General features: G+C 48.3%; 1 protein-coding gene, 3 long non-coding RNA genes and 1 pseudogene across 10 annotated transcripts; 2 read left to right on the top strand and 3 right to left on the bottom strand.

Moving 5' to 3' along the window:
• Positions 1–763: 763 nt before the first annotated feature.
• On the bottom strand, positions 764–21,128 carry LOC141574742 (uncharacterized). The gene is made up of 2 exons (XR_012501762.1): positions 20,829–21,128; positions 764–12,124 (listed from the first exon to the last, which is right to left on the bottom strand). It is a non-coding gene; the product is annotated as an uncharacterized LOC141574742 (long non-coding RNA).
• Positions 21,129–28,187: 7,059 nt separating this feature from the next.
• On the bottom strand, positions 28,188–39,392 carry LOC105070015 (uncharacterized). Of its 2 annotated transcripts, XR_012501761.1 has the most exons (6): positions 39,282–39,392; positions 36,736–36,826; positions 36,267–36,479; positions 31,580–36,129; positions 29,598–29,893; positions 28,188–28,529 (listed from the first exon to the last, which is right to left on the bottom strand). It is a non-coding gene; the product is annotated as an uncharacterized LOC105070015 (long non-coding RNA). The 2 variants fall into 2 exon arrangements; XR_012501760.1 differs by lacking the exon at positions 39,282–39,392 and having other exon boundaries at positions 36,736–39,246.
• A 22,322-nt stretch (positions 39,393–61,714) lies between these two features.
• Positions 61,715–66,687, bottom strand: ZNF281 (zinc finger protein 281). Of its 2 annotated transcripts, none has more exons than XM_074351564.1 (2): positions 66,557–66,687; positions 61,715–66,442 (listed from the first exon to the last, which is right to left on the bottom strand). In XM_074351564.1, the coding sequence occupies exon 2, from the start codon at positions 66,422–66,424 to the stop codon at positions 63,794–63,796; it is 2,631 nt and encodes an 876-aa protein (XP_074207665.1). In that variant the 5' UTR covers positions 66,425–66,442; positions 66,557–66,687; the 3' UTR covers positions 61,715–63,793. The 2 variants fall into 2 exon arrangements, with proteins under 2 accessions (XP_074207665.1, XP_074207666.1); XM_074351565.1 differs by having other exon boundaries at positions 61,715–66,438; positions 66,557–66,664.
• Positions 66,688–66,819: 132 nt separating this feature from the next.
• On the top strand, positions 66,820–105,891 carry LOC123617216 (uncharacterized). Of its 5 annotated transcripts, XR_012501757.1 has the most exons (5): positions 66,820–67,045; positions 70,345–70,487; positions 72,361–72,476; positions 94,927–95,020; positions 102,369–105,891. It is a non-coding gene; the product is annotated as an uncharacterized LOC123617216 (long non-coding RNA). The 5 variants fall into 5 exon arrangements; XR_012501755.1 differs by lacking the exons at positions 94,927–95,020; positions 102,369–105,891 and adding an exon at positions 87,706–88,832 and having other exon boundaries at positions 66,828–67,045; XR_012501759.1 differs by lacking the exons at positions 94,927–95,020; positions 102,369–105,891 and adding an exon at positions 88,557–88,830 and having other exon boundaries at positions 66,828–67,045.
• Positions 105,892–110,684: 4,793 nt separating this feature from the next.
• Positions 110,685–113,263, top strand: LOC105070035 (small ubiquitin-related modifier 3 pseudogene; annotated as a pseudogene).
• The last annotated feature ends 7,702 nt before the right edge of the window (positions 113,264–120,965 follow it).

Here is a 120,965-nt window from a genome sequence, read left to right as displayed (position 1 = left end):
CAGCAGCCGGGCGTTCTCCACCCCCGACATATTTATTCTTCCTCTTCAGAGTCAAGCCATTCCAAAAGGGCGAACCAAACGTGCAGCTCCGGTTTGTCCACAGTATTTAATGTTTACATAACCTAAAAATATGTAGCTTATTAATGAGTGGTTTTCCAGCCTCTTCAATAGCCTTTTTATTAGCAGGACACTCCTTCACTTCCAGGTGTCAAGCCATCTCATCCTGTGTGAGCTTCCTTGATGGTATTTAATGTAAAGACAGAGCAGTATTTACTTCCCTCACAGCAGAAGAACGGATTGTTCTAAGGTTACACAGCCTCAGTGTGATAAAGAAAGACGGAACCTTACAAAATGATAAATATTTTCATTAAAAAACTTTAAAACTAAAAGTTCAAAGATATGTTCTCCTCTCTTATTTCTTGTCAAAACATGACTTAAGACCCAAAACTAATCTACTTTCAATTTTATTCCATATTTCAGCCCTGTCATAGTACTCAGCGGAGAGTATTGGAATACGATCATTTTTTATTTTGTTGATGTTAGCGACAGCTTTATTTCACAAAGCAATCTTATACTATGTCTACCAGTGGCAGGGGACAGAGGTCAAATGGTCTATCCTTACAGGTAGAGAGCTTATTAAACGGCGCGTCTATTAAACCCGATGGACAGCGTAAAGAGACAGCCCAGCAAAATACTTTTAACATAGTTCAGTGAAGATATGGCTCAAAAGGGTAGTAAATAATGTAAACGGAGACCAACAAGGAACGTGTTATATTTTTTACTAGCATCTTCAAAATTATACTTCAAACAAAGTGGTTAGAATAGTGAGAAACACAGAAGCTGCGGCGAACAGCCTGCGTTCTGTGGCAGTTTCCCCAGTGTGGCTTCCTCAACGCAAAGCCAAACGTTAACAAATCAACAGTTTGATTGCAAAGTTCTTTGAAAGTAATCTAGGCATAATTCTTAGGTAATCTTGAGCCAGGATAACTGCTTTTTTAAAAATAAGTTTCCTATCATTTTTACTGTTGTTTTGGAAAAAATTGATTTTCAGTTCTATATAAGCTAACCTTTATTCATGACAAAACTTCACTTCTAAGACGAAAAACCTGCATCAGAAGAGTAGTCAAAATAACGTGGAAAATATTTGTCTACTGATTATATTAAAATATTACATAATATTTTACATACATATAATGTTACATAATGCTTGGGGTGGAAGTCTAGATGTAGACAAAGGACTAGAAAAAAGAGCATTTGATAATGCAGAGTGGGGATTTTCTTTTTCTTCCCTGGTATCTCTGGTAACTCTTCGATTATCAAAAACTAAATCTATCATCCTTTTAACGGCAGTATTTCCTCCTGTGTGGGAGTAATCACCCTTACAAACAAGCGAAAAGGGAACCCATGAGAAAGGACTCAACTTCTCATCCTCCTGGGCGAGCTGGGGTCTTTCTGCCAACCTGGGTTTTTAATAAGTTTCTCATAAATACTCGGTCTCTCCATCTTGGTCTTGGCTATCTGGTCTCCTATCAGGCCACCAGCTCCCCGGTCTCTCGCCAGGCATAAAAACAATTTGATCAGGGGTGATTAGTAGGTCCACCTGGTAGGATAATTAATAAGATACAGAAACATAAAACAGGAGTCGTTAAAGTTCACAATTACTTGCCTCACAGCATCACTCCAGAGGCACTGTCCTTGTGCTTGGGCACACAGTAAATCATCTACCTAAATGTATTTGCACCCAATCATTTTTTAAAGTCACAATCTTTGTAGTGTCAACTTGTCAAGGGTCAAAGGGAAGAGCAGGCAAGATTCCCAAATCAATCTGCTTGTAGAAACTGTCTCATTTCATTTCAAATTACCTGCTGTGGTTGAAACCGACGATGGACAAACCGCCTTCGTCCATAAACCATGACAGCGCGGGTCGAACTTCCGCCATCACTCATAAGGGGCCAGTCAGGCCGGTCCTGTCATTAACTACTTTTAAACGGCTGCGCAGGGTTAAGTGATCTTGCAGAGCAGCCGCAGATATAAATACTGTTTGGACAGTTTAATGTCAAGAGACAATTCCTCTGAGATTAAAACTGTGTAACCCAATAGAACAGTTGTCAATACAAGGCCCAGGTGTCCGTACGGTCCCTGGGTGCTGCGCCTCTGCGTGTGCCCCGTGTCCGTGACCCCTAGGAGACTCTGCGTGTTGTCTGGCTGCCCCGGGCAGCTCCTAGACCCTTCTGAGAATATTCCAAATGACTTCAGGCGTGCAGAGGGCCGCCCTTCGGGAGGTGCTCTCAGAGGGCTTACACTCGTCCTTGAGAAGCTGACCCCGAAATGCGGGCGCCCTACTGCCGCGGGCAGATACCCTCCAGCAGCTCCAGAGCCTCATGGCCAACTGGAACGTCAAAGCCCTAAAGCCGGCCGTAAAATCAGGGCGGCGGGTACAGCGACTTGTGCACAAAAGAGCCAAGATCAAAGAAATAAGGCTGAGGAATCTTTAAAAAAAAATACAAATTCTATTTACAAACCAGAAACAGACTCACAGACATAGAACAAATCATGGCTACCAAAGGGGAAAGGGGGTGGGGAGGGATAAATTAGGAGTTTGGAATTAACAGACACATTACTATATATAAAACAGATAAACAACAAAGTCCTTTACGCAGTTGTGAAAAATTTCTCATATTCCTAATTTGCTGAGAGTTTTTGTTATGAATGAGTATTGAATATTGTCAAATATTCGATATACCTCAATTGAGAAAATAAAATTATTTTCCCTTTAAAAAAACAACACGGTCCTACTATATAGCACAGGGAACTCTATTCAATTTCTTCTAACAATATATAATGGAAAAGAATCTGAAAAGAAGATCTATACACATATGCATGTATAACTGAATCGCTTTGCTGTACACCTGAAACTAACATTGTAAATCAACTATGCTTCAATAAAAAAATTAAATTTTTTTTAATAAAAGAAATAAGGCTGAAATAATGACCCCATTGGCTTTAGAGAGCTTCTTCTTTGAAGCAAACGCAATAATTTCTAAAGATGACAGCAACTAATGTTGACCCAGTGCTTCGTGCATACTGGGCACCTACTAAGTGCTTTGCATGCGTGGCCTCGTTTAAATCTCACAGCCCGACAGAAGCCTATTTTCAGCCCCACTTTACAGGTGAGAAAGCTGTGGACCAGAGCTGCAATATTTTGCCCCAGGTCGTCAGCTGGTGCTCATGGAAACTGGAATCAATATTGCATCTGACTCAGAAACTAGCACAGACAGCTATGACGCGCGACCACCTCCACTGTAACGATGCCCCCTGTGAGAAATTCTGCTTGCTGGGCTTACAAAATATTTATAATACACTCTAGCTTAGCTCTTTTTAACATGCATTAGCTGCGTGTAAAAACGATCTGAATCATTAAAAGAAGAAAGATGCTAAGTTACTCACAGAGCTCGAGTGAGTTAAATCCGACTAATACACAGATAACACGAAGACTTTCCAGGGGGTATGTGTGCATGACAGTTTTAAGACAATCCATTTCAAAATCCTCAGTGTCCATGTTTCCTTTCCTAAAATCGGTCCCCCTGAGTGCACATCATGCCCACTCTAATCTTCTACCCCCTTTAGGACTGCAATTCTCCAGCCTTACTTCAAAAGGTACCTGGACTCTTACCTGGTCCCCAAGGTGAAAATCTCCATGTCACCGAAGACTATCTTCCAGGCCCCTGAATCTTTCCCCCCAATTCATCCCATAAAGAGACAGAATTCAACCAAGAGGGGCTCTGTTCAAAACTCACCTTTAGCGGGGAGGGTATAGCTCAAGTGGGAGAGAGCGTGCCTAGCATGCATGAGGTCCTGGGTTCAATTCCCAATACCTTCTCTAAAAATAAATAAACCTAATTCCTCTCCCCAAAAAAACAAAACTCACCTATTGAATATGGTGTTTGATCAATTTCTAACATCACCTCCATATGGAAGGAAGGAAAATGTTAACCTTTATTATATTATAGCTGTAGGATATTTGAAAAAAATTCAATTTACATGCATTGTTTTGTAGTAGAGAATTATATGGTAACTAGTACGCCTTTCAAACATAAAGGTGTTTCATCAGGATAAAATTCTGTGGGACGGGAGAATGGAAAGCCAGTTTCAGGGAGAAATAGAAACAATGTCACAGAAGATGATGACGTGTTTTGTTTTTTGTTTTTCTTTGGAGGGGAGATAATTGGGTTTATTTATTTATTTATTTTTAGAGGGGGGACTGGGGATTGAACCCAGGACCTTGTGCCTGCTAAGCATGTGCTCCACCACGGAGCTGCACCTCCCCCCAGTGATGACGTGTTTAAATGGGTGCTGCTGAGTGTAACAGCCCCGCGATGCTCGTACTCCCGGTAGGCCCTTCAGCGTTGTTGACATGTTGGATGAGAGTTTCTTTCTTGTGAGATGAACAGGATGTGAGCAGCATTCCTGGTCTACACACACACACACACACACACACACACAGTTGAGACCACAAGTTCTTCCAGGTTTTGCCCAGATGCTTCCAGGGGCAGGGCGGTTGGTGTGGCAAAACTGTCCCTGGCTTTGAATACTTAAATAAGGCAGATAACGTTTACTATACATTTTCAAAATTTAACATTTAAACTCACAATGAAAAATAACTAGATGTCCACTAGTTATTTTGTTGAGAATGCAATTTTTCAAAATTATTTTCAGAGGTGAATATGGACACACATTTCAAGACCACTGATTTCAATAGAAACTTTGGCGGCCAGTATGGGGCCAGCAGAAGGAACGTCAGCCGCGGCCGGGGCCCCGCGGGCCGGGGCTGGGGCTCGCCTCTCTCAGCCTCAACCACCGGCGTGACCCACACCACAGACGCTGAAGAGCAGCTGGACCACCTAAAGGCAGGGGCGACACCGTATTGAACGTGGCGACTGAATACTCAGCAGACTGAAAGAAGCAGAAATAACGACCAATACACACTATTCCTCAATAATTTTAAAGTGACATATTTTGAGGAATAAGCATAAATTGAGAAGGCCAAGCTCAGGACAATGTGAGGAATTCTCTAGAAATGTTAAGACCAAAAGGTCAGAGAGGACATGGAGTTTCTTCTGAATCTGCTGTGTTCCTTTGTAACATACTTATCCATGCTGACAGCAAGTTTACAAAATTGTTTACTGTAATTGTCTGAATACGAGTCTCTAGAGTCTGAAGTGGGTGGAGCCCAGGGGACCATCGTTTCCCACAGGCCTGATGAATGAGCCACACACTAGAAGCCAGGCCGGAGGATGAGCCAAACCACCTCTCGGGCTGCGGCAGGAAAACCACAGCGCCCTAAAAGAAGAGGCTCAGCGGAAGTCCCCGCGTCGCTTTATGCTGGCGAATGCCGTCCCTTGCACACCTGCCCTACAGCGTCACACACGCCGGCAACGATCCTCAGGTGTCAACTGAACATCAAAGTGTAAGTGCAATCTTTTCATTAGGGAATCCTTAATGACTTATTTTAATAACTCAACCAAGCCAAAACAGAAAAAGTTCTAACAGCAAAACCAGGAAATGCGGACAGGCAAAAACCAAGGAGATAAAATTACCCGTCATCTCACCACTCGGAGAAAACAAAAATTGAATCTTGTACGTCTTCTTTTGAAACTCTGTGTGTTAAAATTGGCACCTCGGGCTCTGTTCCAACCCCTGTTTTTCACTAATCAACTCCACAGGTGCTCCCCGTGCGCTTACGGTCCGTGGCAGCAACACGCCCTCCCGTCGCGGTGTCTGCTGACCGCGCCTGCTGGGGGTGGGGGTGGGGGGCGGGCGTGGCGCCCCGGCTTACTGGTGAGGAAGCAGAGGCCCAGGAAACTCAGCGACTCGGACCCCAGGGCCGGTGGTCTCCCCTCCGAGCCACGCAGCCTCCAAAAACGGAGGCAGCAACAGCCCTTCCCGCCCGCCACGCGCCGGCGTCCGGCCGAGCTGCCGGCGCGCAAGCGCTTTCATGCATCCGCCCCGAGCTAAGGAGGACCAGCCGGCCAAGGGCGCCGGGCACCCGGGTCTTGAAAGTCAGGACGCTCCATCCTTGCATGTTCAGAACAACCTTTCTGGGAAGTACTACCTGGGGTCTAACACGCTGGAACTCGTTGCTGCGTCAGTGACTGCAAGGCGATCCTGGTCTGAAAGCCCCACCCAGCGGCCGCAACACACAGACAAAGGCTCACAGAGGAGAAGCCGCAGAGAGGGGTGCGGCACAGCTTGCACCAAACTCTCCAGGTCCCAGCGAACGGAACAAAGGAACCAGCAGGGCGGAGAGGACACGGAGCGGTAAAGCCCGCGGCCTGCGTGTGCCAGGCGGCGTTGTGGACCCCGGGGGCAAGATGGCGGCACAGACCGGGCAGCGGGGCGCATCAGTATGGCCAGGTGTGTGTGAGCAAACAGCCCCTGCCCCTCCTTCCTGCCAACGGCGATTCATACCGTCTCTGAGCCTCAGCTTCCTCAGCTACGAACGGCGCGTCTAGTCCGCTGCCGGAAATCGGGCGACGTGTCTAAAGCGCACGGCGCGCAGCAGGAGGCCGTGTGTTGTTCGCCGAAGCTAGTCTGACAGAGAGCCAACTAGAAGGTCCGGGCCGGGCTGTCACATCGAGCCGTTAGGTCATTCAGCCTCATAGCTGTGGGTCCTCCTGCGGTGAGGACTCGGCGGCACAGGGACTGGTCCCAGCGCGTCAGCCGTGGAGGGGCGGAGGCCACGTGCAGTGCAGGTGACTTGTCCCCAGAGCTGGTGCGCACAGACCCCGCGCTGTCCCCTGTCCTCTCAGCCACGCTCAGCCCAGGCTCGGAAGCATTCAGGTGGCCCTCCCCCTCCCCTCGCAGCCCCCCCGCGCTCTCCCAGCTTTGCGGAACAGTGAGCCCGCACCCCCACCCCGGGCCTGCGCCCCCGCCCCGCTGCGCCAGCAACGTCCACCCGGGGAGGGCGGATGCCGGGCGCCCCGCGGCCTCATCTGATTTCCTTGCTTTGGGGAACGCCTGTCTACGGCGTGCAGCCACGTTCACCACTCCCCCTGACGCTCGTTCCGGGCTCATCCCCTCTGAGACTCCCTCCGGGACCCTCCCCTCTGGCCCCATAAGCGGCAGCGGTCACCTGGGCGCCCTCGGCCAACCCTCAGCCAGATGCCTGCGCCCCTCGGAGGACGCCGGGACTCCCCGCTTCCACACAGCCTACCACCTGCCACCCCCTCGGGCACACCCCCAGCCCCTCCTCTCTCCAGCTCAGACAGTGGGTCCCACCATGGCACCTTTGACTTCAGTGCGCTCAAGTATTCTCACTCAGTACATTTTTTTAAGAGGAAAATAAAACAATATAAATAGCCCAGGCCCTTCCACAAAACGAGGATCCGCCTGGAGCGAGCATGACTCTGGATCCCTCGGCGTCTCATTCCCTAAACGCCTCTGGACAGCGAGTCAGGTGTTTCCAGCCGCCCCTGGAGCCCAGTGCGAGCCAGCTGCTTCGCCTCGTGGTCACTCACACTCTGGGGCGAAAGGCGTCAGTGCGGGACTCGGACGTCACGCTCCACCTGACGCCTTCTCAGGAGTTTTCAAGTATTTCCAAGTAATTTATGCAATTTCACCTCATACTGTAACTTAATCGTAGGAAGGTGGAAGGTTTAAAGTCGGCAAGAAGGTAAAACTAAAGTATGCTTAAAATGACCGCCTGGAATTCCCGCGACGGTCCCCAGCACACATGGCACTGACGACAGGTAGCCCTGCGACGGAACGGTGTGTACACGGTGACGCCCAGTAGCTAAAAGGGAGAGTGCGACTCACCTCCAGGTTGGCCACCACAGGTCTCGTTCAGATTCCCTACTGTGGGAAAAATGCAGCAGTGAATCTGCACATGAAAATTAAGGCATATTCACATCTGATGTCATCTTACTATATAATCAATATTTTGGGGGGTAGGTAATTATGTTTATTTATCATTTATTTTAATGGAGGTGCTGGGGACTGAACCCAGGACCTCGTGCATCCTAAGCATGTGTTCTCCCCCAAGCTGCACCCCCACCCCTGCCCCGCTCCCGAGTCCTCTGCCCTCTGGAGCCAGCCTTGCACCCTCCCCGACTCCTTATCACCCAGCCCGGCCTCGCTCTCCCTGCCTAACCTCACAAAGAAGCAAGCTGGGCGCAGGGCCTCACTGCCCGCGTCGTCTGGTCTTGGCCCGGCAGGATCTGTCCTCCAGGGGCCCTGACCCTCGAGCAGGGCCAAGTCCGCACAAGCCGAAGGCAGGGTCGGTGCCGAGGAGGAGCCGGGGTGGGGGGGTGCAGGCGGGGACAGCTCAGTGCCAACGTGCACGCCCAGCACCCCAGTATTGGCGTCCCTTCGCCTCCGGCCTGCCCCACGTGGACCTGTGCTCACGTAGCTTCGCCCAAGTCCTCCAACGAACAGCCACGCAGCCTTGGAGCCAGCAGATTCCCTCTCCCACAGCAACCCTGAAGAAGGCTGGCCGCTCCTTAGGGTCACCCACCATCTCCCAGCTTCCACAAAAGGAAAGACTGTGCCCCAGAAAGAATAATCAGCAAGTATGACAGGGTTTTAACAAATGACATGGAGGGAGTGAGATGGAGACGGTGGTGGACAGGGTGTATTTCGGGGAGAACGTACGTTCCTATGCGTGGGGAGAAGGTTATGAAAAGAAGCGGTGAGTGAAAAAGAAGTGGGGAAGGAGACTCAGGCCCAGAACGCCGCCCTAAAGGTGTATGCACGGTGTGGGGGCCGTGTCCTGTAGGCACTGAAAAGACACTGATGGCTATTAAACAGGACGAGGACCAAGTGCAATGCAATTGGGAGTTTTAGAAAAAGGCTGGAGCCCCACCAAGTAAAACAAGGAGGAGGAATCCCCCACAAGCTCGAAGGCTTCTGGCAGCACCCCCCCGAGACTGGACCGGGGGAGTGGGCGTCTCTCTGTAGCCAGGTAAGGAGGCAGGATGGCACCTTCCCTCGTAAGAGAAGAGGTGGTTATTCCTGTGGAAAGACACGGGGGAGACAGCAGAAGCACGGTCCTGAGGATCTGTGTAGAAGGATGGCGGGGACGGGGCACATCACCACAGCTTCTAGACCCAGCGCCCTCCCAGCGTAGCAGGGCAGCCACGCCGGTGGTGAGAATGTTAGGGATCTCGTACATCATTCGATAGGTAGTCACTGCCCTCACATCCCCTCCTGGGGCCACTGCCTCTTAATCTTAACCCGGGACCCGAGACCAGCCCGTGTTCCAGCGACTCCAGCCTTGAGTCTAACCCCTGGGGGCTCCCAGGACCTGCGCTGTCCTGCGGTGGCCCATGTCCTCGGTGCCAGGGGTGGTGCCTGCCCCACACTGATTGTTTAGTGTCCTGGGTCTTCGCCCTGGGTGAGAGCAGGCCTCTTGTGGAGATGCGCCCTTGAACTATTTCCCAAAATCCAGGTGTCACTGGGGAGGCTGGGCCACCAGAGAGGAGCTGGGGGCCGGAGCCCCCTCTCCAGGGATGGGCCAGCCCCTCCTGTGAGCGCCCCGTGAGGCAGACACACACCCACAGCGTCCACTGTTAACGGGACACGGAAGTCCCCAGCCAGCGTGATGCAGGAGATGAGCAGCATTATCCGCGATCATTTTACTTCTCTTTACCTGCCCTGGGGAGCCGCGACATTTAAGCAGGAGTCCACATGAAATGGAAGATAAGAGCCAACTCGGATCTGCTGTGGGATTTACTCTGCGTCCACCCAAATCATGGAAGAGATTAGATTAGAGAGCTTCCATCTGACCCAGAAAGTGTAAAACCAAAGTGGACAGCAACCATATAATCGATTTATAACCATCCTCTTAAGAGATGCTGGATTTTGTAAAAGGCCAAATGTTGCAGGGAAAAGCCAACTATGGCAGGAAGTAAATAAATATGATGATTTGTGTTTGCTTGTTCATTTAGCAAACTAGTCTGAGTGCATTTTGACCCCAAAGAAACCGCTTTGATTTTTAATATTCAGTCTGGAAATATATCCATTCTTTAACACACCCCATAATTTATTTTGGGATATCAATTTTGTGATATTGTGAAATTTTTATTGTAAGGACATTTGAAAGGCAAAAGAAAAACAGTTTGGTGGTTTTCTGATAAGTTAAACATAGAATTACCATATGACTCAGCAATTCCACTCCTAGGTATGTACCCAAAAGAATTAAAAACAGGTTTTCAGGGGGAGGGTGTAGGTCAGTGGTGGAGTGCCTGCTTAGCATGCACCAGGTCTGGGTTCAATCCCCAGGACCTCCAATTAAAAAAACAAAACAAAAAAAAAAAAACGCTTAAGGAAAAAAAAACTTTTAAAAATGTCATGGGTTAGCTCTGTTTTGTTTCTTTTGGAGGGGGGTAGTATTTAGGTTTATTTTCTTTCTTTCTTTCTTGGTGGAGGTCCTGGGGATTGAACCCAGGACCTGGTGCATGCTAAGCAGGCACTCCACCACTGAGCTATACCCTCCCCACCCAGCTCTGTTTTTAAGTGGAAAAAAAAAGTACAAACTTGTCATGAGGTCCACGCCAGAGAAGCTTCAGGTTAAAAACCATTTGAGGGTCACAGATTGTAACTTTAAGGCGGCTGGGCTGAGCAGCTCTCAGGACTGGGACTCGCAGAAACCAGAGCAGAAGGATGGTTTCTGTGTAACACGTCACCAAAACCAACACAGAGTTTCGCTACTTTTAACGCCAGGGTGTCTGCACATGTGCAGGCAGTAAATACAAACATGGTCACATTGCTCCCCACCAGGAATAGAAACAGCTCATTTCTTGTCTTTGGAAAATATGGAAAATCTTTTCACAAACACACACATAAAAAAGGGGAAAAAAAGAAACAGTTTTAGATTTCCTATAGATTACTGAGTCACAAACAACATCTAAGGCTGCTATTTTAAAACCAAATTAGAGAATTTTTTATGACAGGAAACCATCTCAACAATGACACCTTGTTTCCTGAAAACTCTGAGTAAATTCCTCTTATTCCCTTTTTTTTTTTTTTTTGAGTTTGCCAGACAGAGCCCAAGGGTTGCAGTTCCCACATCGGGTCACACAAAGGCACATTTGCATGTATCACTTAAAACTAAGCATGTTTCATATTCTGGGGCCCTAATAAACACTATGTGAAGGACTGGACCAATGAAAACACAGAAAACGTTAACACTTGGAAAAGGGTCACATGGCCCCAATCTACTTTGATTTTTACTGAGACCCCAGTGGGACTGAAACTTCGGGCTCTCAGAAACTCCTATCTAATTTTGTGTTATTATTTCACGTAAGGTGATTCATTTCTACAAAACCTTCCTCACAGTGTTCACAGAGCCTAGAAGCATGATGCCACCCGCACCCCTTCCCAGCCGAGAAACAGCAGAACCGGCAGGCGCAGACTTTTCTGTAGCGGCTCAGGTGTCTGGGACTTTCTAAGCTAAAATGGAAACGACGAGGCCAGAGGCAGTGCCACCCAGGGACACCTGCCCCTGCGGGGTCGCCTGCGTGGCGGCGGCTGGTCACCACGGGCACATCCTCCCCCGTCCCTGCCCCAGGGCCTCAGACAGCTCAGTCAAGAATCCTGCCGCCTCCCTCGGACTCCACATTCCCCGTTCTTATCTGACCACTCCCTTTTTCTGGAAACGTGATTAACATTCCGCAGACATCTCGGGCGCTGCCGGGCTGGTCGGTTCTGCTCAATTTATGGTCCTGATATTCTGGACAATCACGGTTGAGTCGAGACACATCCTGGGCTGCCCAGATGTTTTAATTTTGCCAAGAAACGACATCCCCGCACCCACGTCTTCCTGTCTTTCATTCAGTTTCTGGCCTGTTAGGACTTTCAAGTCCCTTTGATGGAAAATGGTCAGCCTGGGATAACAATTTTCTCTTCAGCATGTACCTGAGGGAGTGGCCAAAACTGCCCTTACAAAAAAAGGACCCACGTTTTCTACCCACGTGGCTTTTGGGTCACGGAATACCAACAGGCTCGGCCTGTCTCCATGGAAACGAGCTCGGATCAAGCCACCTGCAGTCAAATTCCAGGCTCTCGGCTTTACAGCTGCGTTACCTTGGGCAAATTTCTTCTCCTCACTGAGCCTCAGTTTTTTCACCTGTAAAATAGGACAACAATAAAATATCTACCATTTGAAGAAAAGGTTTGAAGGAGAAGATTAAAAGCACCAGTGTTTTCATGGAAAAGCCCTGAGGATGCTTGTCCTGGGCCCTTAACGAGGGCTGACTCCCATCATCTCTCACCCCTCTGAGCCCCCTGAGCTAATGCAGGCAGTTGAACAGCTGGGACGGAGGACAGGAAATGGAAACTGTGGCGGAAGAGGAAAGGCGGGGGGCAGGGCTCTGCGGCTGTTTTAGATGCATTTACAACACAAGGCGCAGGAGGCAGAGATGAGAACTTCTGAGGCTGCTCACGGAAGGAGCAGGTATCTGGGTCCCTGCTGGTCCCGCCCAGGGCAACGGCTGGACCCCATGGGATGCACGTGGCTTCTCCCTGTTCGACAAGCCACCATGTGCAACCTTGTCAGGTGCAGGGCCCAGGGTTAACACAGACTGTCCCACCACTGGGGCCCTATTCCCTCAACGCTCAGGAAACCCCTCCACCAACGCTGGGGGGCAGAGCTGAGCCCCTTGACCTATTTGGCGGAAGAAGTAGATAGTCAATAAATATTTGTTGAATAAATGTTTGAATGAAGCAAAGTCGAACATGTACATAAATAACTGAGGATAAGGAAGCAGCGAGACACCAGTATTCAAGTTCTGCTCATCCTTGAGGACAGGGGTCTGCAAACCTTTTCTGTAAACACCAGAGAGCAAATACTCAGACTTGGCTGTCCAAACGGGCCATACTGCGACCCGCCAGCTCTGCAGGGCCCAGGAGAGCAGCGGAGACCACGTGTGAGCGGACGGGTGTGGCTGTGCTCCAATAAAACTTCATGTTCGCACTCAGAAACTGGAAGGTTGCGTAACTTGCACAGGTCACGAATTCGTCGTCGTTTAATTTTTTTTCACTTGTTTAAAAATGTGAACACTGCTCCCAGTTCACAGCTGTCTGAGGGCGGACAGCCCCTGAGCTGTGATTTGCCAGCCCCAGCTTAGGAAATGCAACAGACAAGCAGGCGAGGGAGCTAGGGCGGCAGCAGAACCCCTCCCCAGGATCTGCTGGTCGCCAGCGGCGTGCCGCGAGGACAGCGCAGGGACGGAAAGCGGACAGTCCCCGCCCTGGGATGCCCGCCTGCCGAGCAGGAGAACCACGCGGTGAGGAGAGTCCAGGCTGGGCACTGGGCGTAGAGGAAATGAGCTGGAGAATGGAGCAGACGGCGGGGGTGGGGGGCGATTCAGAGGCGAGGGCTCCTGGTGTTCACACCCTGATCGCGTGTAACCCACAGACCAGCCCGCAGGGATGGGGAGTCTCACAGCTAAGGACTGGAGAAAGCGGGTCACAAAGCCAGGCCCTCCGTGTCCAGGCCTGTGCCGTGCGGGGTGGCTGGAAAGGAGCCTGTGCTATGTGGAGTAGCTGGAAAGGAGAGTCATTAGAGACGCGTCAGGTTTCCAGGTCCAGCTCTAGTCAGGGTCACATCCAGGTCTTGACCCCCTGGGACCCCCGTTTCAAAGCTGGAAAACGAGGACTGTCATCAGGACGGTCGTGAGCATTGCTAAGGCGCTGCAGGAGCCCCAGTCACCGCGCTGGGCGCGGGGCAGGCGTCATGGCTGTTGGGAATCTAGTCCACTTACTCCCTTACCAGCAGCCCATTGTCCTCCACCAAGGCATGCCCACCCTCCCGGATTGGCACCTCTACATTTAATTATTATGACAATTAATCTGAAGTGCTCAGGGCACGTGCTCTGCAAACTAAGCAAATGGGGGGGTGCTGCCGGGGAGGGGGAGGGTTAATGCTGCAGGTTCAACCTCACACACAGCACAAGGCAGATTTGGGGACTCTCACGTGGAGTCAGAGCTCTGCCCGGGTCCCTGGGACTGGCCTTATGACAAGGTTTTCATCTGGAAGTGATAAACAGGGGAAAAAAAAAACCCCTATTAGATTCCAACGTCAATAACACTCTGGTCTCACAACTGTCTACATTTATCTTCGATTTAGCAAAACCGAAGAGGGGACGTGTCTGGAAGCTATTCTGCAGCAAAGACTATGCAAAGGATTTTGAGCCTGAATTCAGAAGTTAGACGCTCACTCGGCACTAATGATCAGAACCGTGGGCTTGTGGTTACAGGGTGAGAACCCCTGGGAAGGCCAGCTTTGCACAGGCATTCGAAGGACGCAGCATTTAATCGCCAGGCAACCATAGGAAGTACACAGATTATCTTATAGGATATATGTTGTTTCCTGAAATCCTTGAGAGAAAAAAAAATCCACGTGGACGTGGGCTAGAATTTTTAAATCAGTGCTACTGTTGACTCACGATCAGGACGGCGCTTTGCCTGTGGGTGGGAAGTGGAGGAAAAGAGAACATTTTAGTACGTTAAGGATATAGTATACAGTCAGCAAAGAGCATAAGGTGTGACGTTTAGGCCGATCTAAGAGGAAACACAAAGAAATTATTATTGAAATATTAATAGAAGCCAAGGAGGGAGGGAGGAGCTCAGAGGTAGAGGGGGTGCTTCCCATGCAGGAGGTCCTGGGTTTGGTCCCCGGTACCTCCACGAACAAAAATGTTTTTAAAATAAAGAAAAAAAAGAAAAACCCTCTCAACCTTTGCATTAGTTTCCTGTGCTGTCATGACAAACTGCCACAAGACGGGTGGCTTAAAACAACAGACATTTCTCCTTTTACAGTTCTGGAAATCCAGGTGTCAGCCGGCCGTGCTCCCCTGGTGTCAGAGAGGCCGCAGGAGAGGGGCCGCTCTGCCTTGTCCATGCCGGGGGCCTTCGGCCACCCTGTGTTCCCCGCCCTGTGGCTGCTTCAGTCCAGTCTCCGCCTCGGGGGTCACACTGCCTCCTCTGTTTCACCCGTTTGTCTCAAATCTCCCTCCGCCGAGGGCACTTGTCGTGGGACTCAGGGCCCACCTGCAAATCTCATCTCAAGATCCTTAATTGTATCAGTGAAGCCCCTTTTTCCAAATTCGGTAACAGACACAGGCTCGGGTGCTTCCTGAATTATCTGTACTTAGCTGTGCGGCCGCAGCTGCCCACACACAGATGCAGGCGCAATCACCTGCTGGAAAACCGCCGTAGAAACAGCGGGGTTGGGCCAGGGTGGCCTGGGATGCTGCAGCTGGGGGAGAAAAGCACAGAAACTCCACGTGTCATCCAACGGGTGACTGGTTAATTGCGAAGGAGACGGGTCCCTTGGCAGTGAAGACGCCGGGGTAGTGACCTCTGAGCCGGGTGACCGGGTCCTGTGCTGATGCCATCTGATGTGATGCTTGGAGAGGACTCGCCTGTGTCAGGTCTCAACCAAGACGTCACTCTGACTCTACCCGGGAGGGCATGACTGAAGCCAGATCAAGGCATATTCTGCAGAATAACTGATCTGGGTTTTTCAAAAATGTCAATATCCAAAGTCCAAAATAAGGGTGCGGGAGGGGCGTTCCTGGTTAACGGAGACTGTGGCCATGAGATCCATGCCCAGACTTCAGTTACATCCTGGATTTTTTTTTTTAAGCCATGAAGAGCATTTACAGGAATACTGCAGGAAATGCGTGTAGACTGCACACCTGTAACAGGACTGCATCCATGTTGAACGTCATCAGCGGGATGACTGCATGATGGTTACATAGGAAGTTAGGCTCCTTCTTAGGAGTCACTTACATGTCAGGGCTGTGATGTCTGCATCTTACTTCCAAATGGTTTAGAAAAGAGAGAGGGACAGAAAAGAAAGGCAGTGTGTAAAGCAGTAAAGCTGGCCAGTCTGGGCAGACAGGTGTTCACTGCATTACTCACTCAACTTTTCTCTAGGTTTGAAAATTTTCAAGATAGCAAGAGGGGTATAACGTGAACTAACAGGACGTTATGTGTCCATTATGTCTCAGTAGAGCTGGGGGGATATTGAAGGATATCATAAAAACGAACACAGGGTCATTCTTAAGTATCAGAGATAAACTAAGAAAGAGAGTCTTTGAAAATCACCTGAGTGAGGGAAGCCTTGCTTGCCAAAGCTTCCAGTGATAAAAGCTAAAGAGAAAATGGGTTGAAGGGGTTTTGAAAGGGTCTATGTATTCAGCCACCGGGCCACAAACCACGGTGCAGACGGAGCAGCCTCTCCCGAGGACTGCAGCTCCTGGTCCCCGCTGCCGCGGGAGCCCGGGGACCTTCCTGCCTCCAAGCTGTGGGCTTTTCACGTCTGTGATGACAGCGTCACACTAGCTGTGCCCTGAATTCAGTTTTGTGCACAAAATTACCCAACATGAGAGACTACTTCTGGCCTGGCCTGTCCGCTCTCTATGCAACGCACCCAAAGCTGTGGCCAGACTTCTGTTGCAAAATAGAAAACAAAATAAAAATGAAAAAAAAAAAAAGTTGGTGGGGGGAATGAAGTCCCAGCATAGGACTCTACTACAGACCACTGAGGTGTACACTTTAGACGGGTGTGTTACACGACACATGACTTATATCTCAATAAAAATTATCCTCCCAAATAAACTTACCTTGCATCACTCTTGTGAACTTGAGGCCATGTATGTGAAGCGCCCAGCACGGCACCCGCTGGGTAGCTGCAACCCAGTTAATGGTGCTACTGCTCATGGTTATTCATTATTAAGGCAGGTCCCCCAGGAAGTGCCGTGGAATTGACCAGGGCCTTGGGTGAGCAAAAGCTTGCCAAGATCACTTGGCTGAAGAGTTAATCAAGGTTTTCTCTGTTGGTTTAGATGATTCCTAAATCGTGCTACACTTTTCCACACGTGTTCTTGTACTGGATCATGAACTAAAGAACAAAGTCCGTGTCTTATTCACCTGCAAATCGCCGGCACCAGGAATGGGATATTAACAGAGTAATATAAAGCATGAACAACAGATACCACTGAGCTGTTTGAAACACCCCAGACGACTAGTTAATAACCTGAAACTATGGCCAGGACACACTAAGCGAAAAAGCCCTTCGCATCAGAGTATGGTCGCGTGCGGTGTGTTTTCAAGAAAAAAAATGAAAGGATTTTCATGGACATGTTAGCAGTGGTCACCTCTGGGTGGGAGTATTTCTTCTTTTTGACCTTCTGTATCGTAGACATTTTCCAGGGCACGCATTACCTCTGTAACAACTGGCCCGGCCTGAGGAGTGAAAGACGCAGCAGTCCCTCCCCTCTCAAGCTAACCAAAGCGCATTGCTGTTCTGCGCTGCGCGCTGACGCGTCAAGCCGCGGCTCTTCAGTGTGGGTGCTTTTTCAAAACGCAAATGCCTGGGCCCCCCCTCAGACCTAAGGAATGAGCATCTTCAGGGGAAACACCTGGGCAGAGGGGCTGGCTAGAAGTGCCGGAGTAATTCCTAAATTAAGAACGGGGGTGGGGGGTGGGGGGTGGGGGTAGCCGGCCAGAGGGGGAGGGTACGCTTGGCAGTGGCAGAGCATCTGCTAGGCATGCAAGAGGTCCTGGGTTCAATGCCCAGTGCCTCCACTAAGGGGGGAAAAGAAAGCAATGTTAAAAACCTAGGCTCCATTGCATAGCCTGCCAATCCAGCACATGTCTCAGGCACTGTCCTTAGGAGTCACTCTCCCCGACACCCACGGTGAGCTCCTGCAGGCGGGCAGCTTTGTCTGGTTGTCTTTGGCATCACAACAGCAGATGCACAAGAGATGTTCACCGACGCTTGCGGGCTGGTTGGATACTCGCACGCAAGAATAACAAACACCATTCATCTAACTCCTGATCTCCACTGCTGTTTTGTAACCCAAATCCAGCTTGCTTAGCTGTAAAATCATCACGTTAGGCAACTTGAATCATAACCTGACCAATTAAAAGCAAACAATTTTAGAAATACGACGTAATTCTAGTAGGTAGATATTTTCCTTGGAAACGACAGTGAGGCATGAAGCTGTGGAGTGGCTTTGTGCATGAGATATTTTTTAAAATGCAAACCAAACCTCTCTGTAGCCTTTACCCACACCAGGCACCAGTCCAACAACGTCAGGCTTTGGTCATCGCCTTTGATTAGTTCAGTTCTGCACTGAGTTCAGCGCTCTTCAGTAACTCCCTTTCCCAAAAACACACTGGCGGTATTGATGCTAACGTCTTACTGACGGCTCTGCAGTATCTGAGCTCCACCGAACACTAACATCAAGGGTCCGGAAACAGGACGACCTGGGAAGAAAAGGTCAGTTTTCCTCACGCATGCCTCGACCCTATTTGCAAAATAACGTATAGTCCATCTCCATTATGTGTGAGGCCAATAATTTGTCCAAAAAAATCCAGATTTCTGTGAAGTGCCCGATAGCTATCAGATACTGTGGAGTTCAGTTACCAGTGAGGTAGTGCATGAAAACGACCACAAGTGGCAGAGCGCGTGCCTAGCACGCACAAGGTCCTGGGCTCCAGCCCCAGTACCTCCTCCAAAAATAGACCAACTCAATTACCTCCCCTCAAAAATAAAATAATGAAATAATACAATAACAAGTAAACAAAATGTTAAAAAAAAAATAACCACGAATTCTCTTCCCTGCATCCGTGTCCTTGCAGCGACCTAGCGTGGTCCTTCCTATCGAAAGGCAGCGTCTGTGTCCCCATCCCTTGCATCTCAGGGGCCCCAGTGACTTGTGAAGCCAATGCAACGTGTGCAGTAGCTCTAACTCCCCCGCGGGGTTCGCTCTTCTGCGGCATTTGGGGCCCAGCAGCGCCGTGTGAGCGAGCCCTCGCCACCCTGCTGGTCAGGACAGCTGGAGGCCCAGCACGGCTCTCAGGCCCGCCGCCGGGCTCGTCGGCGAGCCCTCCTGGGTTGTCCGGCCACCGTCTAAGCCACCGGGGGCCCCAGACACACGGCGTGCTTGGAAGAAATCCACGGAGCTGCCCGGACCATGGCCGTCTCGGCACAGTCAGCCAGCTGGGGACAGGGCCGGTCTAAGCCCCACATGGGGCGGGGAGGGCTGGGTCGCTCGCAGAGGCTGATTACAGCCGGGTAGTAGTTTCAGTTCTGCAGCTCGAAGCGCTGCACTGACATGAGTTCTAACTCACGGACTTAAGGCAGCCCGTTCTTACAAAGTCGGGTGGCAAAGTCTGGAGTCCGTGTGCTCTGTGGGGCAGACCGACGGTTGCTGGAGGCCTACTACGTGCACTGAGTTTATTCAGCAAGCGTTTCCAGGGCACCTACTGAGTCCACAGGAACCCAAAGACGATTAAGCCGGGCTCCGCCCTCGACATTCTTACGGGGGCATGGCGGGGGGGGGGGGGGGATGAAGAAAACCCAACAGTAATCAGATGATTACAATACAATCTGATCCTTGCGGGATTTTGGGGGCTGGAGGGGAGAGAAGGCAGTAAGGCCTCCAGGCCCTGACACCCTGGCCAGATCTTGACCGGTGACCGCAGTGGGCCAAGAAATGGGTCCATTTCACATTCACAGGGCAGCGGAGGAAGCGGAGGCGGAGCCGGGGCCCCACTCCTTACAACGGCCGGTCGTCCCTGGGATTGGAACCCAGGACGCAGCTGAGGGGCGGCGGGGAAGGTACCCATCAGGGCGCCTCAGTCCATCAGGCTAAGAAACCTGCATTTCACTCTGAAGGTAAAGGGAAGCCACTGGGGGTTTTCAAGGTGGGGGGAGGACAGGGCACGTCGCAGTGTGGAGAGCGGGGGAGGAAGTCAGCTGAAGGCGGGAGCCCACGGGGAGGGTTGCGGCTGCAACAGACCAGGGAGATGCCTTGACGGGAGTGACCTCCTCCGGCTGGCGGCGGTGACCAGCCCCAGACCCAGGCACAAGGCGGGTGGGCGATTCGGGGAGAGAAGCGGAAAGGCATCATTCAGGGTGCTCCCCAGGCCCACTGACGTGCTGGGAAGCAGGCCTGGGCTCCGGGCTGACAGCTAAGCGTGGACTTTCTGAGCTTGGGCATCCATGGAAACTGCAAGTGAAATGCAGGCCGGTGGTGGGAGGGCGGCCCTGGAGCGGGGTGGACACCCACTCGGGGAGATGGACACAGAGACACACGCCTGGGAGCGCAGCCCTCCTCTCTGAGAATCGGCATCGGTGAAATGAATTCTACTTCACCATGGTTGGGGGGAAGCTACGCGTAAGATTGCTAATGGCTGGTACGCGACAGGCACTCAACACGCACTGCCCGACTGTCAGCACGAGTCAGGAAGAGACTGTATCAGGGAGACAGACCGGGGAGGCGCAGGGACGGGGCAGCTCCCGTATCTCAGAAACAGGCCAAGGAGCAGACAGATGACGCTGAAAGGGAAAAATAACTACATAAAACGAACAGAAGGAAGCACCATAGCAGGTACACTCCAGACAGCTGCTCACCCACATAAGCCTCCCCTGGCCTCTAAAGGCACCCCTCTAAGTATGTATCTGAAGAAAATAATAAGTGTTTTAAAAATTAAGAAAAATCTTTGCATAAAATGTTGAGCCTTGGCTAAACATGGGGAACGTAAACACGAGCCTCATCCAAACGGCAGTAAGTTCACTGGACTCATTGTGTAGCTGGGGCGGCGGCCAGAGCTGGGAGAGCCGCAGGGACGTTCAAAAACTGGAACAAAATGCATCGACTTTTAAGAGAGATCAGATTATATGAGAATTTCTGATTTTTGTAACATCCTTAATTCATTACGTCTTATTCACATATATGCACCCCTGAGCCTCCAGCAGAGAAAATAAATAAAAGGAGTTACAGAATATGTCACTGGGGGGGAGGAGTACTCACCTTGCTTTCAAGCTCACTCATGATAACTCTGACCCACCTCCCTGTGGTTGGTTCTGATTCCTTGTCGGAAAATCTCCATTCAGCCTCGCTGGGCATGTGGGCTCCCGCCCTCCTCAGGCTTTCCCCTCTGCCGGGGGTACTGCTCTGGGGAGACTAACAGCCCACACCCACGGGACAGGACTGTCTATCAAACACCACCCGCCCGCCGGTCCCACCCCACCCTTATCTCTAATCTCTTTCTTAGCCAGTGACTAAGGCTCTGCGCTTCCCTGAAAGCATGACTATTTCATTTCATGCCAAAAATACTCACCGTGAGGTCACTCCTATGGACAAACTCTCTGAAATCATTGCAAAATTGACTGCGTGCGCATACGTGCGTTTTTCTGGGAAAGAGGACCCATCATTTCAACAGATCCTCCACTCTTTCATGACCCAGAAGTGAGTAAGGAACACCATTTCATTATCATTTGGTCCTTCCAACCTGTCTGCTCCACAGTAACAGCCAGGATTTATGCAGTTTCTGGAAGAGCCTTGCCCGGAACAGGTGTCCGAAATCACCTGAACGGAGCCGACCCACACCAGCCTCCGCCACGTGGGAAAAGGAAAGTTTAGGAAGAAAGAGGGACAAGAAAGCCTGAGCTCCTCCAGTTTCAAGATCCCATCACAAACAGGACAAGAACAAAAGTGAAAGTGAAACTGTCGTATTTTCTTTAAAATGTGAGCCCAGTCTCCAGCCAGGCTGGGACGGGGACCAGCCCTGTCCGCCCTGACTCACTTCTGTCTTGAGTAACGATCCTCTCAAACACACTGCAGCTCATCTGTGCAACGTGGGAGACAGTTCCTGCCCCTGCTCTGCCGGAGGAGGGTGGGAGGGCGGCAGATGGCACGCCGAATGCTTCGGGAACACATCTGCGGGCAGAGTCCCCACCAACCCTCCCGTCCAAGGACCTACGGGTGCAAAGGTGGCTGAGAGCGTGTTTCCACGTCCCGAGGAGCTGCCTTCTCTCAGGTCTGAAATATTTCCCAACCTGCTCAAATTCAGCAGTGCCGGTCAGAGGACCTTGGGCTGGAATGCACCCTGACCACACTCCAGAGCACCGTTTCTCAACGATTTTAACCCACGTGCCCATTTGAATAAGCATTAGGAATCTCACTCCCTTTTCAAATTTTGTATTATGAGAACAAGGGTTTGGGGGGGAGCGTGTAGCTCAGTGGTAGAGCGCGTGCTTAGCAAGCACGAGGTCCTGGGTTCAATCCCCAGGACCTCCATTAAAAATAAATAAATAGATAGATAGATAAATAAACCTAATTACTTCCTGTCCCCTCCTAAGAAGAAACACTAAACAAAAATAACTAAAAATTTTTTTAAAAGAGAAAAACAAGGGTTTGTGGTTTTCCCCCCTTTTTTAAAGTACACGATTCTACAATAAATACTATTCTCTGCAGCAAAGAGGAATGGACTAGTGATTTGTGGTGCTGTGGCTGCATCTCAGTGTGTTACGCTGAGTGGAAGTAACCGAACCAGAGAGAGGATGTGGTGTGTGAGTCCATCACATAAAATTCTGGAAAATTCCAAGGCTCTCCAGGACGGCCCACGGACCAGCAGGTGCTGGGGCTGCCGGGAACCCTGGGGGAGCTGCCGCTGAGACCGTCCTGACCTTGACTGTGACGTTTTCACGTGGGCGCCTAGTCAAAATTCACCATGCGTGCGCGTTTGCTATATGTGAATCGTGCAGCAGAGCTGATTTTTAACATTCCATTACACTATTGGGCTTCTTCAGGAAAACTGAACACTGTCCACCCTGCCCCACAAACTTTGTTCTAAAAGGGCACTTACCAACCACTAGGCCGTCTGAGTCATTCCGGGGCCGTGGACTCAGCACAGCGAGCGAGCACTCAGCACCCAGTACCCCGCACATCCACGGAGCCCTGCGCCCAGACGGTCCCCTCCCCGGAAATGGCCTCCTGCGGCTCCCTCCTCCTCCTCCTCGGCAGTGCAGGCACCCCCAGAAGGGGCCCTGACGCTGAGCACAGTGCCTCCTCGGATCCCCCTGACTCCCAGGTACTTTTCTAGCTGCCACCCCTGACTTGGTTCTGACTTCGTACTGACTTTGTTCAGGCTTCTGGTCTCCCCGATGAGACTCCACACCTAAAGGGTCATTAACCTTTTTTGTGCCTCAGTCTCCTGTGGCAGCCTTGTGAAACCTTCTCAGAATCAGGGAAAATACACAGGCATATGCAGAAAACCAATTATGAAATAGTTACCAAAATATTAAAATACATATTTGATGTACCTAATAACACAGGTACTGTTTCATCCCATGACAAGGTCTAGTGGTCGGTCAAATAACCACCATTATTTCAAAGTAGTGGTAGATACGTATGCCCCATAGTTCAAGAGAGCTGCAAACAGCTGTAACACGATATAAAAATACGCGTGATTTCCAGGTGGCGGTCACAGGGACAGCGAGTGCTGTGTGGTTTCCCGTCACCATTCATCTCTGAAGGGAACACTACACTGCGGTTGGAGGTTACTTTGCGAAAATATCACCTTTTCTCCATCCAAGTTCACGAAGCCCCTGAATTCCACCCAAGGACGAGCGTCCGCGCTGCCCGCCAGCGATGAAACTGCCCCAACAACAGCCACCATGCTACATCTGAGTCACAAAGCAGAGACAAATAACTTCTGCTGATAACCATGCCCATGGCTGCTCGGACGCTCATGCCCGGGGCAGCCAGGAGGACTGTCCCCTGACTGGCACGGAGCTTCAGACTCGTCTACCTGGACCCGCATCAGTCCTTGGCCACCTTATAACATCTTCTTCAACTATTAACGTAAAGCCGTGGAAAGAGAATAGAGAAGATTCAGGGGACAGAGGGGAGGAGGGGAGGAAGTCAGTTCCCTCGCTGTGACCTTGCCAGCGCCAGTGTGACCTTCAAGGGGACCGTGGGGCTCTGGGTACATGAGACGTACGAAATTCTCTGTGTTCAGTCTCTTCCTTCCTGTTGCCGCAGAGGATCGGGCAAGATGCTCCGTCCCGACCACGCCTCTCCTACTGTGACCAAACACTTCCTCCCTCCTCTTTGGTGGCTGCAGTTACTGCTGACAGCGTTTCCTAACAGTGTGGAAGCGCTGAAACAGGCCCCAGTGAACTGGAGGAGCAACGGGGCAGCGCGGGGGGGGGGGGGGGGGCCCGGTTCTCGGTGAGAGTTCCCGTGACCTCCGGGCTCGGGCTGCACCCGGGACCATCACCCCGGGGCCCGGCCCGCGTGTGGAGCCAATTCCCACGGGACGCCTGCAGAGCCGGGCATCGGGCATCCCCGCGTCGGGCTGCTGGGAGCTCCCGGTGACGGAAGGCGTCCTCGGGCAGAGCTGCAGGACACACCACGGTCTTCACTCTCACTCGACAGCTTTTTACTTCCACAAACATGCTCGGGTGGTTGCGTCTGCAGAGCAGCAGCAACCACCTTTGCACCACTTCTCCCCGGAGTTACCAAATTACTGCCCCACTATCAGTCCTCGGTTCTGACAAGAGCCGTCCACGGGTGATGTCTCCACTTCCTCCCTCTCCCTCCCTCCTCCGACCTCCCTCAACTCTGTTTCCAGCCACCGGTCTCAGCACTGGACTGCAACGACCTTATTACGACGGATGGTGCCAGGTGGATGACCTCATTCGTGCCCCCCCACCCCCGGTCCTGGGGACAGCTTTGCATCCCTGGCCGGCAGGGTCCCGGGGGAAGCCAGACCCCGTCCCCCCGGAAAAGCCCCCTCCCCGCTCCCCTGCTGCCTCCTCATTTCACCTGCATTTTCCTTAAATGCTGCTGTTTCTAATTCTCCTTCTTTAGTCTCTGGTCTCACTCACACCAGCCATTCCCTTTAGGAGATTTGAATCACTGGGCTTCAAGCTCTTTTGCTCATGAATCTGCTAAGATGGAAACTGCGTGCCCCTTGGCGCTGCCTCGTTCGACACCCACATTCTAGACCCAGTTTAAATGGCTGCAGAGCGACTAGTTAAGAGGGTTTTGCACACGCACAAATCTTCTCTAAAGGACAGAAGTCATGCATCATTCTTCTCTCTGCTTTAACTCCCAGTTCCATTCCACTCGCCCCACAGAGTTCTCACGCTTTATTGACGTGGACGTCACACACCACACAAGTCCTCCATTTGTACAAGTTTCTGACGTGCACCATTTGGTGGTTTTCAGCATATTCACAGAGTTGTGCAGCTATCACCACAGTCAGTTCTAAATCACTTCCAGCACCCCAAAAGAAACCCTGCACCCCGCTCCCTGCTCCCCCACCACAGCCCCGAACGACCACCCCCCTGTTTTCCGTCTGCAGGTTCACTCACTCTGGACGCTTCATACACACGCAGTCACACAACACGAGGTCTCCCGCGACTGGCTTCTTCCGGGCGGCGGCACGTCTCCGAGGCGCAGCCCTCTCGCAGCCCGATCCGCGCCCACTCCTCTGAGCTGCCCGACGCCGCCCCTGCCGGGGAGGCCGCGTACTGTTCGGCCGTTCATCAGGTGAGGGCATTCGGGCGGTTTCTGCTTCTTGGCTGTTGTGACTAATGCTGCCATAGACATTCGCGTACAATTTTTTTTGTGTTGCTAACAGATTTAAACCAAATTTATTTTTATGCTTCAAAATCTTTTATCAATAACCTTTTCGTGTAGCTCATCCACAAACTATGCACGTAATTCAAGATTAAAACGTTTAAAATTTCTGTGACCATCATCTACACAGCACACACAAAAAAGTTCTTCTGGGGGAGGGTACAGCTCAGTGGTAGAGCACATGCTTAGCATGCATGACGTCCCGGGTTCAATCCCCAGCACCTCCATTAAAAAATAAATAAACAAACAAACTTAAGTACCTGCCCCCTCAAAAAAAATTCTTCTGGACTGAACTGAGGTAAATTCCAGTTTTTAGTAGCACCCAATGACTCAGAGCATCGTAAGGATACCACAAAATTTGGACAATTATTAAACATGAAAGGTAAAATCTTAGTGGAAATACAACCCTTGACAAGATGCACTGGGTTCGTTTTCCAGCGATTAGCTCATGGGTCTGTGGGTGCCTCGTGACTGTAATGACACATTCCAGTGTAGCAGCATCACGACTTTGCCTTTTACAGACGCAATCACGAGAAACTCCCCTCAAACAAACAGGCGAAGAAACCCATGTCCCACTTAGAGCCGTGCTGCTCACATCTCTGAGACCTGCACGAGGCAGAGCCCCAGGCTCGCCCTTTAATCCATCGTCAGAAGTTACATCCAGGTGTCCCCTGGACACGGTGGGAACTGCAGCCCACACCACCCGGCTTGTGCAAGGAGGCATCAGCAGGGCTCACGCCTGCATCAGCCCTTGGAGCCCAGGAGACTGTCGCACACTCCTCAGAACACACCAGAGCAGAGATGTGCCTTTCTCCTGTAAACTGGGAGATGGACTAACTCCAGGGGGATCCATTTGGGAAAGGGGTGTATGTATGAGCGATGAACATCTGGAAACCGCTCCTCTGGCCCGGACCACCGATTTCACTTTCTTCACTGCCTGCCTCTCCCTCCACTGCCTGCTGCACGGCCGGCCGGGTCAGCCCTCCGCTCGCTGGAGAGCCCCACGCCGAGCTAACCTCCCCCCAAGTCTACCGCCCTCCCCAATTCCCAAGCACCCTCGCCCTTTCTCTCCCCACAGCCACCAGATCAATATGCCACGGAGGTGAGTCCCTTCAAGGCCCCGCCGCACTTGAAGGCCGTCCCTCTGCAAGTGAAGCATGTCCTCTGAGGGAGCAAGGGAAGCCAGCCGTCTCCAGGGACGTGGCTGGAGCCCTCAGCCTCTGACCCTCTGACCCCCGGCTGAGAAGGGCCAGACCTCCAGGAGAAGCCAGGCTAGTGACTAAAAGGCTGGACTCTGGACTAGGACCGCCTGAGTCACAGGCAGCTACTGGAAATGTAACCTTTGACCTCTCTGAGCCAGTGTCTTCATCTACAGAGGATAATGACACCATCTTTCTTAAAAGGTCAGGTACGAAGAGTGAGTGATTAGATGTGTGTAATGTGCGTAGCACGGTGTCTGGCACACGGGGCACTAGTGTAAATCCAGCTGCCACCACCGTGAAATAAACAACCCACGTCTTAAGCTGGGTGTCCACGTCCGCTGCCTTCCAGCCCCACCTCCAGCCCCCCCTTCCCCACGTGCTCCCCGGCTCTAGGCAGAGTCCAGCGAAGGCCGGGAACCCAGGGCTCCTGTTTGTTTGTTCTTTTCATGCCAAGTCATTGTACTCTGGCCACCGACCTAAACTGGAGGAAACACAATGGACTTTCCATACGTTTCGGGTTTTCATCTGTAAGGGTCAACGGCAGAACAGCTCTGAGCAGAGAAGTGCACAAAGTTAGCTTCTTTCTCTGGGTCCCCCGGCCTCCTAGGTGGTTATCTGCAGCTCTTCTGCCCTTTCCGGGGCGACGGCTCACTGAGGGAGAGCGAGAACCCCACGCCGCCGGTGCCGCCCCCCCCCCCCCCCCGCACTGAGCAGGCCTGGCCGGCGAGCAGTCATCTCCCTGAGCTCAGAGTCCCTCTGCCCGAGCACGGCGGGGGTGACTCAGCCTCCGAGTTCTAGGACACTCGGCTTGAAGGTAAAAAGAACAGTGCCTCCTCTGTGGGTGACTACGAGGACGAACGGGAGGGGAGAAGGCCACTGAAGCACGGTGGCCAGCCTGTAGGAGGCAGGCAGGCAGGGCCGTAGCCAACGGCACGTCCCAGATGCTGGTTCAGGGACGCTGGGCCCCCAGGCTCGTCCACAAGGGACCACCTCCCACTGCTGGACCGAGACCACGTTAACTGGCTCGATGTTGAATGTCCACCTTGTGACATGACATCAGGATGTCTGTTAATACCGGTGAAGAGAAATTTCTGACTTCTGTGAATGTTTGCGCACTCTCAGGCACCAAGCACTAACTTTTGAGGGAACCAGTTTTCTATTATAAAAATAAGCCAGCAGGTATACATACAAGTTATTCCAACTTTTATCTCTGTCTACAGTCCACCTTCCCATCAAGAGTTCTCTAAACTTTCCTTCTGGGGCTGAGGAAACTGTAGCTTCCTGCCACTTCCCCGATTAACACACTTGCAGTAACGTCTCCTGGCGATTCAACTACGTGATCAAAATAGGAAAAGAGACTTCCTAAAAGTTCAGCCCAAGTTAGACATCACCAGCTCTTAATATCTGGCTCATTACAACCCTTTTCTTGTTATTAATTCTTTAAAAGAAAACTAACTCAAGAATCTTAATTATGCAGAACTTCAGAACAATGGCAAAGACTGATTTTCTCCTTTTTCTAAACAATGCAAGACAAGTGCTTCGCCATTTATATTCATTTTCACTTTCCAAGAACGGGGAAAAAACATTTAAAGAACTTCACCAACATATTACCAATCAGAAAGAGGATTTATCAGACTATTACAAGTCTCTGAAAACAAGTTTGAGACTCAGCAGTAAGTTTCCCTGTTTATGCACCATCCCCTTCCATCTTCTTACTTGTATTTAAATTAGTGACACACCAGCTCGCAGTCTGATCTTCTGCAGCCCTTTTCCCAGGTGCAAAACGTGTGGCCCTGCGGAGACGAGGTGACTCAGCGCCTGTGAACTGCAGACCTCAGGTTTTGAGGGTAGACGCCTTTCTCTCCTCTTGCAAATACTGCTGAGAAGATACCAGGAGGGGATTTTTTTTTAAATTTAAGGTTTAAAAGATCAAAGAATCTAAATATATGCCTCTCTAGCCAAAATATATATATATATATGTATATATAATGGAGAAAAGAGAAATAAGACTCTCATAAAAACAATTTTAATCTGATTGCTAAAAAGACTGTTGGACTTAAGGACATTATCATTTAAATTGCCCCGGCAGGAAAGACCTCACGGATGCTAAAAAGGTGAGGAAGCTGGTGTGTTTGCACCTTTCTTTCTCCTATTGTTTAAGTGGAGTCATTTTTTTCCACCTGCAGGATAAACAGAGCACAGCGAAGAAAGAACAGGCCTGCAGAAATCGAGGCTTGTTTACGCAGAGGCGAAGAAACTAACTTCTTTTAATGGCAAGGACCGCACAGCTGAGAAGCCAAGAATTCTGAGCGCTGTGCTTTTCCAGTGGCGTGCACGCTAGCGGTTCCCAAACCTTGCAGGTGATCGAGGCCACACGGGGAGGTTTTTGTAAGTGCAGATTAACAGTGCTCTTCCTGCCCCCAGCCCTGATTCAGTAGGGGTGGGTGGGGCCCAGGAATCTCTGAAACATTCACCCCTGTGACTGCTAGGCCTGCTGCTCTGGGGTCACAGCCACTGAAGCACAAAGCTGCAGCCAAGCCAGCAGTGAATGACCACAGCCACCGCCTGGCGGGCTGCGCTTCGTGTCCTGAAAAGTCAGACCACTTCTTAGCTGAAAGCTGTGATAAGATAATTAGTGACATTCTTAAGTGTCTTCACTTTAAGAAGTTATTTCAGCACACGACCTCACCCCCAGTTCCTGTTTACAGTGATGAGCTGCACATGCTTGTCTGAAACAGAGTCCTGAGCCCCGCCCTGTGCGAGCTAGCTTCCTTCTATTCCCTCGTGTAATCTTTCCAGCCATCCCTGGAGGTAACTACAATTATCCCCATTTTACAGATGAGGAAGTGGAGGCTGTGAGACGTAAACTGGTCCAGTGATGAAGCCAAGACTCAAACCCAGGGCTTCCACTGGTTTGTTGGTTGGCTGGTTATTTGGAGGAACTTACACATGAGGTCTGGATCCGTTCAAATCTTCAGGACTCTCTGGCCTGGGGTGCTCTTCATGAGCTGGTCATGTTGGGCAGGGGGCCAGCCTCTGGGCAGATACAGGGAGCGCCAACAGCTCCCTGCTTTGGAAGGACCTTCCTGGCCTCTCCACGGGGCGGAGAGAGGGAACAAGGAACCGTCTCATGAGATCCTCCTGGGCTTTGTTCCCTCCTGTCTCCAGGAGTGCAGGCTGGGCTATTGGACCTGCCATCCGCTCTTCTCATTCAGAAACGCGTCCACTTGTGCGAGGAGGGCGCTGTGGGGGGAGGGTAGAGCTCAGCGGCAGAGCACATGCTTAGCATGCACGAGGTCCTGGGTTCAATTCCCAGTGTCTCTATTTTAAAAAGTTAACAATAATAATAAACAATAAATAAGTAAAACCTAATTCCACACCCCCCCAAAAGAAAAACAGTGCGTCCACCCAGATTATAGCCACAGAGCTCCGAGGTATGTTGGTGGGAGGGGCCTCTTTGAAAGACTTCACAGAGGATGTGGCTTAGAGCCTAAAGGTAAAGGATGAAAAGATGTCACTAAGCAAAGGGGAGGGAGGGGGTCGTAGGCCTGGCGTGGCCTGTGCCGAGCCTGCCACATCGCCATGTCCAGGAGGCCAGGAGGCTGAGGTGCACTGGCTGTAGAGGCCACAGAGTCGGGGGGAGGCCAGGGAAAGACCGAGAAGGGGATTTCACGCTTGGTGAGGCGCTCAGACCAAAGGATGCACAGGGAACCAACAGTGGCTTTTATGAGTGGGGTCATGGGACGAAATTTGGATTTCAGACAGATAACGCTGGAGAATGTGGAGGGGGGCTGGTGGGGCACAGGGTGGGAGCGATGGGGGACAGGGTGAGCCCGCTACAGTGTCAGGGACCCGACCAGCACCAGCCAGAGCCGTGCCCTCAGGTGAGAGAGGGGTCTGAGGCTCAGGGTCCGCGCTCTGGAGTCGGGGGCCGAACGCAGGCCCCAGACCCCTGGCCTGGGTCCTGGTCAGGGTTGGGGGCTGACCAGATGCAGGCCGAGGGTACATGAGGGAGCAGGGAAGAGCCCAGCTTTTCCCCAAGGTCTCTACCCGGTGGGTGAAGGCACGTGGTCAGCCCAGCTGGGGACCGTGAGCGGACCCGGCGTGCAAGAGGAGGCAGGGCCTTGCTCTGAGATGCGTGGAGCTGGGATGCCTGCAAGACTTTGTTTTACGAATGGTTAGTTGGAAACACAGATGGAACGAGGGGTCAGCACTAGAGGAACAGATTCATGAGTCATCTGGGATCAGATTGGAAGCCATGGGGACAGAGTTTCAGGGGACTGGAATCCCTAAAGCACACGGATGGGGAACCAAAGCAGCAGAGAGCCGCTCAGCAAACGCGCTGAGAGCCAGCTGCACCCAGGTGCTGCCCGGGAGCCCGGAGAGCTGGGCTCCCCCAGGGGAGACAAGGCCGTCGGCCTGCTGGGTAGGGCAGCTGCCGAGGAGTGGGGAGGCAGGGGCGTCCAGAGCCTGGTGGGGCAGCTGGCTCCCGGGCCGGGTGAGCCCAGACCTAGGGTTACACGAACATTGACTGAGAGCTTCCTAAATCCAGGATTCAAGGCTCCCCCTAAGCCTGGTGTGTGTGTATCACCCCATTTAGTCCTTAGAACCACCCGGTGAGGGACCCCAGCCGCAGACATGGGGAATAACCTGCCCGCACAGCTGGTGAGCTGGCAGAGATGACCTTGACCCAGGCCAAGTAGCTCTCCTGACCCTGGGCTCTCACGGCTGCCGGACTGCTGCTCGCTGTGTGACAAGTGCTGGGAGGAAATGAGGGTGAACGAGGGAAGGAGGGGCCAGCAGGGCTAGGCTTAGGGTTAAGAGCCCCAAGGCTGTGTCCAGAAATAGCAGTGGCTACTGTTCGCTGTATTAGTATTTAAAGCATTCACAGAGATGTGGTCAGAAGCCCAAATTTAAATGCCGACTCACTGTTCACTAATTCTGTAACCTGGGGACAAGAAATGGCTGCTCTGAAACGCAGGTTCTTTATCTGTAGGGCACACCTGAGCCACGGCTCGAAGATCATTCTGAAGACAGAGGGACATAACTCTCGTGAAATATCTCAGGCTCCACGTGCAACGCTCCCTTCGCGGCTGGTGATGCCTGAGAGAGGTCCCCCTGCAGGTAACGCACCGTCACTGCCTCGTGAAAAGCTAGAGCTCAGAGCAGACACAGCATCGAAAACAAGGCGGTTCACAACTATGAAGACTTAATAACCATCAATAACAGATTCTTATTCTAAGAAAAAACCTGGGTGGGGTGAGAAACGTCGCTGAGAACTACAACCAGTCTTACCAATTATTAAGGAAAATTACATGTATTATATTTGCCACTTTGAGAATTAGCTTGGACGCACTAAAGGTTTACTTCACTGGAAGGCAGTTCATTACCAAGGGACTCGGCCAGAAAGGACAGGCTCCTTCTGCATCGTCCCTTTCTCCCTCTGCCCGCCTCGTTCCAGACAAGAGTACTGTCCCTTACGAGGTAGAAACAAAACAGCAAAATGAAAATGAATTAGTTCTTGGGCAGACAGACACCAAGATGTGAAAGCACCTCACAAAGACAGCGGCCCTGCGCTGGGGATGTGCAGAGGCCTGCCAGCTGGCAGGCTCGGGGAGGCCATGCCGAGAGGACTGCACCAAGGCTTCAAAGGGCACAGGGCAGTGGAAGGGGCCCCAGGCGGCAGGCCGCTGCCTGTCTGAGTCTCCTCGGGCGTCCGCCACTCTCCTGACCCAGCCGCCCCGCCACAGGGGCAGCCCTGGTCTTCAGGGCACCCAGGCCAGCCCTGTGAACTGGCCTCACGCTGAAGTCTCAGGAGGAACAGGACCTCCTCTGCGAAGCCTTCCCCGAGCACCTGCCCCGCTAAGGCTCCACCTGGATGAATCCACTCTCCTGCACCCCTCAACACGTCCCCCTGACACACACCCACCATACAAAGTCACACTGACGTTCCATTTTGCTTTCTTCCTAGTCCTTAAAACTATGAAAAATCGTCGTGTTCATTTTTTCACTGGTTTCTTTCCTGCCATCCCCACCCTCTGCTCCACGAGGGCCAAGATGCTGTCTTTCTTGTTTGGCCCTTTATTCCCAGCACCTGGCAGGAAGCAAAGAACTCAATAAATATTTGTTGAATCAATAAAGTAACGCAGAAGAGCATGATCAAGTTGCAGGGACAGAAAAGTAAGAGCTGAGCCTGAGGACGTGCGTTGTGGCTCACTCTGGTGAGAGGCAGCCGGGCTGCCCCTGGGCCAGGAGGATTCTGGGGGACAGTCTGACCGGGACGCCCAGTGAGCAGAACAGACCCAAGTGAGGCTAGAAACCCCGAGAGAAGCTGCGTCGCCCTAAGCCAGCAGCCGCCCGGCATCAGCTGAGGGTGCCGCGCGCAGCACAGAGACAGCTCCGTCACCGACACCACGCTGCACGTCCCTCAGATGCCGAGAGCAGATCTAGAAGTTCTCATCACAAGAAAAAAGAATTTTTTTTTAACAAATAAAAATAAGTCAGCAAGCATTGCAGAGTATTTGGGGAAACAGCTTTCAAACAGCTGAAAATCAATATGGCGCCGTCTCTTAAAAGCAAGATTGGGCATATTCACAATGTAGATTCTGCGTCTAGATATCCAGCCGAAGGAAATACTGCCCACGTGCAACCCCGGGGAAAGTGACACAGCATAATCTGTATCAGTGAAAAATGTAACAATCTACCCATCCACTGATGGACTGATGAATAAAATGCGGTATTATTCATACCATGAAATATCAGAGAGCAATTAAAAACGAGGATGTGTGTATACGTATGCCCAGATCAGTCTCAAAAACACCGTTCAGTGGAAGTGAGCAAACATAGAGGAAGATACATGCGAATCCATCTATAGGTGTATGCGCTCCTGAAACAATACCACGTATTAATTACGAGTACACGTAATCATATATAAAATACTTTGAAAGCACGTGTCAAACTGAACGTGGGCTCTGTGAGGTGAGGACAGAGGGAGGGGATGGAATTGGTGTTCACAGGGAGCTTGACTTTATCTCCAATGTTTCCTTTCATTAAAAACCCCAAGACAGACATGACAAAAATGCTAACAGTTGGTAACGTTGAGTGATGGGAATATGGTACAGTGTTTAGTGGGAATCAGAAGAGAGATGCTAGACACAGAGTGAAAAACCGAAAGGATTTCAGGACCAGCTGGAGAGTAGAAAGAAGGCTGAAAGAATGGGGGTTTAAAATGATACTTTTTCTTGTTTTTAATGGTGAGATGCTGGCTGTACGATTAAAAGGACAAAAAAAAATTGAATTCCATATTAGAAAGCTTTACGTATTAGTGAGAGAGCCAAGTGATGTCCACCAAGAAGTCAGAATTCAAAATCTCAAGCTGGTACTGGTAAGCTGTCCTGGGAAAGTGAGGAATAAAACGGGTGCCTCCATTTCCTTAAAACACACGCACTTTTGAAAAACCTGCAGAGAATTCACTGTATTGCTGGGTCTGTTTACAGCACCCATAGAAACCCAGGGACGGTGCCCTGTACTCAACCCAGGTTAGCCTCCCTCTTGGAAAGTCAAGTTACTAAACTGTAACGCACACTTCTGAAAAGCTGGGGGTCTGATCTCTGATCATCAATTAACCTGTCTACACTCTAGTAAGGCAACTTGGTTAACAGTTTCCTCTCAGTGAGCGAGGTGGAGTAATAGGGCAAACAATAACCCAGATTCACCCTGCTCAAATGAAACTTTGCAAACATAACACTCAGTCTGAAATCAAACCCCCTACTCTTGCACAAGCTTCCGATTATCCAGAGAAGAATGCGTTTGTCTTCATTAAAGTGTGCCTCCGCTGGCGTTTCACGCTGACACGTTCGCACGGCGCCTTTCTCCTCTCTCCAACGTGCTTTGCAACCCCTGAAAAAGTCAACAGCCTCAGCTCTTCTGCGAAGAGGGAAACACGAGACGGTGGGACACGGGGCAGGGCGCCTCCGGCCCTGCAGCCCGGCTTCCGCTCGCCCCCGCGGCACGCGCACCTCCGCGCCGCCGCGCTTCCTGGAGGCCCGGGGCCGGAACGCCAGCTTTCTCCCCGAGCAGCCGCCGCAGTCAGCAGGGGAAGCTGGCCCGCAGGTTAGCGGCTTCGGCCGTTTGAGACCGTCTGCGCGCGCGGGTCCCGCCCCCTGACCTTTGCCTTCTGCTAAGGCGTGGCTACCCCGCGCCGGCACCCCGCGCCCCCGCCCCCCGCAACGTGGCCGCGGGTCCTCTGCTCCGACGCAGCCGCATCCAGGCCCGGCGGCACTGTGCAGGCTCTGCTGGGCTGTGTGTTTATTCGAGTTGGTGCCGTCCTGTGTTTGAACTGCTGACAGCCAGCGGGCCGGTCTGCAGGTCCTGACCTTACAAAGCCAACAGTTAGCGACTGTGTGTCAGGACTTAAGAGATTATTTTACCAGAAAACGTTGCTACGTAGCCACCCTATATTAACGGCATTTCTTTCCATGAACAAATTGAAGAGTTCAGAAGCACCTGAAAAAAATGACAGCTTAAAAAAACAAACTAACGTACTAAAACTTAGGTTCACTAAGATGGGATGTTTTCTTTTTTTTGTTTTTTAATTTTCATTCTTAATTTCTTTCTTTTTTTTTTAAATTGAAGTCTAGTCAGTTTATAATGTTGGGCCAGTTTCTGGTGTCCAGCATCATGTTTCAGTCATACATGTACGGACATATATTTGTTTTCACACCCTTTTTCATAACAGGTGACTACAAGGTATTGCATAGCGTTCTCTGTGCGCTACAGTATGAACTTGTTGTTTATCTACTTTATATATAGTACTTACTATTTGCAAATCTCGACAGATGTTTTCAGTTAAAAAACCAACCCAGCAGTGGTTTCTGACTGGGCCTTTCTCATGGGACTTTAAAACACTTTTACAAATTTTTTTTCACTATCACATGGTTGTCATTTCAGTGTTATAAATTACAAAAAAATGAGCTAAATGACTTACCCAAAGTCGTACAGCTAGTTCATAGCAGAAATCAGATAAGAACGCATATTTAATGTAGCAATTAAAACTCTGATACAGCATATTCTTTTCGCTAGGCTGTCACAGGGTAAGTCCTCCTTATTTTATTTCCCTTAAAAAATAATCATCTATGTGTCAATGAGGGGTAACACTGAAACAGAAGAGGAAGCCACCGTTAATTATCAGCAGGTCCTTTCTTGAAGCAACAAAAACAAGCTATAAAAATAATGTTGTGTCTTAGAATTCTATCTACAAATTCAAGCCTTCATCGTATTCGTTAATTAAGACCCCCGTAAATCTTCCTATCCTGTTGCTAAAATTTTCTTGAACTGGCTTACATAGCACCAAAATGCACGTCAGCCACGACACACACAAATCCATCACTCAATCTTGGTCCATTAGTCTTGCCAAGGTCAGTATCGAGTACTCCTGAAATTTTCACTTGTAGAATGAATGGATGTTTTGTACGGATTATCTATTCAGGCAGAAAAAAAGGCGGGGGTGGGGAGGGAACGAAAACAAGAAACAATTAGCTATTCAACTGGCACTGAGCAAATACCAAGTATGAAATCCTTTGTTTGTTTTTATTTTGTTTTTGTTTTTCTTTCCTACCTTGGGACTCCAGTGCGTGAAAAGAAATACACCAGGTGAGATTTTTCTAAAGCCTTTCCACAGACCTCGGTGGGGACTCTGATGTCAGCTCTGGCTTTATTTGGAACCCAGAGAGGTCTATTTGCATTTCAACACCCTTCTTTTGTTTTCTGTCCCCCCAGAGGCTCTACCCGTTCAAACAGCAGGTAAGGCTGTTAGCTGGTTCTAATGACCCTGGAAAAGTCAAAGGAGGAAACTTGTGCAAACAATGCGGTTATTTTAGCTAAAAGCTACCTCTTACTTCATCAGCCAAGCCCACAAAGCCCAAGCTAGACCATCTTGTTAATAATTTACCTTGGATTGGTCTTAGTTCTCTGCCTGGCCTAGAGAGGGAAGAGAGATGGAGGGGCCAGGCCGGGGGTGGGGGGGCAGGGAGTGTGGCGGGGCCGGGCAGGAGCTCTGCCTCCTGGAACCCCTCCTGAACACATACCCATAAAGTGTTCCGAGGTTCACAGGAATTTGCAGGTCACAACATCGGATTCGCCTCTGTCATCTCTGCTGAAGGACTCTCCTACAGAGCGCTGACAAGATTAAGAGAGATAGATGCTGGTTAGGTGGAGGGAGCTGGAGAAAACAGCAGAGACCCAGCCGTCCCAGGACCCGCAGGACACGGAGCCCAGACGCTGCTGGCACAGATGACCACGTGGTCACGCGATCCGGAAGGCAGCTGGCCAAGAGTTTACTGTTCCAAGATAAATGTTTGCTAGATGGCACGTTGCTAATAGGCCACTGCTTCAGGGTCCACGCTGAAGGTCGGTGTTTGGGAAAAGACTGTGATAGTAATGAGGCGTCACAGATTCGAGCCGGAAGGGACGGGAAAGGTGGTTCCCTCAAGGCCCACAGCTCCGCAGCCAGTGTGTGGCCGGCCTGGACGTGGCCAAGGGCTCTGGGCTCCCAACCCCACGCGCTGGGGCTTTTGGGTACAAACCTGCCTAGGTGGGGTCCATGGAGAGATCACATGGGATTCTGAGACTTGGCGAGTCAGCCCAAGATGGAGATATCTGCCTGGATTTCAAAGGCCTGACCTTGTCACCACCTGTGACATTCCTGGCCAGGCATCTAGCTCTTTGATAAGCGACTCTGCTTCCAACTTGCCTGATCTACAACTTCCCTCCTTATTCAGTTTCAATTCCGCCACCCTCTGTAATGCCCTGCTGGCCAACCCCTTGAGCCCCCTCACCTTTGTATTTCCTACCAATCCATCCAGGAAGTCATCAGCCCTGGAGGGGCCTGGCCACCTCCTTGCCCCTTACTTGCATGTGAGCAGTCAGACTCCACTGGAGAAGCTCTCAAGTACAGATGGGCTCGTGGTCACCAGGTCCAAACGGGCCCCATCACAGCCCAGCAACTGCTTTCTGTTTCTCCTCTCAGCTCACCTTCCAGCATCCTGAGACTTCCACCACACCTGTCTCGCCCCTCACCTGCTTCGTCTTCTGTCGCTGGGAGGGCTCGCAGACCCCCTCCCTGCCTTCCGCACCAGGTCTGGATGCTGGGGACCCTCGTCCCCTGGGCTTTGCCTTCTCTCCCCCCCACCACCCACAGCACTTTACCACCTTCATCTCAAATCACGCACCAATTCTATCAGAAGAGCCCATCGATTCTGCCTTCAAGATATATTTGAAATCAAACTATTTCTCACCACCACCACCACCATCTCAACCAAGACACAGCCATCCCGCACCTAGATGCCCCGCCCCTGCTTTTGCCGCTGACCCTCACAGTCCATTCTCAACACGGCAGCCCCAGGGGTCTTTTGAAATCAGAACCCGGAGCATGTCCCTCCTCCGCCTGAAACCTCCCCGTGGCTTTCCCTTTACCCAGAGTAAAGCCACAGCCCCCCCACAGGCCTGAGACCCATGCAGGAGAGCACGCTGTGGGGACAGAAGATTCATACCCCGCCGTCCAGTGCAGTGGCCACTAGTGGCCACTACGCTACACGTGGGCAGTAAGCCCTTGAAACATGGGTGGTACAACTGATGAAATTTTTTAATTAAAAAAAATTTAATTTACATTAAAATAGCTGCCCGTGGTTGGTGGCTACCATCCTGGAAGGCACAGCTCTAAGAGATCTGCCCCCATCCACCCACCCTTCCTGGCCCCGCCTCCACTATGAACGCTCCCGTGAAGTCAGACAATGTCACTCTTCTGCTCAGAACTCTCCAGGGCTTCCCTTCCTACCAAAATAAAAGCCAAACAAGGTCCTATCGTAACTTTCACGGCTCTGTAAGACCTGGCCACCCCACCCACCTCTCTGGTCAGTCCCTACCCTGGTCTCTTCCGTGTCCACTCCCCGCAGCCGCAACGCTGGCCTCTGCAGTGGACGGTACCAAGAAGGCCACTGCCTCTGGGCCTTTGCTCACACTGCGCGCTCTCTGGGACGTCTTTGCCCAGGTATTCTTTTTTTGGAGGGGGAGGTAATTAGGTTTGCTTATTTATTTAGTGGAGGTGCTGGGGATGGAACCCAGGACCTCGTGCATGCTGAACACATGCTCCACCACTGAGCTCTGCGCCCCCCACCCCAGAGCCTCCTCTGCCCACTTCCTCCAGGATGAACTCCTGTGACTTCCCAGGGGAGGGGCTGATCCAATCTTATTTGATCCGAACGCCCTCCCAAAAAGCCCATCCCTCCAGCCGGCACTCCGGCTCCCCACTCTGCCTTTCCTTCATAGCAGTTATCTCCATCTGATATCTCACGTCTGTTTACTTGTTTATTGTCTGTCTCCCCCAGCAGGGCAGGCCTTTGTCTGTTCCCGGCAGTACTCCTAGTACCTAAACAGCACCTGGCACTCAAAAAAAAGAGCTGAACTTGAGGAAAGGGTGTGGATGGCTTTATGGTGCTGGGAACTCCTTCCCACTGCCCGGCCCCGCCGGCCTGGGCCCTGCCGGCCCCCAGCTCTTCCCAGGGAGGGGCGCAGACCTGGGTCCCCCCGAGTACAGTATTCTCACTTGCAGGGGGCAGCTGGGCGCTTTACCTACCTGGGTTCCATCCCGCACAACAGCACGGAAACAGAGAGGTCAGGTAAACTGTTCAAGTTCAGCTGCAGTGACCCTCACCTCGCCTCTCAAGGTGGGGTTTTCAGCATCAACAGAAAATCCCAAGGGCAGCTACAGAGAGATGTGCGAAAGTGTCCAGACTGCTTCACGATTCAGGCCAGGCCTCCTGAGGGGGAACTGAGAGCAACTGCCTTCCTAACAGGCTGCGTGAAAAATAATTCAGTATCGCTAACAGAGAGTGAACCCTGCTCCCACGTTCACCCTTTACGCCTTCCCTAAATGGCCTGTCTTCCTTATCAAATTGCCTTTAGATTTTCAAAATGCTATGCTAAATAAAATACTGGTGGCCTTCATGTTTGAAGATGTGCTGAGGGCGCTATTTTTTATGCTAAAATTTTTGCAGTCAGCAAACCGAGTAATGGCCAGTAAATTCCAGAGCAGCCCCACAGACTGGGTCAAATTCCTCTTAACCTGGTGGACGGGAGTCAGTGCTGCTTTCCCCCCATGGTTTTATCTTTGACATATGAAGGCGGAGCAGGGAGGACCTGGGTAAATTCAAGCCACAGGTAGTTAAGACAGCTTCAGCCTTTAGTCCTAATCAGACGCGCCATCGGGCCTGCCAGTGGAAATGACGAGTTGAGCATCGGTCGTGCTGCATACCCTGTGCTTTCCTGCTGTTGCCTGACAGAAGCACCAGCGAGCAGGGGCATGACATCTTTGGCCACAAAAATAAAGATACAGTCGGAGTCACCCGCCCGACGAGAGAACCTAAAAAAATGTAGGGACTTTGGGATTCGTTTCCGACATTCTTGCTTGTCAGAGGGGGAAACCAGGAAGAGCAATTTGCTCCAAAGCACAGGCCACACCGAGGCAAGCTGACTTCCCTGTGGTCCCCGTGTTTCCCCCCAGACCTCGTGAGCGCCCTCCAGTCGGTATTTGGGGGCCGGGGTGGGGGGCAGAATTTCCACAGAGGGCCTGCATCTGGTTCTGCTGCTCTTCACAGTTATGAATTGCAAATTACTTTTCAAAATTACTTCTCTCAAAATACCCAGACACCTGGCCACGGGATGCCAACCTGATGCTAAAATAGGTACCTTGAGCAGCTCACGTCAGCCACTCAGCTGCCTTTGACCGCGCCAACAGATAGCTCTGCCAAGAGAAATAGGAACAACTCTGGGAACTGATTATGAAATTGGGATGAGTCCAAACTCCTCAGAAGTGATGGCTCTGTTGTTTGGAATGTCCCACCGCCGGGACATTTTTCTCAACAAGTCAGCTCTGTGTCATGAAGGCAAGTAGAAGAAAGTCAGATGTGCACAGAACATCCCTCTCTGCCTAACATGGGAATAAAAGTAACTGCCCCCAGACGTAAGCACGGGCTCACGGCTGATGAGTCACCTTCCACGTCGTACAAAGAAAAAGGTCAGACATTTGGTAAAGCAACTTAACAATGTGTATCAAGCGTCACAGGAACGCCTCTTCCCTCTGACACAGTCACCTCATTGCTGAAAACTGAGCTTCAGAGATGATGCGGAAGAAAAAAGATGTTCACTACAAAATCTGAATCAACCCAGGTGCCCAATAATAGAAGATATATTAATTATGGGTCATGGCCCCAGTGGAATATTGCAGAGCTGTTAACAGGACTCAGGAAGCCCGTTGGGGTACGGGGAGATGCTGGGGACTGTGGCACCGTCAGACGCCGTGAGATTGTACAGGCACATGGCTCCTCTCTGGAAGACCCCAGTCCCGGGCCCTCTCCTAAAGAAATCGGTCGGGGGTGGGGGGAGCTGTCTGTATCCTGAACCCTTCCTCCTTCCAGAGAGGACATGGTTTGTGGAAACCTGTGGGTCCCGCCCCTGCAGCCACCTCAGGCTCTGCAAGTAAGCCCCTCCTAGACTAGACTTTGGATACTGGACCCACAAGGAGGAGAGTCCACAGCTGTGAGACCCTTGTTTTGATGTTTGTTTCTCAAAAACAGAATTTCACATCCTAGGAGGAGCTGCTCTCCCCCGGCCAAGCCTACAGCTGCTCCACAGGCGGACGGAGAGGTGGGGGCTGCCCATCTCCCCCGGCCCTGCCCCGGAAGGGGTCAGTCGTCCCCACAGACAGGGCAGGGGGTGCGCCTCTGTCGTGCAGATATTGGTCATTAATGTTCACACATGAAAGGAGACATGTTTTGTTATAAAACGCATTAGAAAGGGGGAAAAATTGACTAAATTCTACACGCCTGTTTCATTGTCTTGAGATCAGAACGTTCACGCGAGCTCAGAAATCTGTGTAGAGAAACATGCTCACTGCTGCGCTAACGCTGAGAACTGGGACTCAGTCGTCCTGGGGGGTCAGCGAGGAGAGGAGAGGGGACAGTCCCTGCTGTCGTGACTAATAGATGCGAACTAAACCGTTTCAAATGAATGTCAGTAATTCCTCCAAGGAAACCCTTAAATTCTACAGGATTTGCTCTTATCTCTCAGGCTCTTCCTAAACCCTCCTACCTGTGTTGCTCAAAAACTGTTGCGACCTTGGGTCAAGGAGACACTGGCGCGGGCTCTCGACAGAAAATGTGCTTCTCGCACTAAAATGGCCACTTAAGCAAGAATGTGGAAATGATTTATCTCATGGTGCTGGAGTTGGGGCCTCGCTCCGGCTATGTCAGGACCGCACGATCCATCAGGGACAAGTAGTTATACACCCCTAAACAAAGAGGAGGCTCTAATGGCCCAGAGAGCTGAGTATCTAGCACACCAACATCACTCTAATAAAAGTTAAACCGCCCACATCCCAAGGAATAAAACCACTGGCAGTAAAAATGCTTCAGTGTTTGAGTGTGGCGAAACACAGCATCGATCTATTTACATCACGTGAAGATTGTCTTCCAAAGAGGACGTTAAGCAGTGACATGAGCAGAATATTAGGATAAAATCAGAAAGGAAAAGAAACCAAGTGTCAACCAGAGACCGTCCATTCTGTTCTCTGCTGCGTCGCCAGGACCTAGCAGGTTCTCAACAAGTATCTGTTGAATAATCAATGGATCAGCGCACAAATAAACAGAGCGCATCACAATGAAGGCACAGCTGTGATGCGCACTTGCCTTAGCAAGTCAGGAGGCTCTGCCCAACAGTGGATGCTGGCTGCGTACACGCTGTATTTAAAAATTGGGTGTTAAAACTTGGGTGCAGATGCTACATTTAAAAGATGGCTAAGAAAAAAAAGATGGCTAAAATATTAACAACCAAATTGGGGTACTTACTCTAAAAAAATAAATAAACGTAATTACCTACTCCCCACCAAGATAAAAAAAAAATTAGAACCAAACTGGAGCTACAAAGACTGTCTCTGTAGATTCAGTCATGCTGGAGTTGCAGAAGATTCTTGGTCAAGCTGACTAATAGGTTTTGAGCACATCCCCCACCCCCCTTACTCTCCCCAACCGCTGATTCACCATTTCAGCTGCGCACACTGATGGGCTCAGGGGCTGCTCCTGGGACCGTCAGGAAGGGGCAGTGTCCAAGAAGCATCTCGTCTCTTTCCGGAGACTCATCCAGAGCACACCCCTCCGTTCTCACCACCTCACCACTCGTCCATTCTCCAGTGCTGATCACAACCCAGTTATCTGGTTTGCTAGTCTTTGTCTGCCCCCTCCCACTAAAAGCTTACTTCCAGGAGAGCAAGAACCTTGGCGGTCCTAGTTTATCAGCGTATTCCAGCACCTGACGCGGGGCCTGGTACCTAGAAGATATTCAAATCCTTAAGGGTGAATGGATGACTAAGCGAACGCCAGCTCCAGGGGCGAGGCAAGCAGCTTATGCCTGGCTGCAGGAAGGCACACGTCAAAATGCTGCCGGACGGCTTGCTCCAGGCTGCGTGTGACAATGCGGAATTCTGCGTTTAAGTGAGATTTGGTAAAAGGCTTTCTAAGTAACTGACTTTATTATAATCTATCCATGGACGAACGATCCAAGTCTTTCCATTCTAGATGGATTCGAAGAAAGATCTTAAAGATTCAAAGTTCAAACCCCTCCCAAATTTAAGGTATGGCCTGTATTCCTACACTGTTTTTTTTTTTAATTAAGGTATTAAAAACTGCAGGTATTAAAAACTGCAGCTACAGCGTCTTCTGCAAGTCTATTCAACCTAACAAGCAGCTATAAATGTCCTGTCATATTTCTTAACTATCCCTGGTGCAGTGAAATTACTCAATTCACTAACTCAAAAGTGAATTTATAGAAACTCCAAATTTCTTCATTTTGCCCTAACCGCGTAACTTTAGGATACTCTAGTTTTTCATTAAATCTGAATTCTCAGGGAAAGATTTCACTTAATGGGAGCTTGTTTTAAAATCAGAAGTGTGAACTTGGATGTAGACCCCTGACCTCACTGCTGGTACCCCCCACGTACCTTAACTGCTGCCTTTCAGACTTCCCTGAGTTGCTGGTTGGTTTTACAGTCCAGCCATGTGACTTATGGGCATCGCATCCAGGATCTGAGTCTACCTTGAGTCATCTAGGGGATAAAAGATTGTATTGATACAATCCACACAATTCGCTGAATGTGGGACCCCAGCAACCCCGAGCACACCCCGGATCAGCCTCCTGGCAGTACGTCCCGACGCGGTGCCCACTGACGCTTCCCGGCATCACCGCGGTCATTCCAAGCCCAGCTGAAAATTGAGAATGTTCGGCGTTCATTTTCAGCTGTGTCTCTTGCTTTCACTGCCTTCTCCATATTCTGGGTTCGACGTCACAGGGAAGACGTCTGCCTGCGCACATCAACAGTCACTCCTAAGTCAAGTGCAGCATGGATGCTTTAACTCGGTTGGTTTTGTTTTATTTTCATACAAATATTAAGCAACACTAATGGAATCAGTATAAAGGAAGAAAAAGGTGCTCATGGCATAACGCTGCCCTCACACTGAACCCACAGCATCACTCCTTACCCGCACACGCACGTAATTTTAAATCACATTCGTAGTATACACGCTGTTCGGGGTGTTGTCCTTTTTGCTTTTTATCTTTCCATGTTACCTGACACTTCACACATCATTTTCAATGCTAAATACTCCATCTGATAAAATTCCACAGTTTTGTTTTTAATGCTCCTTCTGTGAGACATAAGGCTTTTCTCTTGAGTTGGGGAGACCATCAAAATAACCCTACAATAAGTTCCTACTGTAGAGCACAGGGAACCATATTCAATGTCTTGTAGTAACTTACTGTGAAAAAGAATATGAAAACAAATACATGTATGTTCATGTATGACTGAAGCTCTGTGCTGTACACCAGAAATTGACACAACCTTGTAAACTGACTCTACTTCAATAAAAATATATTTAAAAAAAACAACAACTCTACAAATGCATCTTACTGGACTCTAAAACAAATTCCGGGTCTGGGATTGCCCAATCAAAGAATATGAACATTTTCACATCTTGATTACATTTCAACCCAGATTTAAGTTTGTTCTCAGCAGCATGAGTAATACGGGTGTTCCAGGAAATGCATGATGAATATTGAAGTGCCATGGGTTTTGTTTACGTCAAGAGGAGCACTGGAGAAACAGGAAAGAAGTCACTTCCAGTGACCGGCCCATCAGCCCAGGAGTTTGTGGAAGCTGTGGCCCTCTTAGGCGGCTGAGAAGACACGTGCCCCAAACATCTCAGTTTTCCTGCGCACCGCCCTGGACTAATTATTCATAAGACTGTCTGCACACACATTCTTTTCAGGAACTGGCTTTACAGATGCAGCCATGTACTCTGCTGGCAGGAACGTGCCTGTCCTGTTCGCCACAAGGCACCTGGACCTCAGAAGCGGGGGCAGGTACCAGGTGCGGCTCGCCGAATGGCAGGAATGCTGAGGGTACTGAAGGCGGCTCGAACCCACTACGCAGGTGGTGTAAGTTGGGCAAAACTCTTTCTTTCCCACTCAGGGAATCTTAACTTACTTACTGACCAACACGTTATCTGACAAATCTCTCAATCAGGACTCGCTGATAACACAAGAGACCCCATGGCACGAATCAGAAGTCGCTCGCTTTGAAGGAAATGAAAGAGGGAATCGCAGAATGAAGAGGCCAGACCACAGCAGCAGCCCCCGGCAGGGCTCCCCGCGCAGCACTGAGGGGCCAAGCGGGGCCTTCCCGGGAGCCCCCCAGCTCCCAGGGTCACTGGGAAGTCAGAGCTCACTAGGGAGAGAGGAAAAGAAACAGCAAAGAAGAGACTACGCAACAAACAAAATGCTTTATTCAGCTGCCTCTCGGTTTGTTTGTGGCTTCTTGCAACCAGAAGCTGGTCAGCACTGGAGTTCAGCACAAACCATCTTTAAACCGGCGCACTCGGGGGAGCAGAGAGCTCAGTGGTGGAGCGCGTGCTTAGCAGGCACGAGGTCCTGGGTTCAACCCCCAGCACCTCCTCTAAAAATAAGTAAACCGAATTACCTCCCCACCTAAAAAAGCTTTTTTAATAAATACAAGACAGCGCACTGAGATTTCCTAGAAAGGTTTCTAACAAAAGAGGTCTTCAGGATTGAAGCTAACTTCACACTTTCCCCAGTTCCACAGACCATCCAGTCCTAGTCACACGCCACCAAGTACCGGATGACCTGTCTTGGCCCACGTGTCGTTCTCTACATGTGCAGTATTCAGGCGTGGCTTTCGGTAATGCATGGATGCTCACAGGTGCATCAGAAGTAAACGCGTGAGGTCCTGCGGCTCCCGCGATGACAAAAACTAGAGTAAAATTCCAGACATGCTGGTCATCCAAAGCCACAAGGGTGCAGAGGAAACAGGCACCCCTGAGGGCAAGAGTAAAGCCAGGAGTTCTGCAGAATGTAACAGTGATCACCTCTATTAAAGACACAGGTCATCTACCACTAAAATGAATCTCCGTCACATTCCTTAACTCTCATGTGGTGAGAGAGACAGCCCCATTCAGTATCTTTTTTAAACTAATTTTCCTTCAGAAGGAAAAAGGCATGAGGTTCACTGCCCAACACGGAACCATCCTGGAGTTCAGAGAAACTCTAACACAGCCTGAGGACTTTGGGCTGACACGTCTCCTCCGCACGAGAGAGCAGCACCTCGGAGCGCCTCCTGGTCCAGCTGGAGTGGGCGCGGTCATGGCAGCGTATCCACGAAGATCTGCCGATAACCGTGAAGGTGAATTTCCATTTCACCTGAACTCGACATGGAGCAAATTCCATTTATTCCAATTAAGTGATGAGAGTAAGTTTAAAGACACTTTACATTAGCTTATTTTAAAATGTAATAATATTCTAACTAGAGCAACTAGATACAGTCAACATACTCTATAACTTTACAGAGCTATAAAGGTCTTGTTTCGGAGGGGAGGGTAGAGCGCATGCCTAGCATGCACAAGGTCCTGGGTTCAATCCCCAGCACCTCCTCTAGAAAGAAAGAAAGAAAGAAAGAAACCTAATTACCTCCCCCCACCAAAAAAAAACCCAAAAAAGCAAAAAATAATAAAATAAATTTAAAAATTGATTTTAAAAAAAAGGGTTTGTTTCCGATAACACTGACACTTCATGAAGTTCAGGCCATCTCATTTTTGTTGTTTTGTTGCAGAGCTTCGACTGTCACACACACATGTATCCTGGCAGATACATCAGAATATACAAATAAGCAACCAGGGAAACACAGCGCGAAATCCCACCGCCCAGACACAGCACGCTGCCAGCCCTTCCAGACTCTGCCCTGTGCGTTCATTCCCATGAAGAGAGGAGTCGTCCTGTGCTGTATTTCACACGTTCTTGTTTTAACCTAATCGATGTTGAGCGCCTCTTCGTTTTCATGAGACCACTTTTAATGCCTGCACTTTAGTAGGAGAATGGGTCAGTCAGCTTGTCTGGACACGTAGCGTGTTTCCATTTTTCACGGCTATAAGCAGTGCTGGGATGAACACGTCTGTCCACCTTGGTACACAGCCCACAGCATCCCACAGACAATGTCCCTAGAATCGCAACCGGTGGCTCCAATGTTCTGTGAATATTTTACGGTTTTGGATAAAAACTGACCTCCAGCAAAGCTGTACCAATTTAAACTACCAACTGGCCGTATATGAACGTTTAGCCCATTTCAAAGAGACGTCCCCTTAGCGGTATGTTTAACTTAGATGATGTCTTAAATCAAAACGCAGTCAATATCAGTCAACAAAAGAAAAATGACTACTAAACATTAAGACACCTACCTTCAAAATAATCACAAAAATGCAAATTCAAATGACTGCATTTGCCCTCTATCAAAATGGCAGCCTCTCCTAGAAAGACCCCTCTGGAGCTGGCAAGAGTGAGCGTGACCCCGGCACCTGCAGATGCGGCCGGTGACTGAGCCCCCGGCGCACACTTCTGGAGGTGCGTTCGGCAGTGTCAAAGCCTTGAGATCCTCCAAACTCCTTCACCTAAATTCTACTTGCAGACTTCCCCAGACCAAAATAATCAGAGTATGAAGAACTACTCACAAAAGCAGTCAGAGCCTTATGCATGTCGTCACCTGAACAGCGAAAAATTAGTAACAACCAGTTATCAGGGAAGCAACAAACTAGATTTTAAAAACTGCACAAAAAGAATAATAAAAAGGACAAAAATGACATGTGCACAGGAAAAGCTGAAAGGAAATAGGACAAAATGTTGATTAAATGGTTTTCCAAGTGCAGGACGTCTTTTCTTTTTTTGTATTTTCCAACTTCTTAGCAATAAACTCTTGATTATCAGAAAAACCCAAAAGAAACAGGTAAGTATATACAGTCATTGAGCTTTATTTCTTCGAGTAAAGTAAAAATGCTACCAAGTCCTCTTTAAATACTGGAGTTTTATCTTCTGCATCTTGGCTCATACGGTTAACGGACATTGTTCATCTAAAGGACTATTAACTTGAAGTATGTTTGCTTGTAAATGTTGCCCCGTAATTTCTAGAGAGTTTGTGAAAGTATTTAAAACTTGCCTTTCTGTAGGATAATTTATAGGAGCTTAACAGCACAGTAACTTTGCAATCAAAAGCCTGCCTCCGGCATGTGTGGCAACAAGGGCTGTTTCCCTCAAAAACAGGCAATTACAGTGATGGAAGGTGGATACAGGCACCGAGTCTCCACTTCACCACCTGGCGCAACGGATGCATGGAAACAGGGCAGAAGGGAAAGGACGGGGACGGGGCCTTTTGAATTGCTTATTCACTCAGAAATACCCAGAACCTGCTCCAAACACCGCTGTACAACCTAGAGCCACAAACGGAAGCCCGTCTTCCTCCCCCGCCGTCTCTCCCTCCTTCTCCCTAAAGGGGTCGAGACCAAGGCAGGCGCTCAGGGGAGGGAAGCTCTCCATCTTCTCCAACGGCGCTTTTCAAGTTATAGATTGGTTTTTAGTGGGTCCCCTCCAGCCCTTTAAAAAAATGAAATCGAATAAAATATATCAGAGGGCAATAACACAGAGGTTTCGTGTGAAGGCTTCATGTCTATTGTATGAGTTGTATCACAGGTGATGTAAACGCGTCTCTGACTGTGGGGTCACCGAAGAGGATGGAAAGCTTCTATCCTGGCATAACGCAGAAACAGTGAAACCAGCAAGAAACTGCTCTTCCCCACCCATGAGCAAAAAGCAAATCCCTAAGTCAAGAATTCCTGGAAAGCATGAAAAAATAAAGTGGGGCAGAAGGACTCTGTAGTTACGCCCAAGTGCAACCCCTAAAGCTTCCCAAGGTCTGAGTTGCCTGAAACCAGTGAGGTGTCGGCAGCTTGGCCACATCCAGTCCCGGTCTGTTTCCTAACACTCGGTTTCCCTGCGACACCATAATTACACAGTCTGTTACTGCCACAAACCCCCAGTCCTCTGAGCTGCCCCCGCCTCGCCCTACTCCTCTCCTCTGTTGAAAGCCTTCCTTGTAAACTCTGGGACCCACGACTAACCTCAGCCTCCTGGCACTCACCGAGACCTCCCTCCGCGCAGCCCTCTCCAGGGCAGGCTGTTCCGAGACCCTTCCCAGTGCCTGGCCTCGTGGAAGCCCTGTGACCAGTGATGGAGACGCCGCCAGTCCCAGGCGGCCCCTAGCTTTCCTGCTGCAGAGACAGGACCCGAGAGAGCTGACCGGGCTGGGCAGGGTCTCACGGGAAGTCTGGATTTTATTCTAAGAGCAACAGGGGAGTGAGGCTCTGAGTAATTCCAGAGGAAGTGGACTGGATGGTGGCAAAAATGAAAACAGGGAAGGGAGTAAGGAAGGTAAAACAGGCTGACCCAAGGACTAGGGTGGCTGAGCCTGGGCGGTGCGGCGGACTGAGGACCGGTCCTGGAGGTCGGTCAGTGGAGTCTGTACATCGACTGGAAAGGGGAGAATTAACACGGACAAGGGTTCGGAGCGGGGTGGGGTCCGTGTCCTCCCTAATCCACTCAAAACTTCTAAAAGTCTCCCCCTGCAAAACTATTTTGGGGCCTCACAGCATTTGGTTAAATACCCCACCCCCACCCCCCGGCTGACATCTGCTCACCTCCTACCTACCCCTTCCCAGGAGGAGCGCTTTGGAAGCGGCTCCTCTGCTCCCCAAATCCTGCTGTCTTTCTGGAAATCTTCCAGATCCAGGACCCAGCCACCCGTCCCCTGCCCCTCAGTTTGGGACCACCCTGCCTTCAACTCTGCTGGGCACCAGTCCAGCCCCGTCTCCTCCCACAGCTGCGCCCAGGCCCGCCCCATCTGGGGAGCAAACTCCACTCGCGACGACTCCACCACCGCGGCTTTCCGACCCCCAGGGCTCTTTCCTTTCCCCATCCTGCCCCCTCTGTCCACACTTCCCACTGCTGTCCCGCCCGCTGCCAGTAAACCCACACCTGTCCAGCCGGTGCCACCTGCCGCGGGGCCCCGGCGTCCCGGCCACCCCCAGCCGTGCGCCCCTCCTGCCTGCGCTCAGGCCGCCTGCCTGGCCCCGCAGCCCTGGGGTCCACTCCTGCCCACAGCCACCACGCACCGGCAGCATCCTTAGGCCGCCCGCCCGTTAGACCCTGCGACGGCCCTTCTTTGTCACCAGGCTTCAACCAAGCTCAAGAGGAGGGACCACCTCTGATTCTTACCTGTCAGCAGCAGGCGGTGCCTGGAGTGCGAGAAACACTGCGATGGAGAGAGAGCGTATTTTAAGAACTGAGACTAAGACTGGAGGGATGTTTGAGCTGAAAAGTGAACTCGTAACCGGAGGCCTTTCACCAAACTCGCCCGTCTGTTACCCTTTGCATGTAAAGGAAACACTGTCCCCCTAGGAAGGCGACGTAAGTCGGCTTACGTCTGCCCCAGGGGGACCGATGCCACACCCCTGGCTCTTCTCACCCCCTCGGAGGCCAGCGGCGCAAGGCTGCAGCACGCCCGGCTGCTGTTAGGGTCGGCTCGGCAGCAAAGCGCACCTGCAGCGTGGACGTATTTTAGTCCTTTCTGGCAAATTTGTATTTGAAAAGCTAATACTGAAAATCACCTTTTAAAAAGCTTATGGCGTTAAATCTGCTACAAAAGACTGACTGGTGTATGTGAGTGTGTTACGACGCGAAGTCTCAACAGTGAGGCAGACCTGTGACGTGTAACTATGATACTATTATTGTCCTTACACAGGCTTCTCAGGCAATTTGTTTTGCTAAAAATTGCAAAGTGTAATAGTCAAGTTAAATCCTTAAAAAATAAAAAGTATGAGCTGTATCTTATTGATGAGGTGATGACAAAACATCGGTTTGCATTTAGAAGTGTCTATAGCTTCCTGAATTGTGTGTCTTATGCTTGACATTCATGGACTTAGACTGTCGAAGTCATCCCAAATAACACGCAACAAATTCCATTTTCCTTTCCACCTGGCTTTGAGAAAGATTAAATGGGCTAACTGGTAAACAATGAGAAATCCCAGGAAAAAAACAAGTTATCGGATAAACAAACAGTAGGAAACTAAGTGGCACTTTTGTTCTAAAAAAGTTCCAAAATATTCTCAAATTACCTTCAGTCTCTCAGTTCACCCTCTAAGCAAGCCCTATATTACACAGCTTCAGGAAAGATTCCTCAATAGACTAGAATTCAAAAAACATAGTTTATATATAAACACTAGAGTTTTTACTCTTAAATATATCATTTTCAATTTTTTGTCTAAAATTAGTTATTCTGAAAACAAAATAAATCAAATTGCATGGTAGGTGAGCAACCCTGACATCATTACACAATTCCTATTCCTGATAAAACTGTATTTCTTATTATCAAAATATTAACATTTATTTCACAAGAGAGCTGTTATTAACAAGATAACAAGAAGAAGCAAGTGTATCTATGTACATTTTGGGGAAACAAAATGAGGAAGGTGGTAATATTTATACTAAATTTCCTTCGTATTCATCGTGCCAGTGGAAACTACAAAAATAATCTGAACTTCACCGAGACAGAAAATAATCTACTTTTTCATGTTATAAACTTTACTTTCCTCAAAAAAACCAACCTTGCCAGTGTGCAGATTGCAAATATTAGCACTGTAATCAGTAGACACTGACAACTGCAAACACGCGGCTGAGCACGGCGGCGGCAGCACCGCCTGCCTGGGGAATCACAGGAAGGACGCGGGGAGAGTCTGCAGAAAAGAGCGGGTCAGATACACACCCCTCCCTGCCACCCGCCCAGCGGGCCCAGTTCTGCCGCTCACCCTCACTTACCTAAGGCCACGGAGCGACGTCCTGCTCCCACGGCGACTGGCACAGAAGGGCTGGGACCCGGGCGGCAGCAGCCTGAGGCCCGGAGCCAGGCGCGGCTGCGGGGACCCACCAGCTCCAGCTCCTCCTGTCCTTGGTCCCGAGCCCCGGGGCCAGGCTGGGCAGTGAGCGCCACGGAAGGTGTGCAGGGCCTGGCTGAGCCTGCGTTGGCCTCCCTGTCCCCCCACTCCCGGGGTTTCTCTGGTGGAAGTGTCCTGACCCAGTCTGTTCACGTCTAAAGTGAGATGATTATTATCTCGCTTTCTAGGCTTGTCAGGACTAAGTGAGGCAAAGTAGGCCGGACCTCTTGCACAAAGTAGACGTTGAACAAACGATCACGCCCTATGCACAGAAGTCAGCGCAACCTTGTCGGCCACCTGTGTCCTTCGGGCTGTGTGCGTGGCACGTTGGTCCACGCGGCCCCGTTACAGAGCACGCGGCAATCACACTGCTCGGGCTGACGCAGCTCCGAAGTCAGACGTCCCAGCCGTCGGACCAGAGTTTCAGGGCACAGGGAAACCACTCCTCCTACCCCCGTCAGACAGCGGGCCTCCCCCGGCCCCGCGCGGGGTGGCCGAGGAGAGGCAGCACTCAGGTGCTGCACGCAGAAGGAGGCTTGTCTTTAAGGGACATTTCTTTGTTAAAGAAAGAGAGTCTTGGAGTAAAAGATGGATTAGCTATCTCTTCTTTGACTAATTTATGTTTTAATGTTTTAAAGGTAAACATGAGGTTAATAGAAATAAGGAGTTTTAGTCAACTGCAAATAGATTCATCCTCATTAAAGAAATCAGGCTGACTGCGAACTCTAAACACCACATAATAATCCCAGATCTCTCACCACAGAGAGCCAGAAATTACCCAGACTGCGCCAGAACCAGCAGAGCTTTGCCCCGAGCCTACAGCTGCTTCTAATGCTCCATCGGTGATTTTAATTTAAAATTTAAGAAGCAGTAAGTCCCTTCAATTAACTAATATCGTCGTCAGATAAAACAACGATCAGAAATAAAAGAGTAACTGGCTTTGAAACAAGCTTAAAAATGAAGTCATTGAAACAGGCAGACCCGAGGAGGTTTTCTAGGAAAGCGTCTTGCTAAAAACTGCGCCGTCTTTAGTCACACTGAGCCCTGTACTCATCTCTCAAATAGCGATTGGTCAGGTGATCCAAGGATTTCGCCATCTGTTCCCAAGTCACCTGATAGTGGCACACCTGCTAGAGCACAGAGCAGGCAGTCCGGGCCGGGGAGCCCAGGCCGCGGGGCATCCTGGGCACCGCAGCGTTTTCAGCAGCATCCCTGGCCTCCTCCCACGAGATGCCAGTGGCTCACGGCCTGGCTCCGGGTTGCGGCCACCGAAACTGCCTCCAGACGCTGCCTGTCGTTCCCTGGAGGGCAGAGTGCTCCCGGCCGAGAACCACAGACGTTTCCATCTCTCCTGGGGCGTGTGTACCCCGCAGGCCTGCTAAAGTCCACGGCGCGCCGGGCAGGGCTACAGGCCGAGCTAACTAGTGGTGGCCGCCGGCCTCAGATCTTGGGGCGAGCCCGGCCCTGCAGTGGTGCTGCAGGCACCCTTCGCCCAAGAGCAGGCTCAGGTGCAGGGAGATGAAGTAACTCCACTCCTATTCAGTGTGGAGCCCAAGTTCTAAATTAGGCCTAACTGTAAAGCCTTTCACCCGGACCTTCCCGAAAGTCCGGGAGGCGGCTGAGGACGGCAGGCGTGGCAGGACGGCAGAGCTCAAACACCACGGAGCAAGCCCACGGACGGCTCCAGCCCTTCCACCCCAGGCGTAACCTTAGGGGAGAGCAGGCCCCCCCCCCCGTCCCTGTTGTCACCAGCGGTGAGAACACACGCCCACCTAGGGCGCACAGGGACATGTGGACCACGACACACAAGTGTGATTATCACTAGTGATTTTTCTTATACTCGCGGCTGGATATCAACCCCCGAAGACCCCTTCCCCATACTCACTCCCCGCCTCCCTTGGGTCTTTGTTCCAGTGTCCCCCACCCAGGACCCCTCTCTGAGAAGCACACACTCAGTCTCTCTCTTTCTGGTGCCTTCGCTGTCCTCCTGGCACTCATTCTGCCCCATAACCTACGATGCGTTTGTTCACCCAGCTCCCCCACTAGAATTTAAGGACTTTGTTTTGTTCTCTCTTCACCTCTCTCACCCAGATACTTGCTCGGTGGATTGATTTTTTAAAAACTAAACCAGTGATTGCCAGGATGACGGCTGTATAGTCGGTAAACTCACTGTGGTGGTCATTCTGCAACATCCACGTCAAGTCACCACGCCGACACAAAGCCAACACAGCGTCACATGCCAGTCAGACTTCAGCAGCAGCAGCAGCAACAACAAGTGAACAGAGGCGAAAAACCCCCAAAACTAAGCCAGCGAAATTTGAATTAAGGGCCTCTGGGAATCGGGTAGATTTTGATTCTCTGATCAGAGAAAGGGAAGCGGAGGAGGAGGCGGGGCTCACTGCTGGGGTCCAGGGCCTCCAGACCGGGACGCACCCGGAGGGGCTGCCCACACGCGTTCTCTGGTCAGCAGCCGAGCGTGCGGCCGAGACTCTGCGGGCTCACCTGCTCCCCGGCGATGCCCTCGCTGCGTGCGTGCGGGCAGGACCTGAAACGACCCCGCCGAGACGAGATTCAGGGCCACGCAGACTCACCAGGTGAGTTACAGTCAGCAACAAGGACACACTCCCTGTGCTGCCTGCCGTCCGCTTCTCAGGCTGAGCTGCAGGGAAGGCCTCCTGGAGTGAGGGACCCCAGGGGGTCCCTCGTGTCTACACGGCATCTCCCCCTAAGGCAGCGATCGTCTGTATCTGTCGGGGTCTTGCTGGAAATGTTTAGTACTGAAAATGCTGATTGCCACTTGAGCAGTAAACACAAGACTTGATGACTAGTGGCTCTGACGCCAGCAACAGATCAGCAATCGCCGTCTAGACTGAACAAAGCAGCTCTGAGGTTAGCAGACGACGAGCGTCACAGGCGGCTGAGTGGAGGAGGGGACATCCCAGGTTCAAGGGCAGGCTGCTGTCCCCCCAGCTCTCAGCGTGGGTAATAATGTAACTGGGGGCAAAGTCGAGAGGCGCACTGACCACCACCATTTCTGACTTAAAAAATTCTGTTTCCTTATGAGAGCCTCTGGCAACAGTAAAATGCTCAATTTAGTTTTATTACAAAAAGCAACTTTAAAATCGAATCAGGAAAGTGAAATTATCAAAACATCTTATCTATTCCTCATCTAGAACCAAGTGATGCTGTGTTTATAAGAGAAAAAAATGACTAAAACTTAGACTATTTATAAATTAATAAGTTAGTAAGTTTCAGCTAACCTAATAGTTTCATAGAAAAAAATGGCAGAAAGGAGCCACAGGATTTTTAAGACATCCATTTCCAAAGTGAAAACTAAGTTTATGATTGCTCTGCTCTGTTCTAATCAAATATACTCTAGTGACCATTTTAAAAGGATAATTCATTTCACATGCTCCTCAGTATCTTCAAAGTGTTTATTTCTCCCCTTCCAACAGACGCCCCTTGAAACGCATTGCAATTCCACCAGGTGAAAACTGGTTTCTTCAGAAAAAGATCTTTGACCCATGTTTTACTAGACGCCTGTAAGGGTGTCGCCCAGCATCTGAAGCCCCCCGAAGGGTCTGGGGCGGCTGTTGCTGAATCACAGGGAGAAACCAACCATATGTGAAGAAAGAATTTAAAAATAACAGCTGTCCTGTGAAGCTCAAATATTCTAGGTGTGTTTATCAGAAACGAACTTTTTCAAAGCCCAAGTCAGGTCAGGGTCGGGCAGTGGTTGCTGCTAGTTCTGGGCCGGACTTCCCCTTCTCCTCACAGTCGGAACATCTCTAACACACATTCATTCTACGTATCGCTGAGCAACGCCCCCCCACCTGCTCTTGCCAGTATTCCCCGAGAAAATACATTCTTTCTTTTGATATATTCAGCCCCAGTCATTTGTGTTCTCAATGTTTTATTACAAGGCGAGTACATGGGAGGAAGGAGGTGGTGAGAATACATTCGATCTTTTAAATAATTATTTACACCCGGCTTACAAACAGAACCACTAACTGAATCATGGAAGGCAATTCTACAAATACTTTTAACTTCTGCTCTCACGTTCAGCTGCCAGAATTCTGGCTGGTATTTCAGTACCGAACACTTTTAACAAACAGTACTTTCAGAGGTTTCAAAATTTTTTTGTGTGTTAGTTCCAGACGGAGTACTGGTTCAGCTGGGTGAATGACTGGACAGATTCCAGAGCGGCCATTTCTCACCAAATCATGCAGCGCACATACAGCCTAGCCTCCGTTTCACAGGCGTCCGCACTAGCACGCCGGTGCGAGCACCCGTGTCGCTCACCAGTGGTCCTCCTCTCTTCCTGCCAAGTTATCAGCTTGTTTTAGAGGTTTAATAAAATCTGAGTGGACAGGGGGAGGGCGTAGCTCAAGTGGTAGAGTGCGTGCTTAGCATGCATGACGAGGTTGTGGGTTCAGTCCCCAGTGCCTCCTCTAAAAACCAGTAAGTAAACCTAATTACCCTCCCCAAAATCTGAGTGAACAAAATGAGAAACTGTGATTTTTATTCATTCTACGAGTCTTCTCTAGAAACCTCACCAGACCACATTTTAATTCTGCCTTCACAACACACACCTAGGCGTCCCCAGAGTAGCCCACAGGGACCACCAGCAGTGTGCCAGTCCTCCAGACGCATCTCCTCCAGGCCCTGAAAACCTGCAGACCCCAGGAGCACGGTACACACGTCCATCGGTGCCATCCCCTGAGCCGCCGTCCCCTCTTGCCTTCCCGCAGAGGTGCCTCCTTCCCTTCCAGAGACGAACCTGTCACCACAGCTCTAACACTTTGTTCTGAACATGTTACACTGTGCTCAACATTTATAGGATTTTTATATTCAGCTCTCACTAACCTCCAAAAAGGAACTCTCTTTCAAATGTTTGCACTCGGCTTTCTGGTAGGAAGAGCCCGGTTTATGTGCAACCAAACATAAAATGCTTCTATTGCTGGTCTTGTCAATTGTGCAATCCACCCTTTAAAAATTAATCTAAAATGTCACTTTCAGACTTAAAAACCTGTATCCCAGTAAATCCTGAACAAACCATGTTAAATCTAGTCATAACCTAATTTTTCTCTTACTGAAAATTAAGCAGTTTTAAAAGTTAGAGTGTAATTACTCTTGCAAATTTTCTAAACTAAACCTTTAAGAAATCAGCAAGTTACCAACATAAACACTTATTTAAAAAAACACACAGCTAACTATTCCAAGTGTGACTGCGTGTGGAGGCATATGTGGTGTCTTAGTGGACTTCATCTAAAAAACAAAAACAAAACGCTAAACGTTTGTCTTAACTTTCGTGGGACTGCCCCCCAGGTCTAAAGGAGTAACGCACCTCACAGACAGCAGAGCCCTTCACGGCACTGACACGGCTGTAAGATGTTTGCTGGAAGGCTCCTTAGAGCAAAAGCGAACAGCGGCACAAGAGTGAGCGTTCGTGTGTTTCGAGGCCTCTGTGCAGCTTCGTGGGCCTCGCGGGGTCTCTTCTGCGGTGCTTCTGACTGAGGGAGATACACATACCGGGCCTATTAAATGCAAACATTTCCACAGCTGTCATTCCTGTGCCTCATCCATTTGCCACATGAAAACTCCAGGTCTCACCTCAGTCTACTTCCTAGTGGCCAGGAGGCATTTGTTTTCTGGGCCACTAAGCAGAAGCCTCAGAAAGGACTCTTCCAGTCCCACGGACCAAGGTCACGGCTGTCCACCCCAGAGACCCGTAATGACACCCATTTACAGCTCTCATTAATGTCCAAAAAGGAACTCTCTTTCAAATGTTTGCACTTGGCTTCCTGGTAGAAGAGCCTGGTTTATGCTCAACCAAACATAAAATGGTTCCATTGATGGTCTTGTCAACTGGGCAATCCACCCTTAAAAACTTCAAACTTAAAAACCTGTATCCCCCAAATCGAGATTTAAAACTTTAGCTCTCAACTAAAACTTTTAAGTTTGTGGATAGATAATGCTTATAAAATACGATTCTTATTTAAACTAGAATGAACAGATGAGCCAGTCACAAGTTAAAATTAAACATTCTGCAAAGCAAAACTTAAAAATTATTAATTAGGAAGCTTCCAATAACTTTTTGCAATAACTTTTCCTTTGTCGTAACAAAGGATGCCTTTCTATACTGCACTGGGAAATTTCTTTTTTCCCTTTTTGACAAGTCAGGTACCTAGACTCAGAGCTTTTGTCTCAATTCCTAAATTCTGTGCATATTCACTCAATCACATGTAACAATAATTTTGCCTACAGCTGTTTTGGTAAGAAAGTTAAAATTCCCACCAACCAATGGAAGCTGTGATTCTAAGTTACTAAAGGAAAGATATATAGACACAAAGATTAGCTATCGTTTTTCTAGATTGGGAATGTAAACAGAAGTTCACCACAGTCGTCTGCTGAGTTATTTATTAATTGTTCCACAACAGGACTAAGGTTCACACCGAACTAAAGTACCAGAAGAACCTGACCTGGAAGATGGCAAAACAAGGGCTGAGCTTCTCAGTCACAGATCCCCCTAAACCCTCCGCATCACCTGAACCCTCCAGGACCCCTGTCAGTACTCGAGTAAGTTTTACGGTCCCTGTTTCTCTTCAAAACCTATTCCTTTTCTTCTGTATTCTCAGATCTCCTTGGCCTCCTTCCCATGACTCACAACCTCTGCCCATCACTCAAAAACACAGGGAGCAAGTTTTCCCCTTTGGCGTATAGGGTCCAAATCATTACATTTTTCTCTGGCTGTTTACCTACATTTCCCAAGAGGTACCTATTTCAACATAAACCATGCTGTATTTACAAGGCTTATCTTGCACAGGGCATTTCAGCCCAGCTAACCGCTCGGGCGGCCTGAGGCACAGGCGTCACGCTGTCAAGAACTCAGTGTTACTCCTTGAAGGCAGAAAGGTCCGGGCTGGCCGTGGGCTTTCATTTTGGCCAATACACTTACGCGGGAAGCCACTTCCGTGCAACCCAAGGAGCACAGCCGTCGACTGCAGTTACTGTGTGCCGTCAACACACTTCTTTGTTGAAGGAGAAGACAGAACTATTGTCGAGACTAGCATCTCGATGGTACTTATCAGATGAGAAACTGCAAAGACTTACCAATTCTATTCGTTATTTGATCAGCTTATAAGTCTCTATGGCTTTATGTAACCTAAATGTGTTCCATAAACGCTGAGTAATTAATTAAACAGCAGATAAAGAAATTTTTAAGTAAACTTAATATTGGATGTTTTTGAAGTTTAGGTATCGACTTTCTAAGTTCTCTGTAGAATAAAAGTCCAGTGTTTAGGCAGACTTCTAAAGCAAGGATTCTTAACCCGGGTCCATAGGTTAAGAATTTTTTATCAAGTGGAGAGGGGTGTCCTTGTGAGCATGTAGACTAACTTGTAAATTCTCGTATGCAAATGTATTTCTGCTAGTGTAGGGGGTGGGGAGACATCCATCCGTCATCAGATGCCCAAAGAGTCCGAGACCCTAAAAATGCTATGCACTCCCTCCCTTGAGTGAGCCCAAAGGTTCACAAAAAATGTAAACAGAATCTACTTAAGTTAGGCACACTCACATATGGCCAATACTTTCTTAAAAAGCAAAAGTTACAAGAAAAATGATTTTAAAAGTGTATGCCCTCTTTATGGCGATAATCTCTTTTAAAACAACTATAATCCTGCCGAGGATTTTTTTTAGATTTTTTTAATCAAAGGTAAGACAACAGAATTCCCACATGCTGTCTTCATGCTAATGTTCATTTTAAGTAATAAAGTATTGAGGACATAAAAACATAACAAGTGGAAATGATTAAATGTTGTTCCTCAAAAGCTTTCAGGAACTCCTCTTTATCATCTCATGGAAGGCACAGGCAGACTGGCAAAGCAGCACAGACCTCTCCTCTGACAGGCCGGAGGGCTCTCCTAACAAGAACACTTGCAGGACGCGCCGCGTAACCTCCCCCAGGTCCTGCACGGGGCACGTCACTGCACTAACAAAGCAACCTTGCATCACATTTCAAAAATGAAATCCTGTCATGATGTGTCACAGAAAACACGAAGACCATAAAACTCTGAAAATGACAGTTTTCAGATGTAGCTTACTCTAAAAATATAACTTTCTGAAGTTCTGAAGCTAGTTCTTCTCTGAGGGGAAGTTCTTCAGTTCAGCAAGAAGTCAGGAACTCAGAAGCTAAGAACTGTGTACGTCCCCACAGGGCCACACAGCTCAGACTGTCACCCAGTTCGGGCTGCCACACTCCTAGTGACAGGTGACCACAAAATGCCTGACATGAAGAATGAGCAAAAAGCTGTGCCTGTCTCACCTGATGAGTATAGCACAGAAAACTAAATGAGGTAGAAATATCTGTACACTGTCTGCAATTATTTAGAAACATTAAAATAAGTAGAGATTTCTTTTTCACATTTTTGTTTTCATTACTGAATGAGACGCTCTCACAAGCTACCAGCCAGCGACTGCTGAATTTCGGTGGTCCTTACCCTGCACTTACAGCAGCAAATGAGAACTCCAAAGCAGTTTCCTATTTCATACCCTAATACCTTACAAGTAAAAAACCTTAAATTTAAAAATCAGATTCAGATATAGACATTCCACCCTAGGGAAAAAAAAGGGGGGGGGTGTCAGTGGATAAAAAGATGAATGTTAAGAGTTAATCCAGAGCAGAGAAATGAGTCATCTTTGCAGAGAAATCAAGGGTTGGGTTTCAATGCAGAATCAAGAGATTCCGCTTGGCACTCTTGTTCAAGAAAACGGCATCATCTAGGGAAGGATGTTGGCAAAGAGAAAACAAAGTGATTTTTCCTAATCACATGGGCCCAAAAGTAGGTACCTCTCTACGGAGAAGTCCATGTTTATGCTTAATACAAATAACTCATCATTTATCTACACAGTATCATATACAAAAAAGGCAAAGCCTCAGAAACCTGTTCTCCCCTTTAATACTTTTACTGTAATTCTTCAATGTTTGTAGTCACTAGATTTCAGAGCATAATTCTCTCATAGACTTTACACAGACCTACAATTTTTTCTTCTTTATCGTTAAAAGTTAACATATTCACTGATTTTCAAACGCATTCCCTGCAGCCGCAACACTTACATGTCTTGGCTCTCTCCTCCTAATATCTATACTCGGACCCTTTTGAAACAGTTAAACTACGATTTAACAATCCCTTTTTTTTCCCTACTAAAAATGCTCAGGACCACTTTTATTTGTGTCATACTGTTATTTTATTACAACCTTTTGGAGGCAAAAAAAAAAAAAAAAAAATTCACCTAGAACCAAAAGATACTGGACTCTGACTTAAAGTGAAACCTCAATAAATAATCTCTCCAGCGTAATATTTAGGACGGCTAACCCAAATTTCAATAAAACACATTCTAATTTACATAATATTAAATGTCTGTTCTTCCATATAGTATGCCTCAAATTGAAGAAAACATCCAACCAATTTTCAAATAAAACAAACCCAGAAACATGGAGCACAAGTTTAAAACACACACACAAAAACCTCAGTCCCCGAACTGCAGGACACACCGACGTGAGTATTTTCATGAAATGTCGTTAATAGAAAAATCTGAAAAACGTGACTGGATATTAAGTGATCTCTCCTTTCTTCAATTTTGTGATTAACAGGTCTTTTATTGGTAGTAAACTAGCGCAAACAATCAGAATAGTACATATGCAGTATTCAGTACACACAATAAAAGTTAAAGGAATTCAAAATCTGTATAAAACAAAACGCCGGAGGGAGACCACACAGCTCAGAGACACAGCGGTAAAGGGCCTCTCTGTCCTCTGATTACAGCTTGTGCTCTGTCCCCAACAGAACTCACCGCGCTGACCAAAATACAGACGTTTTAGTACTGCGTGTATTTAAGAAGATTAAACACATTTTCTAAGGATCTTGCAATGACAAATAAGTGACCTTTAGCTGGTAAAGCAGACTTAAGGGAGGAAAGCAGGGAAAGGAAATTAACTAGTATTTTGTAACCATTTTTAATAATTTCTCATTTTCCAAACACTGCCTTCGTAACAGAAGTGTTTCACACGTGCACAGTATTAATTACTTTATTATACATGGAAGCCTGCGGGAGGCTGATGACACAGTAAGACTGCAAACAACCAGTGGCACTTTTCTGACGTCAGAAGAGTACCTAAGACTGAAACATCACCAAAAGTACACAAAAAAACTCATCAGCATAAACATCAAAGTACATTAAAAAATATAATCAGAAAAAAAAATACAATTGCTAAAAAGTGGTTTAGAGCAGAGCCACTGTCCACCAGTAGCTTCAAATGGCAATTAGCGTTCATAGCAAGGTTTGATGACTTTACACGACCCCGTACAATACTGACTGACGCACCCTTTCAAAACGTACGTTAAACAGGCTGCAACTTCTCAGAGAGGTTCCGATGTTACCACCAAGTGAGACGCTCTCACCCCTCCCGTTGGCTCTGTCACCAGCTGGAATTACAACCTTCTTACTGGCTGTCTATAGCTCTGAGCATGGGGGCTTTATGCTACATGGACACCTGTAAGGGCTCTGTTCTTCAAAAGGGGGCGGGGGGATGCTAACCCTACTGTTTAGTATTTGGATGCCAGAAGGCATATGAAATGCAGCCAATTACCTGTTGGAATGTGACTCGTTCTAAAGTCGAACTGTCAAGACAGGGAGCAGAAAGAACAAGCAGGCCCAGAACTCTGCGCGAGAGGACGTGTTAAGAACGAAGACAACAATAAAAGAAAAAACCCGTAAGTGTGCGTGACATGTAGTAAGACAGGGAACAGAGTTTTAGGCCATGTATGACAAACGGCACATACCCAGATTTTCAAAGAATGATGTAATTCCAGCTTGGGTTCTAATACTGGAACCAACCAGCCACCTGGGCGTCAACTCTGTGCCCACCCACCCCTGACAGGCCTTGTCACAGCAGGGGTAAGGAAAGGGTGCTTTTTTTTTTCCTCCTTCTTTTATTAAAGCTATCATTCCAGGCTTTGATCAAAGATCCAAGAATATTTGTTCTTCCAGGCTGGAATGAACGTGGTTTGGAAGTTCAGAGTACATTTAAAAGCTGCAACAAAGTACAGGTGGCCAACAATTCAGAATTTTGGATCAGCCCAGATGGAGACAGCAATCTGAAATGTTTTCGATCCCTTACTGCAGTGATAAAACGTGTATCACATCAGCCCAGATAGAGCAACTTGAAATGTTTTCGATCCCTTACCTAAATGATGAAATGCATATACTACCTGTAAATTGGATATTCCATTACAGTGATAACGTACAGAATTCCCATGCGTTATTACACTTTCCTGAGAGTAAAGCAATTAGAATAACCTTAATCCTAACAACAAAGTTTTTTTTTATGTGGTTTTTTTTTTTGTTTTTTTTTATACTTTTTTTTTTTTTGCATTTAAAACTTTTGGGCTATTCCCTGACAATCTATACATGTAAATTTGATTGCTAAACATTGTCACTTCGAATGTCAAACTATTTTAATCTATTGATTTTGATTAAAAATCATAATACAAACAGAGCTAAAATCACGCTAACAAAATAAACTAAATATGAAAAGTTGCATTGAAAGGGCATTACATTATTCTTAATAGGATCGCGTAGAAACATTCCAATGGCAGTGTTCTCGAAATAAAACGAAATCACATTAGAAGACCCCCAGCCTGGTCACTCCTGGGCCTTACCTGTAGCTCTGGCTGGTGGGCGTCTTTACCCTCGGACTACATGCTTCACTAACATCGGACATCATATTTGTATACCCTGAGAAATCTGACACCGAAGTCCTTGCTCTGTGGTCCACTTCTCCATTGGAGTTAGTGATAAAGGTCATTGGCACCCTGCTGCCCGACTTGAACTGAGAACCAAACGCCTGTGCGAAGTTCTCAATCTGGTACGTTGTTCTAGGCTCTACGTCTTTCTGAGGATCTATCTGGCTGGCTAACTCCTGAGATGGGATCTGAAAGCTTGTTGAGGACTCTAAGTTTTTCTGCTGTTCCTTCTGGCTAGTCAGTTTCTGAGATGAGGACTGGAAGGCCGAAGAAGTCTCTAAATTCTTCTGAGAATCTATCAGATCATCCAGCTCCTGGGAAGGGGTCAACTGCTGATGTGTGGCATCCAAAGCAGATAAATAAAGACCTGGCTGCGATCCAAACAACATCCCAAAAGGAGGCTTTGGCAACGAAGATGGCAACACTGAGGTAACAGACTGGCCAAAACCACACTCCAGAGGAGATGTAGTGTATATCTGTTTTTCTGGAAATAAAGTGTGGTTGTGGAGAGGTGACGACAGGCTGACAAACTGGAACCCGTGGCCGAGAGCGAACCCTGCGTTCGTGGACTTTTCAAAAGCCTGCTGGAGGTATTTGGAGTATTCTTGCAGCATGCTGGCCTTATCGCTGGAGGGCGTCTGGGCACCTGGGCTCAAGCTCTCTTCTTGCACCAGCTCTGAGTGTTCTCCTGAGGTGTGCAAATCCACTCGTGGCTCCGTTATGCTGAAGGGATCCTCCTTCTGGCTCTCGGACTTGCTGGAGTACTGATCCAAAATACTCTGCAAAACCTCATCAGGAATTCCAGACTTGTCGTGACAAGACTTAATTTCCGCATTCAGGGCCGAGGAGTCAATAAGGGACAAGGGGGCCTCACTGTCCAAAACTCCGACGCCCGCAGACTGGATGACAGACTGCTGGGAGGCCATGTGTCCCACGCTCACGGAAAAGGCACTGTTGCTGCTGGCAGTCGGTAAGTATCTTCTTTTCTTCGAGAACTGCATGGCATCGTCGTAAGTACTGCTCATTTGACCTTGTTTGCCACTTGCGCTCTGGAGGAGACTAATGGTCTCCACGCCGCTGTTTGACGCGAGGCCAAGCGAGCCACCTGGTTTCCCAGACAAGGACTTCTGTCCCACCATGTCTGGTAACGGTGACACGAAGTTCAGGTAGTTCTTCTCCGTACTCTTTCTGCTTCCTTTCTTAAAGATCAGTTTTGGCACCCTTTTCTGTAGTTCGTCGATACCAGTGCCGATCATGCCTCCACTGGAAGACGCGGTGGGCATCTCTACCGAGTAACTCTGCAGGGTCATACTGCTCGGAACCTGCGAGTCGCTCGCTTTACCAGCCTTGTGTTCCTTGTTTTCAACTGCGATGCTCTTTGACTTCGCCTTTCTCCTCGAAGAGCTGGTGTTTCCCTGAGACAACACAGCCAGATTCCCCACGCTGTTGTGGCCGGACGCCCCGGGTTCTGCGCCGGGGGCCCCTTTCGCTATGGCTTCGCCACAGGTGCGCCTGTGCTTCAAGAGGCGATCTGTCCTTGAGAAATACTGCTGGCAAGTGTCACACTTGTATGGCTTTTCTCCACTGTGCGTCCTCTTGTGTCTCTCCATATGGTACTTCTGGATGAACTTCATGCTGCACTGGTCGCACCCGAACGGCTTCTCTCGACTGTGGATCTTCTCGTGTCTCTGCAGCAGGTACTTCTGGATGAAGCCCATGCTGCACTGGCTGCACTGGAAGGGCCGCTCCCCGGTGTGGATGAGGACGTGCCTCCGCAGGTGGTAGGAGCTCCGGAAAGCGGCGCTACAGTGATCGCAGATGTGAGGTTTCTGGCTGGGGGAGAGCAGGGCGCCTTCCCCGTCTCCCACCAGCGGCGGTTTGGAAGATGCGCTGGGCTTCCTCTTGGCTTTGATTCCCTGAGATTCTGGCTTTGGCCTCTTCGCCTTCTTGACGCTGGCGTCCGGCTTTGGCTCCTGGGGGCCGCGGGGGTCCTCGGTCGTCCGGCCGCCGCCGCCCAGCAGCACGTCGCGGGGGTGCGGGGCCGGCGGCGGCGGCGGCGGCGGGTGCAGGACGCTCAGGTCCTGGATGACGCCGTGGCCGCCCCCGTCCCCGCCGCCCAGCGCCGGCGCCCGCTCGTCCGCCCCGGCGAACAGCCCCCCGAAGGCGTGGTGCGGGGGGGCGCCCGGCGGCTCCTCGGGCTCGGCCGGTTTCTCCTGCTTGATGCTGACCAGCGACTGCAGGAAGCCCCAGGAGGTCCTCTGCGCCGGGAAGGCCGCGCCGGGCGCCGCCGGCTCCTTCTTGAAAGTCACGTCCGGGGCGGGCGCCGGGGGGGGCTCGGCGGCCGGGGCCGCGGCCGGGGCGGCGGCCAGCACGCACTGCGGGGGAGGGGCGGCCGCGCCCGCCGGCCGGGCGAAGCTGGCGACCGGGGGCAGCCGGTGGTTGAACATGAGCATGCCCGGCGGGAAGCTGGGCTCCATCTCCGCCCGCCCGCCGCTGCCCGCGCCGCCGCCGCCGCCGCTCAGGAACGCGCTGCCGACTTTCATGCCCCGGAGCAGGCCTGGCTGCGGAGAGGAGAGAGGAGTGGGCCGGCCGCCGGGCCGCCGACCCCGCCGCCGCGCCCCGCCCCGCGCCCGGCCCCGCGCCCCGCGCGCCCGTGCCCCCGCGCCCCCGCTTACGGGTCCCGCCGCCGCCGCCGCCGCCGCCGCCGCCGCCGCCGCCGCCTCCGGTTAATAAAAATAACGCCGTCCTCTCCACAATGGAATTAAAAGCCTGCCCGGCACTGCGCAGCCGCGGCGCGGGGTCTGCCGGGAGCTCGGCGACCCGGCCCGAGGGCCCGGCGCCCGCCAGCGCGCCTGCGCCGCGGCTTCCGCCCGGCCGGCCGTCAATCACGCGGGCGGTTGGGCGGAGGGACCCCCCGGCGGGGCGGCCGGGCGGCGGGCGCGATTGGCGGGCGCGCCGCTCGGGCGTCGGGGGCGGGACGCGCGGCGGACGGCGGCGGCGACGCGCCTGCGGAAGGCTGGGGAGGGGGCGCCGCGCAGGCCCACTCGGGGGCCCGGGCTCGGCGGGTGCTGCCCGCATCCCTCCGGGGCCGCGGGCGCCAGGGATGCGCAGGGCCGCGCCTCCTCCACACTCGAGGAATGAGCCGCTTTGAAACCGCAGCAGAGGTACCGTTGCAAAAAAAAAAAAAAAAAGTTGTCTTCCTGCCAAACTACCTGAAGGCTACTGGAAGAGGGAGACGCGTGGGATCCAGGTGCGGCCGCGCTGGGAAGCACGCCCACACGCGCGCTCCGGCATCCTCAGAGGGTTTGGATGCCCGCGTGCCTGGGCCCGGGTACCGCCGCCCGGCCCCGCTTCACGGGGAGAAGGCGGCTGCCGGGCCCACCCCGCCCTTCCCTGCTGCAGAATACCGGGAAACGCAGGCAAAATGACTAGCTCTACTCTGCAGGGAGAATTACAGAGTAAAATCTTGAAATCAAGTTTGGATCAACAAATATCCAACCAGTGTTCAGTGCCTAATGTACACACTGGGCGCTCACTTCCATGTTAAGCATGCAAACATCTAAACCAGCGACTTTCCTAACCAAAAGTATATGTAAATTGGAATTTTCCTTCATAAAAGAACGAGAAGTATGACCCTAATTTATGTTCATGGTACATTTTCATAATGAAATTACAAGTCAATTGTCTCACAATGTTTCTACCTAAATAAGGTCTCATAATTAAATGAGAAATGGCTTCTCTGAGAAATTTTGCAATGGAGCCATAAAGATGACTAACCCTGATGGACCTTTCTGAGCCTGCTCAAAAATTTAAAAGACAGAATTTAATGAGCATTTTTTCGTGTTTTTCTAACTCCATGCAATGACATTAGAAGCACTCTGCCTCTTAAGTGGTGAAACTTTAATACCGTCAAGTATAGTTAGGTGTTAAAACACTGAACATCCAAAAACTTAAGGCACTAGTAAAATATTAGTCAATGCCTATGAGAAATGAGGCTGTCCCTTTACTCAGATGTCAGTGTTTAATGGTGAGCTGGGATGCATATAAGCTACTCCAAGCGTGAAGGGCAGCAGGACACTCATATGAAAAGCCAACTTTGTTCCTCAGTTATCAAGATAAGAAACCTGTCACTTCTCTCATTCACTCTGTCAGCCTTGAGGTACTCCAAGCAGACTTACCTGTGTGTTGTGCACCCCATACATCAGGAAGATGGAGAGGCCCTGTAGAATAAAGTGGAGGGGAAAAGCTGTTAACGCTAATCATTTCAGCAGTAGAAACACCTGAAATAAACTTTCCTGGGAACAGACAAAAGAAGACACACTTCATCAAGGTCAATTTATTTTTCTATTTTTCAGCATTAGAAGCTGCACCTTGAGCATTTATAAGATAACATACCAGCACATTACATATAAGTGGTTGTGTTATTGCATTCTTTAGAAATAAAAACTAAAAATACCACCCCGGGTACATAAAATATTAATTAGGAAAATCACTATGCCTGTCTCTGAAAGATGCCTGGGTCGTGAAAACACTGAACTCAGAGAGCTGTCATCAAAGGAACCACAGAAACAGCACTAAGCATCAGTATTTCTCAGCGATGTTTTAGACCACAGCAACCAGAATGTATTTGTTAACAGTCTTCAGTGGGGTAGGAAAAAATTTTTAATATAAAAATATACAGGAGCCAAAAGGATAAACTATGAATAGTTTTTAAACAGTATTTAAAATGCTGCTTCAAGTTAAGATAAAATTTCATGTTATCAGCTGTTGTGAAATTGCACACATTTTTATTGTATCTTATGTAAAAGTTCCAAAGACCTGCTACTTGTTAGTTCTTAGCGTTAGAGAATACGTAATTGTAAAATATAAATCAAATCTCTCTTAAATCTAAAATCTTAAGTTTTTTAAGTAAATAAAACTGACATAGTTTGAACTTCTTAGAGAGAATAGGGAGCAAGAAATTTCTCGTGTGTTTTTGCCTTACAGAGGAAATAAATATACTGTTAGGTACTAATAAACCAAATATGAAATAGAGGAATGGACCAAAATCTGAAAGGATTCACATAATTAAGTAATGTGGCCTTGTCAAAGGGAAAATACTACAGGAAAATTTAAATATTTTACCTCTGAAAACTTACATCTTACAGATTATAGAAACGATCTTAGAACAAAGAGACCAAATAAAACAGAAATGAGTTTTGCTCTTGTTAATTTCTTTTTTTTTAATAGACTCTATTTTTAAAGAACACTTTTAGGTTTGCAGAAAAATTGAGAAGATGGTACCGAGAGTTTGCATATATCTGCACCGAGTTTCCTCTAGTATCAACATTTTTCATTGGTATGGTGTTTTTTACAATCAGTCTTACTAGTTTTCACTACTATGATCTATGTAATTTCAGAAACTAAAACTTTGTAGTACATATATTTGTACTAATAAGAAAGATTAAGAAAGAATTTTGAACAATGAAAAATTTCCATTTGGGCCATAAACTTTTAAAAATTCAATGATGGAGTTTTTTCTCTGTGTGTGTGTGTTTTTCCAAAGCTAAGTATCAACACTCAACTCCATCTCTCAAGCAGCCTTCTTCACGAGTGCAGAGTGGTTCAGGCTGCTTAGATCACACTCATTTGGTAGGCTATTTTCCTGCATTCTAGATCATTCAGGAAAAAAATACTTCTTTCTCTGATTTATGAAAAACTATAAGCTAATTAACAACCCTTCTTCCCTTGGTAACTGTCAATTCTTTGTTTCATGTTGTGCTGTATAGTTGTAAAGTTAAGAGTAGGTCATTCGAACTTGAATTCTGTGAGAGGAATATTTTGCTTTGTGCAATGGATGAGTTCTTTCTTTTTTTAAGAATTTATTGCTAATATTTTATAATGTTTGCTTACTTGCCTTTCTGTCAATTTGCCCGTCCCTCTGTTACCCATCAGCCCATCTTCCTTTTTGATGCATTTCAAAGCAAGTTGCAGAAATCAGTGTACTTTCCCTAAATTCAATACTGTTTATGGTTATAGTTGGGCTCTTAACTTGGTACAATTTCCTGTACATTAAGCAACATGCACTTTGGTTTCTATATATTAAGAAATTCAGCTGTTTGCATGAAACCCATATGATGGTTTGAACATCAAATAGACCTTCTATAATGTGTGTAATTACTCCTTTAATTTATCTATTTTGTAAATTCGATTTTGTCTAAAACAGTACAAAAAAATAAGTCAAAAAGGTCCCCATGTCTTGGTAAAGTGAGGAGACTGTGGAATACAACCCGATGTTTGTATTTATTGCACATCTGTGTTACTTGTTATACAGTTAAATTTGAATATAGTTAACCCTTTAATTAATGTAAAGTGATTGCCAACAAAAATCTCCCTTTTGAAAAAAGGATTTAGACTGAAAAGGGATTTTTAAATAAAGGCAGCTGGAATCTCAAAAGTTTTTTCTCTTCTTTTTCTTCAACAGAAGCACTCTTAAGAGTGTGATGAGGAAGCCCCAGAATGAAGGCTTCCCACACCCAGAAAAGTCTGAAACTCCACACGCTCCAAGGCACCCTGCCTTTCTCTCTCTCGGGCTGCCTCCCTGATGCCGCCACAGCCCGCTGACAGGTACACCTTCGGCAAGATAATTAATTAATTGAATTGTATGCTTCACACATGACCTCTTTCCCCACTGATTTCACCAGCTGGTGAACGTCATGATAGTTTAGCTCTAACTGCAGAACTTCATAAACCCTCCCCTGCTGGATAAACACCCCATTTTCTCTGTTTTCCAATGAGAAGAATGAAGTCAGAAACAGCTGAACATAAAAATCTTAAGTCATAAGTATGCGCCACTTTTAAACCCCTGCAGAGAACACCTTTAAGGACAGCTGGAAGGAAACCAACTGCCAAACTCCAACTGGCACTGAGCTCTCTGGACTCCCCGCACCAGCGTTCCGTCCTGCCAGGGCACGAGCTGGAAGTCTGCCGTGTCTCTGAAGTGAATGCCCCCTCACGTCGGTTAGGAAGTTTCTGCCGTTGCATCCACAGACAGACCCCTCCGTCATGTATTTGGAGTACCTATCAAGGCACCAGTTTCTCAGTATTTTAGTCACAGTGGGAAGCACCCCGTGTGTAGCAGCTGGATTCCTGTCGCACGTGCGCGTTGTACAGGCAGGAGCCTTGAGGCGGGAAGGAACACTGGGAGGTGACATCTGATACTGTACAGGGAGTTAGAAATGGAAACTTAAGGGAAGAGGGCGGGAATCTCACTCTGTTACTTCATTCTCATTTATCTATGAAACATTAAAAACTGAGGCAGCTCCGTAAATATTGTCACTGTTAACAGAAGTCCGCCGAGCCGTACCTGCTGATAGACTCGGGGGCTGACGTCTAGTCCTTAATTTTTATATTGATCTGTACTTTCAGAGTGCACTTCTCAACTGCTACAAAATAATCTTCTTTTAAGTGCTAAAATGTTCTTTCCTGGTGACACAAAGAACAGGAAAGGTGCCACCAGACACGGTATATTGCCTCCTCAGGAGTCTGAATAAGATTAACAATGCTAATGGATGTCTAGCTGGCTCGGAGCACTTTCGTTTACATAGTTCCATTTGTTCCCCTGCAGTCCTGCGGTGGGCGGCGTGACTATTACTAGCTTTATTTTATAGATGGGGATTTTGAGGCTTGCTCCCAAGTGCCACAGGGCTGACAAGTTGGCAGAGCCCAGGACCCGTGTTCTGACCCCTCACGTCAGGCCTTTTCACATACGTTGCCGTAAATAGACCCCTTCACAGCTCTTAAGTCACTGGCTTCAACAGAATGCAATTGGTCAGATCGTGCAGAACTGAGGCTGGTTGAAAGCACGTTGCGGTGCGATTAGCTCAAGGTTAGGGACTCAGTATCCTGTGATGCCCCTCTGCCGGCCTGAGCCGGCCTAGCAAGGAAGCCGGGCAGCCAGCCTCGCAGCCGTGCTTCTCAGCTGCTGTGCGCCATGCTCCAGCTCTGTACTTCCTAGCAAATTCTCACTCAGTGATGTAGGCTTGCTCGTTGCTGGGAAACGTGTCTTTTCCCATCAGAAGGCTGCTAGGTAACCACCTAGTCGAATAGCCTTATCATTATCAGTATCTGCTGAACTTGGGGTATATGACGCTACACTGTGTGCTTCTATTTATTTATAAATCATGCTCCAACCTACCTTCTAGAAACACTTCCCGTTTGGGGGACGAAATCCCATAGAAAGGAAGCATCAGGGTGGCATGTAGGGTCCAGGTTGCTCGTGTCAGCACTGCCTGCGGGAGCCGGCAGGGACCTGGACACAGCCCGCATGCCCTCCGGCCCAGGGACGGCTGAACGCACTGTGGTACCCTCACCCCCAGGATATCAGGCAGCTGAAGGAATGGGTTAGAGCTGTGTTTATCAGCCTGGAGAGACGTCCATGTGTGGTTCAATGGGAAAAGCAAGAAAAAAAGACGTGGGTTATGTATTCTCATTTTTGCAGAACGGGCGACAAAAACCTTCCCTTCCTCCTCCTGCAGCAGAACCGATTAAACAAGAGAAAAGGTGGAAAGATTCACACCAAACTGTCATCACTGCGAAGGATGGGAGGGAGAGGAGGTAAGTCAGAGACAGGTGGGACAGAGGCTAACAGGCACGGGGAGGGCGGGGCATAGCTCAGTGTTAGAGTGTGCCCTTAGCAGGCACGAGGCCCTGGGTTCAATCCCCAGTCCCTCCATTAGAAAATAAATAAATAAACCTAATTACTTCCCCCCTCCAAAAAAATAAAAACCCACAAAAACAGGCATGATCTTATCAACAAATTCTGTGGAGCATATTATTAGAAATATAGCAATATCTGCACATCGATAAGGATCTAAGCCTAAGCTCGACAAATGAAACATTGATTTGATTTGAGGATAAGATTGTGACGGCTTTTTCTTCCTATTTTTTTCTAATTGAAGTCTAGTCAGTTTACAATGTTGTGTCAGTCTCTGGTGCACAGCATCATGTCCCAGTCATGCAAATACAGACAGATATTCATTTTCATATTCTTTTTCATTAAAGGTTATTACAAGATACTGAATATAGTTCCCTGTGCCGGACAGGAGAAAATTTTTGTCCGTTTTTGTACATAGTAGTTAATATTTGCTTATTCCTATTACTTTAACATAAAGATGAAAACAAATATGAACCAAAAAAGATGTTAATGGGGTTATTTTAAATGAGTGAGTTTATATTTTTAAAATAAATGTATATTCATTGTGATTTGTGGACTAGGAGAAACATCAGTTTATACGACAGAACAAATAACTGCTTTTGCCAGGAGGAGGGTGGACCATGGAAGGGGAGCCAGTGTCTAGTAAGGACGGCCTCTTTTGTGTTATGCATTTGGTTTGATACTTTTCTGAAGATCTGATTCTTGAAGGGCCAGGAAGGGTGATCAGGGAGGCAGCTGGGAGAGACTGAAAAGCTTGGTGGGGTGAGAGTGCAGAGGTGTCCAGGGACCTGCCCGGAGCTCCGAGTGGCTGGAGCAGGTGGTCTCCAGGGGAGGGAGGGGAAGCTGGTGAGACCAGGGAGGGACAGGACCCGATCGGCAACGGCCATGCACATCGCGTCGAGGAGTTCAGCTAATCTCCAGGGAAAGGGGGCTCCTTAAAGAGTTCTAATCAGTAAAGTGATGTCATGAGTTTTTTGTTTCATTGTTTTGTTTCTGATGAACTCTAGTAGCAGTCAGGGAGAAGGGCTGACACAGATTAGAGGCAGGGCAACCAGTTAGGACTGAGAGAGCCAGGACCAAGGAAGTGGTGGTGAGGACTCCGAGGTGCTTGGGAGGTACCGTCAAACGCACGTGACGCTGACTGGGCGTGGGGGAGCAGGGGAGAGCTGAGTTACAGGTGATGCTCAGATTTCTGGCTTCAGTCATGGGGGAGCGGATGGTACCATTTCCTAAGCTAGAGAGTTAAATGGAAAAAAATGTACGTTTGTTGGGGGAAATAATGAATTTATTATTCTGTATGTGTTGAATGTGATTGTGGTCTGGAGCGACTGGACACAGAAGTGCGAGCCTCAGGAAGGATGTCTGGGACAGAGGCTGACTTGGGAGTCATCGGAGCACAGGCAGAAGCAGACCGTCCACTGGCTGAACGTGCCGGCACGTCAGCAGCGGCAGCGGCTTTGGGCGCTTCCTGGGACGGACCATCTCTGCTCAGAGAGGAGCCAAAAGGAAAGAACCCATGAAGGAGGAGTCAGAGAGGTTCAAAGAGGGTGTTTTCATGGAAGCCAAGGAGAGAGAGTTCCAAGGAGGAAGAAATGACTAGCGGCAAACACGGGTTAAAGGGCTCCAGTCCTCGTCCGCCGCTGACAAGCTGTGTGAGGGTGGGCAGGGTGCTCCACGTCTCTGTTCCTCACTTTCACCATGTGTGAAAGGCGCACAGCGTCGCAGCTGCCTCACAGGACTGTTGTGGGGATGAAATGAGCTAAGAGTGCTTAGCACAGATCCTGGCACATGGGAGAGGTGATTGCTGGTGAGTGTTTGACCCGTTGTCATGGGAAGATCAAGTAAGATGACCTGAAACGCCTTTGGATTCGGGAGTGATTTGTCATCCCATTAGTATCTGAGTCCCTTCTGTATGTCAGGCAAGGAGGACAGAGTCATGAACGAATTTGCCCTCAGTGGAACTGAAGTGCCTCCAAATAGCATGTGTTGAATGCGGAGTGTGTGTGCCGTTCTCGTCACCTGACAAGCATTACCCCACTCGTTCCTCACAGTCACCCTAGGATGCAGGTGCACAGTTACACCCATTTTGCAGATGGGAACAATGAGTAGCACAGGGGGCTGGGCACAGCTTCCGGGGCCGGGAGGTGGCAGAGGCAGGCTGTGCACTGAGCTGGCCTGGCTCTGGGGAACGCCTCCTGCACCTGTGCCTCGTGCTTTCTCCAGGTGGCTGTGGGCGACCTCAGACATAGTGGCTGTGGAAGCAACGGGGCGGGGAGCGGGGGCAGGGGGTGGACCTTATCCAGACCGCGGCAAGATGAGCACTGAATGGAGCGCTTGTTAATCGAGAAAGATTGAAAGCATTTCCACAGAGAAGCAAAGTAACAAGGTCCAGGCATGTGGATTTGTTTTATCTGTATGGCAGAGTGAGAATAAACACCAAAGGATGGGCTAGTAAGAGTGATCTCTGGTCAGGTCTGCCTCAGATACCTGTTCCTTTGCAATGAGCTGAATGGCAGTTCAAGACCAAGGTGTCTAGTGAACGCTTGAAGGATGTATGTTTGGTGCTGTTTATTGAAGCAAGGTCAATACACTTTATTTTTTCTTTTCTGTTAGAGGAGGTACTAGGGCTTGAACTCAGGACCTTGTGCATGCTAAGCATGCACTCTAGCACTGAGCTATACGCCCTACCCCAGTGATTTAAATATCAGATCCACATGTGACAGAATCGCAATTTACTACAAAATTCAAAGAAGATGAAATGTATTCTCAACCGAATTTGAGATCACTAAAGGTTGCCGAGGAGAGATCAGAATGTTTTGGTAAATGTAAAAAAATCTGAAGAGCTGTCTGACCTTTTCTTGGTCTGGTTCTGAATTAGTAAGTAGGTCCCAGGAATCTGCACTGTTAGCACACACCTCAGTCGTTCTGATGCACAATAAACTTTAAGAATTCATTCCAGCTCCACAGTGCACTACGTCTGTGACTTAGGGTGAATGACTCCTTCTCTCTGTGCTTCAATTACTTCATTGTAAGTGGCGATAACAATGTACCTACCCTGGAGGTTTGTTAAGGGAATCAAATGAGCTAAATGTTTAGCTCACGTCTAGCTCAAAATAAGCATTCTGTACATACTTGTTACGTAAAATAAATCACTTTTTTTAAGGCATAGCTGATTTACAATATTGTATTCGTTTCAGGCGTACAACATTGTGATTCAAAATGTTTATAGATTATACTCCATTGGTAGTTATAACCTATTGGCTGTATTCCTTGGACAAATATCCTTGCAGGTTATTTACTTTGTACATAGTAGGTGGTGCTTTAAGGGATAATTAGCAAATATGAGAGTCTGTTTAACTTTAGGGAGGATGGAGTCTGCCTTGTTTGAAGACCAAATGAATTCTATCTTGTGATGATTTTCAGATGTTACAACCAGAAGGCTGTAGGGAGTAAGCAAATTAGGAAGAATTTCAGGGCAGAATTTAAAGAATTTTGGCAACAAAAATTTTCTTCTAAAGCTTTTTTGAAGTTGAGAGGACTGGCCAGATATGGTAGAAAATATACCATATGTGCAGGTTACCATTTTACAGATCTGTGCTACAGGGTCTTCAAAATTTTGTTTAAATACTATGTAAGTCAGGACCCTCTTGGTCGCAAATAACAGAAACCCAACTCAAGCCACATGAAACACATAAAAGGCGAGGAGGTTTATTGAAAGGATGCTGGGGCAGCTATCAGAATTGAGTAGATAGTTGAATATTTAAATTTCAGGAATGCGAAGAATTCTGTCTGCCTGCCTCTCAGCTTCTCCCAGATCATCTTCCTCTGGTGGGAGACGCTGTGCCCGACAGGTCCAGGCTCCGATTCCTACAGCTCCACACACAGGGGGCAAATGGCTTTTCTGCCTTAACCCATCAGAGAGGGTTCTGGCCCGTTTGTGTCACATGTCCCTCGGTGGCCCAATCCCAGTGGTCAAGGATGGGCTGCTGTGATTGGCTCGCGCTGGTTTACAGGCCTGTCCCTTACCCAGTCCTGTGGCCAGAAAAGCAAGACTGCAGAAGAAGAGGACCTCTTCCATTCAGACCCCTGGGCCGGAGCCAGGAGGGAGGGGGTCGGTCAGAAATAGTCACCGACTGCCCCGCACAGGGTTTACTGCAGACACGGCCGCTCGCCCCAGGGCTGACAGCTCAGTGGGAGAGCAGAATACGCCTGCCTCTGTGCAGGAAGTGCAGGAGCACGGGTGCGTGTGCACTGTGGAGTCAGGGACGTGCCAAGTCGAGTGTCCGAGTGTCCCTGGTGAAGTGGGAGTCTGAGTCCTGTGAGAGGAGGGACTGTCATGGTGACCCACGAGGGGTCTCGTGCCAAGAGACAAAGATTATGTGAAAAAACCTCCTTGGATGGAAAATCCTGATTAGAGTCTTTGTAGTTTTCCGTTAAGTCCAAAGTAGTTATTTACTCTGGAAAAACGGCAGAGTCACTAAAGGAATTCTAACAATTAAATCACCGGGGAAGCTAATAATGTAAAGATGTATATGAATAATTAGAAGGGGGTGGGGGAGACAAGCAGAGAACCACATGAGGAAGACACCGGGAAATCCCAGTGTTTCCCGGAATGCAGACAAGTCTTGTCAGTGAGGACAGGCGAGCAAAAAGCCTGAACGTGTTCTTCAGAAAAAAAGCTCTAAAGGTTATTGACCAGACACAGGGAACCAAAGCAAAATCAGTGCCAAGGGAATGGGACTTTTAAACTTGAGGGGGAAACAGCAAAGGAAGGTTTGCAACAATGTGGATGGTGGGGGCATTGTGTGGACACAGAAGAGAGCTTCGCCAGACTATTTTGCTGGAAAAGTACATGAGGGGATGGAGGGAAAGAAAGAAATAGAGAGGACTGGTGTTCCAACAAAGCATGTAACTCTTTGATGGAACAGACGTTGCAAAACAACCCACATTATAATTACAAAAGCGAATGAGAACCCCTGGCTGCTCTCTTATGTGCACGCTCAGCTTTCTCTGTGATGAAGTTAGCAGCCCCAGTTACAGAGCTCCCTGACACTCTAGCCAATTCAGTCCTGTTAGCATTTTAATATGCCCTAATTCGGGACATTGATCTCGACCAGCAGAATGGAGTTTTACAGAAGGTGCTCTTTGGTGTCTGGATTAACCGGAACGTCAGCGACATGAGATGGGACGTTCACAGACTTGTGTACACTTTTACTATAACTTTTCTGCCAAGTTTTCAAACAAGCAGCTTCCATGCATGTCTTCCCCCCCAGGGTCTGTGCTCCCTCAGGACGCAGACTTCTTACTCGCTTTTGTAATCTCAGTGGCACATAGCAGGTCCTCAAAAGGGACCATTAAATGACAGAAATAAAGGCTGTAAGAGTAAGTGACTTACCCAATTTGGTTTTTTTTTTTTTTAACATTTTTTATTGATTTATAATCATTTTACAATGTTGTGTCAAATTCCAGTGTAGAACACAATTTTTCAGTTATACATGAACATACATATATTCATTGTCACAATTTTTTCTCTGTGAGCCACCACAAGATCTTGTGTACATTTCCCTGTGCTATACAGTATAATCTTGTTTATCTATTCTACAATTTTGAAATCCCGTCTATCCCTTCCCACCCTCTGCCTCCTTGGCAACCACAAGTTTGTGTTCTATGCCTATGAGTCTGTTTCTGTTTTGTATTTATGCTTTGTTTTTTTGTTTTTGTTTTTGTTTTTGTTTTAGATTCCACATATGAGCGATCTCATATGGTATTTTTCTTTCTCTTTCTGGCTTACTTCACTTAGAATGACATTCTCCAGGAGCATCCATGTTGCTGCAAATGGCGTTATGCTGTCGATTTTTATGGCTGAGTAGTATTCCATTGTATAAAGATAACACATCTTCTTTATCCCATCATCCGTTGATGGACATTCAGGCTGTTTCCAGCACTATTGTAAATAGTGCTGCTATGAATATTGGGGTGCAGGTGTCATCCAGAAGTAGGGCTCCTTCTGGATATAAGCCCAGGAGTGGGATTCCTGGGTCGTATGGTGACTTACCCAATTCGTATTGCTGGTTGGCAGTAAAGCGAAATCTGGGACCCAGACCCCCTTGTCTCCTAGATTCAGCACCATGCCTGTATCCTGATTGTTTTATAAAGAATTCCCTTAGCGGGGTAAGGTATAGCCTAGTGACAAAGCTTAGCATGCATAAGGTCCTGGGTTCAATCCCCAGTGCCTCCATTAAAAAATTAATTAATTTTTTTTAAAAAGCTAATCACCCCCCCAAAAAAAAACCCCAAAAAGAGTCTAAGCATAAGGCTATCAGTAAAAAGAAAAGAAAAAAGAGTTCCCTTAGGTCTCAGTCCCAATACCGGGTGAACTGCCCTTCTGTGCTGAACTTGCTTTTCATTGTAAGGAAAGTGTGACTCAAAATTAATTTGCTTTGGCTGCTGGATGCTCAGAATCAAATGTGCGGCCTGCCTTTGGCACCTTTTCCCTTTGTCCTAGTTTCTGAGTCTCTCTGTAAACTCTCTCAGGCTCTCTTTGGAAAAGGTGGGAAACAAATGTAGACGCAGCAAATATTTAAAGCTGAGCACATTACTGTGGTTAAAAATGACTGCATCTTGACTCCGTATTTATAATGACCTATTTTCTGTTTTGTAGCTTTGATGTGAATTTCTCAAGCTATGTAGTTATTTCTTGAAAATTAATATAAAATTCAAAACTCCTGTATTACTCAAGGAAAGAATTACCTGTCAGGAAAAGCCTTCACTGAGGAGAGGAGTGGTTAAGCAAACTGTGGTCTATTGATATATGATAGATTGATCTCAGCACAGGTGTATTGATATGGTGGAACTTTTGCAGGCACTAAAAATAATTTTAATGAAAAGTTTTTAATCATGTGAGAAACTACTCAAGATACATGAGTGAAGAAAAACAGGATAAAAATGCGTTCTCTCAGCTATGGAAAAGAAAACGCATCTAAAGAGAAAGGGAGGGACTATGGCAAAGTATTAATATGATTACTTTGAGTTGTAGGATCACAGGTAATTTTTGCTTTCTGTGTACTACCATATATTTTTCAAAATTTCTGTTTTTCTTATTATCAGAAATATCTTTTTTCTTTTTTAAATTTTTCTTGGGGGAAGAGGCAGTTAGGTTTATTTATTTGTTTATTTATTTACTTTAATGGAGGTACTAGGGGTTGAACCCAGGACCTTGTGTGTGCTAGGCAGGCACTCTACCACTGAGCTATACCCTCCCCCTCTCAGAAATATCTTTTCTAATAATAGATTTTAAAAGATTTTTAATAGTATGGGACAATAAATATTTTAGGCTGTTAAATGACAAAAATCTGCATATAAATTTGTATCTCAGTATAATCACAATGATACAATAATACACATAGAAAAACTGGGCAGAAATATAGCTAGATGTTTCTATTATGTGGTAAAATTTAAGGAAATGTCCTTTTCCTGAATTTTTTTTTCTTTCCTTGTCTTGTTTCGCCAGTAGGCTTGTGTTCCTTTTAAAATCAGAACTGCCCCTTTAAATAATATAAAAATGGCCCCATGAACATTCAAAACCTAATGAATCTGAGATACCCAGAGTGACTGCCCCGCTAATGATTTGTAGACTATGTCTGTTACAAATCCAATGTCACTAGACATTTCCAGGAAAGAATCCTTGCAAAAGTAGCTTAACATTTTAGCAGAAACTCGCAACCTGCTAAGTTTCCCAGAACCTCCCAGAAGATCAGAGCTCACGACGTTGTCCACACTTCCTGCTGTGTCTGGAAGATAATGACATGGACCATCGAAGGAGGACGGGGATTGTGCTACTGTGCCGTCTGGAGACAGAACGTGGAGGAGACGAGTTGTTGATAATAAACCCAGAGAAGGCAGCAGTCACCTCTTTCATGAAATTCGGGTAAATTGTTCCAGGCAAACAAATTCACTGAGTAATTGCCACGGTCTGTTGAAAATTTCGAAAAACAAAGAAAACCTAAAAGTATTGGCACGTTGAATCAAATCATATCGTCTGCCAAAGCCAGCTGTGGTCCTGGGAACACACACCACTTGGACTTGGAGTATATCGTTCAGTAGATTCTCAGGCCAAGGTGCTGAGCGGGCCCGAGGTAGCCTTCAGGCTGGACTCCACCAGGCAGGACCTACGCTCCTCAAACAAGCAGCGTTATGCACGTACCGTGAACGTGTTTTGCTGATGCTTCAGTTGCCTGGAGATTTCTAGTCTCCAGACCTGCCCATCAGGGGCTCCTCCATGACGCATACAGTGCAAAATCTGGTGGCGTATTATACATAAACCAAAAAGAAAACAAATTTTTGAAGGAAGGAATACGTATGAAATTTTAAAAAATCAGCAATAAGGTGGCCCAAGTCCAGACTGTTTGGAAACGCCCCCGTAAACCTCGCCCTGGTCCTGGTGTCTCTAGGAGCCAGAACGCCCGAGGCCGGCCCGTGCAAGTTCCCTGTTCCAGCTCCTGGCAATTTCCTCATTGTAGACATTTTCATAGTACTGTGTACTTTGTAAATTACTTCTTTGTTGTTCATTAAAAGATTTTTTTGTTGTTTTGAGGGGGTTTTTTGCTTGCTTTTTTTTTAGGTGGGGGGTAGTGATTAGGTTTATGTATTTAATGGAGGTACTGGAGATTGAACCCAGGACCTCGTGCATGCCAGGCGTGTGCTCTGCCACTGAGCTGGACCCTCCCCCTTTCTTTTACACTTGAAGTTATCATCTTCACTTACTTTATATGGCCGACCAAAAACTAATGGGTGAATTTCTTACAGAAGATAGTATATAATTACAAATTCCTAAGATGGACTTACAACCTCATCTAACCCATCTTTAAAAGGTGGAACTAAGTCTACCATTTCTGCCAAGTGTCTTGAATTTTTCCCTAAACACATCTTTGGGCGCAACCTCAAATCTTGTGAGAAAATTAAGGAGCTTTCAAGAGCAGTGGTTCCCTGATAGCTTGCATCCCGTTTTCCTTCACCGGGAAGAGCTGACGGTCGTGTGAATCTCTGCGGCACGACCAGACGTCCGGTCCTCGGCTCTATAAACAGTGACTCGCCTGCCCCTGAGTGCTGGACTGTTCACGATCGCTTTTCAGATCTTGTGGTGTAACGCCACTGCTGAAATCGGGGAAAGAACCTTCGTTCCTAAAGAGTATAAGGCTTCGTGGTAGGGTGCTCGTTTTCTGTTTGCTTTCTAGTCAAATGAAATAACAGCTGATCTATGAACTGAATCAGCTTTGGCCGCTCAGCTGGCGGCCTGGACAGCTCTCTCCCACCCGGGTAGAAGGCGTTCTTGACTTTTTCCCGCTGTGGACTCCTGGCAATTTTGTGAAGCTCATGGTCCCTTCCCAGAACAGTGTTTTTACATATGATACAATCACATTAAACTATCTAAAAAAAACCTCACTGACTTTGTAGTGCAGGAAGCAGCCACGTGGCGTCAAGTACATTGCCAGGAGCGCTGTGTCTGGGGTGACAGCTTTAACATTAAAGCAGCCGTAAGACGGGGATGGAATGACGCTCAGACCCTTGGGAGCACCTTTGTGGCTGACTTCTTGAGAGCTCTGTTAGGGCTGCTTCTTCAGGCCCAAGTGATGGCTTCTGTGTGACCGCAGCAAGGTTCTGGGCTCCCAGATCCAGCTCTGAAAACATCCAGAAGCATTCTTGCGTGTGCACCGCCCCCGCATCCATGTGCAAGGGTGCTGACACACAGCCTGCAGCAGCACAGAGGTTCTGGGTGTGACACAGGAAAGACGGCTCTGCCTTACGTGTTTGGCACCGGAGCCCTTTGGCAGCCCTTCCGTCAACAACCCAGAGTACCTGCTCTCCAAGCACCTGACAGGGTTTCAGGCATCCGCTGACTGCAGCCCAGCACTCCCCAGAGGCCTCTCTGAGACACCTGATATTTGTGGGAGATGGTATCTGGGATGTCTGTCAACTGTTCCTAGATTCTCTGAGTGCTGTTTCTGCATGAACTCACGTCCTCAGAAAGCAGCAAACTCAAATCGTAGTAGCATGGTTCCCTTCTGCGAGGAATGACACTGTCTGTGTTAACTTTTAAATTTAATTTTTGCTCTTTTCAAAGTTATATGTGCAGGTGGCTTATCGAGTCCAATGGTTCTGCAAGACCTGTAATACCAGACGTTGACCTCCACCTCTTAATTTCCCATTCCCTAGAAGTGACTGATTTTTTTACTCTTTTATCTGAGTGTGTTTGTATTCAACTCAATATATCTAAATGGTATGCTTATATTGTTGCTTCCTAGTTTTCAGTTTTCACTCCATCTGTGGCCTTTCCACACTGGAAAATGTGACTTTGGCTCTGTTTAGCCCCGCTCAACTCAGTGACCCCTCACTCTCCTTTCTCTGGGTTTACCCCTTCATTTTGTTGGAACACATCCTTCAGTAGCTTTCTGAGAGAGGGTGAGCGCGAGGCAAAGTTCAACCCCACGTATCTCAGCATGTCTCTGTTTTTCCCTCCTGTGCAGTAGGTAGTATGGAATTCTAGTTTGGAAGTGATTTTCCCTCAGAAGTTTGAAGGCAAATCAAGTCAGTTGTCTTCTACCTTCTAGGGCTGCTGTTGAGGACCTGAATGCCAGACTTGTACTGGACCCTTTTCGTGAAACCTACTTCGTTCTATATGTGGGCTTGTTCCTCATTATTCCCAGTGCTTGATGATATTTTAAATTGATTTATTTTTAAACTTTATTTTATTTATTTATTTTTATTGAGGTGTAGCTGATCTGCAGTATTATGTTAGTTCCACATATTAATGATGTCCTTGGTGTAGGTGAAGACTCGTTCACTGAGTGGGGCATTGGAGGCCCTTTCAGTTTGAAAGCTCTTTTTTTCCTTCTCTTTAAAAGACTTTTTTTAAATTGAAGTATAGTTGATTTACAATATTGTGTTAGCTTCAAATGTACAGCAAAATGATTCAGTTATATACGTATATGTGTAGATGCTTTTCTGTTACAGGTTCTTACAAGATAAATTGTTTTCCTTTCAGAGTGTTGTCTACATTGTACGCAATGTCCGTGTAGGTGTATACGTATATTCTTGGCTGTGCTACACAGTAGGTCCTTGTTGGAAACGCTTATCTTCCATGTTTGGGAAATTTCCTTAAATTGTTTCTTTGATAATTTCCTTTTCTTCCTCTAATTTCTCCGCCCCCTCCCCCTTTAAACACTCTATTATTTGAAAATTGGATTTCCTGGATAGAATCATTAATTTTCTTTTTTTCTTCCCATTCCATTTTTTGATCTTTTTTTTCCTGCTTTTTCAGTATTTCTTCAACTTTATCTCCTTATCTTTTATTGAGGTTTTAATTTGCCACACCGTATTTTTTTTAATTTTCAAAAACTCTGTTTTGTTCTCTGAATTTTCTCTTTTCTTTTACCAGTATCCTATTCTCATTGCATGGGTACCAATGTTATTAATTATAAAATTTGGGGGTCTCTTTTTTTTTTAAGTTTTTTCTTCTGTATACTTAAGAGTAGGACACAAAAGTTGCCTGGAAGCTCTGTCCCAAGGGTTGGAGGCTTATCAACTGTCTGCTTCACCAAATCTTTGTCTGGTTGGGGTGTTTGACTGGCTTAAAATATTCTGTCACAAGCACTTTTCTAGATCGTTACAACTTCCTCAAAACAGCCATGTTTAAGGCTATAAGTTAGGGTATAAGTTAGTTTATTTCACTATTTCTCTAATTTACACATTTCACTTTATTTACAATTTTTTAAGGGTTTTTTTGAGGGGGTACTTAGGTTTATTCATTGATTTGTTTAACAGAGGTGCTGGGGACTGAACCCCGGACCTCGTGCATGCTGAGCACACACTGTCCCACTGAGCTGTACCCTCTGCCTGCACATCTCAGTTTGCACACTTTGTACTTCGGTTTGCTTGCTCTCTGCTTATTTTCTTCTGTGGGCAGTAGCTTCTCAGGAGGGAGGCTCTGACCAGTTAGCCAGCGGTGTGTTTTGAAGCAAACTCCCGGAAAGCAACTTAATGTCCCTCTTCCCTGCCCCACTAACAGATGGCCTGGGATTTCTAGTCAAACGAGTCCAGTTTGGTTTCAGATTCATCTTTTACAGGTTACTTAAGTTTTTAGGCTTAGTTCAGTGTGTGACTGTCCGTAAACACTCAAAAACTGGTAACTCTCATTACTGCCTTATTCCTCTGCACAGCATCCAACAGTTAATGAACATTTGATGAGGTGTGTTGCCTTTAAACTGAACGTCTTCGATTAAGACTGAGGTCTAGTTTTTCATACCTGTGTTGGACATTGAAATTTCTCCTTCTGTGAACTATCTGTTCAGGCCCTTTGTAAAACATTCCTACAAAGGCGCTTGAGGTCTTATTGATTTGTAAGAGCTCTTTACATATAAATAACATTAACATAATTGTCCATCCAGCTCATTAGCTTAAAAGTCAGATCTTAAAAAATATTTTAAATATTACACTTATATCATAGCTTATAAAATATATATTATGAATATATTAATAATAGATTATATTTTATATTATATTAAAGTAAAACATATTTTAAATATATTTTAAAAAATAACTTTCGGGTTTTTTTCACCCTCTATTAAGCAAGGGACACATGCTCATTTTAGACTGCCTGCCAGGTGATGCATAAATTAGAAATTAGAAAAAAGAATTTTTAAGTCATTTGTAGTTTTGCAACCTGGGGATAACCAGGGTTATTAGCCTGGTATATACTGTTCTGGTCTCTTTCTCATACCTGAATATACGTACATATTCTGTTTAAAAGGGAGAGGAGAGCATCCTGTACTTTCTGCTTCAGACCCTGCTGTTTCCACATAGTCTCACATCACAGACATATTTCATTGTCATTAAATTTAAGTTAGATTGCTTTTCTTTTAGAGCTTTGTCTACATTGTACGTAATGTATTAGTCAGCCTTCCTTCAATAGCTTGGAAAAATTTAGGGAAAAACCATCAAGAATGAACTTAAAAAACATTTCTAAGGAAACTAGTTAACTGATTTTGAAACAAGGAACCCTTGTTGGACAAACGTGAACTTACACAATGTTACTTGCTGTGAAACGTTCACATAAGCAGATCTGCAGAGCACTTGGGTTTCTCCCGGGAACGGTCATCCGTAAGCTTCAGCATTTGAGTTTGAGGGAACACAGAGCATGGCTCTGACAATGTTTGAACTGGATTCTGGAGGGCCTCCGTCAACACACGTGTCAGAAGTTGAATCAGCGTTGCCGAGTGAGCTAAGTGGGGAACTTGCTTCAGGGAAGTTGACCCAAAGAAACACACAGCGTCCAGTCCTGACGCCCACAGTGGGGCACTGGGCCCCCAGGCCAGGTGTGACCCAGCCGATTCTGCAGGTGACCACACTTCCTGGAGTGAACTATTCAGGAATTTGGAAGCCAACATTTATTTTAAACCTGTTGTCTTTTTCTTTTTTTTTTTTTTTAGAGTTACTTTTATCTTGTTTGGTTTAGTTTAGTTTGGTTTGGTTTTGTAAAGTGATCGTTTCAGTGTCTCCCAGGAGCTGAGGAAAGCAGGAGAGGGCCTAGCATGTATCATGTGTTGGACGTGTTACATCCTTCAGAGAAGGCAGCTGACTTGCCCAGGGCTGCAGGTTAGTAGATCACGGAGCCAGGAATTCAGGCCCAGGGCCAAGAGCGTTTTCCGTCTCACGGAATGGGTTGAAACATAATGGGGCACCGTGCTTCTGTGAACTGCTGGGGTCTTTTTCATTCTTTTATTTATTATTTTTTTGCAGGGGTCGGGAGGAAATTAGGTTTATTTATCTTTAATGGAGGTGCTGGGGATCGAACCCAGGACCTCGTGCATGCTGGGCACGCACTTTACCACTGAGCTGTACCCTCCCCCTCCCCCGGGTCCTTTTTTAAGGGTAAAGACACGCTCAACATTCAGGAGCCCTGTACTCGGGGAGGAGAGGGTGACACCCAGTGACACTATGTCCCAGTTAGTTGTGACCACCCAGTTTCTGCCTCATCCCAGTGTTTCCCTGTACCACTGAACACAGGCTCTGGTCTTTGGTTTATAAAATCTCGTCAGCATCAGTATAGGTTATCCTGAATAACAGACGTAATGATAATGGCTCCTTTTTATAGTTCAGGACAGTAAACAAGGTTCAGAGGACAGGATCCCTGTGCAGAAAGACAAGGATGCCACTCTGCGGGGCTCTGGATAGGGGACAGACAAGCGCAGAAACGACTGCACAAAAGTCAGCTATTCCCGTAGAGAACTCCTCTTTGGGAGCTTGAAATGGAAGGGAGACAACACTGGGATTTAAGGGGTGAAAGTAACTGTCCCTCAGAGCAGACAGCTTTCCTCTGAGGCTCCCTTCTGTGGCCACCAGCACGGCTCGGGACCGCGGCGTCCACCCCATCTGGGGGAGAAACCTGAAAGCAGAAGTGACCCAGCTCCGGGAAGCAGCTGTTGGGGCGTCGGGGGAGCCCTGAGCCTCCAGCCGGCTTCTGGAGTGTTCATCACGGCCGGCGGTGTGCTCAGCTGGCGCCAGGCGTGGGGCCCAGCAGCGCTAAACTTCAGGCGCTCCTCGAGGAGTCAGCCAGCGGGGAGGGGAGACAGGAAGATGGGCACAAAGCACACAGGTTGTTGGGGGGAATCAGTCATTGTTCCACAGCGCCAGGACAAGCCAGGGACGGTTTCTGAAGGAGATGCCAGGCACTGTCCTGAGTCCCTTATGCAAGTTTCAAAGGATGACTAGGAGTTTGCAGAACTGCCTTCTGAAGAAAAACCCACTTTAAAAAACCACCTTTATTGTGGATGATTCCTGTACAGTAAACTGCGCGTACTTGCGATGAACAATTTGATGAGTTCTGATAGATGCACACCCATGAAACCAGCACCACGATCAGGAGAGCGCATGATTCCCATCACTCCCTGAGAGGTGCAGTTTTCAAATTCCCAGCTTACCCCTTCCCACATCCTCTACCCCCTGATGACATGACTTTGTTCTCTGTGTCTGTGAGTCTGTTTCTATTTGGTAGCCAAGCTCATTTGTGTCCCTTTTTTGATTCCACATATAAGCTGTATCATATGGTGTTCTTCTGTCTCTTTCTGGCTTTAGTTAGAATGACACTCCCATTGACACTCCGTTCTGCTGTAGTCGAAGTGAACAGAAAATGGGGTCAAGGAGGATGCGTCTTCACAGAGGAAAAACACACCTTGTAGTCTCAAAATTAGAAGTGAGCTTGGATGTCGTCGGGAACAATCCCCCAGCACCATCACTTCCGTGTCGGGGGTCGCCTGCCCGCCTGGAGCACTTAGAGCATGGGGACCTTTCCGCACCGGCTGCTTTGTGGGCAGCCCGCTCTGGTCTGTAGTGTGTCACAGGGCGGAACTCTGCCTCTGGGTGAACATCCCACTCCTTCGCCCTAGTTTTGCTCTTGGGGGCAACACAGAAGAACTCTGCTGTCTTCCATGGACAGCTCACGGAGACGTTGTCTCACGGAGGCGTGTGCCCTCTTGCATCTTTTTTCCAGGCTAATTGTTGGGTGTCCTCTTGACATTGAGCTGCGCCAGCATCTCCCATCTCTGTCCTGGTTGGGCACGCCCTGGATTGTAGTGTCTCTGACTGTAGTGCAGACCTGGAGCTGAATCCGCAAGCGGCCGGACAAGCTCGCAGAGCCGTGGTCGGAGGGTTCTAACTCTGTTAACGTCGCCTAAAGTTGCTTTAGGATGTTAGCCGCAACAGCATCCCATGGGGTTCTGCACCGAGGCTGAGCTTGTGCGTGAGATGAACTAAAACCCCAGATGTGGTTCATGCAGACTGTCACTTTCCCCTCCCTCTCTTGTGTGCTTTATTTGGAAGATAGGAAATCAGGGCGTCACCTTCTTTGTTTTGGTATGTAGACCAGCTTTTTATGATTAAAAGTTTATAGTTTATTGCTTTTTAAAAAAATGTTTGTTCATTTTCAGGTGGTAAAAGTACAAAGAAGAAAGTGAAAATCGCCCCAAATTCTTCTCTCTAGGAGAGAGTGCCTTCTATAGATGTATGCAAATTTATGTTTGTAATAGTATCAGAGAAGACAGTTATTTATCAGTCAGTTTACAGTTGCAATGGCGCTTATGTGTTGTCTTTTTTAAGTGTAGAAAGAGGTCTATGACATAATACATAAAAAAGAAAATTGCCGAACTGTATAATACCTCTTTTGTTAAATAAAGAAAGAAACTCCATGCATATTGATATGAATGTACGTTTTTTAGAATAGGGCCACGCTCAGTTCTGTTTTGCAGCATGCTGTTTCTCTTGCCCTGTGCGTCTTTGCAGGGGACAAACAGAGAACGGCAACATCATGTTTAATGATCCTGGAGGGTCCTGTTGTGTCTGTGATGCGGGTTTCCGGGTTGCACTCTTATGAGCAGGATGAGGATGAGCAGCTTCCCGTGCAGTCACCTCCTTCCCGTGCAGTCACCCCATCCCGTGCAGTTGCCCCCCTCCCCGTGCAGTCGCCCCCCTCCCGTGTAGTCACCCCCTCCCGTGCAGTCACCCCCTCCCGTGTAGTCACCCCCTCCCATCTAGTCGCCCCCTTCCCGTGCAGTCGCCCCCTCCCGTGCAGTCACCCCCTCCCATGCAGTCACCCCCTCCCATGCAGTCGCCATTTCCCGTGCAGTCACCTCCTTCCCGTGCAGTCACCCCCTCCCGTGCAGTCACCCCCTCCCGTGCAGTCGCCCCCTTCATGTAAATTCCTAGAAGGAGTCCTCTCACGATTTTGTTTTACTCCTTGAGTTTGCCATCTGGTGTGTGGCTCCAGGTTCTGCATTATCTGTAGGTGTGATAAGCACCCCTTCTTCCCTAATCTGAGTAGGTGATAAAATATCAGACCCAGGTCAAGGGTCACTGTCTCTGTCCCGGGGCGCCCTCCTCCCGCCTGGGACTGACGGCCCTTTTCTCTATGTCCTTAGTTCCCCGCGTTCAGATTTCTACGGCAACGCGTGGTAGCTCGCGAGCATTCTTTTTGTATTTACTTCTTTGCTTTCCCACAGAGTCTGTAGGACAGCAAAGATGAATGCTTCTGAGTTTTACTAGTCTGCGCCCACCCGACACAGCTCCTGGCACGTAGTAGGGCATTACGACTGCAGGAATGAGTGACTGACTGACGGATTCCACTCATGATCAAGGATGTCTTCCCACAGCACACTACTAAATCCTGACTGTTAGCTTATTTGAACTTCTGCACAAAGTGTATCAGATAACTTTGGTTGTACGGTCACCTCTGCGTATCCCAGAGGGACTGGTTCCAGGACCCCTCCCCCATCCTGGGGGTACCAAGTTCACAGATGCTCGAGTCCCTTGTACAGGGTGATGCAGCATTTTCATGTAACCTGCACACATCCTTTGGATACCTTTGTTTTTTTATTTGACTAGGAAATAAATCTTCCCTGATAATCCATGTCCTTGCCACAAACCTCTATTTTTTTTGATTAAAAAAATTGTATTTATTTATTTGCAGGGGAAAGGTAATTAGGTTTACTTATTTTTTTGATGGAGATACTGGAGATTGAACCCAGGACCTCGTGCATGCTGGGCATGAGCTATACCCCCCCTTTTTTTTTTTAATGGAGGTGCTGGGAATTGAACCTCGTGTGTGCTGAGCATGTGCTCTACCACCGCACTATTACCCTCCCTCTGTAATAGAGTTGTAAATGCAGTAAACGTAAATGCTGTGTAAATAGTTGCTGGTGTGCAGCAAATTCAAGTTCTGCCTTTTGGAATTTTCCAGATTTTCTTTTTTTTTTTTTTTGATACTTCAGTCTGCAGTTGGTTGAAGTCATGGCGATGGAACCCACAGATGTGGAGGGCCAGCTGTAGCTGAGTCAGAGGGTCGTTAATTTTGTTCATTTATCAGTTCACCTATTTCTTCTAGGTAGCTGTCATTCCTTTATTCATTTATTCACAAAATTTATTGTGTGCTTAATATCTTGTGAAGTTACTGAGGTAAGGGCTACGGGCATGGTGTTTATGGGAAACTCAGCTGCAGGAGCGCCATATTGCGTAAGGCCACAAGAGGAGTCCCGAGAAAGTGGTGGTAGGGTTCCCAGACGTGAAGGACGGTTTCCCTGCTGGGCAGAAGTGACGGTGGCGGGAGCTGAAGGGGAGGCAGAAGTCTGCCTTTTCTAACCATAATTAAAAGAATTAAATTAATAAATACAATCTGGATGGGAGAAGGGAATCCCATTTACTTGTGCAAAAGTGATGGAGACCACACAAAGCGCAGAGCAGGAGGTTAAAAATAGGTTAAAAAATAAAACCACCAGCACGCCAGTCCGCACGCAGCAGGGCCGACACCGCGGTGGGAGAAAAGCTCGCAGCTGCAGCCGTCCCGGACGAGACAGAGCCCTGAAGGGTGTAACAGAAAGGGGCAAGTACCCGTGAAACGCGTGTCGGGTAAGGACGTGTGTCTTTAGGAAGACGCAACGTTGTGAAGAAGTTGATTCTCCCTAAGTTATCTCTAAGCTGCAAAACGTGGTCAGGCCCAGTGGAAACAGCAGTAAGAATTTGGAGGGGGCGAGGCTTGACAACATCCTGGTAAAATTCATCCAGAAAAAAACACATGAGTCAGCAATTCCCAAACGCTGCTGCCTGTTAAATCACCTGGGAGCGTATGTGCTGCAAAGTCTGAAAACGCTGGCCTGCGAGCGCTCGAGACGCCCCTGCAACAGCTAGGCAGTGGGCGTGAGCTCTGCCACGTAGCCCAGAACGTGAGAAAATAACCGCGGTTGGAACACCTTGGCGCCGGCATGGAGGTAAGTGATGGACAAAACAGCCCGAAAACAGATCGGTGTCCATGGGGGATGTCGAACATAAATTAAGAAGGATCAAGGAAAGACAAGCTCGTTAACAACATGGCGCGACTGGCTAATGATTTTTGAGGAAACTGGATTGAACCCCCATCCCACTCCTTCTGATCAGTTCTGAATAACCCCCCACTCCCTCCACTCCTACCCTCTCTGGCGCATGTTCCTCACAACCTCCAGAGTAATCTGAAAACCCATGGTCACACCCACCTCACTCCTTATAAGCCCTTCAGTGGTTTTCACCGCATCAGTCAAGTCCAGACAGACTCCTGCCCGTATTCCGGGCCCTGGCAAGTTGGTCCAGCCTCTCTCCACCTGCTGTCCGCCCCTCTCCCTCCACCCCCTCCGCTTCCCTGGCTCCGGCACCCTGCTCTGTGGGTCCCCAACACCCCAAACCTCTCCAGACCAGGGACTGTGTCCTCTTCCTGCTGCCCTGTCCTCGCCAGGCCAGCTTCCTCCAGCCCGTGGGTCCCACGTCCAGCGTCACCTCCACCAAGGGGCCTTTGCTGGCCTGACTCTCGAGGTCGTGGTCACCCTAGCTCTCCACCACTGCATCCATCAGACGTCCTCCCTACCCCCAGGGCAGCTCTTCCCATATTGATCATGATTCATTTCTTCCTTCCTTTCCCCTCTCCTAAGCTTGTCAGTCTGGTCACTGCTATAGTCTTGGGACCTGGTGCATAGTAGGCACTCGTAAATATTCATGAGATAGTAGCTGGCCTGAGATGTAAGAGGGTGAGCAGGTGTCTTGTTCCAGCAGCAGAACCCTGCAGTAGCTGATGCCCGGAGCCGTAGTCTCAGGCTGGGCGAGACCACTGATGAATCGTGCTGGGCCCTGGCCAGCTGGGGTGGCTTCCTTCCTCTGTCAGGAGCCGTATCCCCAGGGCAAGGTCCGGGGTCCGAGGCTGAACTTCCTGCCGAGGCTCTGACATCCCAGCTGGGCCTCATGCTCAGCCACCCTTCCCAGTGCCAAGGCCATTCTTGGTGGAGACAAAATTCTGTGTTCTGGCTCAAGTCTGATCTCTCCCACATCTGATGAACAGGATCAGCTAAGACGGGTATACATGCTGCAGCTAGAAAACACCTTAAATACCGTCTCCCGGTGACTGTAAAACAGCCCTGCCTTTTTATTTTGCGGATGAGGAAAACTGGGCCCAGAGAGATTTAGTGGGCCCGCTGGTGAGTAGCAGCGGTGGGGCCCCCCCGTCACCCCACCTTGGTGTGCGGTTCCAAGCCTCTGCTGGGATACGCGGATAAGGCGACTCTCCCGCACGTTTAAGGAAAGTCACTTTGAAAACAACTCATCCTGAGACCTTGAACTCACTATCACTGTCCGCTCACCTTGCACATCTTCTGCAGGCAGCAGGCAGTCTGGTCGTGTTGACTTCTTTTTAGAAGTCTTCAAAATAATTGATTTGGGGAGGAGGCCTGAACCCAAGGGAGAATTGTCTGCAGAAGGCAGATGCAGAGAGGTGAGCTTCCAGGTGACAGAGCTGGGCCTGGGCCGTCTCCTCCAGTGTGACGTTTGTGACCGAATCCAGCCTCGTGTTACGAGGCACCCGGAGCCAGCCAGCCGGTGAGGACGGAGCCGGCCTCCGCGTCCAGGCAGGGCGGACACAGCCAGCGGGGCCTCTGGACGGACAAGGCCATCTTGCTTGCCCCAGGGCTCCTCTCCTGCGCCCCTTCTGACCAGACGAGTGGTTCACAGCGGAGAGTTATCCGAGGTCGTGACGCCTGGAGCAAGATGGCCTTTGCCCCCACCTTTATATCGTAGTTATTTTTGGTGGAAGAATAGAAGCATTTGTATATTCTACATGTCACACGAAATAACATGACGCAGGTGCCAGTGAGCAGCCCAGAGCTTGTGAGACACTGTTTTCCCTGAACATCCGTCTTTCAAAAGACTTTTTTATTTTATTTAGTTACTGTGGCTTTTTCACCTACGAACTTTAAGAAACCAGAACAGATACCACTATTTTTTTAACTGTAATCATTTCCAGTTTTGAGCTATAATTTGCATATAACATTGTGTAAGTTTAAGGTGTGTAACATAACGTTTTCCTTTTCTTTCAGTTGAAGTAGAGTCGGTTTACAATGTTGTATCAGTTTCTGGTGCACAGAACAGTGCTTCAGTCATCTAGGAACGGACATGTGTTCCTTTTCATACTCTTTTTCACTATAGGTGACGACAAGATATTGGATATAGTTCCCTGTGCTGTACAGTAGGAACTTGTTGTTTATCTGTTTTACGTGTAGTAGTTAGTATCTGCAAATCCCAAACTCCCAGTTTATCCCTTCCCACCCGCTTTCCACCCTGGTAAGCATGTTTATTTTCTATGTCTGTGAGTTTGTTTCTGTTTTACAGGTAAGCTCATCTGTGTCTTTGTTTAGATGCCACAGATGAGTGATACCATTTTTTCCCATTTGTATCACTTCGGTCCGCTGTGGTGCGTGGGGTCACGGCTGGGGGAGCTGTTCACTCCACATTAGGCAGTTACCCTGATCATTGGCTGACATCGTTCTGAATGTTTTATCTCCGTTTCCTGAGCCAGTCCCGTGGTCCAAAGACCTCAAAGCGCTTTCCACAGAGTGTCCTGGAACCTTCAGGCCCAGTGGAGGCATTCTGGTTTTGGATCGCAAGGGATGTGAATTTATCCTTAATCATCAAAAAGTAACTGCATCCTAGGATCCTGCCAGAAAGTGTAACTTGAATTCTGTGGTGCCCCCTTCTTATCAAAGCCCATGCATGAGAAATGCTGGGAATGGGAGACTTCCAGGAAGACAGGCAGCCTGTCTGTTTCTAGGTGTTCTCGCTTGTCGGGGGCCGAGCCAGGCCATAGGGGGCCACATACTTGATTACAACGCTTTGACACCCCCTAAAGTTGATTTTTTTTTATAACATCTTTACCGAGACGTAAATGTTCACTCATTTAAAGTGTACAATTCAATGGTTTTCGTTTTTAAGGTGCAGAGTTGTACATTCAGGAACAAAATCAATTTTAGAACATTTTTATCACCTAGCCCCCCCCCAAACGCCTCAAAACCGTACCTTGTAGTTATCACCTCTACCCGGTCTATCTCCCCTCATCCTGAGCAACCACTAATCTGCTTTCTGTCTTTACAGATTTGCCCAGTCTGAGCCTTTCAAACAGATGGAACGCGTGGTCTTTTGTGACTTGCTTCTTTCACCACTTAACGTGATATTTTCAAAGTTCATCCACCCTGTGGTGTGTATCAGCCCTTCACCCCTCTTAGCGGCTGAAGAATATTCCATTGTGTGGATAGTCCGCGTTTTATCTGTCCATCCACCGGCTGATGGACACCTGAGTGCCTCCCACGCTTGGGTATTGCAAACGCAGCTACAGGCGTTCACGTACAGGTTCTGTGTGGACATATGTTTTCATTTCTCTTGCGTGTAAGGCTAAGAGTTGAATTGCAAATAGTCTCGTTATGTCTAAATTTTTGAGAAGCTGCCGGTTATTTTCCGCAGCCCCTGTGTGTCTGCCCAGCGGTCCGAGGCCCCAGCCCACCATCGCCTCTGACCACGGCGATTATCTGACTGTGACGCAGCCATCCTGCTCCCGGTGAGTGGTGTCTTGCCGGGGTTTCCATGTTAATTTCTCTGACAGCTGACGGTTCTGAGCATCTTTTCGTGAGCTGCTGGCTGCTTACATATTTCCTTTGGGGAAACGCCTGTTCTGATCCTTCACCCGTTGTTCCAGCGGGGCTGTTTGTCTCTTTTTTACTGAGCTGTAGGAGTTCGTTATAAATTCTAGGAAAAGCTCCTTCTGTTTGCGAATGTTTTCTCCCATTCTCTGGGCGGCCTTTTTGCTCTTCGCTGTCTCCTTTGAAGCACAGAAGCTCTTTGTGCTGCGGACTCCAGTGACTCATGGGTGGTCGTTGTCTGTGCGTTGCTGTCCCATAGAAGAACCCAGTGTCGAGTCTAAGGTCACAGAGGTTTACCTTTGCATTTTCTTCTAACAGTTCTCTGATGTGAGCTCTTGACTTTCAGGTCTTTGATCCATTTTGAGTTAATTTTTGCATATGGTGTGAGGTGAGGGTCCAGCTTCCTTCTTTTGCCGGCGGCCATCCTGGAGCTGCTTTCGCCAAAGAGCACTGTTTGCATTAGAGGAGACAGCTCTGTGGGACACAGCTTCATATGTTTGGAAGGAATGGGGTTGGGAACAGTGTCCACTACATCATGAACGTAGCCTAAATGAAGAGCCATGAAAGAGATTTTTCCCAGGCCTTGATTCCAAGAACTTTTGTATCTGTGCATACAGTGAATTTGCCGCAGAGCGGGATGCGTTTTTCTTTGGCAGCTGAGAAAGCTTAGGCCCAAATGTGCAGCCCACCCCTACTAACACGTGTGCTTAGGACGGGCACTTTGTGCGCGGGGCTGGCTCTGGCTCCGTCCTTTTTCCTGCTGTCCCCCCACCTGGCCTCCTCGCCTGCTTTACCTGCATTCTGCTGCGTCATGTGTGTCCCTGGAGCCACGCCTAATCATTTTTTGAAACCAAATGAGGTAGAAGTAAGTAAGTTTTAAAAAAAAGAAAAAAAACTTCCAAAAATTTTTGTTATCTTTTAGTATTTCTTGAATTTTACTTCATACTGTGGTCGCTTGTTAATGTGCCCAAAGTCCGTACTAGAAATTCATCCCTGAGGGCTCCCCACCCCCGATCCCGCCATGGTTCAATATCCTAAATGAGTGTCTATCTAAGATCTATTAAATGATTGGGTGAATGGGTGAGGGATGGGCAGGCGGGTGAGTGGCTGACCAGTTGGAGAGTGGGCGTGGCCCGGCTGGAGGCAGACCGTGGGCCTCCTGCTTCTGTTGCAGGAAGCACAGGAAAAGCCCGACCTCGGCAAGACAGTCCCGTGGCCCCCGGGTGTCACTCACACCCCACCTTCCCTGCTTCCTGCCCTCACGTGTCTGTCGCCTGCTGCGGGATCACCCGAGTTCCTACTAACCATGTAGATTCCCGGTTTACAGAGAGAAGGAAGGATGTGTAAGGACCCCAGAACATCAACGCAAGACCATCCAGAGCCACATTTCGTCTTTTTCCAAAGTTTGCCTACGGTTGGTTTTGCCAAGAAATGAACCCAATCGTGTTAAAATTCTATGAGCTTGAAGGTTCAGGGGAGATAGCTTCTGTTTATTGTACATTCCATGAATGTTGTTGGCGGATATCAGGGAGAGCTATTCCTGTAAGAAATGTGACACAAAACCAATAATTCCTATAACCAAAGGTTAATTTTAAGGATCCTCTACATACAGACTTGAGACGGCTGGTTTGCCTGGAAAAGCAGGTGAAAGGGTTATTTTGGCAGCTTTATTCTTTGGTCCGGGTCCTGACAGTGTCTGCCTGGAGGCCAGGCCAAAGTGTGAAATCGAAGAGAAATAGCAGGCGGGTGGCCAGAGCCTTAGAGATTGGATAGAAAGGAATGCTTTTCCTTTTGACTTGGGACAGTGAAACCTGATTATCTCTTCTGCATTTGAAGACGTATTTTTTGGCATACTCTTAGTACTAGCAAATAACACTTTTTTAACTGGAAAAACTCCAAAACAATCATCTAGAAACCAAACCTTGCAATCCTTATGCTTTCCTTATGTCAGCCTGGGTCATTCATGTTTTGAAAGCAGCTTCAGCAAAATCCCCTGATTTCGATTTTAGTAAGATAACTGTTCATTCATTCTTTCTGACCGTACATTACTAAGCCAGACTCATCGCCCAATCCCTGTTGTGCGTCCAGAGCTAGACATCCCCTTGGGCCCCAGCTAGACAGACATGCACCTCAAGGTGCAAAACACTGAAACAGACCGGAACACGTGTCTTTGAGAACCCCTGCAGTGGGACCTGCGTGAGCTCGCTAAGAAGAAGATCAGTGAACTTAGAAAGTCTAAATTTTGAACAAAAGCTGTATCTATACACTGACTATAACAGGGAAAAAACAGAAGCAACTAAACGTCCAGTGATAAAAGCATCATGGAATGAGTTATTTCACCCAAATGGTAGTGTTAGGCAGTCATTAATTTTTCAAAGAATTTTTAGCAACTTGAAAATTTGCTTCGGATAGATACAAAAGACAAAAGAGATTAGGACGAAAGAGAGTAGAGAGTGTGACCCCAGTTAGATAAATCTACTGAGACTGGAAAAGATGGAAAGGGCGTGGTCAGAACAGTAGTGGGGACTTTCTCTAGTTGTAGAATTGTCTGTTATTTCCATTGTCTTCTTTCTATTTTCCCAAATTTCCTGATTTTTTTCCAAAAATAATCCCACCAGTCTATAAGTCATTGTATTTCTTCGGGTTTCTGGTTTGTAAGTTATTTTTAGTATGTGTGCTAACAAAGCAAGTGCGGAGAGTGAATTCTGAAGCCTGAGCTGGACACATTAAATTACCGTGTTTCCTATACGATCTCCTTTCCTAGTGTCCATGACCCCAGCCTCTTGGCTCTTACCTCAGTTAGGGGTTCCCCATCCTAGTGGTCACATGGCCCCCAGCACGCCCCAGCCTCCTCCGGTCCAGGATTCACCAAAGTAGGTCTGGAATAGGTCCAGGAACCTGCATTCTTAACAGGCACGCCTGGTGACCGTGTGCAGGTGCCAGGTGGTCTGCCTAACACGAAGCATGCCTAAACCTCTCAGTCTCGCCCCCGCATGCCTGTTTTCTCTCTACGCATCGTGCCAGCTGTGCCTTTTCCCTGGAGTGGGGCACGATTATATCCCAGCTTCCAACCTCCCTTAGCCGTGGCGTTAGGAATTCCTGGTGGGAGTCTGGTCCCAGCAGCCACGAGAGCAAGTCGTGTGCCGGGGGATCAATTCCCCCGCTGTCTGCTGGGTCCAGACATCCCCACCCACTCCCGCCACCCTTCACCTGCTCGGGACACGGGTTCCTCTTTGGAAACTTGTGGAAGGGTCCCTTCTTTATAAATTGAGCCACTAGTTGAGTGGCTTTAAGCAAGTAGTCCACTCCTGCCGAGCCTCAGTTTCCTCGTCTGAGTCAGGAGGATGGGAGCTTGCACGATAGCAGTGATGACCAGGAATCGTGTAAGGGAAATACTGTCAGGGAGTGAGCAGCCCTCAGGACAGCGTTGTGGTGACTGTGACGGGGATGACGGTCGGCTGAGATGCCAGACAAACTCAAAGCCTAGCTGTGGAGCCCACCTAAAACATAGTCGTGTCTGGATGTGCAAGCAAGACTGACTCTGAGGCTGGGACTCTCCCCATCAAAACACCTCGTAATTGTCACTTTATTTTACAAAAACCAATGAACCTCGTTGAGCTAAATCAAAACATATTTAAGAAATAATGCTCATGGCAGTGGGGTATAAAACATAATGAACTGCTTTTTCAGGTGATTAAACATGCGAGTGAAGCTGAGACGTGGGGAACCTTAGATGTGTGACGGCTGTGTCGTTATTAACCCAGGGCGAGGGAGACAGCAAAGCGCAGAGGAGAGGCGGGTCGTTTTTCTAGCTCGTGACCGTAGGGACTGGGTGTGGACGGAGCGCACATGTGCACACTTATACACACACTCGCACACACACACACTGAAGTGACCTCAGCTGACAAATCCTGGATGACATGTCAGTATTTCAGTGTCATACTGGGTCATGTGGTGCTGCTCAGACTGTGTTAACCAAACCCTTGACGCCATGGGTCTTCTCAGTAGAAGAGGCTGCCTTACCCAGTCCATCCAGTACAGTCAGACGGCAGAACATGAAGGGTCTAATCCCAAAATATACTTGCAAAGACAGCTGTGAAAGGACTAATAACCAAAAATACACAGGAAAAGGCAAGGGAAGAGAAACTGACCAAAATAAGGAGAGGAAAAAAGGGAGCCAAAATTAAGGAAAGAAAATGGATGAAAAGTGACACTACTAGTTAAAGGCAAACTCAGTGCTGATGACAACTATGCCGCTACGTGCTCATCAGCAAGTATCCATGGCGTGCCTGCTGGATGTCTGGCAGCGTGACAGGTGGACGGTGCGGGGGAGACAGCCCCTGCCCTGCATTTATTGTTGAAATGGGGAGACAGGTGTAGGACGCCTAGAAGTACTGGGAGGCATTCACTTGTTCAGTCAGCAGGCATCACCGCCGCCACCACCACCGCCATCACCATCACCATTTCACCTCACACTCTCCCCTGGATCCTTGCCAAAGAGGTTTAAATATGCTCGCTTCTCTCATCTCAACAAAAACCCCAAATCAGAAGCCTTCCCTAGACCGCCCTTCTGCAGCCTTTCCTCTCTTCCCCTTTACAGCTGAATTTGTGGCGTCATCTGTCCTTTTGTTTATTTCTTCACCTCCCACTCACTCCCGACTCACTTTCGCACTGCTTCCATCCCTTCACCCCCAGGCAGCTCCCACTGAACACGATCTCCTGAAGCTCATGGCTACATTTGAGGTCATGTCTTACTTGGCCTTTCCTTGAAACATCTTCCTCGGCTTCGGTGACACCCAGGCCCCCTCCTTTCCTTCGGTACCAGAGCAAACCCACAAAAGCATCCTGGGTGTTCACTTCACACGCTCAGAGGAGGGGACAGATGGTCACCACTCCTTCCCCTCTGCATCCTCAGATGTCCTTCCATCCAAAAAGCCCAGAGCCCAAGCTGTCCTTGCCCCGTGGGTTTCTCCCCAGGTGAGATGATTGTTTCTATGTTAAGAATTAATACTGGTAAACCACGGTCAGGCCCCCGAAGATCGGAGCAGAGGGAAGAGAGGTTTTGAGGCTGGGAAAGGGGCCTAGAAACTTTCCTCCCCCATCACCCTCTTCTTCCCCCCACCCTAAATTTTAGGGGGCTCCCATCTACCTCGTTATGTAAGAAAAGGAAGCAGTGATCACCCTCCCTGTACTTGGGAAACGGGAGCTAAAATAGCAATACTTTAACCTTTGGAAGGATTTTGAACAGGAGAGAGAAGTGGTCTAAATGCTTTGCAAATCAACACATCTTTGTTCAATTAAAGATTTTAGAACAGTACGTAACCATCTAGATTTGTCTCAAGACATAAATGACTCAGATCAGAGTTTGTAGAATATGAGATCATTTTTTTTCCATAAAAAGAAATAGCGCAGTATCCTGGGATGCCAGAATTCAGGAAGCTGGAGTTGGAATCCAGACTTTATCTTTCCGGCTCCTTCTCAGCCTCCTTCTCCCTCCCCCAAGCGCTAAATGCTAGGACTTCTCAAGACTCGTCCCAAACACTGCGCTTTACTCACCCCGAAACCTCCCTTGAGGCTGTCACAGCCCAATGACCGTCACATCTTTACCTCTGGCCCTGATCGACTTACCTGAGCTCCAGACACAGACACCGAGCTCCCTGCTGGACGTCTCTGTGTGCTTGTCTCAAAGCACATCCAGCTGGCCCTCTTTCAGGTCTCCCTCTGCCAGGACATACACTGCCTCCGCCCACTTCTGGGAATCAGGAACTTTGTCCCAATCCTGACAACTTTACCTCCTAACTACGTGCCTAGTCTGTCTGCTTCTTTCCACCTGCTCCACCATCACCACCACACTACCACCATCACCACCGCCGCCACCATTACCATCATCACCAACACCATCACCTCCACCATGACCACTACCATCACCACCACCACGATCTCCCTGCCATCACCATCACTATCATCATCACCATCATCACCATCACAATCATCACCACCACCATCACCTCCACCACCACCACTACCATCACCACCACCATGATCTCCCTGCCATCACCATCACTATCATCATCACCATCATCACCATCACAATCATCACCACCACCACTACCATGTTCATCACCATCGCTGCCACCATTAGCACCATCACCACCACCATCACCTCCACCATGATCTCCCTGCCATCACCATCATTATCATCATCACCATCATCACCATCACAGTCATCACCACCACCACTACCATCTTCATCACCATCACCACCATCATCATCACCATTACCACCACTATCACCATTACCATCATCACCATCACAACCGTCATCACTATCATCACCACCACCATCACCGCCACCATTAGCACCATCACCACCACTACGTGACCACCACCACCATCGTCACCACCACCATCGCTGCCCTAGCTCACACTTCCATGAGCCCTCGACTAGGCTACTGCAGTAGCATCCAGCTGGTCTTCCTGAATCCATTCAAGCCCTTCCTCAGTGTGTTCTTCTCAAGCGATAGCAACGGTCTTTACAAAATTCAGATTATATCACTCATTATTTATCTTTCTTTAATATACCCCCATTGTTCTTGGGGCAAATACTCAAATTCTGAACCTGGTCTGCTAAGCCCTGTCTAGTCTGACTCCTCTGTGCCCTCTGGTCTCCTTCACTGTGCTCCTGCCTGCTGTCAGCTGCAGCCATACTGAGTGTCTTTTAGTGTCCCCAATGCATCATGCTCTTCTCAGCCACAGGGCCTTTGCACATGGATTCCCTCTCCCTGGAGTGCCCCATCCCCACTAGTGAACCCTTAACTGTTTCACCTTTCAGCCCAGGTGTCGCTTCCCTAGGGCCCTGGGGCCTGGACCAGGTGGGGTTCGCTGCAGCATCCTCTCATAGGGCTGAGCATCCCTTTGCTTCATAGCATTCATCCAATGTAATCTAGCCAAATCCAATTTTAATTATACATTTCTTCCTATACCTTGTTTTATTTTGTAATGTATAGACTGCAAACTCCATGAAAACAGGAGTAACTTCTGGTTGGTTCACCCGTATGTTCCTAGCACGTGTCGTATCACCTAGCGCTTTGAAGGCACTCAGTTGAATATTCACCACAAAAAGACATAGCACATTCATCTGAATAACCATAATGTGTCCCATAGTAACCTGAAGTGTTGTCATATACTTCCCCTTTCTCCTCTCAGTTCTTTTCCAAATTTTCCTAAGTCTCTTTTACATTTTCTCACTTCCTTTACCTCTTCTAGGTCTTCTCAGCTTTGCCTCTGCTATCAGAGACCTCATCTGAGAGCACTCAGAGGAAGCCCAGTGCCCCCTTTAAACTAGTCCCTGCGCGTTGGAGTCTGCGGACTCAAGTCCATGGAAAAACACCAGTTGTGACCTTCTGCTTTGTGTTTATCCTACTGAGTGAATTTCCACTAGTTCCCTCCCCACCCCCACTGGCAATGAGATCCCCCATCAACTGGGGAGGACAGTGGGTCCCGAGGACCCATCCACACCAGAGGCTGCTTCCTTCTACTTTAGGAAGATGTCTGCTCCTTTAGGAGAGGTTGGATCTGGTCAGTGATGAGTTGATGGTGTCTCCGTTGTGACCCCATCTCCAAAATGCCCCATCCACCAACCTTCCACCTGGGGCCCTAACGTGCACCCCCGAGCCTCCTGTGCGTCTCCGCTGAAGCACGCCCCACCACGTATTTGAGACCTTACTCGTGGTTAGCTGTCCAGCGTCTGCCTCTCCCAGGATTAAGGCCCACGGTGGTTGCTGGCTGCACCCACAATGCCTGGCACAAAGCAGATGCTCAGTGAGTAACACTGAGTGAATGAATACGATTACCTGAGGTAAAGGTTTGACGGCCCGTTTTTACTTGGCTGCACGTTTCTCTAGGCAACTAAACAGCCACGTTAAATGGTGTAATTGCTGTGCATCAAATCTTGTCATTAAACATCAGCAGTCCTAGTGCTGTGTGTTGATTATGTAGAGTCATTACACTCAAACAGAATCTGTATTATTTAGAGAAATGCAAAGAAATGTAGGCACAACTACCTTTTACATGAATCCTCACTGTTTTTAGGGGGGCGGGAGGTGTAATTAGGTTGGGTTTTTGTTTTTGTTTTTTTAGCGGAGGTACCATGGGTTGAACCCAGGACCTCGTGCATGCTAAGCACGCGCTCTACCACTGAGCTCTACCCTTCCCTGGTCTTATTTATCTTTTACTTCACAACATCCTCTAAAACACTGACCCACATGCCTGTACACATAACGTGCATACAGACACACACATGTGCACATGCACACACATCCTCTTGGCAAAAGAAACTGGCAGAGTACTTTCAAAACTTGTATTAAAGTGAACTAAATTAACTTAGTCTCTAATTTTAAGAGGTACAAATGGACACTTCACATGAAACACACACTGAAAAGTTAATTTTTTATTTACATAGGGGTGACCACAGATATTCACATGAACCAAAGGGTATGCCTGAGAGCTGGTGTAAGACAGAGAACTTCCCAAGGTTGTTTTTTTGCACTAACTTGTGATTTTCTGTTATCACTAACATAAATATTTAAGTTTATTTCTACATCTTGGAGTAACAGGAAGCTAAATGTATTTAGAAAATGGTTAAAAATTACCTCGAGCAGGCAGGCTCTGGGCACACTTTATCAGTCCTGTTCTGCTCAGTTCTGTGCTCGCTCACCCTGGGATAGAATGTTGCACGTTCCGGAGCGGAGAGGGTGTGCCTCAGACACAGCGAGCCCGGGCAGGTGGGACGCGTTCCTCACCCGCCTCGCTGTCCCCCTCTGATCCCATCTGCGTCCGGCCCCACGGGCCCCACCTGGCAGTGCTCTTCACAGTGTGCTGTTTCGATGGAGGGCTGGCCCCTCGGGTTTGTCACGATTCTCAGACACCTAGGCTCCCGGACGGTGTCTCATCGTCTACTTTCTTGAGTTCCTTTTGTACCCATTTCTAAAAAACGTGGGAGGTAGTGTTGCTTGTCGCTGAAGAGTATGCCGTGAATGCACAGAATGAAGAATTAAAATTAACCACAAAGGAGAAAAACAAAATACAGTTAGACTGCATTTAAATGGTAGACGGGTGATATTTTGAAATTAATTTCATCAAAAAATGAGATCAATATACCACTGTTTTATAATGCCTAAAATAGCCTTAGCGCTTATGTTTGAAGTTGCCAATGTTTAAAAATCCTGATGTTGTCGCATCCCTGCATCCAGCGGTTTCCTTAAGCAGTGGAATGAGCTTCAGTGACTGGTTGGTTGGCTCCTGGTGCAGGACTTGCCCCCAAAGCCTGAAGGAGCTCGAAGGTGAAGACAACTGCTCTTGCTCTAAAAGAGGTAAAGGCTACTCAATGATGACAGAAATAGTTGTAACATAAGCAGAATTCCAGAACTGTAAGTGAGAATCGCCGCAACAGAATATAGGAGTGGACCCTTCAGCTGGACCTTGAGTACCGTTCGTGTACTAGTCTGGATTAATACTCCTTGCATCAGCCAGTTAATGTGACTTGATTTATTTAACACTAATGATGACCGTCTGCATCCATCTTTCCACCTGCCTATCGAAAGAAGAGTGTATGTAATAAATGGAAAGTATAAGAGCAATTGCTTTCAGTTTTCAAATGTAAAAAAAAAAAACCTTTTTAGGTTTTTTTGGGAGGGAGGGGAAGTAATTAGGGTTTTAATGTTTTTATTTATTTATTTATTTTTAAACGGAGGTGCTGGAGATTGAACCCAGGACCTTGTGCACGCTAAGTGTGTGCTCTACCACTGAGCTACACCCAACCCCTTCAAAAAAAAACCTTTTTATAGAAAATTCTAACGAGAAAGCATCTGTTTCAGCTAACCAGGTACTGTATGTAAAATAGATGAGCAACAAGGATCTACTCTACAGCACAGGGAATTACACCCATTATGTCTTGTGATAACCTACAATGGAGTGTAATCTACAAAAATACTGAATCACTATGCTGTACACCTGAAACCAACACAATCGTGTAAACCAGCTATACTTCAATTACAAAAATAAGCTTAATATTATGGTAATGTTTGTGAAAATATTTACAGAGCGGCCAGAAAAAGTCTCTCGCTAAATACTTTAAGACCATTCAGAAATCACTTCTTATCATTGCTCGAATTGAATCAATGGCTTATTTCTGTGCACAGAGGACGCACAGTGCTAACTGTATTCAGGACGCAAGATGCTCTCGAGTTTCCTGTGGCCGGTGGGCTGAGAACGAGGGTACAGACTTGCATTTCACAGATCTGAATAATAATCTGGTGGTTAGCTCATTACAGGAAACGTGGCAGCGTAAAGCTGCCGCCGTGCCTCTGCTCCAGCATTCTCGGGTTCCCGTGGAAGCCTTCCATGATTTGTTTATGATGTGGAGATGATTGACTCTGTCAGTTACTAATAAATGGTAAATAAAAAAGTACCCCGTGATATTAAAGCACTACATTAGCTACATTGTGATTAAATCGCAGTAACACCACCGGCTATAAAGCTTTATAGAACCTTCTCAACCATGCAGTAATTCTCCTAACTATACTATTATGCAGAGCACAAATATTTCTTTGTAAGTCCCAGGCAATACATCAGGGAAGCGTTTACTGCTGAAGCTAGATTGAGAGTGCATGCACCTTGGGTCGCTATGAATAAAAGCTCTAGCTTCTCATTACTTTATGACAAGACACAGAAATTCACTTTACTTTTCATTTAAGCTTTTTGGCTTCCGTGTATAGATGTATGCCTTCACGCTTTTATTCCCTCCTAGCTTCAGCTGTACGTAATAAATGATTATAAATTTTCACATTTGACCACCTCTCTGCTGGTCTCATGCTTAATGCACAAAGTTGGGGGAGCTGCAGGTAAAATTTCACAAACACTTTTATTTATGATGTTGTCCTTGGTAACGGAAATTTCAATGTACTGAAATGAAAAGTATGATTAAAGGGACAGGACGTCCTGACAAGGATAGTGGAGGGCAGCCTTCCATTTCCCGCTGAAAATATATAATACTTTTTTGACATCAATTTCATAGAGAATAGACATGAGTTAGGCACGGAAAAAAAGACACAAACGTGTTTCCAACTTCAGTCTTGTTGAATTTTCACTCTTATAACATATTAGAAATACCTGATCTGCACGCTTGAGCTTGTGATTTGAAAAATACCTCATCTCAGTTAAAATTTAATATCAAGGACTGAAGTGAAATGGAGGAAAAATGTAATTAGGAATGAAAGGATTCTTTTTCTGGAAGATAATAGTGGGAAAGAGCTGTTTTTTTTTTTTTTCCTGTTTTCGATGGCTGATTTTATTGTTTTAAATCTCTATGGGTGGAAAAAAATACAGTCAAGAAAAACTGGAAAAGTTAGAAACGTTCATAAAGAAACAAGGTCAATTGTCTTGTGTGCTTCCCCCGAGTCGCCATTAAGCAAACGGAGCGCAACGCACGTAGGTCTGCTGTTACAGTGCTAAGTGTATTTGAGCGCTTGAGGTTGTGAGCTATCCTTTTCTTATAATTTAAGGGAAAAAAGAAATTAAATGATTGGTTGAACTTCCCCCAGTAAAGCCATTCCTCAAATAAAAGTATAGTTTCTGTGCCGGGAAGTTAGACTTGCTCAGGACACGCTGCTCTCCCCCACAAGTCTTACTCTGCTCTCCAGCCAGTTAATAAAATGTGTTATCAGTAGCTCCGAGTCCAAGGATCATTATAACTCCTCCAGCCTTGTGCTGCCACCGCAGGGCGCGAGAGCTGTTTCCTGCTCCGTGGAAGAAGATAGAACATCTTGATTTCAAATCTCTGGAAACAAGATACTGCGGAAATTTTAAAACATCTACCCCCCTCCTTGATTTCCTATCTCTAGAAATAAGATACTGGAAACATACTTTGAATAGCTGCAGATTCAGCCAGGGATGTGGCCAATCTGGGCGTTCACAATTATCTTTAGGACATCCCGTGTCTCCACTGAGTTTCCACACTGTGCAGAGGACCAGGCTAAGCTCGGGGAACAACACACAGAAAGCACCAAGCGTCGCTCCTGTGGTCCAGGGGCTTACAGTCGGGCGAGGAAGAGCAGACTTGCACGCAAATAACTAAAATTACAAGTCAGCAAATAATCAGAGCCATGTGAGCAGAGAGGTCAATTCCACGAAATTACGCCGCGCTGGAAGGGCGGGGTGTGGCTGCCATCTGGTAGTGCAGGGAGTTTGGGTGGTCTGCTTGTCGGTCTCAGTTCATGGCTCGGACAGAGGTCAGTAAATTCAGCAGATCTGAGTGCTGCCAGTTTAGGACGAAGAGCTAAAGACCCTGCAGTGTCCTTGGAGAGATGGGGAGAGATGCCAAGCGAGGAAAGGAGAGGGGCGGGTCCAGAGATCAGGAGGTGAGGTGACCAGCGCCCCAGCATCCAGTGCCTGGTGATGTTTACACTGCAAGACAGGACATGTTGCAAGATTCTGAAAGGCACCTTGTGCGTTTTGCATTCACGAAAATCAGAGGCTCGTTAGAGCCTTGGCAGAGGGCTTGCTGGACAGCACGTGTCCTCAGCTGTTACGTGTTCAGGAAAGTATTCTGCGGACGTGTGGGCTAAAAGCGCAGCCTGGGCAGCGTTTCGGCGACCTCACAGCCTTCTTCAGTAACTGCGCCTCCAAATACTCTCTGACAGCTTTCATTTGCTGCTTAGCTCTTGCAGAGCCCTGAAAATACGTTATGTCTCATGTCAGTTGTAAAAATAACACCACAAATTATAACCAAAACAAAATTACCCGGTAATTATCATTTACATGTCCGCTTGAATCCCTCACAGAGGTGCTGTTCCTTTAGTCTGCCGTCATGAGCCAGCCAGTTTAACACACGGCGCGCTGGACGGGTTTGTTTAAATCTTTCTCCCTCCCCGCGCGCTGCAGTAACGCATGCGGCCGCCTCCCCGCGCTCTCAGAGCACCCGCGTCCCGGAGCGCTTCTGACACGCACAGTACAGCCTCCAGTCTGACCGAAACAGGCGTGGTAAACATGTGGTGTCAATTATGGGAAAAAACCCGAACAAAGGTTAGAAGAATAAGAACAGAGCTCAGGCTTTCTTTCAACTTGTTAATGTCTCTGACCCTTTCGTACAAAAATCACTTTAATCAACAGTATATCCCTTTCCTTAGCAGCCTGGAGATCGTGTTTGGCGATCAATTACACACATCAAGTTGAGAAGCTGCAGGACTGGGGGTCATTTACGCTCGCAGGGAAACCTGAGACCCCAGGCTTCTCAGGCCTTCCCCTCCCCACCCCACTTGGGCTTTTCTGCAGCTGCCAGAGACGAGGAAGCTTAATTAAACTTATCCGAGATCCCTTTTTTTCGGCCTCAGCAGCGAAAGCCGCGATCTTAGGTAGAGCGGGTTCTGAGTCTCATGCTGTCCCCTCGCCCCGTCGTCACGTGGCCGTAGCTGCACACGCACACGTGCACACACAGGTTCTAGTCAAACATCCTTGGTGACAATTGATTATTTTTTTTTCTAATTGAAGTATAGTCAGTTTACAATCCGTCTGTTTCTGGGCACAGCATCATGGTTCAGTCGTCCATGTGCAGACATAGATTCCTTTTTGTAGCCTTTTTCATTTTGAAAATTGATTCTTAACTTGCTTTGAGTCTCATCTAAAGCCAAAACAACCTTCCAAGTCCAAGTATGGCCACTGACGTCCATCAGCAGCACTGGTGTCAGTGTCCCATCCATAACCGGAGGCTGACGCCGGGGCCGCACCCCTGCCCACGTCCTTCCCGAATCTCATATGCAGGCTGGTGGAATGTGCGACTGCAGATGCTGAGAGGAGATTCTCAGTGAAGTGCTGTTGAACTGGTGTGGCTTCAGACCCAGCTCAACAACCCAAAGTCTACTTTAAAAATCCGCACGGAGGAGAACTGTCTGACGCCCAGCAGCGTGCCGAGAGACGTGTCAAGGGGCGTCCCGTGTCCGTCTGAAGACCAGGCCGGGGCTCCAAAGCAGGTACACATTTGGCTTCTTGTATTTAACTTCGTGGACTCTCCCCTCCGCTTCCCTCCCTCCGGCCTCAAACTCTCAGATAAGAGGACGCAGCCACTGGATCTCAAAGATTTTAAAAGACTACTCCTTCAGTCTTCATTCGTTCATTCAGCAAATGTTTGTTGAGTGACTGCCATGTGTAATTTTGCTCAGTGTTGGCTTCGAGGGGTCACTAATAATTTTGCATCTATACAGTGTGTTGGAGTCAAATTCACCTCTATTTGCTATAGCACCAAATCCCCAAAGAACTCCCTAATCAAAGATGGAGCAGTCCTGGGAGTCAGAAAAACGTCGCTCCCAGTGCCAGGTGGGGGCAGCCGTCCAGTCCGCGCCTGCACAGCAGGTCTGGGTGTTCACAGCACAGCAAGGCACACTCTTCAGACGCCGCGGCTTGACCGACACACAGAATGTGAAGTGTATTCTGAGGCCGTCTGCTGTGCGCAAGGAGCATCTATTTTAATTGACGCCTTTTGAGCGTTAACAGCGGACCGCATTCTCTTCCGCCGCGTGTTGGCTTGTTGTGTTCCACGGCGGTGCGCAGCAGGGGAAGAGGAGGGAGCCTGCGGCCACGTGGTTCTTAGTGCTACGGCTGGCGTATGGTTTCCGTGTCTTTGGCTTTGCTCCTGGAAGCACATTTTCTTCTCGTGCTTGTTTTGGAGACCAAACTAGTGAATAAACCGTTTTGATTGGAAGGCTTTATGTAGGTGAACTGGAAACACTGTCTTCCCTCTGAAAGTCTAATTGTGTGTATCCTGTAACGGCAAATGTCTGCGTGGATCACTTTTCTATTAAAAATAGGTGTTTTGTTAGTTTTAGGGAAGTTCTTTTTTTTTTTTTTTTAATTTTTTTTTTTTTTTTTTTAATGGAGGTCCTAGAGAGAGAACCCAGGACCTGGTACATGCTAAGCATGAGCACTACCACAGAGCTACACCGCCCCCACCAGGAGGCTTTTAAAAAAATCGTTGCTTGTTACAGACCCAGTGGCTTTTGAGTATTTCTTTTTTAACGTCAGTGTAGAGGAAACGACAGTTGCAGTCTCCTCATTCTACCCTCATGGGCTTAAAGTATGTCCTTGCACGGGGGGAGGGCACAGCTCAGTGGTAGAGCACATGATTAGCACACACCAGGGTTCAGTCCCTGGTACCTCTTCTAAAAATAAATGAATAAACCTAACTACCTCCCCCCCAAAATAAATAAATAAGAATAAAATTTTAAAGTATGTCCTTGCACCTCCATATTGCAGTAAAAAGGAGAAACTAGCTGGTCAATAAATTAACATATCTGTTTTCCAATTTAATGCCAGTTATTTTTTGTTTGTTTTTTGGGGGGAGGTAATTAGATTCATTTATTTTGCTTTTCAGTGGAGGTACTGGGGATTGAACCCATCACCTCGTGCATGCTAAGTGCACACTCTACCGCTGAGCCACACCCTGCCTCCACCAACACTGATTATTTTTTGATGGTTAGTATAGTTGACATTCCATGAGAGTTTAACTTCCAAACAAAAGACAGGGGTGTCGGCATGCCGATGTGCAGAAACATCACATAGTCACTGTTGTTACAAACAACACGTCATGGTCCGATGCCAAAAATGACTACAGATTGCCTACAAATGAAGTTGGAATATTTCATCTGCCTTAAAAGGAGCTAAAAGGAAAAAGGTCCAGATAAGCTGCAAAAACCTGCAGCACGTAGTCACAGAAACGAGGAGGAAAGGGAGGTTTCCTGGTCCTCCTTTCCCCGCGGAGAGGCGAAGCACGTGCCTGAGGTCCGGCGCGGCATTGATCGCGCTCCATCCCGGAGTTACCAAGGTTTGTGAGGCTGCAGTGAAGCTTTCTTTGCATTAACCAGCCAAGCACATAAACATTTTAATGAACTGTTTTTACATGGTTCATTGGGCGGCTACCAGGCTACTGTAACACAAATCACCACTCCGCCAGTTCCAGCTCGCTCGGGACGAGGCCCTTTTTCAGTTTACCAAATGCAAATTGAATATCAGGGCGATAAGGCCTCATCAAACACGTGGCTATCGGAGCGTGGGAAGTGCTTAGCCTGGGGTTTACTGTATTCCGGGAAAGTCTGTTCGAAGGGCTGACTCTTAGAGGATTTCAACTCTCAAGCTTCCAAACCAAAAGTGAAGTCATTGAGACCCCCCAGAAATAAGCCCAGAGTCACCACTCTGTGAGGACGTGGTTTTATGCAGTCAGTGGCTGTTTCCCTAGGTAAGCAGCTGGGTCCCCGTTGGGCATGAAGCGATGGTGTCCCCAGATGGATTCTTCTTAGTGAACTGAAGGCTGGAATGAGTCACCCAGCTCAACACCAATGCGGATCAGATCCCCCCAGATAATTAAGTAGCGTTACTGATGAGCATCTGTGCGTTCTCGTCAAAGCGTACAGTAACACTGAATTATACAATATTTACTGTGCACTCTGAGAGCTTTATGACACTGTATGTATTTGTAAGATTACAGATTGGCCCAACACATAATTTAATAATGAATGCAAATTATAAATGAATATTTAACAAACCGTGCCACATTTTACGTCTTAACATCTCTTCTGCCATGGATATGACTGAATGAGAAATGGCTTCATGATGTATTGTCCCCGCCTAATGCCTCAGTGAAAACAAGGTGTTTTCACCTTGATGTGGCCTTTAAAACAAATTAATTTGTTAACACTTAAAAATGCAGTGTAACAGATGACATAAAACATTTATAAGACAGTTTATGACCCAACCATGTTCTAATTCAATGATATTTATTAAAACATTTTACCTGGCTAATCATTTCATGGCCAAGATTTGGAAATGTTTGTTTGTCAAGTCGAGTCAAGGATTTAAATGCTACTAATGGTACCATAAAGATGTTATATGGTGTTAATATAACCCGAGTATTAAAAATATAATGAATTTGCTATTTACGAGCCGTTAAGCTTTATCTCACCCCCAGAATAAATTCCATATCATTACAGACCTATCAATACACCCGCTCTGATTTTGCGCCCTCCCGACGCCACGTGCCTTCCCGGCGATATCTTCACAGGCCAAATTTATCGGTCTGGGGAGATAAATCAGACTTTTTTTTCTCCTGGGGACTTTGTGTTGAACATAAAGTATGAGATGGTGCTTTTTTTCACTCTTAAGTTTCCTTTATGGTTGTCACCTTAGTGGTTCTGAAATAAGCCAGGAACCACTCCATGTATTAATAAGATGTGGGTGAGATAGGCCGCTTCACCATAGTAGAGGTTTTGGCTCCTCTGCTAAACTAAAACATCGAAAGAGAGCTTTCTTTCTGTTACTGAAGAGTTAAAGAGTCTCAGATTTCTCCAACTATGTACGCTCCTTAACTCAGTGATTCTGGGACAGTAACATAGAGAAAATCCTACTTATTAAAATGTTTCCGCATATGAACATATTTGCCAGCAAAACATTGGCAACAACTTCAGAGTATGCGCTGTGGGGTAACCTGGGCCACCCGCTGGGCGGCATATTACATAGCCATTAAAAGTCTTGTCTCTGAGTCATATTTAAGACCATAGCAAATGCTCCGCTTAAGATACAATGCCAAGGGGGGTAAGAGTAGGGTGCAAAATAGAACTGGTGCCTGCGGAGAACTGTGTCAAAGGAAAACAAAGTCCTGAAATCTTATTTATTGTTCATGAAATAGTGTATGTCGTTCTGGAAATCATTCAAAACAAAACATTTTTTTAATGGAGGAGGGGCTGCTTCCGCCGCTCCTGGTACTGCTTGCGTGGACCCGGTACCTCTTTTGTGAAGCGTCCAACAAAAGCCCCAGGAAGGGGTCCAGACCGAGAGCAACGATCGTATTGGTTTGAAGGCGGTGGGGCGGGGTGGTTCTGCGGTGCAGTTTCGGATCAAGAGGAACACACCACTGAGTAAACTGAGGAAAGCCTGTTGTGGACGACAGACAGGGTCTGTCAGTGAGGCAGATTGGATTCCAATTTGACGGGCAGCCAATCAGTGAAACAGACACAGCGGCACAGCTGGAAATGGAGGCTGAAGACACGATGGATGTGTTCCAGCGGCAGACAGGAGGTGTCTGCTGAAAAGGGAACCTGCCCCTTGACTCCAGAATCCTGCTCCTCCAGACCAGGAAGACGTTCTCAGTTAGAAAACCTCGTTTGGCTCCACCACATCCTGGCTGCTACAGTAGAGTTTTCTCTGCTCTTTCATTTTCCCTTTCCCCATTCCTTTATTGTACATAAAGTAACTGGTGTACGTGCACAAGCGTGTTGCATTTTTCTAAACTAAATGGCCAGTGGTATGTTTTGATTGACATCAGATGGAGATGGGATGGGGAAATGCTGGTTCTATGAAAATACCCCTTTCCCCATCAGTGGCATGCTCACCCAGGGCCTGTCTGTACATTCCAGTAAGTTATTTTGTGCTCACCGTTTAACGAAAAAAGAACATAAAAATCCTTGCATACTTCGTTCTATTGAAGAATTTTAATGATTTTCACTGATCATTGTAAAACCAAAGACAATTTCTTTTACTGAAGTCTAGTCAGTTACAATGTGTCAGTTTCTGGTGCGCAGCACAGTGTCCCAGTCATGCATGTACACACATTCTTTTTCATTAAAGCTTATGACAAGATATAAATAAGTTATTATAAGACAGTGAATATAGTTCCCTGTGCTATACAGAAGAAATTTGTTTTTTAATCTATTTTTATATATAGTAGATAATATTTGCAAATCTTGAACTCCCAATTTATCCCTTCCCACCCACTTCCCTACCCTCCCCCACCCCAGGTAACCGTAAGATTGTTTACTATGTCCGCAAGTCTGTTTCTGTCTTGTAGATGAGGTCATTAGTGTCCTCTTCTTTTCTTTTTTCAGATTCCACATATGAGTGATACCATATGGTATTATTCTTTCTCTTTCTGGTTTACTTCACATAGAATGACGATCCCTAGGTCCATCCATGTTGCTGGAAAATGGCATTATTTTATTCTTTTTTATGGCTGAGTAGTATTCCATTGTATAAATATTCCACAGCTTCTTTACCCAGTCATCTGTCGATGGGCACTTGGGTTGTTTCTGTGTCAGGGCTGCTGTACACAGTGCTGCTTCCAGTGATTCTTTGTGTTGCTGATTTATTTTCTCTTTAAAGCTCAAACCACTTTAACAATGTAATTCTGGGCTTTAAAACCCCAGCTAAGGAGCAGATTTTCACACTTTAATTCCTAAAGTGAGTTCTTTTTCAGAAGTACTTATAAAATGTGTATGCAAAGTGGGCAGTAAAAGCAGAGCAAAGGTCTGTTGTTACATTCAGCAAGACCCAGGCGTGGGTCACTCACGACTTCAGCGGTCAGAATCTGGCTAACGCCCTCTCCCCTTGACAGCCCCCCCTCCCCAGGAGAGAACCGCCACGTGGTCAGAGCACCCTGTGTTCTAACGCCGTCTCCACCGCTCGGTAACACACCTGATTGCTCTGGGGTGGGAACTCATTCAGGACCTGCAAGGTGAAACCCAGCCACAGAGCCACAAGGGGACCAGGGCCAGGCTGGCAACAGGGAGAACCCCCGGCGAGACGCCTGCCCCTGAGAGCATCCTTGCCAGGGTCAGAGCCAGTCCGGGCTGGACCAAGGGCCTCAACTCTCCCAGCGCTGAGCTGCGGAGTCACGCCAGGGTGGTGTCATGCCCAGGCTGCCGGGCCAGATGGAGCCCAGGCGTCTTTGCTGTCTGAGAAGCCACCTGGAAAGTAGGGATGGGAAGAAATTCAACGCGTCCCCCTAGCCAGTCAGCAAACTTCCCAAGTGCCATTCATTTACCCTTGAATGTGGACGTCCCCTTTTTTTGTGGTCAGCCTGGAATGCGTGTAGAGTGAGGCCATCAAATTGTATAAAAGACCTTATAAGCATCTTGACCGTTGTCTGCCTCCTTCCAACACCGTCCCCAGCCCACTTCCAGGGACGCGGGCTGCACGTGCACTGCCCTGGGAGCAGCAGGCCTTTTCTACTTGTGGTTTTATGCCAAATCATAACCACGATTCAGAACATTCAAGTCCTGTTCCATCTAAAAGTCTCGTAGCCCCCTTTAGATCATATTCGGTGGCAGGTCCTTTTCTTTGTTTCAGGGTCGGGGAAGAGAGAAGGGGGTGGTCACATATGGTGACACCTGGGGTTCCTGCAGAGAGGACACACTGACAGATGACCCGCAGTTCCTTCGACTCTTATGGTAGGGACACAGGCGCAGCCTCCCTTGGCCGGCCATGGAAGCAGCAGTGAGTTCTGCCTCCTCACGTGTGACTCCAGGAACAGGGGGGACAAGACCAGTTCCCCCCAGAGATGCAGACAAAGAGGAGCCCCCTCCCAGAGGGGCTGACAGAGCCGCCGCGGAGAGCATCCCTGTGATCAGTCAGAGAGGCAGGCGAGTTATTAGCTTAGCCCTGAACCGCCTCCTTAATGTGGGACCAGAGGCGATGGTTAACAGAGCCTGGCCGCGGTGACAGGCCTGGGACCTGCTCGAGGAAATCCAATTGAAACTCAGCGAAGAGGAACAAAAGCGAAAAACAGATGTTCCGGCTCCCGGGACGCACACATTTCACCTGAGAATGGGGTTGGGGAGGGGGCAGCATTCGTTTCTAAATATAGTGACTCCCCCCTCCCCCCGCATAGATGTTGTCAGGTTCTATTATAGCCATCCATGCTCGTCTCCGCCAATCTTCAGCAATTTCTTTAAAATAAGATAATTTCAGAATCGTAACAGCTATTAAGGGAATTCAGGGTGTTGGATTTATCTATCGAGTTTTACTAAAATATTTCAGCTAGCTCAAACAGTCTGAAGTGCCAGTCCCATAGCAACTGAAAATTATCTTTACGAAAATTTTCACCCACATTTTAATTATTGGATTATAATATTACCACTTCGGTAACATATCATCAAGAGAGGTCTATTTTGATTAGTCCCTTTTTTTTTTTTTTTCCAGCCACGTCTGGTTACTAAACAGGGGGGTTTAAGCTGGTAGAGGCGTGATCGCTGCGCAGACTGGGACTGGACTGGCATTCAAGCCTGACGAGGTCAGGTAATTCGATTGGGACGAGAGTGGAGGTTCCTGAATCACGGCGATAAGTGGTGTACGCTAGGAAGCACCCTCCTTTACGTCAGCGCAGTTCGGTTTTCTTTAATGGGCTTTCTAAGAGGGGAGAGATCGTCTCACTGTGTTGATTCCCACCCCCACCCCCTCAAATCAGTACTCTCAATGGACTTGAGTAGATCTAATGTAGTTCAGCAGTGTGCTCATGAGAAGATCAACATATGTAAACAATGTTAAGTGAATTAATGCATGCCGGCCTGAGGCCGGATCTCGCCCCACCTTCGTGGTGGTGCTCTGTGCGTCCAAAGCAGAGAACAGCCGCAGAGCATTTTCTCTGGTAGCACTGCATTTTTTACTGGTAGATTTCAATCTGATACACTTTTGGGGTCACTGAATCCTTATTTGCTTTAGAATGCCCGATTGTATCCTCCTGTAAAGGAGGAACGAGTTCGAGCTGTCGTCTGTGCTGAAATTTATTGGCAGTATTTATGAAGAGGGTGATCTTGAGGAATGAAAGCTTTTAAACTCCAAGAACAGTGGCAAAAATAAATTAATCAGGATTCCATCTCTAATTTATACAGGAATCAGTTACAAGGGAGGTAAAACGGTTCAGTAAATTATGGATTTACAAACAAACTGGTTTCTAGAACCTTGGAAAATACTTTCGTTGGCATATAGATCCTTTTTTTTTTTCCTAAAAAACAATTTTGACTTCAACTTCAGAGAGAAGGGACATAAAACCAAACCCTCTCTGTGAAAATGCAAGGGGAACCCCTTCCCAGTGACAGGAGGAACTCGTGAGGACGGCTTGTAGGATTCATCTGCCCTCAGACTCGGGTGGGGCCCGTCTGCCATTTCTCTGCCTCATGCCCCTGAGTTCTGAGTTGTCAGCACCCAAGGTTAATGATACCCGTCTTTTCGTTTCGCCGTCATAAACAGTTAGGGCAGTTTAGCAAGAGAGAAATCCTGCTCACCACAGGCTGTGTTATTGTTCTAAGCAGACAAAGGACAAAGCTTATCATTTCTACATAAATTTAAACATTGTTATGAGAGAACAGACTTTTTTCCTCTCTTGTGGGTGACGAAATTAGTCTACAACGTGTTTCTTCATTTTGAACGGCTATTTTTTTTAAGCTTGCAGACTAAAAATGAAGAATTTCTAGGAATGACGGAGCATTCTAGTCTTTGAAATACGACTGATTTTTAAGGGCCGCGTGGTAGGAGTCAAGCGTCCTTTTGATTATTAGATGACCAGCACCTGGACCTGAAACACCCGGTGCTTGGCTGGAGAGGACACTTCTTGCTACTAAATGAACACAGAGGGATAAGGCAGTGGGGCTGGCCGTGCAGAAAGAACGCCCCAAGAGCAGCCAACAGGGTCATCTCGCAACAACTACCAACGAACATCTCCTTCTGTGAAAAATATTTTATTCCAGAAAATACAAACTACTGTTTTCTCACCGATCCAAATGTTTGTTTCTTTCCTGCAAATATTCCTTCTAAGATTTGAGAAGCACGCTACTGATTTTACAGTGCAGGGCCATTAAGGCTAAAAGGCAAGGCTGGAAATATTTGATATTTGATATTGATGCTTCTAATGCCCACTAGGTGCGTGTGAGACACAGCGTTAGCGTCACAGAGAAACGTGTTAGGTGCTTCGTTAGATTCCTTTAGAACGAAGTGAGGCCAAGAACTTAGCGACAAAATAACGTACGTGCTTGGGGATCATTTCACAGTTTTTTTAATGGAAGTGCAGTCAGCTTACGATGTTGCGTCCATTTCTGATGTACAGCGTCATGTTCCAGTCATACATGCACATGCATATATTCCTTCTCATATTCTTTTTCATTCTAGGTTACTTACTACAGGTATTGAAAATAGCTCCCTGTGCTGCACAGTAGGACTTTGTTTATCTATTTTGTATCTAGCAGTTGGTCTCTCAGATCTCGTCTGTATGGTTACCAGCAGGGAAAGCGGGTGGGAAGGGATAAACTGGGAGTTCATTTCACAATTTTCATGAGAATGCACTTATGGCCAAGATGATCCTGCACCCCAGGGGCCCCAGGTCAGATCCAGGACCTCAGTGCCTGAAAGATGTCCCAAGAGAGCAACCTCTCACCAGCCAGGACCCCGCACGGGACCACCGCTGTAGCCTGCACCCACCCCTCACGCCCTTCTCCTCCCCTTGCCCTCCCCCACCCTAAATGCTTATGCAAGCATGCTCCCTCCCTTCCCCATCCATCCCGCCGCAAGCACAGGCGTGCACACACACACACACACACGCAACACACACACACACGCACACACATGCCACTGGCCATCACCTCTTGTGACTCCGAGCCGTTCAGCTCATCCTCCTGGCCCGGAGTCACCCCAGCGTTTCTGGAGGCGAGAAGACACAGCGGAAGCAGAGAGGCCACACTTGCCTCTCCTTTCAGGCCCAGGAGGACATTTGCATTTGGGGTTTTTGATTGGGGGTTTCTCAACCAGCCTGCCGCTTTTGTGGCCCACGTCTCTCGGGGTGAAATACTCTTTATCCACAAACCTGTGCTGTGAGCTGTTTCCCCCTCTACTTCTTTCCAGTTTTCTGCGTTTTCCAAAATGTCTGTGGTGAAGATGCATTGCTTTCTTTCGTAACCATGAAAAAAAGTTTAAATTCTGTTGAGTATTCCCACACAGGAGTGTAAAATCATTCACTTTTCTGAGCGGTGGGACCACAGGTGGCTTCCTTCTCTAGTCTGTATGTGTCCACATTATCTGGAGTTAGAACTGTATCTAGTTTAACTTACATGAAGATATCTGAGAGACATAAAAGTGGGGGACAGATCTGTGCTATGTCAAAACGGGTCTGTCCAGACCACCACTGGTTTACTTCCTGCTGTGTAGACCGACCACCAGGCGTTTTCCAGAGCTGAGAGCGCTCCAGAGACCAAGAGCGGTTACGGAGCGATCACGGCCCCGAAGCACTACCGGGGGGAGACGGGCGCGGCCGGCGTGCGGTTAGCACTTCCCATGTGGTTTTCCCTTTTCATCTTCTGGTGAAAGACGCTGGATTTACTGCTGAGCCCGTGCGCGGCTCGCCTCCTGAAGAGAGAATTACTTCCTTCCCGGAACCTGCTTGCACAAGCGGAAACCTCGGCCGCGCTCCGCCCGGCGGGAGGACCGCTTCAGACGCTCATGTGCTGACCTGGCTCTTTTGAGTTACCTGCTCGGAGAACTTGGGGCACACACCTTCCGGCAGGCCGCTTTGTCCCTTGGCATCCTTGAGTGTGTGGTGCCCCCTCAACGCGGTGGACCTCCCAGGAGGCAGCGGGGACACCTCGGCGGCCAGCACGGGGTCCTGGCGTGAAAGAAGCCCGTCGCCCCATGGGGATGCAGAGAAAAGCACCCTCTGAGCGTCTGGGGGGCGACGTCCCCAGCACCTGACGAAGGAACGAGCGGGGGCCACGGGGCTGCAGGGGGAGGGCGGGGAGGTGGGGACGGGCGAGGCCCTGGAAGGCTTGAGGGGCTGGGAGGTAATTCTGAGTCTGACGAGAAGCCGTTTGCAGGCTTGTTGGAAGGGAATGATGGCCTGTGATTTTCTTTTAATGATCCCTCTAACCTGAGAACGGGTTGTGACAGGCTGAGCGCAGAAGCAGGTAGAGCGGTCCTGAGGCCCTGCTGGGGAAGACAGTGACCGCGATCAGGTGGCCCGGGACGGTCCCGAGGCTCTGGGGTCCGAGGGCAGCGCTCCAGGCACCAGGCCTGCTTCTCCACGAGGCGCTCCGAAGGCCCCGGGGCTGTGTCTGAAGGGCTGTGGGAACAGGGTCTCTCCCGGATTTGAGATGGGGACTCGCTAGAGGCTCACGGGCCCCGGAGAGGCCACGTTGCTTGTGGACGTACCTGGTTCAGCCCACCTGGCACCCCGCCCTCCCACCTAAGAGCGTGGGTCCCAACAGGTGTGCCCCGTGACCCCAGAGAGAACGGCTTCCCCCGGGGAGAGGCAGAGGGAGGCCAGTCTGCGCCGCTGTCAGACCCCGTCATTGCCAGTGCGCGCCAGAGGCCCGGTGCCAGGGCTCTGAGGAGCTTCTGGACGAGCTCTGCGATGCAGCCTGAGAGCACCACTGGGCTTTGTCTTAAGAATGTTTGTTGAAATATAAAAAGCACGCATCTATGTCGGGGGCACCCAACCCTGGCTGCCTGGAGGAAGCACTGCGGAGCCTTTCAAATGCACCTGCGCCCAGGCCGCAGCCCAGACCGCATCCGTCAGGGTCTTGGCAGGAGGCCCGGGCATCGGTGACACTGAAAAGCTCCCTGGTGGTTTTCACTTGGGTCAAGGGGCGAAGCACTGCCGCAGGTGAGGTTGTAACCCAGCAGGACCCTCTGGGGCCTTCCCGGGACAGGACAGACCCCTCCCCTATGTCCTCCGCTGTAGCTTTTCTCTGAAGGACCCAGATCATAGTATCTCATGCAGGTTTCCTGAATTTTTCAGATGCTAAAACGACCACCAAAGGGAAGAAATTACCTGCTTGATGATCATGAGCACGTGGCCCCCAGATCTCCTGGTGCCTAAGGACTGATCACCCTCAACCAACCAGAGAAGTGGTCACAGCTGGTGGCACACCCGGGGACGCCCCTCCCTCAGCCGGCCTGTAGGAAGGCTCAGCTGAACCCCTTCAAGGAGTTCGCGGTTTCTGAGCGTGAGTCACTGGTTCTCCTTGCTCGGCCCTGCAGTAAGCCTCCCTCTGGTCCAGACTCCGA

The sequence above is a fragment of the Camelus bactrianus genome, chromosome 23 (genome assembly GCF_048773025.1).
Source record: "Camelus bactrianus isolate YW-2024 breed Bactrian camel chromosome 23, ASM4877302v1, whole genome shotgun sequence".
NCBI lineage: Eukaryota > Metazoa > Chordata > Mammalia > Artiodactyla > Camelidae > Camelus > Camelus bactrianus.
This window is presented reverse-complemented; position numbering and strand designations above follow the sequence as displayed.

Excerpts from the sequence above, each read along its gene's own strand:
- ZNF281 (XM_074351564.1), bottom strand. The coding sequence starts at position 66,424 with ATGAAAGTCGGCAGCGCGTTCCTGAGCGGCGGCGGCGGCGGCGCGGGC.